The following is a 123,049-nucleotide window of genomic DNA, read 5'->3' as shown; positions in this document are numbered from 1 at the left end:
TTAGTAGTGGGGGCACTTCCCACATAGAGGATCTAGTTGTGCTGCACTCATCCTATTCATGAAGTTGCAGTGGCAGACTATGAAAGTGTTGGTCAGTTAATAGACTGCCAACAGCCTCCTTTCATCAATGCTACATCCTGTGCAAATAAACCTACCACCTAGGTCTCTGAAAGTTCAGCTGTCTTGAAAGAGCAGACGGCTCATGTTGGGGAAGACTAAGGGAGCTTGCATAAGGAAGCACTTTGAATAACTCACCATTCACCTTCTTCTTCCCACAGGGTTATATGCTCTGTCTTATCCATACAGTCTGCCTGGTCCAGTGAAGCAGTGGCCTGAGACTGTTCTCAATGTATCACTTTATCTACCAAATATCAAGAAACAAGTGATTTGCCAAAGTCACACGGTAAAGCAGCTACTTAAATTGTTAAACTCTTCCTCTTATTATTGCAAAGTGCTCCTGTGAGGTGCTCTGCCCTTTTGCAGAAAGGCTGACAGTTGTACTGTTTTTCTCATTTCCTTACTCAAACGGCCATTCCATGATGACTAGCAAGAGGTCCCACCCATCCTGTCAGTCAGGATGAGCTACACTGACCCAGCACTTTTGACTGCCAAGTCTAAATAGCATCAACTGTGCCTAAGTACAGAACAGATGCCCCCTGAAACAGTCACAGCTCGTTTACTACACAGCAGGCCATCTGCTCATGCAACACAGATGGCTAAGAACAGAACAGCTCTGGGCTTTGCTCTTTTCCCTGGCTCCAGGTCAAAAGAAGATGACAGTTTTGATCTTCCTATTGTCAGACAGTTGACCTCTTTCTGACTGAGGAAGGCTTCTGCAACACATAGGACAGTGTCACAGTCAGCATGGAGAACAGGCAGAGCAGCTGCAGAGCTCTCCAGGGGGCTGCTCCAGCTACCTGGAATGTTCTCCCAGAGGAGATCAAGATGTCCACACAGCACACCATTCCTCTAAGCACATGCAGATACAGAAACAGTGTCTGGGGACCCTCATATCCTCAGACACAAAGAGAAAGAAGTCTTTTCATGGCTACACTTTACAAAACTATGAAACACTCAGCAGGGTCTAAGAGGAGAAAGAGATATTTTTAAAGAAGCAAGCTGTGGAAATAATAAAATACTGCTTGAAGGAGACTACAAACTAGGCCTAAAGCTAGGACTTACGGCTTTAAAGTCTCATCCTCCTCCTCTAACTCGTCTGGAATGTATTTAGCTGACTGTGTTGCACTGTTTTATATTCTGAGGCTCCTATTCAGAGAACTAGAGAGTTTGAGCAAACTTGAAATCCAGTTTCAAGTATACATATAATCCAGCTGAAGTGAAAAAGTTACTTACATGCCTAAAGTGAAGCACATACATAATTGCCTTGCTGAATAGAGATTAAAGTAATCATGACAATTTCTACTGGTGAAAGATTTGCCACTGATACAAACGCTTAGTGTTCCTGAAGCACCCAGCAACATCTGAATTTTACCTCCAGCTTTCTAAAAGACAGAAACTGTGACACAGAAAATGGATATATGCAAGATAGCTGTTCAGCAGCTAGAAAGAAAATAGTGCCATATGTGCCAGAAAGATTCTTATTTGAAATAGCCTCACTGTTACTGTGAGATAATCAAAGACAAATCTGAATGTGCACATTTCACTGAAATTCCTCCTATTAATGTATGAAGCCTACCGAAATCCTATAAAGATCAGAAATTCAAGTAAAGGCAGGAAAAAACAAGTTGTGCTAAAAAAAAATGGTGTCTGACTTAGGCCTCAGTTGCAAATAGTACCCCAGTGCTCTAGATGAACTGGGATAAAACTGCATGGATGGGAATTCTAAAGGAACAGGAAGAGCAAAGAACCATGCTCCCAATTTCTGTTGTAAATGGCTAGCAACTCTGAGATTATTACTCATGTTCATTTGCAAACCGATTTCCTACAATAACAACTTTAGTGTGCTCAAATGTCATTTCACTCAAATGGGCAAAGCAACATAACTTACCAGAAATTAATGACCTCATCTTATGCTTATCCACAGAGTAAACTTGGAATTCATTCTCTGATACTGATTTCCTAAAACTCAGCCTGAGGCAGGGTCATGAGGCTGCAGACTGAGAGTTCGCCAGTACTCTTCAAGAGAATGTTTCTTGTTCTGTTCAAGTGAATCAAGGGTACAGATTGTTTATTCTCAGCACCCTCCATGTTCTGCATATCTTGTGTCCCTCAAGTGTCTCTCAAGTGTCCCTCAGTTTACTCTCAATTAACTAATTTTCCACAGACACCTGTCAACTTTTGACCTCAGCTGCAGCAAACCAGACTGGATTCAAAGCCAAAGTACATGACTGAAATGAGTAGGAATAGCTCTGCAGAGCATACACAAAGAGAACTCCATTCTGTCCATGAACTTTTTTGTAGAGCTAGAGGAACCAAATGAAAAAGCACAAAATGGCACTTCCCATCTCAGCCAAGCCAAGAAGGTCCTTGAGAAATGGCTGAAAAAAAAAAAATCTTCAATCCAGTAGTCTAGAAGGCACTTGCTTCTTTTTGTTACCACAGCAAGTGTTCATGCCACTGCTTAGGAGGTGAGCATGAGTTGTGGAAATGGAGATTCTTCCTGGTACATGGGCATTTTGAAGCTTTAAAATCGCTTGCAACACTTTCATGCTTTGGGTGATCCCTTCTCACACTTCCTTGGCTGTTTCTGAGAAACTGGCTTAAGTCCCTCCACTCTCAAGCCATACTCACAGGATCAGAGCAGAAGGTCACACAACTCAGAAACAGTGTAATGGACTAGTTGAGTAATCTCCCTCTCTAATGGTCAACAAAGATCTTAACTACTCATTCTGCACTTATCACACATAGTATTCTTATCAGTGTCAACTTATTCTGCATCTAAACTTTCTTAGAAAAATGGATGGAATGTGGAACAGGAAAAGGCAGCAAAATTAAGAGTCAAAACACAAACAGACTGAAGACCAAAGGTGCTTATTGTTTTGCCATGGATCCAGTCTGGATTTGCTCCATATAGTTAAGGGCAGTGTCTAGACAAATCCAACAGAGACTAGAAAAAGAAACAGCACAGTAAGAAAAAATAAAATAAAATAATAAAAAAAAATAATAAACTAAAATATCAATTTTAGCCTAACTTTAAAGTAACACTGTATAGTTAGTTGTTGCCTGTACACAACTACAGATCTAGATTCAAATTGACAGATGCACGTGTTCTGTGAAACACTCTCCTGTGAAAATCTCTTATCTAATGAAATTGTCATTATAATGGTGTCTTGGGAGCAAGGAGAAGGATAAATGAGATTAACAGTACCCCAGTGTGATAATAACAAAAAGTTGATTGGCTAGTTGTTAGTTTAGCTACAGCTCTCTGCTGCTGGATATTGATCATTCTCTGGGTGACCTGGATTCATGGCATTTCTACTCATTGTGGTGTGTTCCATAGCTTGCAGCTCCCCAAAACAAGCTGTTCTCCAGCTGCAAGTCCTTTTGCTTTGGGCCTTTAACTGCATCTGCTTATACTTGCTTGAAGGCAAGAACTAATAAAACTGAAGTTTTATTGGTGCCGCACCTGCCAGCCAGTGTTATGTGTATAAATTTCATCATGTAAATGTTGCTCAGTGCACAAAGGCCCCTGTACAGATAAAACTGCTGGTTTTCAATGGCATTCCTCACTGTAGTCTAAGAATTTATTTTATAGAGACTTCCACCCAGATTCACAAATTTGCTCTTCCTTAAGGATACAAATGCAAGTAGGTCTAAGACTACTTTTTTATATATACGTAGGGTCTCAAAAAGGTTTCCTCTGCTGTCTTCTCGAGTTACTGCATATTGAATAGAATTTTTTTGGGGAAATGAGTGGAGACTCTTAACATAGTACTATTAGGAAACATTACAGTCGTATGAGAAATGCAGGGACAAGACTATCAACTGAGTCTCAACTTGAGACAAAACTTCTATTATACCTCAGATCAGTGACCTAAACAAAAACAGTGAGATGTAACACCCTGGTGCCTTCAATTCTGTTCTTCACAGAGGAGACAGGCTCCATTCCTCCTTCTCTGCTGTATGTTTGCTATAGCAAGAGGTAACAGTTGCTCCTGCTGTTGTGCTCTGTTATAAATTGGTGCTCCGGTCCTGAACATAGATCTAATCGTACCCTGTTAGGATGTTTCTAAAGACTGGTGGTGTCCCTCAGGGATCGGTGTTGGGACCGATCCTGATGGACAGTGGGATTGAGTGGGCCCTCAGCAAATTTGCCGATGACACCAAGCTGTGTGGGTCGGTTGATACACTGGAGGGAAGGAATGCCATCCAGAGGGACCTTGACAAGCTTGTGAGGTGGGCTGATGCCAACCTTATGAAGTTTAACCATGACAAGTGCAAGGTCCTGTACCTGGACCGGAGCAATCCCAGCCCCAGCTACAGGTTGGGCAGAGAAGAGATTCAGAGCAGCCCTGTGGAGAAGGACTTGGGGGTGTTGGTGGATTCAAAACTTAGCACGAGCCAGCTTCAGTGTGCGCTCACAGCCCAGAAAGCCAACTGTATCCTGGTGGGCTGCATCAAAAGGAGCGTGACCAGCAGGTCAAAGGAGGTGATCCTGCCCTCTACTCTGCTCTTGTGAGACCTCACTTGGTGTATTGTGTACAGTTCTGGTGTCCTCAACGTAGGAAGGACATGGAACTGTTGGAAAAAGACCAGAGGATAGCCACGAGGATGACTGGGGGCTGGAGCACCTCTCATACAAAGACAGTCTGAGAAAGTTGGGGCTGTTCTGCCTGGAGAAGAAAAGGCTGAATGGAGACCTTCTAGCAGCCTTCCAGTATCTGAAGGAGGCCTATAAGGATGCTGGGGAGGGACTCTTCATTAGGGACTGTAGTGATAGGACAAGGGATGATGGGTTCAACCTTTAACAGGGGAAGTTTAAATTGGATATAAAGAGCAAGTGCTTTACTGTGAGGGTGGTGAGGCACTGGAATGGGTTGCCCAAGGAAGCTGTGAAAGCTCCATCCTGGCGGTGTTCAAGGCCAGGTTGGACAGAGCCTTGGGTGACATGGTTTAGTGTAAGGTGTCCCTGCCCATGGCAGGGGGGTTGGAACTAGAGGACCTTAAGGTCCTTTCCAACCCTAATTGTTGTATGATTCTATGACTCTTTCTTCCAAAAGTTGAGTACTTCATGTACTGAATTGCTTCATCCAAATATTTAATGAAATCTCAAAGTTTAGGACATAAAGAATGTAAGTTCACATTCATCTCTAATGTGGTGGAATGAGAAAAAAAAAACTAACAGATATTATGCATACAGTAACATTTGACTAACTGCTAACAAGTAGGGTTGGCATAATCCCATGGACATGTACATGGGAGGGCGGATGCGTAAGTCAAGTGAGCATTTACACTGCCTGAACTGGGACTGGCAAACAATACTGGACAAATTGTGAGACATTCAGTGGCAGACACATATTTGCATGATAAACTGGCAAGTGCTGCTAAAATAATATATGTCGTTAGGTTCATTTGAACAGGGCTACCTCCTGAGAATGACCACCTGCTGTGCCTGCTTTCCATTTGAGTCTACAGTTGGAAATCCAAAGCTTGCTTTCTGAACAATGCTACCATCAAGCAGCACAGAGAAACTGGGATTCAGAGCAGCCAACACTTCAATGGCTGGATTGCTCCTCTTCAGACTACAAAAGAGAAGCTGTGTGTTGCAAGAGCTTGTTGACTGAGCGGGCCAGTGGACATATTTAGTGCTCATCAAAGTTAATTCTGAAATAGAGTTTTATGTCTACAGCCAAGACTGGGCACAAATGAAAAGATGTAATAACTGGCATTTTCAGGATAGAGAAGAGATTACAGCGAGGTGCTCTTACATTCAAATCCTGACATTTGAGCTTCATAAGGTAGAACGACATTCATTATTTTTAAGGATATGCCTTGTAGATACAATTACTAAATTCATAATGACAATACTTGGTACAGCTAAAGCCTGTGGAAGAACCATGTAGAAATAAGTAGAAGCAGATAGAAAAAGTAAATGTGGAAACAGCCATCACGGCATGGACATGTCCCCTCTGGCCATGTGGAAAAAATGTTGCTTTCTCACTATCTATCTAGCCTCCATCAAACAATTGGTCAATGACAGGCACACGTGGCTTTGCAAAAGACTGGGAAAGCAACTGGAGGGGGATGCTTGCAAAAATGAAATGCCTAGATGGATGCTCTAATCCATCTCCCATACAGGTGTTAGTGCCTGCATTCTGTTCCCAGACACCCAATGTCTAATGGAAACTTTTGTACACCTTGTTTATTCACTTTCATGAAGGCACTGGGAAGGAGTCAGAAGACCTTTAGCTGTGTTATGCCACACTAATCTATGCAGAGAGTTATGACCAAAAAGAGCAAAGTAACCAAGCAAGACTCAAGGAGGGGCAGGGAAATATCTTTTTTTTTTTCCTTTTTGTGGTACTTCTCTTTCTGCTGTCTGAACTCGCAGAGCTGAAAACATCTCTGTAGCAATTCATATTCAGTCTGTTCATCTGATATCGGCCAGTCAAACCTAGCTGTTGCTCAAACTCATTCCTTGACTTCAGGGTGCATAAGTAATTAATTTGATACCTACCTGTTGCAGATAAAAAGCAAGGCTGATTATAGTTTTAGTATTGCAATTCCAAGACAAGGCAAATGCCTCTCTACTGTCTCTTTGGGAGCGGTTTGCAGTTCTTTCTTCACAGTGTTATGACTAGCTCTTTATATGTTCCTTTTTTTTCCTCCTTCAGGTCTGCATGTCAGACTTTTCAGTAAAAGACTTTACTGGCCTTCTTGCTCATTTTTTTTGAAAGTATGCAGTGAGCAGGTTATGCTTCCTTTTCAATAAAGTGAACATTTGATCTTGGTCTAAGTGCCAGCAAAGTGAACTAGGGAAACAAACAATAAGCCAAACATCCAAAGACAGTAAAGTTAAAAGTCGGCTGTCGCATTCAGATCCTTTGTTGCAGTCTTTTCTTCAAGAAGAACTTGAATCTTAAGAAGGGCAGGGGATGTTTCTAGCATTATTTTCATGGCAGTGATGCATTAAGTCATCCAAATGGGGGAAAGTAAATATTATGATGCTTGGCACTGGATCCTTACAGCTTTGATGTTCTTTGAAGTTTCATATTGCTTCAGAGCAAGAGGAGTAGTTACTTGTGCTGTTCAGATTACAAAGGCCTGCCAACAGGCGCGAAGCTCACATACTGGTCTGTCGAGGTCCTGAGTGGCACTGTCATCTGGCACTCAAGATTCTGCTTCATATGTTCTCATGCTCACACTAATAAGAAAGCGCTATTGACACTTCTGTGATCTAGTTCACCCAGGGACTGCAAAACACTTTGCAAAAGGTCAGGAGAAGTATTGACAACATGTTAATGAGTTGCAGAAGTCATCCACAATTTAAAAGGCTTTCTCATAATACTTCAAGATATTCAATGAGTCCACTGAATCCTCATCAGTCAACTGTTGTGGGTAATAGATAACTTTTCAATTGTTTTAATAATATGCTGCCAGCTAGTTAGGATAGCCTAGCTATAAAAATACCACCATCAAAAAAATAAAAGAGTGAATCACAGAACAGCCAGCATGACAATCTGAGACATTGCTATTTTGTTCTCATTGGAGCTCTCCACTGTCTATTGCAAAATTGCTTCTCCTTCTTACTGTTTTTGGCTTCTTAGTTCACCAGTGAGCAATGAAGACTGTATATCGAGCAATCTGTAAGGCAAGTCTTTGATTTGATCAGAGATATATTTTACATCTAAAGCCATTGTCTGGTACTTAGCAAATCTTTACAGAATAACAGATTTAATCTCAGGTGAATATTATGTAAGCAGCATTTCAGTGACAGGAAGGCAAGCTGATGAGATCTTTATCCTCACTGTACAAATGAGTTTGGGTGCATGTGGACAGAAGAATAAGAAGGGGCTACAAAAACAAGGGAAATAAACATGGATTTTTTAATAATAATGCTTATTCATCTTAAACAAGCAGCATAAAATATTAAGCAAAGCTCTCAAGGAAAGTTGTTCAGAGAAAGAGAAAATATCTATCATGAACTGAAATACCACATTACTAATAAGAAAACAACCAAGTGTGAAGCTCTCTCCTAACTCCACAAAACTCCACACAGTCACCTCTTTAGTGAGTCAAACTGAATTACAAGTTTTTGAAATCAGTGTAGTAATAACAAAGTAAAACCTGACCCACTGAGTTTAACCTTAGCTGTCAACAGTGGAAACAAGAGATTAAAGTATGCAAAAAAATCTCAAAGTCAGAGCTGTTGAAATATATATCTTTCTGCTGCAACTGCCTCTGGAGACCCTGTCTGAGCCCCTCCGTGCCAACCATTATGTAGAAACGTTTCCTTTACTGTAGAGTTAACATTCAAGTACATTTCTGAACTCCCAATCTTTTTCACAGCCACTAGGCAGTACTGTCTTCTTTGTGGATTGTTGTGTGATTACAATCAGATTTATCAAAAGACAGAAAATCTGGTAACAGGTTGTCTTTGGTCCAAAATAACACTACATGAAAAGCCACAGTGTTGCCTGAAAGAAGACTCACATCCCCAGTCCTCAGCTTTCTCTGATGAAATAATCTCTGACACAGCCTGCCAGAAATAATGGAATCTAATAAACTGAGTGAAAACACAATGGAAGCTGTTATAATTGGGTCAGCTTAGACAATTTCAGTTTGATCATTCTAAGCATATGATCCCTGCGTCCTGATCCACAAAACAAACTCCCCAAATCAGAATCTAAATGCAGTGTTTTGCTGGCTAATTTCCTTGATACTGAGAAAGACCAGTCACATACTGATGCACTGTAAGTTGCTCTCTGAGAAGCTGCAAGACTCAGGCTCACAGCCAGTGGCTAACCAAAAAGATGGGGAACCTTTTCCCTCTTTTGGAATCCTTCCAATAATACTTCAGAGCTGGGAGTTATCAGAAGCACTGTCACAGGCGCAGGGGCTGTATCAGCTGAACACACTAGAAAAGATCTGAACAACTGGTGGCTAAGTGAAAGGAGAGAGAAGAGGAATTCCCCCCAAGCTTCTGTCTCAGTGAAGTGTGGTCATAGCCTACAGGAGCACCACAAGACCATACTTCTGCTCTGCAGAGAAGCACTGACACTTTTAGAAGAGTACATGCTGCCCACATCATCCCCCACAGAAGGAAATAATGGAAAGCCAAGGTGTCTTCAGTGCTTCCCTTTTTCACAGTCTGCCCTCAATCCCTCTCACCATTTCTGGACAATGTAAATGCTACATCTACTGTGAAACAGGAGAATTGGGCCTAAAGAATGTCTGCAAGCTCTCCACACAATTAGCTACTGACATCAATTGGGTCAGGTCACTTCCAGAGTGACTCTCACCACTTCAAAAACAAAGACAATGAGAGTCTGTTGCGTACAGACAAACTGCTTTGTCACAGTGTGTTGTATATAGCCAATAATTTGGCCCATTTTTTATGGGTAGTATATAATCTGGTATCCTAAAATAATTCAAAAGTATGGCTGTAAAAATGGCAAAATTCAGCAAACCTACCATGAAAGATTGATTTGCCTTTGAAATATGACCTTTCTTTTAAATCTCCCCAGCTTTTACTTCTTGAATATTCTTCAGACATTTTGAACATATTCACATTTGCTTTCAAATATAACAATTTCCATGCCAAATTATACTTCAAGACAAAAACATAGAGCTTACTAATGGAAGTGGGTTGCAAGTTTAAAGGCAAGCAGGTTACTGTTTCTCCATTATGCTCTGCATAGGTATATTTATGGTATTTATAATAGAAGACTTCATAAATATTCAGTATTTCCAGTTCTAAATACACAAAAATGAACTTGATTCAAATATCATGACACTTCTAAAATGTTGGTTCTATTAGTCTCTTTTGTGGTTTTAAGTTTGTAGGTATTTTCTTTTTCTCACATTAAGGCCAGAAGTATTTTTACATTCTAAACAAAGGTATTCACTCCAGAAAGTAATTTTCTCAACACTTATGGGGACCACATCCCAATTCAGAGAGGTTTTTGAGTCACAACAGCAGCAGCCTCCTTGCCTTCCTGGAAACACAGGTTTCAGGAAAGCAAGAAGGTTCCTTTTTCTCCTCTCTGCTGAGTCCTCAGTAGGATTTGGGGGAGTATTTAAAAATATTACTGCATCCTTGCTCTGTTCTAAAAACTTCTCCCTAAACTCTGTGTTTTGGCTTATGTTGGAAACATAAACCTAGGTTCTGACAAAATATGTCTCTTCTTACGGTCTTATATAGTAGAATAGGAAGGAAAGAAATGCTGCAGTCCATCTTTGTGAAATGACAGACAAGTCACTGGTTTATAATACACACTTTTGGGCCCACTTGCACATAGCTGTGTATTTGTACAGGGGTATCTTCTTTCATAATGCCTTGGAGACGTGTTTGCTTCCTTTAGCATACCATGATCTATTTATGTGGTTTGGTCAGCAGCTCAGCAATGCCACCACTGCAGATAAAGAGACTGCTTTGGAGAGAAAAGTCTCTTCATTGCTAACAGCATGCCAGCTCCTTACCCTTCCAGCACTGCTCCACTTAACCAAACACATGCTAATGGTTTCTGTGTGCTGAGATGAAAAGTACTGAAAATGCAGGAAGGAGGGGAAAGACAATATTATTTTGCTGACTGGACAGAGAAGAAAAGCCATCAGTCCTGTCTATGACAGTTACACATGTGTAAAGCCAACAGTTGTGGTAACTGGATCCTTATAATGCAGTAAGACTGCTCTTACTGAACTGCCCATCTTCCACTCCTGTCATGTTAATCAATCAGCATTATCTTCAGATAAAATAATGGCCACCAGCAGGAAGCAGGATTCCTGACAAAGAGTTCAGTGGCCATCCGCCATAGGGTCCTTTCAAATACAAATAAACACAAATTCTCTCCTCAAGGAAGGCAGCCGTGAGTTGTCTTCTTCACTGTCATTACAAGGTTAATACCATTTTTCCAGAGTGGGATCAAGTCTACTCATGCATTCTGAGATTATCTGACCAGTTGCTTCAACTCAAAAAAACCCCCATTGGGCCCAGAAGCCCGAGCTGAGAGCTGAGATCATTGAAGCACCAGGTCAGCCTTCCTGACTCCGTATACCAAGCACACAGCATTACACATATGCTTGAAGTTCATCATCATTCAGCCGAGCATTTAAGCACATGATTAAAATCAACTACCTGTGTAAAGTGCTTTGGTAGACCAGATCCTTACATCCACCACAATATGACATTGAGTTCTCCTACTAAGATGCCAGGCAGGTCTGCAGGAAGGTATAGTGGGAAGCCTTTCTCCTGAAGTTATTTAATTCCATATTAAAGACTTTTCACCACCTGTGGAAAGAAAAAAACAAACAAACAAAAACCCAAAACAAGCCAAGCCAAACAAAACAAAAAACCATACACACACACACACACAAAAGAAAAGAAAAAACCCACCGCATGTAAGAACCCAAAACAATGAACAACCAAACCAAAAAACACAACAGAAGCCTGTGGGCATTGATTTTTGGCAGTGATCATCCCTGAAAAGTTGTCATCAGAAGTTCTGAAGCATCCTTCTTTTTCAGAAGCCCAGCAATCAAAAATCCCCCAAGCCTTGTATTACTAAATCCTAAACTGGAAAACTCCATGCCCTGCAAGAAGACAAAATTATTGAAATATGAAAACTTTGTCATTGTAAAACTATTTTTAATACAGTAGGTAAAAACATTTTTGCTGACATCAAAAAGATGGATGCTAAAAATACTTTCAGTCTTCATTCTAGTGCAGAACTTTGGTATGCATAAAGAAACAGCTGCTGTCTTCCTTGAGCACTCAACAGGACTGATTTCTAAGGGAAAACACTGAAAAGAAGCAGAAACCCAGGACTATGAGCTAACTCTTTTATTCTCAATTAGACATGCAGTTACTGCAGCTATGTGGCAAATCAGGTCTTTGAACATATAAAATGGCAAGATGGCCAGCTCACTGTGAATTTTGCATGAGGATACATAGTATTTTTAAAAACTGTACAAATAACTGATAGAATCATAGGATCATAGAACAATTAGGGTTGGAAAGGGCCTTAAGATCATCCAGTTCCAACCCTCCTGCCATGGGCAGGGACACCTTCCACTAAACCATATCACCCAAGACTCTGTCCAACCTGGCCTTGAACACCGCCAGGATGGAGCATTCACAATCTCCTTGGGCAACCCATTCCAGTGCCTCACCACCCTCACAGTAAAGCACTTGCTCTTTATATCCAATTTAAACTTCCCCTGTTCAAGATTGAAACCCTCGTCCTATCACTAGAGTCCCCAGTGAAGAGTCCCTCCCCAGCATCCTTATAGGCCTCCTTCAGATACTGGAAGGCTGCTAGGAGGTCTCCATTCAGCCTTTTCTTCTCCAGGCAGAACAACCCCAACTTTCTCAGACTGTCTTTGTATGAGAGGTGCTCCAGCCCCCAGTCATCCTCGTGGCTATCCTCTGGTCTTTTTCCAACAGTTCCATGTCCTTCCTACATTGAGGACACCAGAACTGTACACAATACACCAAGTGAGGTCTCACAAGAGCAGAGTAGAGGGCAGGATCACCTCCTTTGACCTGCTGGTCACGTTCCTTTTGATGCAGCCCAGGATACAGTTGGCTTTCTGGGCTGTGAGTGCACACTGAAGCTGGCTCGTGCTAAGTTTTGAATCCACCAACACCCCCAAGTCCTTCTCCGCAGGGCTGCTCTGAATCTCTTCTCTGCCCAACCTGTAGCTGGGGCTGGGATTGCTCCGGTCCAGGTACAGGACCTTGCACTTGTCATGGTTAAACTTCATAAGGTTGGCATCAGCCCACCTCACAAGCGTGTCAAGATCCCTCTGGATGGCATTCCTTCCCTCCAGCATATCAACTGAACCATGTAGCTTGATGTCATCGGCAAACTTGCTGAGGGCGCACTCAATCCCACTGTCCATGTCACCAACAAAGATGTTGAACAAGACCGGTCCCAACACTGATCCCCGAGGGACACCACTCGTTACTGGTCTCCAGCCAGACATTGAGCCATTGACCACAACTCTTTGTGTGCGGCCATCCAGACAGTTCTTTATCCACCGAGTGGTCTATCCATCAAATTGATGTCTCTCCAATTTAGAGACAAGGATGTCGCGCGGGACAGTGTTGAACGCTCTACACAAGTCCAGGTAGATGACATCAACTGCTCTACCCCTGTCCATCTGTTCTGTAGCCCCATCATAGAAGGCCACCAAATTGGTCAGGCAGGATTTCCCCTTAGTGAAGCCATGCTGGCTGTCACCAAGCACTTTGTTGGTTTTCATGTGCCTTAGCATGCCTTCCAGGAGAATCTGCTCCAAGATTTTGCCAGGCAGAGAGGTGAGACTGACTGGTCTGTAATTCCCCAGGTCATCCATTTTCCCTTTTTGAAAATAAAGGTTATGTTACCCTTCTTCCAGTCGTTGGGAACTTCACCTGACTGCCATGATTTTTCAAATGTCATACACAGTGTCTTAGCAACTTCATTTGCCAGCTCCTTCAGGACCTGCAGATGGATTTCATCAGGTTCCATGGACTTGTGTATGTTCAGGTTCTTAAGATGGTTTCGAACCAGATCCTCTCCTACAGTGGGCCTACAGTTTTCATTCTCACAGTCCCTGCATCTGCCTTCCAAACCTTGACAACAGTATTGAAGAGATCCTTCCATCTGCTTGCAAATAAAGTATTGTAACGTTTGAATAGTGAAATGAGACTTGGAATATTTTCTTGTGTAAAGCAACAATACTTACGAAATGCACTTATTTCCATAGACAACACAAATGGAACAACTGGATCCCCCAATTTCAGCCAAACATCTTGTCTTCAGCAGCTTCCATATATGTCAGAATCAAAAATAAACTTTGCTCCCATTTCAAATGTAATATATGTCAAAGATGCCACTTTTGTAGAATCATAGAATTGCTTAGGTTGGAAAAGACTCTTAAGGTCATAAAGTCCAACCGTAAAGGTAACGCTGCCAAGTAAACCACTAAACCATGTCTCTAAATGCCACACCTACACATCTTTTAAATATCTCCGGGGTGGTGACCCCACCACTGCTCTGGGCAGCCTGTTCCAATGCTTGACAATCCTTTCACTGAAGAAATTTTTCCTGATATCCAATATAAACCTTCCCCTGGTGCAACTTAAGGCCAGTTCTTCTTGTCTTATTACTTGACAACCAGGAGAAGAGACTGGCACCTGCCTCTCTACAACCTCCTTCCAGGCAGTTGTAGAGTTCAATAAGGTCCCCTAGAGCCTTCTTTTCTCCAGGATAAACAACCCCAGTTCCATCAGCGCTCCTCACAGGACATGTTCTCTAGAGCCCCACTGGCTTTGTTGCCCTTCTCTGGACCCTCTCCAGCACCTCAATGTCCTTTCTGTAGTAAAGAGACCAAAACTGAACACAGGATTCAAGGTACAGCCTCACCAGTGCCGTGTACAGGGCGATGATCACTGCCTTGGCCCTCCTGGCCACACTATTGCTGATACAGTCCAGGATGCCATTGGCCTTCTTGGCTGCCTGAGCACAAGCTGCTCATGTTCAGCTCCATCAGTCAGCACCCCCAGGTGCTTTTCCACCAAGCAGCTTTCCAGGCACTCTTCGCCAAGCCTGGATTGTTGCATGGGGTTGTTGTGGCCCAAGTGCAGGACCCAGCACTTTGCCTTGTTGAACCTCATACCACTGGCCACAGCCCATGGATCCAGCCTGTCCAGATCCCTCTTCAGAGCCTTCCTACGCTCCAGCAGATCAATGCTCCCACCCAGCTTGGTGTTGTGTGCAAACTGACTGAGGGTGCACTCCATCCTCTTGTCCAGATCATTGGTAAAGACACTGAACAGAACTGGCTCCAGTACTGAGTCCTGGGGAACAACACTTGTGACCATCTGCCAACTGGATTTAACCCCTTTCACTGCTGCTCTTTGGGACCAGCCATCCAGCTGGTTTTTATCCAGTGAATGGTACACCTATTCAAGCCATGAGAATGCTGTGGGAAATGGTGTCAGAGGCTTTACGAAAGACTAGGCAAATAATATCCACAGCCTTTCACTCATCCACTCTGTCATAGAAGCATATCAGGTTGGTCAAGCAAGACCTGCGTTTCATAAACCCATGCTGACTGGGCTGATTACCTGGTTGCCCTGTACATGCTGTGTGTTGTACTCAAGATGATGTGCTCCATAACCTTCCTTAGCACCAAGGTCAGACTGACAGGCCTGCAACTCCCCCGATCCTCCTTCTGGCCCTTCTTGTAGATGGATGTCACATTCGCTAACCTCCAGTTACTAGGACCTTTGTGGTAGCCAGGACTGCTGAAAAATGGTGGGAAGTGGCTTGGTAAGCAATTCCACCAGCTCCCTCAGTACCCTTGGGTGGATCCCACCCAGCCCATAGACTCTGAAGTGTCTAAGTAGAGTAGCAGGTCATTGACCATTTCCCCTTGGATTACACAGGCTTCATTCTGCTCCCCATTTCTGTCTTCCAGCTCAGAAAGCTGGGTACCCTAATGTCCTGGGTTCAGCAGTAGCAGTCATTTTTCTCCTTGGTAGCTGGTGCAGTGCTGTGTTTTGACTTTCGGCTTGGGAACAGAGCGGATAACAATGATGTTTTGGTTTGGCCAAGGACTTTGTGAGCCTCATGGTCTGCCAGGGAGGAGGGAAAGCCAGGAGGAAGCAGAGACAGGACACCTGACCCAAACTGACCAAAGAAGTATTCCATACCACAGCATGTCATGCCCAGGACGTAACTGAGAGTTACCCGGAAGGGCTGGGACTGCAGGGTTGGAGGACGTATGGGTCGGTCCTTGGTCGGGCTAGCGGGGTCAAGTTATCGGTTGGCTGGTGGTGAGGTGACGTATTCTCTTCCCTTGTTATTTCCTTTATCCTTGTTATTATTGGTAGTAGCAGTAGTGATCTGTGTTATACCTTAGTTACTAAACTGTTCTTATCTCAACCCGTGGGAGTTGCATTCTTTTCAATTCTCCTCTCCGTCCCTCCAGGAGTAGGGGGAGGGAAAGAAGGGAGGGGAGTGAGTGAACGAGTTACCTGACTGTGTTTAAACCACAACACCTAACAACAACTGGTGTTACTGTTAATGACTGAGGCAACAAAGGCATTAAGTACCTAAGTACTATACTTTCACGTATAATAAATCCCTTTTCTTAAGAAAAATGAGAAAAAAACCCTCACTAGAGTAGAATAGCAACAACACATTTGAGTATCAAGACCCAAAGGAAGCAAAAAGAAAACATAAAATTAGTTGAATCGCCACAGCAAAACAATTTCCTTCAGAGCCTTCAATACTTCTAGCCAGGGGGAATACGGCTAGTGAAGGTTAAGAGTATTGAATTGTGCATGCAGAATAATTCCCAGTGGGCTGAAGGCATAGAGTTGGAATTGGGTTTCATGCCTGAAGACACTGAGATCCGGTAACACAGTTCAGAAGATTTTGAAGCCTGTGAAATGCAAAACGGGAGCTAGGTAAGGCCATAACTTTTTATTGCAGCTGAATTTCTCCCAAGGTCCAAAGTATTTGGTTCAAAATCTTGAAATCTCACTCAACCTTCGTGAACACTTGAAAAGGGTTTTCATACTAGCAAGATCTCCTCAAATGCTGCTACTAGTTTGACAACTGCGTATTTGGAATGAAATGCAAGGAGAGACAGATGTTCCTTCATCAATTCATATACTGAAATACCATTCCTTGTGGACAGCCAGAAACTTAATTGAATGGGCAAGTCGTACTCCTTCCTCCTCCATTTTTCTGGGTGAGTTATTGAAGAGTCATTCTCTCCAAAGTATGGACAGCAAAATATGCTAATTACAGGATTAAGGAAGATGGCAAGAGTGTTTCTTTATGCTGCACGATAGCCCTGGTGCGGAGCAATTCAATATGCCATTCTTCAGCCACCTAGGTATTGCCAAACCTACCAGGATAGGAAACAACAGTCTTATTCCTGGAAGATCTTGTTCTCCCCATTTCCTGCTGCTTTTGAATAAAGACTTGTTATGGCCAAGCACAGAAGACACAGAAACTTCAAGATTAATTTATCAGACTAGAAACTGATTTGATATGGAGCTTTTTCATGTATTATTATGTTTACATTTTTCTGCAGCATATCTAGATTTTGTAAGTTTAAGATCGTTCTGTAAAATCACATTCCTGTTATACATGTTTCCTGGACATTCTCCAATTATGAGAAAGGTGCTTGGAATTAAAAATATTATTTAAATGTCCTTTCTATTTTGTGTGGCCCAAAGATTCAAACAAATCTAAAACACATTGGCAGAAAGAGGTTAAAATAAAAGAGCTTTCCAAACCTGAATTTTCCAAGTGCTTTAACTTAGCTCAAAAAATATATCCCCTATGATCCCTTGTGATGTAATGTGAGCTTAGATTTCTACTACTGTTAGCCAAAAGCACTACAGGATGTGTCTCAGAGACAGATTCCTCTTGATGAGAAGTGCAAATATTGTTAAACAAATAGAAAAGTCCTCCCAGAATCAGGGTTGAACCTCTGTTGACACCAGACCATCAAATCAAAGCCTGAAAGATTGCATTAACAGTAGAATTTGACATATTTGCCCATGTCTTGAATCCAGCACAGTGCAAGAGGCCCATCAGCTGCAGGACAGATCGTATCCTTGAGACAGTCCTGCTTATTCCTTTCACACAGCTCCCTCTACCAGAATTTAGCAATTCAATTACAGGGACAGAGCTGAAGTAGTTTGCAAGCATTGAAGAAAAAAATCGTGCACGGTTTAATAACGCCAATTCTGCCACCTAGTGACCAAGAAAAATTAACCTGCAGTTTATGAATGGGGCAAGGGCGGATCGGCACAGACAGCTGTGACTGTGATATAAGCTAGCGGATGGGCACTGCCGTAACATCATGGGTGCCTGCAGTTCACCCAGGCAGTCTGACTCCATGCTCACAGCGTAAAATGTAGTGAGTGTCTGCTGCTTAGCACTGCATGAAACGGATGACCAAGCTATTATGCAGGACCCCTGTCTCCAAGTTAACCAGCACACACTGGAACTGCTCACGACACTAGAACTTGTCTTTAGGGAGCTCAGTAAATAGGTTCAGCTATTGTCTGCACAGAAGCACAACACTGGGAGAGGTGAAGGCGGCAGACACTGAGGTTCTTTCCCAGTCCTTTGGCTTACTGGACAGTGAGCCTGATTTGGACCCCAAATCTCCAGCATTCAACGAGTGATTCAATGCAATTTCCTAAATGACAGATGGAGCCCTCTAACCTGAGCTATGCATGAAAAAGACATCACCTGCATTCAGTGGAAATGTATGTGCTCTTTTCTGCCCAGGAACCTATGACCTTATTTTTTCATTGTCTTGTGCCATTTGCACAGGTTCTAAGAGGAGATAAAGCATTTAGGTGGAAAGGTTGCTATGCCTGCTGTTTTGGGGGGAAACAAATAACATGATGTTCAGAAATGTGTTTTCAGAGCAAAATCATGTGTGTTAAAACAACTGCCTTCTACGCATCTGCCTTGGAAGCATTCCTGGGCTATACAGGTCTAAACTTGTTGCTACCTGATGCATTTCTCAGTGGTTACCTATAGCAAAACACTCAAACTTTTGCAAAGGGGATGGCAAAGAGATAGAAAATTACAGTTGAAAGACTAAAGATGCAAAAAGCTAAGCTGCTTACAGGCCTGCATTACTAATTAATAAAGTCTGCAATTAATGATTAAAAACCTGGCAAGGCCAGAGCTGCAAATAGAATCCAGGCTTGCTATCTCCAACTTCCTTGCTGTGATGATTTGAAAATCCTTTGTCCGTAGGTAGTTGTGCATCTCTTTTACATCCTTAGTAACGCTGCTATAAAAACTGGCTACTGGAAGTAAAGCTAGCTACAGGGCTTGGGTTTCAGGCAGCTGGTTTGTTCCTTCTTACACATTTGTAACTCAGAAAATTTAATTAGAATCCATGGAACTAAACAAGGTGAGAGGAGAGTCCAGTCCACTGTCTTCATAATCCCGTATCTCATACAGCTATCCAGCCTTGTCCAGGAAAATAAAGGTAGCTATTCAGGAAGGCATTTCTATTGCACTTCAGTATACATTTAGTGTTGGCTAGTTTCCTGGTTGAAGCTATAGCATTTAAGCAGAGCTTCTTCAACTGTGAGCTGGAAAAAGAAGTAAAGTAAAACAGTAAGTATTTACACTCTCTGAGGAGTGACAGACTTTATGTCATGCAGCTATTCCTAAAATCTTTGGAAGGCATTCCTTCCTTTTGTACAGCATGTATTCACTACATGGAGTCAAAGGCACCTGGGATTATCACAGCCATACTGTAAAATATATATGTAAATCAACAGCCACTTCACTATTTTTCTTCTCCATACTGTTAGACAAAATAAAACTGCTACATTCTTCGTGATTAAAACATGTATTAGAACAACTAAATACAGTGAGATTCTGGTAGGAGAGGGTAGGATGCCAGATTCTTGTTCCACTGTATACATATTTTACCCTCCAGCTCCATCTGGTTTCTCTGCCTGTTCTATTTTGTTCAGGGAATAGGAAATTCTAGCTACTATTTGAAAGCAGAATCACTAAGGCAGTGTTTGTTTCAATAACAAACTGGATTCAGAAAACAATGGGGGAAAAGTGGAAATTTTCTCCCTGAGTAAAAGGGAGATCCAGAAAATGCTTTACCTTCTAAAGAACTGAATGGTGCACACAGAGATCTCTTAAGTGGTCTATTTAAAAGGTTCAACTTGGGTAAGATGTCCTACTATATGTCTCTACTGTTTCCCGATATGAATGCATACGCAGCTTTGGTTTTTAGAACCGTACTGCCCTACATGTCCAATTGAAGGATCAAAAATTCTACAGTTAGACTGGATGAATATTCCTACATCTATACTGCAGTTGATCCCTAAATGACTCATGAGTTTGATTCTCCATCCTGAGGTGCCATTAAGAGATCTGATTTTCAGAGGTGAAACTAGATCTCCCATGTGTGTGCATGGTGGTGGTGGTCATTGATCATTTTAAATAGATGTGACCCAAAGCACAGGCACCTCTAGAAAGAATGCAGTGAAAAGTCTTGTACATAGATAGCTTGATGCTCACAGTGCCTCAATACCACAGTTAAAGCTTCTGTAGTTCTTCATGTCAGAAGAATCACTGGGCCACAGCTCAGGACTGGGTACAACTTTCTTACTCCATAGCAGTGAAGCATGCTAGCACAGACTGACACTGACATGGAGAAAAAAAAATTATTTCCTCCTAGAATTCACTTTTTTTTTTTTTTTTTAGGCAGACAGAAAGGGGCCAAAATACTCCTTTGCAGGGGTCATAGACAGCTTTGCATAACATATCACTGAAAAGGTGACAATACAAAAGTACTACCCTAACAAACAAGTGAGTGATACTTCATGCCCTTAGAAACTTAGAGAGAGGAACAACTGCTGCAAGGGGCTTTCAGACAGACCCAGGAAAAAAAAAACAACCCACAAGAACAGTAGAAGCCACAATCCTCACTACTTGGAGAGAAGGTAGCTCACTGCCTATCACACACACAGTTTGACAGCAGCTTAGCAACTTCCATGATGACTCACAGAACCAACCCTCCTCACAACAGAATGGATCAGCACTATAAAATAAACGTGGTCCCTCCTGCAAACTCAGTAGCTCAGGTGGACGTTATTTATTTCTCCAAGCCTGAGGAGTTGTAGAAATGTAACAGCAAAATACTCCATGGGCAATCCATTACCACAGAAGAGTTGTTCTGAAGAAGGGCCAAGTGCAGTCAGCTCTTCCAACTCCTTCACAGAGTAGCCTCCCCCATTGAAAAAGGTAGATCCACTCAGAGGGGTGGAAGAAGTCCCTTCTTCTCATACCCAGCCACCAGCGCTAAGCAGTAGAATACTTTGGAGATAATGTAGAATTGGTGGCTCTGATCAGAGAAAAGCTTCGCAGTAGGATGACATTTATTCTAGGGAAGTCTCTGAGGTTAAGCTGTTTGGCAAACATGATGAAATAAAAGTGGAAATCGAGGGCAGGTCTCTTGATCATAACTTTGAGTCTTTGAGACTTTTACTTACCATCACTTTTATTAAAATTCAGTTCCCTTGTTTTAAGAAATAGTTTGACTAAGCAGTTTACCAGTGAAAACTGCAAATTCTTTGAAACTGAAACATCTTGTAGCAATGCATAAATGTGTCAGAAATTAATTTTGATACCTGAAGTATGTCTGATCTACAGTAAGAGTCTGCCCTTGGTCATTAACCCAAACACAATCAGCTGTTCAAGGAGTGAGTCATTAATTTGAAAAATGAGAATAGCAGCACAATACTTAGAACAGCATCTCCAGTATCTGTGTAATTAGCTCATCAACTCAAAAAGCAGTTTTACTTTTAAAAAAGAAAAAATGTGGTGTTGAATCCTTTTTTTCATACTGCAGAACAAACACCTACTGAAATCTGGTTTTGTGGGATGGTCACCATTTACCACTGATAAGGAGGTTTTATTGTGTAAAGTCCAATGTCTAATGTAACTTGTCTGAGAGTCAAAGAAACTATGTTTTCTCTATCTACGCGCTGTCTTTCACTGCTTTCATTCATTACTTGCTCCTATTGTGCAAACACAGATTTGCCACACTCTCAATATCTCAAATGCACAGTGTATTAGGAAGCAGTGAGGTGGGCAGCTGCTCCACTGGGATGTGAGCTTGTAGCTGGGAGTCCTGTTACGGCTTCTGTGAGCCATGACCTCAGCAACAAGGTGCTGAAATGCAGAACGGCATGTGTGGGTCAGGATCAGGGACAGAGACAGTGATGTGTGTCAGACAGACCAGAGGCAAAGCAGTCTGATATCAAGCCAGGCAGCCCAACCAGTGGGTCTGGGTTGAGGTGAAGACACACCTGCTTACACAGCTGTGACATGGCACAGCAGTAAAACCTCAACATAAGGTCAGCTCTCAAGGGAGGGAAAGGGCAGGTCCTCTTCTCTACAACAGCTCTTAGTGGTGAAGGAGCACAGACTCCTAAACTTAGCCAGCTAAACTCCTAGAAGGTGGATGTGCTCTGGGCCCTACATAATGATCTGAAGCAAGAAGGGAAAAGTTTCCTCACCTACTTACAAAACTTGCAAGAGGCTTACTGGCAATGAGCTATCACAAGCATTGACCTTAGACAGGCTTGGTGGACAGACTTCACCTCTTAAAAGTATACAACATTCCCACAGCACTGTTAACTCCCCACCTCTTCTTCCTTATTTAAATTTTTTCCATCTTTCAGCTTGAAAACTGTCTCGCTAAGACTTTCAAATTCCAAAGAGATACACTTTTCACTCTTCCCCAATCCTTCCTACCAGAAATTGCTACAAGAGAATCCCTACCAGACGACACATCCTGCCCTGTTTTGTTTTTTTTTTTGTGCTATGGAAGACAATAAAGCTGCACTGTTTGTACCCAAGATCTGTTGGAGGATCTGTGGCCAATGCCTAGCTACCTGCCTTGGTCACGTTTCTGGAATCTAATCAGCAAGGTAACAGGGACAGTAGTGGAATAAAGAAAACCTCTTCAGTCAATTATTACTACTCATCCCACCTTCCCCCCTGGCCTTGGTCTGCTGCCAGAATGTCTTCACCCCAATATCTCAGTTTTGTGTCATTAATCACATGCTCATTATTCATGTATACTCATTAGTCCTGCAACAGAAGTTAAACACTTCTGCTTGTCTGCCACAACTGTGAGGATATCACAGCAAAAGGGCTTTTCCTCAGTGATACCTGCTCAACGGTGAGGTATCTTCCAGTGAAGCAACATGCTTGGCATGTCAGCCTATTATCTGCAGGCAAACTGTTTCTGCTTTTATTTTGAAAGTATTCTCCTACCTGGGAACTGTTGACAGAAGAATTAATAGGAGGAAAAACTGATGCAAGTGATTAGAGGCTGGAGTTAGAATGGTGACAGGAAGGAGCAAAGAGCAACCAGAACATTCTACAGTACTGTTAAATTAATGGCTACGGGAAAAGCAGAGAAACAAAATTCCCACAGACAAATCCTGGCTTTTTACACATTGTAAACCAACTCACTAGGTGAATATTATTCTAGTATTCAGGGGAGTACTTTGCCGAAAGAAACAGATGTAGCCAGAACAAAACAAACCTAAAAAAACCACTGACTGATCGTGTTAGTGTAAATACTTCTGAGTTTGGATGATCAATCAGAAGCAACTTTATCTCTGCAAATTCTGCAAGTGAGCCATAGCCTCTAGGTAGTCAAAGACCTGGTAATCAAAGACAGTGCTAACAAGAAAAAACGCTTGAAGAAATCAGTATGACTTGCTCTTCTCAAGAGTACTGTCAGCCAATGTTTTTCCTTTGATGCTCATACCACAGTGAATGTTGCAGATGTGCAAGGGTTACTTTTGTCTCCACCCAAGCTTTTTGTGGCCTTAGACCTCATAGTTGTTAGCCTGAGTCTGTGCTAGCCAGCACAAGGCTGGTCCAAGAGTCACAGGCATCCTGGTATCTGGTACTGCTGAGCAGATGCAATCTGCATCTTCTGAAGCACATGCATTGCCCACAGCACCATCCAGCAGGAACTGAGGAGTGCACAGAACTTCTGAAAGTCTCCATCTTTTCTGCAAGCCAGAAAAAGTAACATAGCACCAGATTTTCAAATGTTCTTGCTGTCACTGACAGGCTTTCACTAAACAAAGCACTTACTGTAAGTTTGAAGTTAAACATGACTATATGAGAAACATGCAAATTGAGATCAATTTCAAATAAATCTTGAGGCCTGTTTATATACATGTGTACGTGCACTTATTTTTGCAAGTGGAGTGGTGGGCATTGCATAGAATGAAATTGCTTTTCAAATTTTTAATACCTCCTTTTAAAGATGAACATGAGTGACTCAAAGAACAAGCGAACAGTGAGGCTGGGACATTTAAAGCCCACCACATCCAGTGAAACTCAATGTGAAGTCACTCATATCTTCTCCTGTTAGCCCTCACTGCTGGCTGCACTGGTTGTATGTGTACTGCCAGCTGCAGTATGAAGCTGAATTATGCTAGGCCCGGTGACAGTGCTATCTCTCTATCCATGTTGCTGGTTTAACTCACCCTCAAAGTTTCAAAAGAGTACTTTTAAGAACTCATGCACAGGATACCCATCAATATTTGGAGTTCCACTGGTGACTATTCAGCTACACAGAGCATATGAATTAGGGGTTGTGTTCACGATAAAGCACTATTTGCCTTAAGCCTGCACCTGAGTTGAATGCCAATTTTGAGCTCACTGTAGATGTTCTCCACAGCCAATGGCCCAGACCTATGTCAATCTAGCAATCTCTAGTTGGCCATTATTGTAACTAAGCTATAAAATACAAAACAGCCTAAGTCAGCCTCTGGAGAGTGATGTCTTTAATCTTCCTTTCTTGCATACAAAATCCTATACAGAAAGCCAGAGCAACCTGACATGTTGAATATTGCCATTGTCTCGTCTTACTCTGAGAAAAAGCTGAATCTTCCTTGATGAATGCTTCCTTGCATAACATTAAGGAGTGTAGAAAGGAACAGTACCTCCCTCCAAGGCCCCTCTCCCATCTTCCTTAAGAAAACAAATGCCAGGTTCCTTTAGCATAGTGATTTTTGGCAATGACTTCTCTCCAAGAGATTTACTGCAGCAGCCTTACAAGAGATTTGCAGCAGGCAGTCCTCCATCTGTAGTCTTACATCCTCAGTGCAAGAGCCATAATTCTCCTGAAGTAAAATGACAGGGGATCATAATGGCTAATCATATATTATGATTATACTGGAAGGATTGTACTTGGCTTTGCATGTTTCCTTGGGGCAATGCAGAAGTTTCTTACAAAGCTGAAACAAATTACATTTTTGTGGTTGCTGCTGTGACACTAGTTAGACACCTCTCCCCTCCCACAAGCAATGGTACTGACCCAAGTATTTTAAAGAACGTTTTCTGAAAAGTGGAGTTTTTTGGGATTTGGATACTGGATATGGAATGTTTCAGATGCAAACTGCTAGCATGATTCTCTCACTTAGGCTAAAAACAATGTAAATGTGTGACAGTCATCTATTTTTACACTTCATGAATAGGTGTCCAATATTTGAATGAAGCCCAACAGGTATTAAATAGTGCAAAGCAATGTATTTAAATAGAGAAAAGATATCTATTTTACTTTCAATATGGCATGAATGGACTACCATAGGTACAAAGTATACGCTTAGAAAGCCATTTTGCCAAAACAACAAAATATTATTATTTCAATAAATCTTGAACATTTATGATAGCTACCTATGGACAGGCCCTCCACTGTACAACTATGTCGTCTCATCAGAAAGTTACATCTTTAAGAGTACAATGGACCAAAATTTTGATTCAGAATTGTGGAAAGAAGATTTCACTCTCCTGATCAATTCAAAAAGCTCTCTGCTGCTCTCTCTTACCTTGAAGTCTGCAGTTCTTAAATTGAAACAGACCTAACGTGACCCATATATGGGACTGCAGTACAAGGTAGAATCACAGCAGGTTTTCTGACTTTCCTAGTAAGTTTATTGAATTGACCTGTTCCTGTGTGGTCAGACACGCAGCAAGAAGAAAATCTTAGCTTTAACTTCTAAGAGCTCAGATTTACTGAGCAATATGCAGCTTTTCTTAGTCAGAGATGAGAAAGTCTGCAAGAATCCTGCCATTCTAATTGCAAAGCAGGATCACTGGGATGCTTTCGTCATGCCTGACTAAAATTCATAACTGACAGGATCTTTGATGTACAAGCTGGAGTTTGTACGATACAGAGTCAGTTCTCTGCTTTGTGACTGGTGTCCTGTGTGACTTGATACAAGCATCCATGCTGTAGTTCCCCAGCAGTAAAAAAGTGCAATAGCATGGCTGAACATCTCAGAAAGACAATAAGTTTCAGGTGGGTTCTGAGATATATATGGCCCCCAAGATAATGGGTCCACAGTGCTCTCAGTGGGTCAGTGTGCTTTACCCCTACATTGCTAATAGAAATGGGCTGACATACTAGTTGACATGTTTTCTGGAATGTCTTCTCGTGTTGTATTTTCATGAGTATTCTGCTGGTGCCAGCAGAATCAGTCCCAATCCTGCATTGATACACATACATGAAAGCTAACAGTTTGTTCATTGGACACATTTTGGAGGCAATATGTGTGATTCTGTATTTAAATAGATTTAAAACAAACAAACCAACCAACCAAACAACAACAAAACAATAAAACCAAACAGAAATATTGAGTCTAAGTACACAGGATAGGATTTTAAAAATGCAGAGTGGCTGCCAAGCATTCATAGGTGTGGGTTTATTGGTAGGTGGAAAAAGTCAGCAGAATGATAATGAGCTGAGTTTGTCTATTAGAAGAGGGAGGCAAACACACGGACTGTGAAAACGCCTTGCTGGTGCAATATTCAGTTTTTAGTCTGCATGATGCAACTCTTCCCTTTCATTAACATCAAAGCCAGGTTTGGACTGCCTCTTGATCGAAGAGTTAGTCCAGTACTGAGCCTCTTTGAAAACTCCGTCCCAAACCTTATACATAAGAGCATATCCAAATGGCATGCACTATCTACTGCTATTTTAAAGGTATTTCTCTCATAGATATGGAACAAAAGCTACAAACTGTTTTGTATGTTGGAAAATCCTTCAGTATTTAAATATGGGTGCATAAATATGGGTCAGGATCCTACACCTGGTGGGAAAAGGTAAACATTATCACACAATTTATGCTTTCTGGAATGTTTCCTTATATTTGTATTTATTTATTTATGCCCTCCCACACTTCCCAAGTGGAAGCAGCCTGTGTACAACCTACAATTTAGTCAACTCAAGCACTGAAGGCGTTCTTGTCATTTTAGGGCCTTCTTTATGCTTGTATCTCCCTTTCTTATGCTCACATAATACTTCAAAAACTCTAATGCATCGTTGTGATCTTTGCAATGAAATGAAAATATATATAAAGCTCATCCTTCTTGGCTGATGAGAGAAGGGCACACTAAAATCTGTCACAGAAAAAAAGCTAGATTCTTACCCAACACTAAATCTGGGCAGTCAGATTTGCACTTGAGCAGCTTGTGATGTACCCATGCCTTAGAGAAGATTACGATCAGCTTCAGAAAGGAATCTGTAAAGCATAATTCAAATAATGTACTTAGGTATATGCTTAATGTTCAACTTCTCCATTACTGAATTAAGATTCAGCATTTACCATTTCAATCCCTTTCAGTTTCTTCATGAAACACTAATATGAATAAATACAAAAGGAAGTACAATAATGAATAAGCAAGAACCTTTCAACTTTTCCCCTCCTTTGTGTGACTGGCCAAACAAAGCACAGTTAAACCAATAAACCCAGATATCTACCCCTGCTTTTATTACAGCAGCCCTGTCAAAAACTCAACTCATTTCCTCAGGCCAGAAGCAGAGATAAGGGTAATTACTCTCGTAATTATTTCTAACACTCAGATTCATCAAAATACTTCTTACAGCTGTCACATACTTACACCCAGTTACCTATGCTACAGCTGGTATGTCTTTACAAACTTTTCTATAAAGGCTCCCCCAGTGAAGGACTTGCATTTATTCCATTACATTTATTCCATTACTTCTGATAATCATACTGAATGTGCTTAGTCTACATGTGAAAAATAGAAGGCAGTATTTAATTGCCATGACAACACTCTGAGGTCCTAAATGAAACTATTAAAGTCCTAAATTAAAAATAAAATAAAAAAAAAATCTGGTCTATTCAACAGACTGACTAAACTACATCTATGGCACAGACATCACGCTTTCGTTATGCAAGCACGTGAAAAAGACAAACACTGAGTCGAAAGTCAATTTTATAAATGGCAAAACTGAGGAACAGAAAAATTGAAAGAAGTGACATGTGGAAAGTTACACAAGAATTGACTATGGATTTCTTGTTATCTATTCTTGTGTCAATCACAAAAGAAACATGCCTCCTAGAAAGTGTTCCTGCAAAACAGTACTTTGATGGTCACACCTTTGAATACAACGGAAATATTTGGATAGAACAAGGTGGAACAATGAGAAATAATGGCAATGTACATGTAAGCAGTAAAAGGTTATTTTGATGAGGTGTTAGAAAATAAGAAAATTGTGAGAAGTGATGTTACTTGCCCTTAAACTGAGAAGAGCTAAAAAAAAGAAAATGATTCACAGTTCACCCACATGCCAGTTTTTGTTCTATTTTGGAAGACTAACAAGACCGCTTCTCTAGTCACACGGCCTCTTTGCCTCATTTTACCTCTCAAAAGATCATTTTAAACTTAAGTCATTGTAATGTTATTTCTAATCATAGATATTCTACTATATTGACAGAATTAAACCTACAGAGTTAAGATTCAGCAAAACCAGTATTTTAACTTGGAGTATTGCCTAGTAAGTTCAGGCCACGTTCAAACACAACTGCTGGGCCAGTAAACTTACCTTAAGAGGAACTGCCAGTTTCCAAAGAGAACTTTCTCATTCTGAGAAAAGCTGTTGCAAAATCATTTGTTACAATGAATGGCTACAAGATGCAGCCATGCAGTGACCTAAGTGGTTCAGAAAGCTCTGAGGCATCTGTTGCTACCTGCATGGCTTAGGAACATGGTCCAGCCCACAGTTCTGAGACTGACTTGTACCAGTTAACTATGCAGCAAGCCTCATCCTGTTGTAGTTCATGAAACCAGGTTTTAGCAGTTACTGAGGCATACACCTCAAAAGAATGACACCTGCATTTTTGTCTCTAAAAGCTTGCTGAAACCAGATGCAAAAATATGGCAATCAGGGACATTCAATTCAAGGGACAGATTTAATTTCATTGTCCATTTCACCAGAATACCACTTCAGATGACTGGATACTCTGCACATTGCATCAATGGTAAGAGTTAAGACTAGAAAATAGGATAAACCACAATAAAGGCAGTATAATAGAATCATGGAATCAACTAGGTTGGAAAAGACCTTTAACACTATCAAATCCAACTAGGATTTGACCTTTAAGAACATCAAATCACAGGACTGCCAAGACCACCACTGAACTATGTCCCTAAGGGCCTCACCTATATGAATTTTGAACGTCTGAGGGACCGAGATTCCACCACCTCCCTGGGAAGTCTGCTCCAATGCCTGAACACCCATAAGACACAGGCCTGCTGGACCATGGCTTTCTCAAGCATCTCCCACCAGTAAGCAGAGGCACCTTTTGTACCTGCAAGTACAGGTACGTCAAAAGGGCCACACAAGCGGCGCTCTTCTCCCTCGCAGAAAGCATCACCCGCTTGGAAGCCCCCTGACGGGAGGACGGCTTCCCCACACAGCTGTCCCGCACACTGGGCGGTGCTCCTCCTGCGGGGGGTCCATAGGAACAACTAGGACGAGCGCCTGGGAGCTTCTGGCTCTGGAACGGCGGGAGCCAGGACCCCTCAGCTGGGCTGGGATGCGACGCGACGCCCCTGACGACCAGGCAAAAAGTGCTTCCGGCCCCCGGAAGCGCCCCAAGGCGCGCGGGCCGGGGCGGGGCGATGTGGCGGGGGCGGCAGCCCGCCCGCCCGCCCAGGCAGGTACCCCCCGCGCTGCAGTACCCTGGCCCCGCCCCCGCTCCCCCAGGCTCCGCCCCTTCCCCTCAGTCGCCGCCGCCGCCGCCGCCGCCGCCGCCGCGGGGGGAGGATGAGAGGGCGCCGCGGCGGGGCTGGTGCCGCAGCCGCTTTCCTCGCCTGAGCGTTCCCGGCCGTTCCCCTCGGCCGGCTGCTTCCCTCGGCCGGCTGCTTCCCTCGGCCGGCTGCGCCGCCGCCCCCGCCCCGGGGCGGGCCGTCGCTTGGAGTGGATGCCCAGCGCCTGTCTGCCGCCGCCGCTGCCTGGCGCCTAGTGGCCACCGCCAGGGCAGAGACCCGCGGACGCCATGGGCTGCTGCAGCTCCGCCGCGCAGGTGAGCGGCCCGCGCCCGCCGCCGGACCTAGCTGCCCCTCTCCCTTCCCTTCCTCTTCTGTCTCCTGGCTCTGCTGTTCCCCGCTGCCGGGCCCTGTTACACCCGCAGGCCTGCTGTCCCCCGCGGCTATCCACTCGTCCCCCGTCCCCAGATCTGCCGCTCATGCTGTCCCATTGCTGTGCACCCGCTCCTGCCTCTGTAGCGGTGCTCTCTGGTGGTCGTGCAGACCCTTTACCCCTCGTAGCCCCTCTCTCCCATGGCTGTGCACCAGTTTGCTCTCTCCCACTACCGTAGCCCCTACCGTATCTCTCCTATAGCTGTGCATCCCCTTGCTACACCTGTAGCACCGCTCTCCTATGGCTGCGCGCTCGTATGCATCCCCTGTAACCATACTCTGAACCCTTTGCTTTCCCTTCCCCCCTCCCCCCCTTAACGCCCCGCCGACAGCTCTGCTCTCCCGTGGCTGTGGACCCGTTGCTCTCTCTTCTCCTGTAGTCTGGCTTCTCATGGTTGGCTGTGAGCCCCTTTACACCGCATCCCCAAGCCTTGGTGCATGCAACTCTGCAGCATTTTGCTCCCCTCTAAAGCTCTGCTCTTCCCTCTTATGGCTATGCACCCCCAGGTTCAGCTCATATAGCCTTGCTCCCACCATGCTACGCTCTTCCACCCTCTGCGTTGCTCTGCACACTGCTCTGTGCTCTGCTTCCCCTGTGGATCTGCATCATTTTGCCCCTTCTTCCCTCAGCCCTGCTATGGCTTTGCAATCTTTGACCTACCCTGCTCCAGTCCCCTGCCATAGCTGCAGCAGCTGCAAACCTCTGGTTCTCCCCTGCTATCCCCATACTGCCTTACTACCCTGTCACTACTGCAGGGAGTGGGGAGCAAAGGCCTCTATGCACCCCCTATATATCTCCCCCCCCCCCCCCCCCCGTTCCTTGCAGCTTTTCCTTTGGGGCCCCTAGAGAGAGGGGCCATCTCATGGGAGGAAACTTGGCACATCCAGGGCCTCCCCAGTACGTTGCCTCTAGAATCGGAGACAGTTCTTATCCCAACCGCCTTCCCCAAGGGCTCGGGTACCTCCCTGCAACCTTTTCCCTGTGTGTGACCTGCCCCGTGCACATCTCTCATTTCCGAGCTCGGGTTTTCTGTCTTCCCCCTCCCCCACTGCACTGTTTTGCCCTTACTGACTCCTCTTTTTTCCCCCAGAGCGGTGCTGCCAAGCAAGGCACAATTGGGAGCTCCACCCAGCGCTCCAGTTTGCGACTCTGCTTTCTATTTTAACTTTCCCTTTGAACGACATGACCACGGCTATTCTGTTTTGGCTCCTTTCTGAAGGGTGTAGGATGAACGATCGTGACTAACGCTGTGGCTATGCTTTGCTTGCTTGTAAATGTTAGTTTCTTCTGGCTGTGTCACTTGCGGTGGCTGTATCCAGTTTCCAGCAGACTGCTTATGTGGGAAAGTCTGTCTCTGCTGTCCCAGATGACTCATCACAGAGATGAGTTTTTGTGGCTCATCCGTTCAGGCAGACCATTTTTTATTTTTTATTTTTTTTATTCTTTATATAAGCGCTCTGTCCTTCCAATGCAAAACACTGCAGAGCTGTCCAGTTGCAATAGAGAACATCCTTTACAGCAAATCTGCTGCAAAGAGGAAAGCAATCAGCTTTATGGTGCATGAAGAAATGGTCTGAATTTTAGAGAAGGACATATATACCAGATGTTAGGGGAAGATTTAAAAATTGTTCGGTCACTGCAGTACACTGTTGGGGAGATTGTGGAGCCTGTATTGCTTGAGGCTTGCCAAATATATATATAATATATATATAAATGTTAGGTGTCTGTCAGGAGTGGCTTAAGGAAGGCTGAGACAGACTTGGAGCACTGAGAGTGAAGTTGATGTTTTGAAATCTTTTCCAACCTTAGTTTCTGTGATTCCTATCCACGTTGCTTTTCATAACTGTTTAGCAGGTCCTTTCTAGCTCTCCTTTATGAATTTAAATAGCTGTTCACTGTTACATTGTTTTTCTTAAATGAAAATTCAGGCACATCTGTGGGTAATATTAGATCAAAAGCAGAAGAAATAGGGGATTGGATGCTTTAAATATCTGGCTTGTTCATAGGTTTCTTCTTCATGATTTTGTTGTTTAGTGAAATTTTGTGTTCCCCTGTAAGGGTGTGGATGTTAATAGTATGATACTGAACCTTTTTCATTTGTTTTCCTTGTGTGTGGCAAGATATGGTACCGTGAGCTTTGTATCCCGTATATGTAATTGGAGTATAAAGAATGGCTGTTTGTTTAATCCCCTAGCCATAAGCAATTGCGTGTCTTCTCAGGAAATTCAAATCAAAGGCTAGTTGCTGAATATTTTATCAGGAACAGTTTTGTCAGGTATATTGATTGCAGAAACGTTGCTACCAAGCATACAGCATTATGTTAGAGCCTAATGTCTGTCTTACCCTTTCTTTTATCGTTAAGAATAAATGTTGTGTTCTTCATCTACCATTGTCTTTATACCTTCCCCTCTGTTGTTTCCTCTTAAGCTTTCCTTGAGCAGGGCTCCATCAGATGTGCCTTAATGCTGCCTCACTTCTTGCTTCTTCCTGCATACCTTCATTTTAGTCTTTGCCATACAGGCTGTCCTCTTATCATGGACTCCTCACCCTCATTCCTTATGACTCTTTTTTATGTTGATTTCTCATTAAGTTTATTCTTTGGCTCTCTAGCCTATTTGAGCTTCATCTGCTAATACCCATTTCTGTTTCTGAGAGAAATTATTACTTCTGTTTTGATTTTGCCAGGCATCTTATCTGATTGCTGCATCTCCAAATCCCTTTCTCATGACTGTCACCTCCTCATCTCATTTATAATAGTGCAGTAACTATGACTGGTTGTTGAACATAGCAGATTTCTTTGACGTCTTCTTCCTAACTTGTATTTCATACTCAATTATCGTTTTGATGATTTTTTTTTTTTCCTCCTTTCTCCCTGCATGCATTTCCCGGTTCCTTTGCTTTGTAGGCTGCCTAGAAATCTCCCTTAAGCTTTTTCCTATATTTCTTATTCCCCTGCAGAATCTAAAGGTTTCCAGAGAAAAACTGATTAGAATCGGCATGTTTACCTTTGCTCAGCACTCTTGCCTGCTACTTACAGTGATGGATCCTCATGTTTGCTCTCTGCTTTTGTTTCCTTTAGCAGTTTAGTCTGACCCCAAAGCCCCATTCATTCAATTTTTCTGTTTTAATTCCAAATTTCTGGGTTTTACCTCTTGGCTGCCATCTTGCTCCCTTCATAATTTTATTCTGAGTTACTATCCTCCATCCTTACAGCTGACAGTGAACTATAGTCTGCTTCCCTTCTTTTCCAAACTTCCAAACAGAAGAATTTTCATCTGTGGTCACACATTCTTTCCTCTTTTATTGTACTGTTCCAGTCCAGGTTCCATGTGCTGCTGAAATTGCCTTCATTAAGATCCGTACAGGCTCCTTCTGGCCAAGTTACAGAGATTCCGTACCTTTCTTACACTCCTTGATTTGTACTGCTTTCAATGCTATCTGTAATTCTCAGCCACTTGATGTCTTATTCTTCCTGGACTTCTGTAATACTGTCCTCTTGTTTTTCACTGCCTTCTACTCTCAGATTATTAGTTCTTTTCCTCTACTGCTGTCTGTGCTTATACTTTCACTCTTCCCCCCCCTTTTGTTAATTTAAATCCTTTTATTACCAGATTATTTGACTTGAACTGTTAAGAGCGGTGTTAACTTAATACAACCATAATGGACTTTCTCCCAGATGTGCACATTCTTTCCTGTTATTCTACTGCTTTTTTACTCATTGAGGTGTTTCAGTCTGGAATACTTCTTTCCAGTGTATTTCTTCTTTCCGTTTCAGGCTTATTCCGCATTGGTGTGAAGTACTTTCACTTTTCCTGGTGTAGTATCTTCTGGGATTTGCACTTGTTCTTTGTTGTCACAACTGGAATTCTTGTTTACCTGTTGTTACTTTTTGATGTTAGCAACTGTGTTTCTTTAGGGCCTTTTGCTGTTCTCTGCTTACTTAGGTGGACTTAGCTGTATCTTTTTGTGTCGCTTGACTCTCACCATCTTGAGCCTGGAGCTGGCTGGAAAAATGCAATGTTGGCTTCATATTGCAGTTGTTGTCTTAGAGCAGTGTATATGCTCTTCATTAATTACCATGGGCAGGTCCTCCTAAAACTTCTTTGAACTGTAGTTAGGCCAAAGCATGCTGACCTATATGAGATTAAAACCTTGTAAAGGACAGGAGGAAAAAAGAAAACCAAACCAACCAAAAAACAAACCCCAGACACCTCTCTGCATCTCCTGTCTTGCAGTGCTGTTTATTATCAATACCTTCATGTGGTTTCAGTCAGGTGTCCTCCCTTGCCATGTCTTTATCATGAGCTTCTCAAGATGGGTGCTTCTGTCTAGGTTCAAATTGTTCATCATGGATCTGCTATGCAACAAAGCTTAAAAAATTTCTACCTAGTTTTGATACAGGTGGGTTTTTATGTTGTGCTGTTTTGGAAAGGATCTTCCCTTCCTGAGTGTTGGTGTCTTTTGAATGAATAGTGCTGTAGCTCCAGAATGATAGAATAATCAAATTTCTTTCAAATCTTTAGCTTCATTAAAGAAGAAAAATGGAATCTGTAGTTGAGTGGCAGTACTGTCTTCCGTTTCTTTTCATTCTTCTCCTTTATCAGTGGTATTTTCCGCTATCATAGCGTTAGTCCATTATAAAACTGGTTTTGTGGGAGATAACTGTTGGAGTTAAACACTCCCATGTCACTGTAAGTATCAGGCTATGCTATAAATCTGTTGGATTGAAGTAATTTGTGTAGGGTTTGGGGAGTTTGTTGGTTTTGGTTGGTTTGTTTGTTTTTAAGCAAGCAAACTTACCTTTCAGTGTAACTCAGATTTCTCCACTGATTGAGTTTGTAGCACCACTCCATAAATTTCACATTACTTTGTGTAAGGGGACAGAATTTCATAATTCATGAAGGGGAACAAACTGGGGAGAAGTGGACCTTAAATTGCTTTCTCTTCAAGTAATTGTTATCTAGAATCCATCCTTCCTTTCTGCTCCTACAGTTGAATTAAAGTGGCTGATTCTAGTTAAAAGGCATTTATCAAGATGTTACAGGAAGCAAGACTTTGTGACATCTTTGTGTTGGGACAGGGAAATACTGTGCATGTTTGTTTTATCTTTACAGCTTTGTATGTTAGTGGCTTAATCTGAGATATTTATGAGAAGCTTAAAATCTTGATGAAAATTGGAGGCATGACTGGGATAAACAAAGCACATGTTCTTGGTGGTTTTACAGGTGGCCTTGGTTTTTACAAAACTAAAAGGACTTCCCATTATAAGAGGAGATGAAGACAGATCATCCATTAACTTTCCCTTGAGTGTCTGCTGTCAAAGCAACACAGAATAAATCTAGAATTCCTAACTTAACAATAAATTTGTGGTTGTGATTAAATGTCACTTCTGAACTGCTGTGGACAATGAAGACCATTAATTGTACTTCAGCCATATATCTTCATCTGTCAGAGGTTCCTGCAGCCAAATTAATGTAGGGGGTATCAAAGTATGCCAGTTTCATTGTGGGTGTGGGTATGATCATGTATGAAGACCAGCTGAGTAAGGGTGTTGATGGGCAGAAACAGAATGAGTTGTGAATTCTACTTCCAGGAGCTAGGAAGCTTCATTTCCCTTTCAACATGCTGACAGTAGATGAAGCTTCCATTCTAGCTTCTGGCAAGCAGACAGAGTATGAAGGATGAAGAGTATAAGCAGGATCCAAGAACAGTGATATTGATTCAGGCAACTCATGAAGTTGTTGAGTACTTTTTGTATTTCTGGTCTGTGAGCTCTATTCATTTCCTGTGAAGCATGAGGTGTCCTTTTACAAATGCTGTCACAAGCAACTGCACAACCTGTGCAAATAATTCCTTTTGATCTTAATGTAGAAAGAAATGTTTCAACTACGTAGGTGCTTGTAAGTACTCTTTCAAACACTTAGCTTTTCCCACTGAGGACTAGCCCCTTCTGAAGTTCAGGCTGTTTTTCAGTTGTGGCACATCTTAAAAGGTTCTAAGTAGCACATTATTTCCTTTACTTTGTCAGGTAACTCAAAGATTGACTTTTTTTTTTTTTTTTTAAGCACTTCCAGAAGTGCACAGTTTGGATTAAGAACCAACATGGGACATTGCATCCTCACAAGACTTGGTTTTGATAAAGTGTGGACAGTTTTGAAAAAGATTATCTTTCATCGTTAATAGTGAATACTATATCCAAAGCTTATGCTATTGTTACCATATTATTATATATTATATTACAGTAACTATTAGCAGCTAGAATGCTGTCAGTCGTCAGACTCTTAGGTTAGTAATTGTGAGGGTATATTCAGTATCATTCAACTGACTGCTTTTATTTTTCATTTTGAAGAAATTACAATGGTTGTTATGCAGTGAAGTTGTCAACTGTCTTTATGCTGTTTACTCTAGAGACAGGCTTTTCCTTTGAACTTCAGTGGTTTCTTTTGTGAAAATCAAAATTTGCAAACCAACTTGACAGAAACTGGGATTCTGCTTTAATATGATTTCAACACCCAGTGTGTGATGCACTGCAAGAATAGGGGATGATTGCAGTATACAGGCAAGCTGAGATTCCATACTGCATTTTTACATGCTAGTTTCTAGCTGTCGCTATTTGAACCAGTGATGCTAGAATATGGTGGAGGGTTATGGCAAGCAGAACATGAGGACTTGTGCCTGGATGTCGTGTAATAATAAATGCAATGTAGTTAAGCAGCTGTTTACAGCAGGAATAAACTCTGGCCAAATGTATCCCCAGATACATTATTTCTCTGAGGAAGAGACCTCTGAATATCATGTACAGATCTGTAGAAACAAAACAGGAAATCCATTAACGTATTATGTTTAAGGTCATGATGGACATCTCCTGGAATGCTTTCTCAGACTCCCTATAGCTTGCTATGAAAAACTGAAAAATCATAGAACAGTTAGGGTTGGAAAGAACCTTAAGATCATCTAGTTCCACCCCCCCTGCCATGGGTGGAGCTAGGTAATCTTAAGGTCCAATTGCCTACTTGTAAGAAAGTATGCTTATGTAATAAGCTAAGGGCTTGACTCATCATTTCCCTTTACATTCTCCTCCCACCCTTTCTTTCATAAATCGGACAAAGCCTTCTTAGCTTTAGTTCCTCTTAATCTAATACGCTTTCAGGGTCCTCAAGCACTACCCTCTTTTTGTAATCCTGAGTGGTTTTCTTTTCTTGTTATGCCAGAATTTTTGACCTGTAAATTGCGATTTTGTATGTAAGAAGTGATGTAACCTTCCCCCAGAATCTATGCTGAAATTTTTCATCATTGTTAGAGCAAGCTGCGGAGAAAGGGTTCTGAGAAATTTTTGTTGGGTTCTTGACATCCTTTTAAATATAACTGAATATGGCTATTGGCGATACAGAAGAATGTACACAGCCAATCTATGCAACAGTTAGTTCATAGCTTTCAGTGTAGTGCCATAAGGACCATGTTTATGGTGACATGTGCAAATGCAAGCCTCAGACCTTGCAGAACCCTCCGCCAAGTAAGCCTTCTTTTGCCTTTAAAAGGCAGAAATTTCTTCTGCAAGATTGTAAATGCAATAGAAAAAGACATGATTTTAAGATTTTCAATTGACAAATCCATTTGGGTATAGGATGCGTTGTGAAAGAATATTTAGCAAGGTGCTACGAATATCTCTAGTGTTATTTTTCACAGCAGTACTGTGCAGGCCACAAGCTCTTAGAGAGCTGTGATGGTTTTGTTCTTGCATTGTGGCTTTAGACACTGTAAAAGGGTGAAAAGTTCTTTTAGAGAAAATTGCTCATCTAACATCAAGAGAGTACAAAGAACAGGGGCAGCGTTTCCTATGGAATGTCCCTTATCTTTTGTGAGGACCATCAATGTCTTTTGTGGAGACCATCAATGGGTTATATTTTTTTTTCTTCTGATAATGTTATATTGTGATAAAAGTTAATGCATTTGGAAGCAAAGTGTGTATTGTACTTGGACAATATTTTACCAGTCCAGAGCTTTGAAATGTTTTGTAATGTGGAACTTGCAGTCTGTTAGCAAGAATAAAATCAGAGAATCTGTTAAACAGGTTGATACACAATTAGAAAATACAGCATGATAAAGTAACATTGTAGGTACAAAATATCTTTAGAAAGGAAATGGTTTGGGTTTTTGTTCGTTTGTTTGTTTTTGTCATCCCCCGGGTCCCCCCCCCCCCATTTTTTTTTTGCTTCGCCTTCCCCCCCATGACTGCTTTTTACTAATGATTAAGAACCATGGAAGTTCCAAACATAGATTGAAATGGGTATTTTAATGCCCTGAATAATATTATTGTGCTATTTGTAAAGTGCCCTTATTTATTGATGCTTTCAGATGCATACTTAACAAAGGGTAATGAGGAAAAGAAACAATAGCTAAATACTTTGAGGGTTAAAACCTGGCCTTTTGTGTGCAGATGGCTTTATTTCTAAATTTCAAAACATCAGCAGGTGTGCTGATCATGTCAGCTCTTTATTTAATCAGCTGTGTTATGTTTCAAGATAAATATTTAAGTTGTAGACTGAGGTGGAAGCATGTAATAAAGGAGTTTTAAAAGCAATATTTAAGTTGACTGAAAAGATGAGTGGAAGATGATATACAACACATGTCAGGTTCGTAAGTGCCCATGTATGGGTTTTCATGGTAAACATCTTTATATTACAACATCAGTAATGTTTTAAGTGCTGTCTTGTGTGCTTTCAAGTTTGTTTACATTATGTTGAAAACTCATAAATATTGTGTATGGAGTATGAGAACATTACTGAAGTAGCGGGTGTGGACATGTACTGGTAGTATGCTTAGTCTCTGAGAAGCAAAATATAGATCCATTACGCTTTGGTGGATAACTCTAAAGCAGCATTACACCATCAGAAAACTTTCTTCCTAGCCGGAACTCTGAATTTCATACTTACAAAGAATAGCTGCATGCTTTCAGTGGACAAGGGGTTGGAGTAATGGTGATGTGGAGCTATTAGGCAAATAGACATGCGGGTGCCTAGATGTAAAGTGCTGGCATGTGGCTTTCAGTAAAATCCAAAAGCGTGACTAATATCTGCTTTGCAGTAAATTGAAAAATAAAGTGGTTTTGAATGAGATTGAAGCAGAAATTCCACAAAAATGGGTGTTAGACACCACTGTGATCTGCATGTTCTGTAAGGCAGTACACTTGGAATTGCCCCATTGTTTGGGCTTGTTAACTAGAGGATAGTGTCATCATGGAGAGTACTTACAGGAAGCAGTGTAGTGTTTTCCTCTCTTTCTAGGGAGACTGCCACTTGTAGCTCTAATAATATTAAAGTGACAAGTTCATTTGCCCCTGGAGGTGGGAGACACAGCTTTGGTTCTGTAAATCTGAGGGCATTCAAACATCTGCCTCCCAGGAAAATGCTATAATTGGCAAGCTGCATGGGGTAGGAGCAATACTGCTCTTCCCTAGGGGTAGATCCAGGGTAAGTCTAAGAATTTTTTTAATGTGTTTGTGATATGGTGTAGTTCCTCCTTTCAGGGAACTGGTATAGGTGAATGAAGTAAAATCTGGGTTTGCTGGTGTGTGTTCCTCCTCTACTAATGAAGGCATACCAATAATTTGCTGTATAACAATCAGTTTTATTGTGAATCTGAGAGAATCATTTGAATTCATGATAAACTGTAGTAAGCTACTGCTTGGTGCTGTGTCTGAACACCTGTATGTCCTGCACAGGAAATCTGTAGGTAATGATGAGCGTTTTTACTAGGGCAGCTTCACACAGTGCTCTTAGGCTTCACAGTGCTGCAGACTAATAAGGGTTTTCTATAAAGAATTGCAAGATAGCAGACACAGTAATTAACTTAATGTAGTTTTAACACTTGAAGACTTTTCTTTGTGCCCTTTGTGCCAGAGTACACTCAACTCGCGAAGGTTTTATATGGAGAGCTAGTTTGTGTTGCAACTTTTGTTCTCAGAAGTGTACTTGTGTGGGGTTAAGGGAGTGTGGTTTTGAGGGATATTTGAGTTTTGGGGGCTTTTTTAGCAACAGTGTCATCCAATCTTCAGAGTAATAGAAAATCCTAGAATAATTACAGACTTCATTCTCCCTAGAGGTAATAACAGAGATGTTCAAGTTGTCAGAGACTCTGTTTATTTGTGAAGGTATTAGAAAATGTCCATATATTTTCCCTCCCTCTCAGTATGAATACTTTTCTGCAGTGCATTTAACATGTTAGAAGTTCCCTACTGCTTTTGTTTGAAAATGTGAAAGAACTTGCTAGATTTTAATTGTGGATTCTGATGTTTTACGCACTGTTCAGTTATTACCTACTAAGTTGGCAGCGTATGAATATAAATGCTCTGTTTCTCATGAAGTAAGTTACTGATTCACATTTATAGTGAGACACACATGAGCTATACCTATAATGGGTATCACGTATGTTTTAACCACTCTGTGGTCAAAATTTATTTTGGATGCAATATATTAGTCATTTTACAGATGTCTGACATCCATAGCAAAAGGAGAGGATTGTCTAGTAGCTTCATTTGGTGTCAGTATAGTTGCAGCTGCTTATGAATAGGGGACTTAGGTCTTGTTTTTATGTCTTGCTTTGGGTTGGAGTGATCCAAAAATATCCTAAAGTATTAGTGCTTGGGGTCAAGATTAATTTCCTTTTTCTGTTTAGGCTCTGGAATTAAGATCTGTTCACAGGTGGAAGAAGTTTCATTAGGACAGTATACAGTTGATACTAGTGCTTCTCTTAAACAGCTGAGTGGTATGGAAAGGTGTGCCATGTCTTGGACAGAAAAATGCCATGCTGTCTGATAAACTGTAGAATTATGTTCTTATGATGGAAGCATTTTGGTAAACTAGTAAATTACAGTTCCTCTTTTTTATAGGTGGTATGCTTCATGCTAAAGGCTGGCACGTGATTCAGAGTGTTCTTTAGCTTGTAAGGATACGTAAAATGAATAAAGGATGACTTCTAGACTGGATGACTTCTTGGTGACAGCCTCTTTCACCTGGCTTTCCTATTTCCCAGGGAGAACGCAAGAGTGGACCATGCCTTACATGTCATTTTGTGTTGTGCACAGCATGACAAATGGATCCACCAATTCTGAAGCATTGAACTTGCATTGTAGGTGTAAAATGACTGCATTATGTACTCACTATGCTATTAGGATAAACTGAATGCTGTTTATGCAGTCAGTCGAATCTCTGGCACTTTTTTAGAACCAGCCTTCCTTTTAGGAAAAGTAGTTTCTGCAAGAATCGGTGACAGTTTCCCACAAAAGATCCAGTCAGGATGAGTATCCTTTTTTGTCTCTAAGGACAGTTTATTAATGCTTTGTGCATACTGTAGCTCCTATGTAGATAGGTAGCTACACAGTCATCTCTGAATTCCTTGATTTACATATACAAACAGCAGTCATTTCTGTTTACTCTGCCGTATTGAGCTGCTGTCACATACACTGAATCTAGGTGTTACATGAAGGTGATAAAACAGAGGGAAAAAAATTGAAAGGGAATATAGTTAAATGAATATGATTCTTAGGATGGGTTTTTATAAAAAATTTATCTTAAAGTGACACATCAATAATAATATCCTTGAGGATTTATAAAAGTACAATAAAAACTATCTTTTAAAAAGAATAAAACCCTGAAATTCTTGCAACCCCAGATTTTCAGTATCTTTTTATAATTGTCGAAACTGGTTAAAAATTAGAAGAAGGAGTATTCCAAGTTTTTCTACCATGACTCTGCAGAGACAAAAACCCCACCTAAATTAATTAAAGCTATTTGAAAAGTTAACTTACATAATCCTTTGTAGTAATTTAAACTGCTGGTAATTTACTTTTTTTTTTTTTTTTTTTAATGTCTATTTTTTTGCTCCTTCAGGAAACTACATGTTTCCCTCTCCGAATAACTTTTAAAGATCATTGATCCAACTTAGGTAACTTGGCAGTGATAGCTAATTCGGCAGTGACAGCTGATTGAAAGATTCAATTGCTTTCCTGTGAGCTTAGTGAAAGATTGAGGTAGAAACACTGTTGCCGCAGAGAAAGGGGCTGTAACATAGCTGAGTTACTCTTAAATATCAGAAAAACGAAATGAGAAGTGGAAAAAAAAAAAATTAAAAATCGGGAATTGTTTCTGCTGCATGAAGGACTATGATCAGAACTTTCTCTTTGTTAGGTCAGAGGAATCTGATTGTACTGTGTAGAAAGACCAAAGGAAATCAATCTTAACTAGTTCCATGGCATTTAGAACTATTGATTTGTTTTCTAGCTGGGTTCTGTGATTAAAAAACAAACAAAAAAAACCCTATATCCCACTGAAAACATTAGTCACAGACACCATTTTGAGGAATAAATGGGAGCTCAGATATTCATGCATAAGTGTTTAACTGACAGCTTAACACAATAGTTCTGTGAAAGGAAGATACAACTTAAAATTTTCTTACATTTTGTAGATGATCTTAGGGGGGAGATTTTGTAGAGGGCAAATTGCTGTTGTGTTTGACATATTAAAAACTTGGAAGGTGGATGTAATATAGAAGGGAGGCTAAGGGCTAGAAGTGGTTAAAAATTTGGGGTGCCTTGGTGAGGGGAGAGTAATAACTAGACTTGTTTTGTGAATTTATCCAGTCTTTAAGGAAAGGTCAAATAATGAATAAATGTATATGGTGAAAGCAGTGGTGACGATTCTGTAGACTAGGTCTGTGTCTGGCAGTACTATAACCCACCAGCTGAGCCAACAGAAGCTTTGGAATTTGTAAATGTGTCTGAAAAGTGTCTGAAAAGTCACATCCTTAAAGCATGGTATGAGCTGCTAAGGGGAGAATGGGTCAAATGCTGAAGTGCCCGAGTACACCAAGATCTGAGAAAACTGTGTAAATCTAGGCCTGATTGTTTAGCTGGGTGAGTAACAAAGCCGTGTCTTGTATTCAGTAACAAAAAAAGTGGCTATTTCTAAGGGCAGAAAGTACAAAAGCATATTCTCGGTGCCTGCAAATGGAAAACTGGATGTTTTGCATCATCTTTGTCTTGCATTAGAACCAGGTTGAAAGAAAAAGAAAACTAAACCAAAAGAACTTACTGCTTTTCAAGCGGGAATGTCAAAATGTGTGCGTTTCAACTTTCCTGCCATACTCCCTGTTATTTTTTTACTTGAAGTGGCATGAATTTAAATGAAATGCTGAAGTAGAAGAATATTGGGTTACTATGTTTCTTTCATATGCAGGTAAGATTTTATCTAGTGTTACTTACAAGTAGAGGTAGTGAACAATTTGCCCTGTATGTGTACCTTTAAGGATTTTGGAGCACCTGCACTTGGAAGCCTTCTCCTGAGCCAGAACAGCGTAGCTCATGTAACTGGTATCTCATGAAGTTTAACTCTGTTTAGCTTTGCTGGCAATGAACATTTTAAAAAATGTCTTCTCTGGGCTTTCTTAACAGTGTGTCTGGTAGTCCTGGAGTTCTGTTAGCAGTTTTCAGGACTGCTCTTCCTCATGACTCCTTATAGGGTTTTGATGGGACATCCTTCATCCTGGGTCTCTTTTGAGACTTGCTTTGGGCTGAAAGAATGTGAGGGTTGTATTTGTCTGTTCTGGTTTGGTTTTATTTTTTTGTCCTTAACTACCTGAATGAAGCTATGACTGTTCTTATGACCTCTGTGTTCATACGCAAATTGTAATAGTCCCATACTCTCCAATTGCTAGCTTAAACTCGCTAGATGAAGTAAAGCCTAGCATCTAACCTCTCCCTGCCTCTCCTTTTCATACAGTGGATGTTACTGAGACCAGTTGTTCACTGGGCTGTCCTTAATTCAGCCCATCTGTCTCAGTAGCAGCTTCGTTTTCTTCTTCCTAAATCATATGATCACAAGATTTTAGGATTTCTTCCTGCTGCCTCTCTCATGGTGTTGCAACATCCTCTGCTGATGGCAAATTCCATCTTATCCTGATCTTATTCACATCTTTGCTACTTACCCACAGCTTGATTATTTATATATATAGTACTGCAGATGTTTTTTACTTGGCTCCTTCTTCAGTCACATCACTCTGAAATTTTACATTGCATGAGACATTTTGTGTTTAAAAAACAATTTGCTGCATCTCTTTGCACCTGTAGTCTCCTGCTCATATGCTGTATTTTTGCACTTTTTTGTGCTCTTACGTGTGTGTTGCACTCTGGCTGGGGCAGATGAGTGCTTATATGGTACTATCCAGTACAGATCTTGCCAGTAACAGTGAAAGTGGTAACCATTGGTTTTGTGCTATGTTGATACCTGTAAAGAAGCATACTACAGTATGCAGAAGAGATGGGAATTCAGACCTGCTGTTTGGTGCTGCAGAGGTGTATTTTTGGAAGTGGCAGGGACAATGAAATCTGGAGGGGGCTGGTTCTGTGTTTTGAAGTGGTTGGATGCAATGACTACCAAGAAAATAGCCCCTTTTTATTTTGTGTTTCCATACAAGCACTTCCTGTCTTAAGACTGTGTAGCTGTGAGTTCAACTAGAAAAGCTAATGTGCTGGCATTCTTCGCGCTTCTCTTCTGCAGGAGAAAGCCTAACTTTAGACACCAAACTTTTTAGGTGTGGTATTAAGACGTAATTGTAAAATCATGCCACACCCAACAGTTTTTATTTGGTTTTGAGAAGCATTGAGTTTGCTAAGTCTTCTGTAAAATGGAATATGTCAGCTTCTTAACACAGTAATTTGGGTTCTTGAGTAAATAACTCTTAAAATCAGCACAGAAGAGCTATTATGGGCAGAAAAAGTGTTTCCAACCCTGCAAGTTTGGAAACTTGCAGGTTTGGAAACATGGAGAGGCAGCCTCTTTTGCCTGCCTTCCACTCTTGAGTGATAGTGCTCCTGTTAATCTGTGCTGTCATTAACAGTGCACAGATAGGCCTGTCCTTTATTAATGACAAAAATATCCATTGAGAGCATAGCATAATTTACCAAATCTCTGTTTAAAGAGAAAACTTGAAATTAATAAAATAATTTTAAAAAATTTTCTTTTCCTCTAGGTTCTTTAGCTTTCTTGCATCAGCAAATACTGAATGCTTTTAGAGGAAAGGCTGAAATGGGTAGAAGTGCTGATTTAGGATTGCAGGCGAGGCATGCCTGCTAAAATTTTATGGTAGTTCAGTTACAATGGAGGCAAAACATAGTTTCTAGGCTGCAAAACAAACAACATCTGTTAGACCTTATGTTGACCATAGATTAGTGATTTGTCTTGCCTAAGCATGAATATCATGGCCTAAGTAAACATCTAAGGGTATAAAGAGGACAGGGAATAATAACTAGAGAGATACAGACACCAGCAGGAAAGAAAAGGATGAAAGGTGCGAAGCTGTGGAAGAAAATTCAGTGGGAATCCAGAATACAAGGAAGCAACTGAGAAGAAAACAGTAGATAGATAATGGCAGCCAGCTTGGGTTGTAGCAAGGTCTGGAGAGAAGAAAGATTGGACAGGCTATTGGAGGTGTTTTTCTAAGGAGGTAATAATTTCATACGGGGTTAGTATGCTGGGTACTCTCTGAGTTGCCTCCAAGAATGCTTTTTGTTAAAAATAATTTCCCCCACTTCTTTAAATTATGTTTTGGATCAGAATAAAGGCTATGGACATAAAATGAATTCTTCTGCATAATCTTCTAATAGTGTGCTACACTGTGGCATTTCAAGTTTCTTTTTGATGTACAAATTGCAGTCCACTTGGTAAATAAAATGGATTACTTATGGTAAGTGTTACTAGTCAGACAACCTAAATCTTTGCAAGAGCTATTTCAGAGGATGCCCAGTGGCTTTTAAAAATCCTATTAAAAGATTTTGTTTGCAGATGGTACAGAGGATGAAAACCTTACAAAACAAACAAACCACAGTATGCAGTGCATCTTTCTGCTCCCCTGTTTGTCAAGGGCAGTTTGCTCATAAGATGCAGCTATAGCTGAAATTAGCCTTTGCTGTTTGTACATGAAAGTAGATCTCTAAAGATTCCAGAGTTGGAGTTGATTTAGGAATAAGAAGTGTTAAGCTTTACATATTTTATGCAATTATGATTATGCTAATTATGACAATATAAATGTCACAATCTTCTTGTAAATGTTAAGTTTAAATAGTGTGTTAGTTTCAAGTGTGAACTACCAGGATCAGAAGACAGTTTTGTTGAATGAATGTAGTAGAATTGATAGTGTGATCTTTTAGCATCTCTCACTACTGATTATTGAATAAAAGAAGTTTGACTATTCAGAACTTGGAGTGAATTTGCACAGTTTGAGTTAAAAAATACAAACATATCTTCAGGTGGAAGTTATTTAATAAAATATTGCAGAAGTAACATTGAATTCCCTAGTGCAAAGCCAGACTACTTAGAAAACTGTGTGTTTTGAATTACGGTGTATGCAGAATTTCATTTATATTATACCCAGTTTGTAGTTTTTTAATGGTAGCATTTAAAGAGGTTGCTTTGTGCCTGTGATTTAGCAAAAACTAAAGTAATGAATACAGAAAAACCCACCCTGCTAATGTCACATGAGTTACATGCTATTGCTTTTTTGGAGAAAAATCTGAGAAAATACATACCGGAGATAAAAACTGTTGACATTTTACCCAACCATTCTGTTTTAATTCAGTTCTGACATTTGCTACCTTGTCAGCAGAGCTTTGGAGATGCTTCAGAGTCCTAAGAGAAAAAAGAATTAAAAAATTTGAATAGGTTACCTCTTCTGTCTCTGAAGAGAGCTATTCTGGACTCTCCCCATATCAATCTCCTTTTCTTCCTCCACAAGTGTGAAAACAATGTGTGTGGGGTTTGAGTCTTAGTAGAAGTATGTGAAGAGTTAGTATTTGGGAGCTAATAGAAAAAGCTTGTATGTGTAACTATCTTTAAAAGTAACTGTAGTCAATATTCTCCTATGGTGGTTAGTTGTGTACTAGAGTCAATGCTCCTTTTTTAAAAAAAAAACAAAAACCAAAAAACCCTCACATTGTTTTCTTAAATTCATTTCCCCTAGATGCCAAAAATGACTGTTTTTAACAGACTTTAATTATCTTAGCAATGTATACACAGGTGAGAAATTTTACCTCAGGAGCAGCAAACTGAATTGCTTACAGCGCCTTCATTATACTCTGCAATAGAACCTCCATCACTGTGTATTTCAACCTTTAAGTACACAACTTTCCTTTCTGGCACCTGGGCTATACTGAGTAGGGGTTTTTTTTTGCTGAAATGTTAAGCTCAGCTGCCTCTTGGCAGGCAGAGAACTGTTCCTTTAACATCAATTTATTACCTCGTTTCTACATTCACTGTGTGTAAAACTTGTTAAACCTGTAAATAGTGTTTTAAAACTGAAGAGCTTTTGAAAGGTTCAATCTTTTGCCCTTCTTGGAAAGCAGATTAATGGAAAGTAGTTGTGGAAGACTGCAGATATTGTTGATTCCACGCCATTAGCTTTTGTTAATAAAAAAATAGGGGAAAATAACCTTACTTGTGGATAAATACCTGTAAATTCCTGGGAAAATTACCTGTCTTCTGTATAAATAATTCTTTGTTGATCTAGCTTCCCATGGAGGTGCTTCTTTTGAAGTGTCTTTCGTGAGCCTGCCTTTTTAATTTTTTGACAAAGCTGCTTCATCTGTGTCAGAGTTTAAAGATAACTCCTGCTATATGTTAATGCTCTGGATAATTGTTTTCTGGATTTGTCTGTTATGAATAGAAGACAATTTATAAAGTGTTGTTAACCTCACTTCTCTCTTCTTCACTCAAGAGCTCTAAGCGAGAGTGGAAGCCTCTTGAGGACCACAGCTGCACAGATGTACCATGGCTACTCTTATTTATTCTCTTCTGTGTAGGAATGGTGAGTAAAACTCAAAGAATACTGTGAATGTTATATAATTAAAGATTGTGCATTTATTTGAAGTTTTAAAACCCTTCAGTAACTTAGTCACTGGGTAAGTTGAGGGCATACTGGCATGTGAACTATCAGATGTACAACAGAAGCAGGTAGTATGTATGTATCAAAGGCCTTTGGTAGGAATCCATAGCTTATTATTTGGGTCAGTTATTGTTCTGGCTTTCCTTCCCCTGAAACTCTAGTTTCACTTGTAAGTGATTTTCAACGTGGTGAGGTATCACTTGACTCATGTTCCTTATGGGACTGTATGTATCCAGCTTTGAGTCTAGTAAACAGTTCTGTGCATCTCAGTAAACTTTTTTCTGAGAAACAAATTGTGAATATCAAAAAGTCGACTTGTTTTTTCTTGGATGCTGTTATACTGTTAATAACCGTATTACTAATGGCAGGATCTTTCTTTCCAAGTTATCCCAGTTTCATCCTGTGTGATGAAACTGCTGTATTTCTCAACTTAGCCTCACAACACTGTGCACTTTATATTAAAAAAACCAACCTTCAAAAGCTGCAGAGGAGTGAAAATCAGAAATAGACAATTTGTTTTTTTTCTCATCTTTTGTTTTATGTACCTTCCTAAACGGGGAATGTTTGTCACTATCTTATACTGCTGTGTTGCAAGCAGTAGCCCTTAGGAGTATGGAACTTCTGTGCTGTCAGCTTTCTTTTCTGCTGTGCCTTGGTATCTGGTCTTTGGAGTTATTCCACTGTAAAATTTCTTTTCCCCCAGTGTTTGTCATTTTCTGTGCTTCAAATGTAAAAACGTAGTGTTTTATTTAAATCATATGAATTATATTCTAACTGTAGTGTGAACATCTTAAGATTGTAAAAAGCACAGTACTTCCTGAAGCAAGCAGCTCTTTCATGGTGGGTTTTTTTTCCTGCCTATGTTGATGTTCTGTGGTTACTCAGTCTATATGTACCTGTTCCCCCAATTATTTGTGAATCTCTTGTGTGTGAGTGTTCTAGATTTTCCTGTCTAAACAGTATGATATACAGAGCAATTTTCCTATTGGGTCAAATATCCTGCTAGTTACTGTTCTAGGAGACTTCATCTGAAAGGTCAGGTACTATAATGGGTGAGGCGGGCAATCCCTGCACTGTTGTAAATTAGCTTAGATGGAGGTAGGTGCATTATTTCCCTTCCCCTGTGTATAGGGAAGAAATTTTTGAACCAGTCAAGAACCTGAGTACTAATATATGTAAAATGCATGCTTGTATGTCCTTTACAGAGTAGTAAGGGATCTGAGAAATTGAAAGTGAGTGCTGGAAATAACTTTAATTACTTATGATAGTCTTTCACTCACTTTGTTGTTGTTTACACTTCAAATATTAAGTCTATGAGTGCATTAGTGCATTGGCAAGAGAAAGATAATGACCAGCTTGCTGCCTGGGATTTCTCTATAGTGATAGCATGCCTGTCAGAGAAGACCACTCTCCTGTATCTTCAGACCTTTAAAAATCACTCATACTTCAACCGTTTCATGCCAACTTCATTATCTGTTGTCACCATCTCATCTGATCCTGTTGATGTCATCTGTTGCTCCACACATTTGTCTCAGCTGTTTACTCTGCTTCCCCTTCTGAAATCTTAGCTTGCCTCATCTATAAAAACAGTTCATTTGATGGTAGTGGAGTGAATGGATGGTTCACTTCTCCCTGCCAGCAGTGTTCCTAGAGAGCTAATGATTCTTTTGGGACTGTCCTCTGCATAATCACTGCCTTCATCTTCATTTTGCTAGTGAAATACATCTGAAAGTTCTCAGCAAAGCCTCCCTGATGCGGAAGCATTACTCTGAGCTGTTTTGCATCCCCCTGCTCTGGGTCTGTTTCTTTCCTGCATTTGAGCTCAGCATAGTGGCTGGAAGCATAGTGGCCTTGATCTGGTCACTTACTTTGGAGGATTTCCTTAAACTTATGTCAGATAGACTTCTAGATTCTAGGTTATCTTTGAAAGTACATAATTTGAAGGAAAATAATAGGAAAAACTTAAAGTGGGAAAATCTGGGCTGTCTGGAATCCTCCAAGGTACATACTAATCCTTGACAACTCCAGCTCTGCTTCTAGTTCTCCAATGCCTGCTCTTGGCCTCCTCCCTTTTGTTTCATGCACCACTTGCTGATAATATGACTCTCAATCACCTACAGGGTTCTTAACTATGCTTGGATAATATGCAGTCTTTCGAACTGCATTCAATTTTATAATTGCACAAAAGTTCTCTGGATTGTCCTTGTCTTTCCTTTTTCAGTCTGAAAGAATTTTTAAAGAACCTCCACTTAGAAATAAATGGATTCAGCTGACTTCTCCCACATGTCACGAGTATCACCTAAACTATGTTTTTGTTTTTTTTTTTTCTTCTCCAGGGTTTTATCTGTGGCTTTTCAATAGCTACAGGAGCAGCTGCAAGACTGCTTTCAGGATATGACAGTTATGGAAATATTTGTGGGCAGAAAAATGTAAAGGTGGAGGGAATAGTCAACAGTGGTCTGGACCTCACACACAAGAAGTGAGTATGGGATTCCAATTGCTTCATTTCGTAAACCAGGAAAGGCAAAACCTGTCTTCCTTTGAGAGTGGTTTTCAATAAACTGGGAAAAGGGATATGCTAACTCATTACTGCTTGTCCTTCTCCACTCCTGTCAGCTAGAGAACAACTGTCTTTTGTAATAACCAGCAGTACTACTTTGAGAGCATATGTTAACAGATGTGTGATATAAGTACAGCTAAGATATTGATAGAATTTCCCTTTCTTGGCATCCACTTTATATAGGAGACTGTATCAGGCCACTGAAGAATCTTGTTTGAGTTTTAGGTACAAGAAGTATTCTGAGATTTGGGAACAGGCCTTTGGTACCTATGTAGATATGGTTGCTTTTGATGTTGTATACTCATTTTTTGTCATTAAGTTTAGGGGGAGATGGGATAACTCTGACACATTAAAATGAGAGTTTAAACTGTAAGCAGAATATATATAAGTGGCTTGTGGAGAAAATGCACAGAACTTAAAGCAACACAGAGCTCTTATTAAGCAGTGTCATGTTAAAACACATACTTACAGGTCAGAACCAGCACAGGTATAAGATGTCTTTTTCATTGTTGATTATGAACTAAAATAACTTTGATTTCCGACTCTGATAGCCTTTGCTTCACACTTCACTTTCAAATTAACAGAAAATCTATTATTTGCATGAATTATTTTGGAAGGATGCTTTCCTAAGATCTGCTTATTTTGAGTTGCTATAATAAGGGTTTCTGAATATCTGATTTAAGGTATAATGTGGGTAGGTAACTGATGTGTTACCAGAAGAATTTGATTTAAATAAAATAACCTGAAAATTTTTAGAGAGTTCTTCTGTCAAAAGAATAACTTTTTAATCTAATCGCAGCTTCCAAGAGGATAGTTTTTCTACCTTTCTATATAAAAAAAATATAGCACTTCCTAAAATTAGGTGGATTCAGTACAAAATTGTCATTCCTGTGTTGTGAGAGAAAATAAAAAAATTTAAAATTTTAAACTTAGAAAGGAACAGTGTCTGAGGTGTGAACATGGAGATGCCTTATTGAAACAGTTCATAGTGTGTCTCCTACATGTGACAGAAATCAGGCCATCGTGAGGAGAAATATTTCCCACTGCTAAGTGATTTTTTCTTTTAAAGAGAAGGTTGAAAGACAGCAAATAAAAATAGAGACCATTTTAAACACTGTTAATAGAGCCTGTTGCTTATCAAAGTCTTAATAAGCTTCTAAAGGATTATGTTTTTCTAATGACAGTATCATGGCTGGAGGCATGACCTAAGCAAATAAATAAATACACCCATATGGGATTTAATCATCTCTATTTGGTTGAGAGAGAAAACTTTCTACTAAGGCAGACTGTTATGTAATTGTTCACAGTGAAGTGCCTGGTACAGTCCAGAATACCTGCTTTGGAAGAGGCCAGTTCTTATGTAAGCAAGGGATCCTTCCCACTCTCACACCCTGTAGTTTTTTTTTGCTTTCTCAGCAATTTCTCAGTAAAAACTATTTGCTTTGCATCTGTCTCTAGCAGATGGAGTTCCTGCAGTGTCTGAGGTCCAGTTCGTGGGAGTATTTTTGAGGAAGACTGTAAAAATAAGCTCTTCTTCTTGCCTCTGCATCTCAGTTTGTGTAGAGAAAGGGCTTTAAGCTCTACATGTTCTGGAAATATGAAGTTATTCTCATTTTATTCTGCTTGCAAGGTAATTTTGTCTTCATTTCCAAGGCAGAAAAGCTAAATCATCTGTAAAAATAACATTTTCTTCCTTGTAAACAACAGCAACCCATAGGCACTGTAATGAGGAAGTGAAGTGGATGTGGTCTTTGTGGATATGGAAATCTGGGTGGTAAGGGTGAAGAGCAGAGTCCTTACACAGATTTCGTTTGATCTGTGTGCATCAGTTACACTGAAACCAGTGAGAAGAAATGTTGCAACGGAGGATTTTACAGCTGGTCTCAGGCATTTTTTTTATCTTTGTAAAGAGAACACAGTACAGCTTTAGTAGGCTGTGCTCTACAGTGAGACACAAGATTATAGTCTAACTCTGGCAGTGAATTCTCATTAAGCCTGTTTGCTTCAAATGAGCTTCTTGCTTTTCAAATTCTGGCAGTAATACAGGGGTTAAAAATGACCTTTTATTTGCAAATAGATGATGACCGTAGCAGCCAAGTACAAATCCCTGAAATGTAAGTTCAAACCGAGTTTTTGATTACCAATACATTTCTGCTTGAACAGAATTCAGTTTGTACTGTTCGCTCAAGTGTGAGAAGATGTGTATGTGCTGCTATAGGGAATCATTAATGTGGAATTCTGTCTTAATAAATGCGTTTGACTCAGGAGGATTTGTGGGGTTTAGGTAGTAGCAAAATCCAGGAAACATTTGCAGCATGCATACAAAGAATTCGAGTGAAACTGTATGCCCTACCCATAATTTCTTTAAAGTGGGTATGATCACTTAATTTACTTCTCTGTTGTGATAAGATGCTTGTAGATCACAGCAAAGCTTATTCTGTAAAGTACTCATTTGCCTATAAAGAGATGCCTCAAAGGCTGCCAGAAAATCGGTGACATTGGCAAATATAAGTGCACAAAGTACTTGAAGGTGAGATAGGCTTGTTCATGTGATTTGCCATCGTGCTTCAAGAATCAAGGGGTAGTGTACAAAATGGTAATGCTTTGTCTTCCTGTTTTTGCAAGGAAAAAGGAGACTGCTGTATTTCTCATGAGCCTGAACAGGGAATAGGATGTTTGTCTAGTAAGCTAGCAGGCAGAGCCAAATTTGTTAATTTTTTTTATTTATTTATTAAAAAAAAAACAAAACCAGACTTTGCTAATTTCAAAATTACTGTTCCTTTATTGCAGGGATTCTTTTAACAAACCTTGATTTTCAAAAGAGTGAATTTTTAATATCAAATAGTTACAGAACTGTAGAATGTTTCAGATTCAAAGGCACCTTTAAAGATTATCTAGCCCAGCCACCCTGCCATGGACAGGAACATCTTCAGCTAGAACATGTTGCTTAAGGCCCTGTCCTACCTGGCTTTGAACTTGCCAGGGATGGGGCATCCACAGATTCCCTGGGCAGCCTGGTCCAGTGTTTCACCACCCTCATAGAGCAGATAACAAGGAATAAATTCTTTACTAAAGTGATCATCCTCCTGTACTCAGTGCTGGTGAGGCTGCACCTCGAACTCTGTGTTCAGTTCTGAGCCCCTCACTACAAGAAAGACATTGAGGTGCAGGAGTGGGTCCAGAGAAGGGCAATGAAACCAGGAAATTCCTAGAGAACTGGTCCTATTAAGGGCAGCTAAGGGAACTTGAATTGTTTTGTTTGGAAGGGAGAAGGCTCAGGGGGGACCTTATTGCTCTCTCCAACTACCTGAAAGGAGGTAGTAGTGAGGTGGGTGTCAGATAATTCTCCCAGGTCACAAATGATAGGATGAGAGGAAATAGCCTCAAGATGTGCCATGAGAGGGTTTAGATTGAGTAGAGAGCTTAGATCGGAGTAGAGGGGAAGAATTCACTTCCCTCAACTTCCTAATCACACTTCTTGTGATGCAGCCCAGCATCTGGTTGGCTTTATGGGCTGTGAAAGCACACTGCTGGGTCATGTCTAGCTTTTCATCCACCAGTACCCAAAAGATCTCTGCAGAGGGATCTTCTCTGCAGAAGGATCTTCTCTGATACATCATAAACATGCATAAAGATGGTTCCTAGGTTGTAAATCTGATATACTGAGTTTCCTATAACAAACAATTTTTTGTTTGCAGTGTGGAAACATGTCTAACAATATGATTAATTTATTTACTTCAGTCTTTGTATTGCTCATCCAGGTTACTTTCTTGTCAACAAATTAGTCTATTGTTAATTCTAAATAACTGAAATTGCAGCACAAGGCATGGAAGTACATTCTTCTAGTGGGAAACAAAATCTGCTTGATGGTGACACAGTATAGAATTTTCTGCAATAAAATCACTTACTTTAAGCAAGTAAGCTTTATAAACTGAAACCAAAATAACATTTCCCATGTAATACTGGTGCCTAGGATTTTGATTCTTGTTTTAGCTGCTAGAAATTAAAAAAAAAAAATTACTTCTGTCTTCCTAGGCCATGGATTGAAGCTGTGGATTTGGTAGCTTGAGTTTGCTTTGTAGCTGCCTTACTCCTGCCAGACCTGTCTCTGAACCATGCAATTCAGTGTTTGAATTACATGTATTTGTTTAAGAGTATGCCAATACAGTATGCTTCTGGCAAAGCTCTGCATCACGCTGTAGTTGCATTGTATTCCTAAATTTCTAGCTTTGATTTAAAACTGCAGTGTTCATTTTACAAAATATTCTTAAGTTCTTCTAGCCAATAAAATTATACCTTGGCCCTTGAGTTTGAATCGCAGTAGAGATGGGGTGGATTCTAGCTTGTTAATGCTGATATTCCTGACTTGTTTTTTTAAGTTAATTATGTGTTACGGGACGTTTGGAGAAACGTTATGACCGGCCACTGGAGCCCAGCCTGATCCATTCTGGGAGCCAGGGTTTCTGCCTGGGCTTGAGGAATGTGGATGTACAGACACATAGGACACTGGTACAGCTGATTACTAACCACAGCAACTGAGAAAGCATTGCCTTCATCAGCACCCGCAATACTTTTAAGCACAGCCAGCCATGTCTCCTCCTTGTGGGCTGGCAGAGACAAGGTCAAACACGACACTTTCCTGGTTCACAAGCACACCTACATTTATGGATCCTCTAAGTACCAGTGCCACCCCTCTGCTCACTCTGCACCCCTGCCTGAATCTCAGGCTCCCTTACTCCCCGCAGTGGGTCCACCCTGCTTGCAGCTGGTCCAGTTTGGTGGTTACTAGCAAACACACACACTCATCCCACAGGCATCCTGATATACTAGTATAGCCCCTCTGCCCACCTGACCCCTGTGCCTGGACCCAGAGCTTCTGCTCACCAGCTAGTACATCTTGGAGTTGGCTGGTGAGTTACACATGAACATGCTGCTTTGGGGAAAGTGTGAATGCTCAGCCCTTGCCAATAGCTAGCACCACACAGGCTGTGACTCGTTGTCCTGCTCCAGCCACCTGCACTGCGCTGTTTTCCTCTGTAGCTGTTTTTTGGGGACACACATTGCTAGCTCCCCAGTGGGTGGTGGCCAAGACCACTCCCTTTCCCCAGTCATTGGCTGTGAGACCCTATTCACTTTGGTAGCAGACACCACAGGTCTGGGACACCTAAATAGCTGGTCTGACTTCAGTTGCTGGCACCAAATCTGTTATGCTGGTTCCCCCAGTAGTGGGCACTTAGTCCTTGCAGTACTTGCAGCACCTGTGCAAGTGGGCTAGTGACTGGAATTACATTACACAGAGTTAAGAAAGGATTTACTAAAATAGACAGGGCAGACCAATAGACTGAGCAACATCAGCTGACACACAACTGTCCCCTTTTACACCTCTTTCTGTCTGCCCCATCCCCTTTCTTTCTGCCTGAATCCTGTCCCATGCACATTCCCTCAGCAGCTGGTACAGTCCCACTGACCCCTCTTGTTTCCTTCATCCTTGGGTTTGCATCCTTATCAGTTGCAAAGTCCTTGCCTGGAGTTTCTTGATAGCCCAGTAATGATTGTGATGGACTGGGTTTGTTTCCCCTTATTTTTTATTAGCACTAAATGGTCAAGGTTTGTATTTTCAAGAGGTGTGTCTCTCCTCTTTATCAGCATGGTTTGGCAAGGTTCTTAACCAGATAATCTTACTCAAAGATAAAAATTCTCACACTCCACATATCCTTGCCAGTTAGTTTTACCGACCAACTTTATTCCCATCACAATCTCCCTTACTACATGTCAGTCAGGTTTGATTCTGTAGGTTCTTATTTGTAGCTCCTTTGACCAGATACCCTCAAAGGAGCGGATGCTCTCCTTCCATATACTGTTATGGTATGGAATAGCAACTGCAGGAACTTGCCCACATGAAGAGGAAGCTGCAACAGGAGCGTCTAGTTAGCGTAAGTATTATATTTCTTGGTATTAGCTCAGGAGTATTTTCCTTGATACAAAGGTGAACTGTGGAATTAGTGGCTTATTGTTCACATTCAGTTAGCTGTGTCTGTGGACAGAAATTTTCATGTTTGCATTTGCTTCCTTAGACTTTTATGATCTATGGAGTCCTGAGGTATATAGTGTGTATTAAATAAAAAAAAAAACAGAAATAGCACTGAATAGTTTTCATAGAGGTGTGGACAAGGAAAAAATGTTTTAGGAATGAAAGTAGTCTATTGCCACATTGTATTTGATACAGATGAAATGGGTTTGATGGACTTCCGAGAAGTAAGACTGTACTATGTACTAATAATTCTTGTATACTGGAACTGGGTAATAGAAGAGTCTTTCTGTGTGGGAAAGTTAAACAGCAATTAGTGTATAGACTGAAAGTGTTCAGGCATGACCTAAATGCATTCTGGGAACAGAAGGGATTTTTACTCATTACTGAATGAATTCACGTTATCTGAACTGCAAGAATAGCAATGGCATTTTATGCGGTAGTTTAGCGTTTTTTCCTATAATGATGCTAGATAATATGAAGAAAAGTATTTCAGTGCATAATACATCACCATATTTGTAGGAATTTGAAAAACTTGTTCAATAGAATAGAAGAACATTCTGCATCTGTTTTATACCATGAATGAACAGTACTGTAAGGTTAGCATTTGTGATAAAATGTGTAGAGCCAGAAGAAGATGTTAGCTAGGAAGCTATCATACCTATTTCATGCCCTGGGTTTTTAAATGGCAGTGCCTCATCATGAAAATTCAGCAAATAGAATCTCTTTAAAATACTGCACATGAGCATTATATAGTTCTACTTAAAATATCTGAACAATTTTTCTTTCAAAATAAGTGTCAAAGTAGTCTGCTCAGTCATATGGTCCAGTAGTGTGGAAAATCAATCCAAACAAAAAAGGTGTTCTTAATTACTAGTGAAATGTGTGTTCATTAAAATAGCCATGAACTTTGTTCTTTTTGCAGTGTGAGTATAACCTTACAGGGTTTGTTGAGTCTTTTTGGGTAAAGTTGGAAATCTTGAAGTTCAAGGTTGGAGCTTTGTGAGTGTTGGACTTGTATCTGTGAAGAGCCATGGGAAGTGCTGTTGGTTTTATGAGCAGCACCATGTGATTGGACTTGAATCTGATAGAATTAAACATCCCTTCTTTACGATCCAGAAGCATATAAATATTCATATATTTGAGATGCATATGCAGAGTATGTGAATTCCTTTGACCCACACCATTATGACATAAAATTTCCTGTGTTTCTGGATAGACTGAAGATTGGTCTTGGCTGAAGCCTTTAACTTTAAATGGAATTGATTTTGTTCAGTGTAATTGTTAATTAAAATGTAAGTAATTTACTTTTTTTCTTCTCTAGGTATGTGTTCTTCTTGGATCCATGCAACATTGATCTAGTACACCAGAAGATCAAGTCTCTTGCATTGTGTGTGTCCGCTTGTCCAAGGAAAGAACTGAAAACTCTGGCTGATATTCAGAAATTTGCAGAAACTAATGGTATGCAAAAAGCATAATTGTTTTTGTTTATGTACGAGATACTATCATAGCATTAAAAAAAGACCTGTGCATTAGCTGAACTAAAAATGAAATATATATTTAGAAATATCAGTAGAAATAATGTGATATTTTTATTAAGGTAAAACTTTAGGTCTTACAGTATAAATATGCTTCTGTTCTGTCAAGCCTTGGGAAGTTTTGAAAACTCATTGTTAAAACAGGAGTACAATGTGTAACAAGAATTTGATGGGATATCTGACTATACAGTATGTTTTCAACACCTACTGAAGTATTCTGACATTGCTGTTTAACAGTAATGCTGTTGAAATGCCCTCATGTATATGGGGTTAATGAGCAATGCTGCTATTGAACGGCACTTGCTGCACAGAGTGCAGCTGTGTATATGAAAATATTCCTGGTTTTATTCAGTGCTACAGTGCAGTTTCTGGAGTTTGTTTTGTTTTCTTACACTTTTTCAAAGAAGCATAAAGGAAACTGAAGTTACTAACAAATAAGATATGATATCTTATCTCACTAAAACCAGTAGTTTTTCTCTGTGGTAATAATACTGGTATTACTAGCTCAATTTAAAATTTAACACTGTATGGAATAAAATGCATGAGAGTTAACCAACTTTTGGACATTCCAAAAGAAAGTAAAGATAACTTAATTTGAGGAAATTTCAGGGAGCTTCAGCTATTTAAGTGAGTGTTTTGTCCTAAGCTTGCCTCCTTAATCTTTTAAAATGCTGCAGTAAGATTTCAGTGCAAGATACTTACCTAATGATGTCAGTCTGGGTGACCAAGTTCAAAGCAGTGAAACTGATGACTTTACACAGAAGGAAAAGAAATGTTGATTTCTCTTCTGGTACAGGTTACGTGAGTACTTCTTATTTGGAAGCAGAGCGAGTTAAGTGGCCATACAGTGCTGTTAGTGCCCTTGGTTCTCCCACTGCATTGTGCCCTCACACCTGCGTGCCTGACAGCCTGAATCATGGACCTGAACTATCATGTGGCATCACAGCATGAGTGGAGCTTCACTAACAGCTGTGCTGGCACAGTGCAGTGGGTGATCTGAGAACGGGAGCTTCCTCACGTGGTCTGTGTGCCGTTGTCAAATACAAGCATCCAGTGAAACTAGCCAACATCTACAGTTTGTCTCTTTACCCGTTACCTGAGCATGCTGTGTTTTTCTTAACTAATGAGGCCAATTGTTTGTTGGTGTGAAGTCAAGGTCATTAGTAGTGGAGTTTCTTAAGTACCCCTGCAAATAATGAAATGCAGTTATGCCTTGTTTAGACACAAACATTGTTTCTGTGTTTGTAAGTCAAGTTTCTTTCTAACTGTGCCTGAAATATGTTCATTATAGCCATCTTTTAAAATACAACATACCCACTCTTCTTAAAAATTGCCCCCTGATTTTATGTCCTATCTGTATCTTTGTTTTAAGATGAAGGATATATATTTTTTTTTATTAGTATCAGAGTTGTTTCAGTTCACAGAAGCTTGGTCAAAAGTATAAAGCCAAAACAGAACAGAATTGTTGATGAGTTCGATTCCTAATTTTTATTATATGATGTCTGGCTTATCAAAAACAAGTTCTAAACTATATTAAACTCTGCTTTTATAGATGAACTGTATGGAAGACTGAAATCACACAGAAATATTGTCATCATGGCTATATTTCTGCTATGCAGGTTCCAAAAGTGGTGGTCTGCAGCAAATGAACAGCTTAAGTATTGAACATTTTAAATATTGCATATGTATAGTAAAAGTTTAAACATTGTTAGCGTCGAGACAAACACAGAACCACCGGGATGGTTATATGAGGTGCTTTATTGAGGCGCCGGGAATCAGGGGTAGGCACCCAAATCTGGTTCTGACTCCCATCACATCGTGTTCGCAATTTATTCACTAAAAATTTTGTAACTAATACATATCCAACGCAGATTACATCATTGACTAATACATATGCATCAAGGATTGCTACATCAGTCTATTACGACGTCAGCCTCCTTTGCGCTTGCGCAGCCCCCCTCTGGTGGTCGCCCTGATGAAGTAAGGAGTCTTCCTCAGATGAAGTAAGAAGTCTTCCTCAGATTGTCCTCTTCACCTTTTCTCTACTTGGCTAGGTCCCAGTCGTCTTGTGGACATTAGCATGCTCTTATCTTCACCAGGATGCTTCTGGTATGCCCTTTTTGGCTATCTTAAACTTAGGTTCTGCTTGGGTAGAGTTTTACAATACATACACCCATACTCCCCTCACCATATACAGTTATGTTAGCTCTTGCTACCAAGACTACCATTGTAACATTTAGTTACAGAGTAGCTATGATACAAAACGGCAAAGTTACAACGTCTTCTAATATACAAAGCCTCACTATTGATTTATAAATTTTTTAAATATAATCATTTTACTATTTTATATGATTATTTTATTGTAAAAACTTCACCCTCTCTAACATTTCCCCCCTTTGAAAATACTTCATTAACTTAAGCAAGTATTTTCATTCTCTTAGGTAGCTGTCTCCTGATAGGTAGGTGGAGGTGTGGGGTACTTTGGATGTTCCCTAGTTACTGCTCCTATGATTCGATGAGTCCATGCACTGTTGCGAGTCATTTCCCTTTGGATACAAAAATACATCAGATATGTTATCAAAACCACAATTAATATTACAATTGCAGTTTGTATAAGGGAACGAACCCATCCAGTAAGGTGAAAACCCAGACTGTTAAATATTGTCCCTAGCCAATCTTGTTCAGCATTTTCTTTTTCTTTTTTCTATCTCTCGTTCAATGTTGGTTAGTTGGGAAATGTCGTGTTCTGTATCTGCAGTCACATTAGGAATGTGAATACAGCAATGATCCACTCTGTCCTTTAAATATCCACAGACACCATGTTCGTTAAGTAACAACATGTCTAATGCCATTCTGTTCTTCAAAGTCATTCTAGTTGTTGCCTGTAATTGCAAATTTAAATCTTTGAATCCTTTCTTTGTTATTCTGGCTAACCTTTTTGTTTGGCCAATCAGACTGTCAATCATCTCTCTATTTCGATATGCCGCTACTTGGGCAAATAGGGATTCAAAAGCCCATCCTGTTTTAACTCCTGTGGAGGGCTCCTGCCAAGTGTCTTCATCATCACTGTTGTTATCACCTGTATCTCTTTTTGTTCGAATCTGCAGGGTTTCTAATCTGCCTTTGAATGGTGGCCTCTTCCAAATTGGACAAAGAGTTGGTAATCCTAAGGTGATTTCTTTAGCTGGACCATCCACGGATAAGTAGGTAGTCCAAGTTCCATCACTTGCTGCCCAAACAAAATGTCCCATGCTACGCACCGTAGAATATTTGCAGTCTATATTGTCAGTTGGGACCTGTATCACTTTTCCTCCAATTCTCAGTCCTCGATATGCACATCCTGCCATTAAAGCAACTCTAACTGAAGGTATTGTGATTTCTTCGGGGTCAGAGTCGCAATCTAAAATTTTGGTACAATTCCACCAAGGAACATTTTTGATAACATCTCAACTAACTCTGTTTATGGACAGCAAATTATTGATGTTTATGTTTCCTGTTACATTTTGCTTTCCTGTCCATCTAAGGCACCAAAATGTGTTTCCAATATATTGAAATTTCTGCAAAATGCTCATTGACCAAGCCGTGTCCCAGTTTTGTTTTAAACCATTTGTTTTTTTCACATTCCCATACTTTTTCTTGTTTGTTTATCTTCTTCCCTTTATTATAGACACACTTTCCCCACTTGTCTCTTATAGAGGTAAGCTGAGCATTTTGGTACCTTTCACATACTGATTTTAATATCAAAATTGCAGGATCCCCAAAGACACCTTCTTCCTGATATTCTATCACTGTTATGTTTCTCATTACCTCTTTTTCCTGACAAGTGATTGTTCTGTTAATTTCTCAAAGTGAAAACGGTATTACTCCCCATTCAATCGGTTCTCCAGCTGCTTCAGCTATCGGCAAACATGCTGTTATTCTACTTGTGTTTTTCATTTTTGCGAAATCCTGAATCAGACCTATCATTAGGTTTTCCTCAGGATTTTGGTGATATGATTGGATTATCTGTGTGGAATTCACTGATCTTTTAGTTCTTTTTCCCGTAACTTCGATTTCGCTGTGGCTAATTGCAGATTCAGTCCTATAGAACTGTTTACCTTTATAAGTGTTGGTCCCATCGGAATGGTTTCCGTGAACTTGCAGGTCAGAATGGCATCTTGTTTTAAGTTTTGTCAAACCATTTTTCTGAGAAATTCCTAGGATAGGACTAAATGTCAATTGTGTTAATGACCAAATGACAATCAAAGTTTTGTAACAAAACCCAGACATCTTATTTACATTTCAGCTTCAGTTTCATAAGGCCTAGTATCTGTGTTTCCCAGACTTTTGGAACTCTTTTTACCCACGTATAATGTATCCAAGAATCCACCCCTTCTACCTTTACTGCAGTGAACGTTGTTAATAGTACTTGATGAGGTCCATCCCACTGTTCTTTTAATGGTTCCTCATTCCAATTTCGGATGTATACTTGATCTCCTGGCTGAATGTCATGCACTGGATTTTCCAAGGACAGTGGCCTGTTCCACACCAGGGTGCTTCTCAGTCTGGTTAGGGTTTTACCTAGAGATAGCACATAATTGTAAACATCCTGATTCCCTTTAATGTGGGTATTGGGTTCTGGTGCCTCATATGGTTTTCCATCGAGGATTTCATAGGGGCTTACTGACATTCCACTTCTAGGTTTTATTCTGATTCGCAACAAGGCTATGGGCAGTGCCTGTGGCCACTTTATTTTGGCCTCTTGGCATATTTTACTGATTTGCCTTTTTATTGTTTGATTCATCTTTTCCACCTGCCCACTAGATTGAGGTCTCCAGGGAGTATGTAGATTCCATGATATTCCTAGCAGTTTACTTATCTCCTATACTATTGTTGCGATAAAGTGTGGGCCTCTGTCTGATGATATTCCTAAAGGAACACCAAATCGTGGAATAATTTCTCTGAGCAACCACTTTACTGTCTCTTTTGCCTGATTGGTGTGACAGGGAAGGGCCTCCGGCCATCCAGAAAAGGTGTCAACCCCTGCTAGTAAGTATTTGTACCCTTGTGTCTTTGGTAATTCCACAAAATCAATTTACCAGTAATCTCTTGGTTCCATCCCTATTCTGATCCTTCCCATTTCAACTTGTTTCCTTACTATTGGGTTATTTTTCAAACAAATTTCACATTTTGACCCTACTGATTTTGCCATGGTTAACATCTGTGTGGAAATTACTCGCTTTAAATAAGTCACCAATGCTTCTGCACCCCAATGACATTTCTGATGTTCAATCTGTAGAATTTTTCGCATTATAGCTGGTGGCACTATTATTTGTCCAGTTACTGTTGTATACCATCCTTCAGAATTCTTTTGAGCCTTTAAAAGTCCTGCCAATCTCTCATCTTCCTTTGAATAGTTTGGATCTTGTGAGAGATAGGTATGGAGTGGGCTTACCTTGAGAGGTATCAGTGCCATCATATTCCATACCTTCCGGGCCACCTGTCAAGCTGCCCGGTCTGCCACTGTATTTCCTTCAGATATCTTTGAAGTTCCTCCTTGATGCGCCTTGTAATGCATGATGGCCACCTGTTTAGACTTTTGCACAGCAATTATTAATTCCAAAATTTCTTTTTGATATTTTGTATTAGTCCCTTGAGAAGATAGAAGCCCTCGTTCTTTCCGTAATGCTCCATGTATATGTACTACGCCGAACGTGTACTTTGTCCAGATATTTACCTTTTTATTGTTACTCAGTTCCAGTGCTCTCATAAGAGCTATGAGTTCAGCCCATTGTGCTGATGTTCCAGGAGGTAGCGCTTTTGCTTCAATTATCTTTTGCTGTGTTGTTACAGCATATCCTTCATATCGTGTTCCATTTTCCACAAAGCTGCTACCATCTGTGAAAAGTTCCCAGTCAGGTTGTTCAAGAGGTTCCTTTAAATCTGTTCTAGTTGCATATGTATGCTCGGTGACCTCTATACAGTTGTGTTCAAGCGTCCCTTCTTCTAGGTCCGTTCCTAGAAAGGCTGCTGGATTTAACAGGTTAGTAGTCTTTAAGCTTAAGTCATCTTGTTCTGTTAAAATAGCTTGATATTTCATCATCCTGCTAGGAGATAACCAGTACCCCCCTTTTTGTTCCAAGACGATTGTCACCATATGTGGCACAAACACTTCCATGTGTTTTCCCAAAGTCAGTTTTCTGGCCTCCTGTATTAGAACAATAGTCACTGCTACTGTTCTCAAACATGCAGGCCATCCCGCACTTACCGGGTCCAGCTGTTTTGAGAAATATCCTACTGGTCTCTTCCAGCTCCCAAGTTTCTGAGTTAACACTCCCAGCGCTAATCTCTGTCTCTCATGGACGAATAACTGAAAGTCCTTTGTCAGATCTGGGAGTCCCAAAGCTGGAGATTTCATTAACGCCTCTTTCAGTTTCTTAAAGGCCTCTTTCTGTGGTTTATTCCAAACAAAAACAGGTGATTTTTGGGCCTCATACAGGGGTTTAGCAATAAGTCCATAGTCCATTATCCATAATCTGCACCACCCTGCCATACCCAAAAATGTTCTTAACTCATGTAGGTTCCACGGTTCTGGAATGGCACAAATTGCCTCTATGCGATTTATTCCCAGCTTTCGCTGCCCTTGTGAAATTTCACATCCTAAGTAGAACACAGTCGTGCATGCAATTTGCGCCTTTTCTTTTGAGACCTTATACCCATTCAGGCCTAGTTGGTTTAAGATTTCAATAGTCACCTTTATGCATAACGATTTTTGTTCTGTTGCAATAAAGATGTCATCTACGTATTGCAATAAGAGATATTGTGATCTCTGTACCTGTACCTTTCCTTGAGTGGTCCACGCCTCCAGTTCCTTAGCCAATTGGTTTCCAAATAAGGTCGGACTGTTCTTGAATCCTTGTGGAAGTCTGGCCCATGTCAGCTGTGTTTTCTGTCCATTCTGTGGATTTTCCCATTCAAATGCAAACAGTTTCCTGCTACTTTTGTCAAGGGGAATGCAGAAGAAGGCATCCTTTAGATCAATTACTGTAAACCATTTATATTTTTCCTTCACAGATGTTAGCAATGTATAAGGGTTTGCCACCACCGGGTGGATGTCTTTTGTTATTTCATTTATTGCCCTCAGATCCTGTACTAACCTATATTCACCATTTGGCTTTCTTACTGGAAAAATTGGAGTGTTATATTCTGATTCACATTTTTCCAAAATTCGATATTTTAAAAATTTCTCAATTGTTTTTAAAATCCCATACCTTGCTTCTAGCTTCAGTGGATATTGTTTAATTCTTACTGGCCTAACCCCATCCTTTAGCTCCACTATTACTGGTTGAGTTGCTTTTGATTTTCCTGGGATTTGTTTCCCAAACTACCGGTATTGCAGCCTCTTCTACCTCCTTTGGGATTTGAGCAATAGGCTTTTCTTTAAGAACCAAAATCTGTCCTGCTTTTGATTCAGGGATTTGCATTATTAATTCGCCATTCTCAAAAATGATCATTGCATCCAATTTGGCCAATAAGTCCTGCCCTAAAAGGGGAATGGGGCATTCAGCTACATATAGAAATTCATGTGTTAATTCCTTCCCTCTAAATCGCAGATCTAGGGGCTGCAAGAATGGCCGTATTTCCTCCTTCCCTGTGGCTCCCACAATTGTCGTAGTTCTTTCCCCTAACCTCCCGTGTAAATCATTTAAAACTGAATAGGTAGCCCCTGTGTCTATTAAAAACTTCACTTCTTTTTCTCCCAATTGGATTTTGAGTTTTCATAATAATTTTCATTACATGGGCTACTTTATCAGGGTTTTCTCTATATGTTTCTGCTGATTGTTTCCAGATGATTAAATCTCCAGGTGAGAAAGATACCTTAACATACACCGGGCCCTCAGCTCCCACCCCCTGTCTTAAAGGCGCCAGCACTGCTTTAGGTACCTGGATTCACATTTTTCCTTCCCGGTTTCCCCTCCAGTGAGTTCTGTGTGAAACCAGAGTAGCAGGGAGGGTTGCCCTCTGATCTTCCCTATGCTGGCAACTTCCCATGCTTTCAAGATGACTATCACTCTCTTCCTCACTGTCATCTTCTTCCCCCCCCCCTTCCTCCATTCGAAGCCGGTGGGGCTGATGGGTCACTACTAAATCCAGACTTTCAATGTCCCTCTGGTATTGTAAACTATTGTCTACAGCAAGGCATTGCATATACCTTTTTGGTAACACATCCCTTATACTGTTGATTAGCATTTACCTTCACATCCATTATTCCACAGGATTTTTTTTTTTCCCACTCATCATTATTTCTTAAAGCAAAGAATAGATAAACATATGGTACCTCATCCCATTTTCCTTCCCTTTTACAATACAACATCAACTGCAATATAGTATTGTACTGTAAAGTCCCATTTTCAAGCCATTTCTCCTGATCCTCTAGTTCATACTGTGTCCACCATACATTACAGTAATCAATTAGTTTACTTTTCTTCATACTCTGCCCAAACCGACCCTCCTTCCAGTGGCTTTAAAGACAGCCTACTGGGGACAACTTAGGGATCGACGACATTTTACAAATACAAAGAGATCTCTAAAACAAGTTTTTTGGTTGGTTTTTTTTTTTTTTTTTTTAACTCACCACTGAGTTACAATGTCTAGCTAGACAGATGCTGATCCTGCAGCACAAGTACCAATACCAATACCAAATCATGTTTGCCGAACCTGCAGAGCTTTCACTACTAACGGACAGCGCCTAGGCTTTTACCCCGAGAGCTCTCTAGCCCCAACCAAGCGCAGCTTTTGCCGCGTCTAGCAGGCAGGCTTTACTACTAGCCAAGCCAAACGCAGCTTTTTCACTGTGTATAACAGGCAGGCTTTAGGCTTTTACCAGACCTTTACCAAAGGTCAATACCATACATTTACTACCAAAGCTCAATACCATACATTTACTAGAAATCGGTACCGTAACCCAGATCAAAAGCACCTTTCTTACCGTATCAGAGGTCTGTCGTGAGCAGCGGAGGTCGGTTGCGGTCGATGGCTCCCTGAGAATTTCTCGGTGCCGGCTGGAGCAGGATCGAGACACGATCCACCTCAGCAATGCCCGCGAGGTCCCATCTGGGTCGCCAAAATGTTAGCATTGAGACAAACGCATAACCACTGGGATGGTTATATGAGGTGCTTTATTGAGGCGCTGGGAACCAGGGGTCCGCACCAAATCTGGTTCTGACTCCCATCACATCGTGTTCGCAATTTATACACTAAAAATTTTGTAACTAATACATATCCAACGCAGATTACATCATTGACTAATACATATGCATCAAGGATTGCTACATCAGTCTATTACGACGTCAGCCTCCTTTGCGCTTGCGCAGCCCCCCTCTGGTGGTCGCCCTGATGAAGTAAGGAGTCTTCCTCAGATGAAGTAAGAAGTCTTCCTCAGATTGTCCTCTTCACCTTTTCTCTACTTGGCTAGGTCCCAGTCGTCTTGTGGACGTTAGCATGCTCTTATCTTCACCAGGATGCTTCTGGTATGCCCTTTTTGGCTATCTTAAACTTAGGTTCTGCTTGGGTAGAGTTTTACAATACATACACCCCTACTCCCCTCACCATATACAGTTATGTTAGCTCTTGCTACCAAGACTACCATTGTAACATTTAGTTACAGAGTAACTATGATACAAAACGGCAAAGTTACAACGTCTTCTAATATACAAAGCCTCACTATTGATTTATAAATTTCTCAAATATAATCATTTTACTATTTTATATGATTATTTTATTGTAAAAACTTCACCCTCTCTAACAACATGATTCAGTCTTGAAACAGAACAAGAACCGTGCTTTAGCACCAGATCTATAGTACTCAGTAAACAGCATCGTTTTTCTGAGATCCACTTTGTAACTATGATAATGGGTTTCAATTAATTAATACTAGGATTATGTTTGGCAGTCTGTTTCAAGTGACCATAGACTCCAGTGTGAAAAGGATAATAAGGAAATCTTAGGACTTTGAACATGACTGCGTGGAGTTTAATTGCAATTTCAATGTTTTTGATGATATCTGGCTGGAATTCAGAGATCAGCTGTCAAATTCTGAAGAAGGAGGAGGGCAAAACGTACATATTTGTTTTCTTGTGATAATGCTGAATTTCCCCAGGCTTGCAGCTTCTAACACTCAACAAAGGAACACCTTTGTATTTTAAATACATGGGTAGAGAATGCCGTCAACTCTTAATTTTGCTCTGCTGAGTCTTTTTGAAAACTTTAACCCTTCCTGCAGCCTGAAAATAGCAATTGTGCTGGAGCTTGGCTCTGTGCATGTGCATTTGAAGAGCCAGCCATTTTCACCTGGCTCACGTTATATCTATAGTCACCTTACTTGTCCATGCATCTTGGAATTCTTTCGTAAGTTACTGCTTAAGAACCCTTCCATCCCAAAGAAACTATCTGTTGTGCCTCATCCTGTCAAGAGGTAGTATGGTAAGTTCAAATGTTTTTTTGGTGGTTGTTTTGGTTTGGTTTTGTTGTTTGTTTTTCTTTTTTAATCTAAACATCTTTATGAAAAGATGTAACATAATGACATATACTACAATATCCTTATATTAATTAATGATTTTATCAATAGCTGGTATGATCTTCCAGCTAGCTTAGTATTTATGATATATTTTCCAAAGTGGGACAGGCACTTGATTGCCTCTACACAACATGTCAGAACTGCCAGCCCCTAAGGTTCAGAGCAGTTATGGCAGAGCTCTTACTTACTGTGCAGTACAGCTTGTATTTTTCTGTAAGCAAGATTATAAATAAGCATTTAGGGCAGAGAAAATGCTTGCTTGAGGCATGAAGATCATTTCATGACAAAGCATCATTTTGGCTTCCTGAATCAGTAATGATGTACTTGCTATTCTGCTGAAAACTGGGGAAAGGAGCTGATTTGGTGAATAACACAGCTGACATTTCAGGACAGTAACCTCACTCCCACTCCTACCCCTCTTGTGCTCCCACAGTCAGGTCCTGCATTTGTGGTACCTTTCTGTCTAAAGAGGAGGAAAAGTCCTTCCCTCACAAAGTCTGGCTGGTTTTCAGAACGCATTTTAGTGTGCCCCTTTAACCTATTCAGAATAATTGGCACCCAGAAAGCTGGAAACCAAGTTGTAACCTTCTACAAAAGGAAGAAAGGGAAGGAAAAAGTTATGCAGTTGACCACTCAGATCTTCAGCCTGTGCAAAAGTGCATGCTCTAAAATACAGGAATGTTCTGGCAACCTCTGGAGGAAGGAACAGAAAGGAGCAGTGTTGGCTGAGATCATGTTCTCATGCTGTTCTCACACAGCCATGCTGATACTTAAGTTTGTAGAACTATGGATTAGACACAACTGAGAATGTTGTACACTGTGAACTGGCTGTACCTGGTCTCCCCAGGATTTTCTCATGCAGCAGAACACCTAAAGCAGGAAGTACTTGGGATTCAATGTTTTTGTTGGTGTTGGCACTTAAAAAAATGTGTAATTTGAGTAATGTGAACTGAAAGCTGCTTTTTCCAGAAATCAGGCTGATGATTCAAAATTTAGTGTCCATGACATATTGTGCTGCTGCTTTCAAGGACTTGCAAAAGCGTTTTGAAATATCCTTGAAGATAAAATTTATATATGACTGTGCCTAATGAATAGTGAAATGTCATTATTGAAAAGAAACACTAAATATGTGGCCATAACTTCTGCTGTGTTTAATTTAGTGATAACTATAGTGAGTGGTTGTTGTGGGAACTAATATTCCTATCTGTGTAAATGACTGGATACAGATTTAGGAGCCTAAAATGAATTTTCTATTTTACAACATGTTGACAGGCATCTCAGTTGTTAGAATTCTGTAGCTGGGCCAGCCTATTTGAGGTCCAGGTGGATTTAGAGCCAGAGGTAAAGCTACATTAAGTCTGCTACAGAGTCTGACCTGAAAGAAATCAATAAAGGAAATCAGTCTGGCTAAGTCAGAGCTGGTCATCTCTGGGAGCTATGGGGAGGAACCATGGGAAAACAAAAAGGATTTTTCTTTTGCCTGAAGATAATGACTTCTTCATGTGTAGTAATCAGAGTACGTCTTTGCAGTTACTGTTGGTGCTCGCCTTAGAAACAGCAGTTACATCAGTTGCTCCCAGCTTCTGTTGTTTTTCTTATGCTCTCATTCCCCTGACGTACTTTGTGTTTAGTGAAGGTGTGCTGGTTAAAACTTATACCTTTGCTTGTGACTTTCCTTACAGTTAATGAGATTTTGTGCTTCTAGTTCTTTGGGCACCTGGGTATGTTAATTTTGGGTGTCATTTTTTTAATAGCTGGAGTAGAAGTACACTATAACTGGTTTTGAGATACAAGAGTCATCCACTGCTACTCTGCCTTGTTACCAGAATTGCCTGTCAGGGTCTTGTGCTGGAAATGGATCCTGTAGTCAAAATTAAGTTGTTTTTTCCAACTGAAATTGGCTGCATGTGGAATCCTCCAGTAATATTGTGTTGTATTATTGATTACATTAATAAGCCATTTGTAAACGGGAGGAACAGTGAAGTAATAAATCTTGCTCAAGCTTCTAAATTATTTAGAATTACATGAAAAAAATCTGTTATCAATTGCAGTGGAATAAAATGTCAAATGGCAGGGAATGCCCCCAGAATGAAAGTATGGGAAACAACTATTATTATGCATTTAGCATTTTACTTTAAAATGCTTACTGATGCTTGGGAAACATATTGTGACGCTACCAAGGATACAGCAAGAGGATTGAGTAGAAGCACAGCATTGTCTGAAAGCATGTTGTTTATGAATTGTGAAGATAAAAAAATAGGGACTTTATTTTTATGTAAACTTATACTCTGTTGGCATCACAGAGGCTGTGTTGTGGTCCTTCCTTGGCAAAGTGTTTTCTTAAACTTTTTAAAGTTATACACATGCACACACATACATTGGATATTCCCAGTATGTGTACACATACTGAGAAGGGAAACAAGAATGATCACAAGACAAGATTCTTTTTCTCAGGGAGAGTAAGGTCATTAAAAGCAGGAACAGCCTAGAGAAGTTTAAAAAATACTATTCCTAGATCTCATAATCTGAGTAATGTGAAATGAGAGGTAAAAAGTGAAACTACGAGGCATCAAAAGCTAGATTTTTCTTTTCCACACAAGTTACAGTTAATTTATGAAACTTACTTGCATGAGGATATATTTTAGATACTAAAAGATTAACTGATAGAATAGTAGTGTTTGGCTGTTTAGTAGGAGGTTAGTACTCAAGGATATCCTTGATGTGTAAGTGGTGGGGAGGTAAAGATACAACAGGGGAAAAACATCTGCTACTGGACAAGATGGAGTTTTAATTTAACTCCAGAACAGCTGATTTTATTTAGCACAGGGAGAGATATGAGTGGAGTTATGGGTAAATTAGTATTTGTTTTCAGCTTTCCGTACTGTTCGTAAGATTGGGGGATAGAGAGAGGATAGTCTGTTTTTTTTTTAATTACAACTCAAAATGCATATATCTGAATTCTGACTCTAGGACTTTTTTACATATGGTCAGTTGTAACAGCAGGCATGCTTAGCTGTCTCAGTGGTTCTCTTTGTGGTCTTGAATTCTGCAGTCAATTAAAGATCTAAGTAGTGAGGTTTTATGCTGGATCTTTCTTGGAACATTCTTTCAGACTCTGGAGAATACTTACTTTTACTTCAGTCTCACTTTTATTTATAAATGCAGGTTTTAATTTCTCCTGCCCTGTGATATTCACTCTTTAAAAGAAGTGATGGTCTGTCTCTCTGCAACAGTTACAAGTTTAGATATATTCAATCCTTCCTTTCCTTTAAAATACACACTGTGCTTCTTGAAGGCACCAGTGGATAGATCTAGAAAATGAAGCTTATTTTCTTCAGTGACAACAAATATCTCATATTAATCTGAGAAATCCTGGCTGCAAAGTCATTCTGTGGAAGTAGTGCTTGGCATCTTATCTGCTCAGTGTTTTTGGCTCTGGGATTTGCAGCATAATTCCCTACAGATACTTGAACCAGTGTGTTGAGCTTCCACTTTTCTGTGTCACGTTACTAGTACATAATGTGTTAATATAATATGCGATTATTAGTAGTGTACCAAGTTGTCTCATTGTATGAAACTTTTTGAGCTGATAAAGTTTGACAGGTAGATTTGAGGCAAGCTCTGGAGTGAGAAAGGTAGAAAAATGTGAAGAATTTCATCCTTGTGAGAGTCTGAGAGCCTTGTCCTTTCTGAATGCCAGTGAACTCCACCTCTGTCAATGCTCAGTAGTCAGTACCTCTGGCTTGTATTGTGAGTTGGTCAAGCATATAATCACCTGTGAGTCATGCATTCACAATATTAGCTATGTTTTAACTGGTGAAACTTACTTCTACAACACCTAGAACCCAAGAGGAATTACCACTGGGCTGTGAAAATACAGAGGCCAGTAGCTGTGATTTAAACAGGCTCACTCCTGCTAGCATTTCTGTGCATTTCTGTTATCAGTGATGACCCGGAGTTCGATTCCTGTGTCAGAGGATTTATGTTACAGATGGACTAGTATGGTGTTGATTGAGAAGGAAAGAGAATGCTTAAAACTGAGATGCTGATTTTTTTTTTTTTTTAACCATAACCTCTGCTTCATCATAATGGTCTTCTAGAAGTCAGTTATGTGACATACATGTACAGTACATACATTCTGTCAGTAAGACTCAGAATGGTGAAACCAAAAATGGAAAATCATATCAATTTCCATAGCAAACTGTGGTTTCTAGTCCCTCAGGCTGTCCTTTGCCACATGCCTCTGAAAAGGGGTATGTGGAGCTGCTTGGAGCCATGCCTAACTTAAGCAGAACATGCTGCTGGTTCTGAAGCTATCCCAGGTATCTCTTCACAGTTCTGTATTTTTCTGCTTAAATCCGTGACTCCGAATATGAGGCCATGTTTCTAGATCTGGAAGTCCTTGGTTTAGTTTCTGCCAAGAGTGCCAATAGATGGGTAGGCACTGCTGAGCAGCTCAGAATGGGATCCAAAGCTGCTGGTGTGCTTTCCAGACGCTATTATTCAGACAGTATGAATGTCAGTGGTTTCCTCTGTGGGCTGGTCCTTTAAGTGGATGACTTAGGAAGTCTTAACCATTTTTCAAGCTGTAAACTTTGATATTGATAGTGATGCTGATGTAGCAAGGGTTTTGTGTGTTTGTTTACAACACAGCAAATACAGGAAGGAAAGCTGTACTGGAGCTGTGGCCTCTAAAACTAGTTTTATCTAAACAACTTAGGTTAGTGTGTATCTTCCTATTTACTGTACTACTGTGGAAAGTCCTCTAAGCCCACATGAATTTTAATTGCTATGTCAGTTGGGAACAGTCTGAATTAAGAGTTTGGACCCCCTTTGTCCTGGCTTTCTACAGTATCTTACCTAATTTGTGCTATATGTAGCTGGTTTTAGGAATGCCAGAGACAGTGTATGTTCAGCTCCTTACTAATCCAAGCCTAGACAAAACAGAAAGAAGGCTTTTAAAGAAAATGGTTGCTGTATTTTACTACAACTAAGTTAAGGTTTAAAGGAAAATTTATCTCTTGAGATACTTTGCTCTAGTCATATGTTCTAATGGCTAAAGCAACACTATTAATAGAAAAGAGACCATGGAACAGAAGCTGTGTTGTGTCTCCAGGATATTGCTTTGGAGGTGAAAGCTCCAAATACAGCACTGAGGGACCTGTAAACTCTATGTGCTCACCACTAGCCTGCCAACTGTTGTTTTGTGTACTTTAGAAGTATTTTCTTTAAGATTACAATATGTTGGGGTCTTAAATCTAATCCCTGTAGTACAGTTTGATGCCATTTGCCTAATGATTTCTCCAGAAGAAATATGTGCATTGATGTAAGAAGCAAAGGATATATTACTTTAATGATTTTTTAGTTTATTCTCTGAATTCTACCCATAATGTTTTTGAAACATTTACGAGCTATAATAATTTGGAAATAATAGTAGTGTCTTTGGTAAAGTAATTATCTCAGGAAGGTAGATTATTTAAATTCTTTAAGCTTTTGGAGGCCTTGCAAACTTAAACAGCAAGAATAAGACTGGCTGTGCTAACACAGTCTGTACTAACCCAGAATAACTAGTATGGGGCGGAAGGTTTAGCAAAGCAGTCCATTCTTTCCACTCTCACCTTACAAAATTCAAACATTTATTGATGCACAGGGACTCTTAGCTAAGAAATCAGTTTAAGTGTGATATAAAGTGATACATTACTCAAGCACTCATTTGGCTTGTAAAACTCTACTACACAGTATTAGAGATGTTGGAAGGTTTTCAGACTATAAAGAAATATTTGTAAGAATAGTAAAAAAATTATCTTACCTAATTAGGTAGGACAAAAGGGCAATTGAATCTCATGGGCATTATTTCAGCTATTGGGCCGATAGTTTATTTAGATGCAGAGTAAATAATATTCCTTGTCTGACAAGCCTCATGAAAGTATTTTTCTGCTTGGCTGGGAGTCTGAAGAAGCTCACTGTGTGAAGTAGGCATCTGAAGGGAAAAGATCCAGAGGAGCTCCAAAAGTAGTTCTCAAGACAAGAGATGATAGCAACAGCCAGAGTCATCCAATGTTCCATTTCATGACAGGAGGGAACATGCCATTTTGTTCCAGAGGAACCTGGAAAGGTGTCTGTAGTTTCATCCACAGCCAGGGGCTTGTTGGGTTACCCCTGTTTGTAAGTGCTGCTTGAATAGCTTGTGTGCAGATCAAGATCTGGCATTTGGTTTTGTTTGGATTAGATTTAAGATCCAAACAGGTCTTAAGATACACATTCTTGCAAAGAGCCTGAAACTTCTTCCGTAGTGATAGCAAATTCTACGTTTTTTGTCTTAGAATCATAGAATAGTTAGGGTTGGAAAGGAACTTAAGATCATCTCGTTCTAGCCCCCTGCCGTGGGCAGGGATGCCTCACACTAGACCACATTGCCCAAAGTTCTGTCCAACCTGGCCTTGAACACTGCCAGGGATGGAGCATTTACCAGTTCTTTGGGCAACCTGTTCCAGTGCCTCACCACCTTCACAGTGAAGAACTTCTTCCTTCTATCTAACCTGAACTTCCTCTGTTTAAGTCTAAACCTATTACCCCTTGTCCTGTCACTACACTCCTGGGCACAAGCTGGCTCATGTTAGTTTACTGTTGATGTAACTTAGCTTTTGTCCTGTATTCAAAGCAAAATAAATTCAGATATCTGCAATATTATTTTACCTTCTGTTTTAGAGATAAACATGTGACTCTGCTGCTGCCCCTTCATCAGTGTTGGAGTTGTTTGCAAATGCACTTGATCCAGAACATTTCCGTATCAAAAAAATAGATTAAAAATTTTTACAGTAGCATGGAGCCCATAGTCCAAAAAGAATAATACTTTTAGATACTACATTTACAATTACATTGTAAGAAAGGTAGTTTTGTCTGATGTTTGTCTGATGCCCTGTTTTTCCATAAGCATAAGGGCTTCTATAAAAAGTATAATTGAAATTGGAGTTAACATGTTTTACCTGATACCTTCTTTGCAGGAAATCTAATTTTTCTTCAATGGAGTATTTGGTGGTTTTGACCTGCCCCCAAAAAAACAACTCATAGAAGTGGTATTTAAATAATGTTCCAGAAACTGCATGGGATAGCTTGCATGGGACAGCCCGCTCAGCTGCTCTTTGTCTTCTCTTTCAGTCTGTAAATAAAAGATAACTCTTCATAGAGATAGCAGTGTGGCAATGGTAAACAAGATTTCTGCAAATAATATTCTACAGTTTCTACACGTAGTACTTCGGTTGGTGACACACAGGCCACGATAAGGCTGTGTGTCAAAAGTCTTGGTTTAATTCCGGTAAAAGAGTGTATGCATTGTCCAGAGCCAGTCTGTAGAACTCTGCTACAAAGCATTTCTACAAAATAGACTTTCACAATGGAAATAATTAAATATTTATAGGGATTATCAAGATGTCCTTTGTTTAATGCATAGGAAAACAAAAAAAGACATTAAAGGCTGTGTATCCAGACCTCTTGCACTGGGGAGTAAGCTATCTGTTATCAAACAAGCTGGGAAGACACTCTTGGATAGGCAGCTTACACCATTGGAAGCTTTCTTCCCTCTTCAGTTTCTGAGAGCCCACTGCTCCAATCTGGTTTGATGGTTGCTATATTCCTAGAAGCATTGTCTCAGATACTTGGTATTTTGATCATAGGCAAATGGAAAGAGATCTGTCTAGATAATGTACTTCCATTAGGCAAGTGTAAGGTACTAAGGAAGCCTTAAATTATGTTTGAATTTTGTTGTAGGCAACTTGATCTTTATTGTGCTGTATCAATTTGTTTGATGGAACAAACTCGGCTTCATTAAAAGGTCTGGACATCTACTGCAGAGCTTATGTTATTTTTCAGTCAACTTTCTAACTTCAGCAGTTCGGTTCCTTTGTTCTTCTCCCTGAAATCTGTAGGGCACTTGTATTTTGAAAACAGACCAAAAACAAAGCCAGCCCCCCAAAAAAACCTCAAACCCCTTGAATGTTCCTTCTGTAATGAATATTGTCTTGTGCGATATTCATGCACTAAAAATTATCAAAAAAAAGTGTGATGGAGTAGCAGAGGAGAGTGACTTCTAAGTGCTTTATGTCCTTCTCTTTTACACTACTTTGTTAATTAGCCTTTTCTACTCGACCAAAGCTAGATGGAGAGTTTCATTCTGTTACAGTGAAGCCTGTGTTGGGTTTGATTCACTGTTCCATTACAGGAGGAACTGTAGCATAACTCTGTGGTAGTAACATGAGGAGCTGCAGAATCAGGACCTGTATCAGTTGTAATACAATTTGCAAAAAATAGGAATATTTGATTTTTTTCCCCATATATATATATATATATATTTATTTTTTTTTTTTTTTCCTCTCAACAGGATCCAATCTGTGTAGCTATGAACTACAGCCATCAGAATACACTACAGACCCAGCGGCTGCCAAGTTATGTCCTAAATACCCTGTTCCAGAGAGGTAATGTTAACATCTTGTCTGATTGGGGGTGGAGGGAACAGAGATCTGTTTTGTTTGTGATAGTTCTTCAGAAAATACGCAGCACGGATTTAATCAGTCTGGCAGGTGAATGTTTTAGTGTATTATTGCCATATGTTTTTAAAAGGTTATGAAGGCAACTCTTAAAGGAGAACCCAAAGTAGCCATTCATTTGTTACTGAGAGTATTCAGATGGTATCTTCAAGTTTTCTTTTATCTCATGAAACAGACTTACTGTGCTGAGTATTAGCTGGTTTACTGTCTTTCACCCTATAGCAAGCAATGTCAGCAATGCAGATCAGAGACAATTATGGTGCACTTTGGATCTTTGGGAGGAAAAGGGATATGTTGACATGCAGCCCTCTGTAGTGTTAATTTCTTATACCTCACCTCAGCCAATCAAATTTAGCAAATTTCTTCATTTTTAATTCTTTCAGTCCCCAAATGACTTAATACAAGGATGGCCAGGTACCAAGAAAGAAGATTGTATTTTATAAACAGATTGATTTGAATTTTATTGTTTAAAATATTATATTAAGTGTTTGTGAAGTAGGATAGAAAAGTTTGTAGGCCCAGAAACTCTGCTAGCTGTGCTGCCTGAACTGTGGAGATGACCGTTGATGAGAAAAGGAGTGATCTGTTTGTTGTTGAGCATATCCTTCTGGCAGTAATTCCACTCACTCAAGAGCAACCATATTGTATTTTCTCAAAGTTTAGCTTCTCAGACACATTCAGTAGTGGGTTGTAACTGCAGTCTTTTCCTGTGTAGTTTTCTGTTACATTTTTAATAAATGTTATAATTGTGTCAGTTCTAAAACCTGGGATTTTAAGTCTCTCTTGTATTCATTCTAGCCTCTGTAGTGAATAATGTTTTTATATTGTAGTGACAATAAGTAGCAGCTGGAATGTTGCTTTCTTTTTTTTTACTTTTCTCCTCAGCAGATTAATATTCCATGCAGCTAACCAGCTGTTAGAGCTGTAATACAAAACCAAATGAAAACTTCAGTGCCAGCTTGCATACTGAAAAGGCTTGTCAGTCTTAATTTTTGCCAGAATTATAGTGACTTTTCTCACTGTGTGTTCCCATGTTATTCAATCTGAATGAATATAGCTTAGTAAGAAAACAGGATAGAACAGTGTGCTGGAGCTCTAATGACACTATGGAAATTCCTTACAAAAGCTACCTTAGGAGTTATTTTTTAAAAGCCACTGTGTAGGTGGAATATTTCCCTTTTTTTTTTTCTGGTATGACTAAAATGTACAGTTTGTTTTAATATTTTGGGGATTGAAAAGTCTGAGCTTAATGCCTCCAGACAAAAAAGGCCAACATTGTATCTGTAAACCACTCTATTTTTCAGATTTTTATAGTTAAATCATTTGACTAAATTAGCGTGATTTGGAAGGGAAACTGAGTCTTTTGAAGTCAAACAAAACCCCAACTCTCTGTAGGCTGAGGCATTCAGGAAGAACTTGCCTAACACTCCTATTCTCAGATTTGATCTGTCAGAGGTATGAACCATCTGATTCCCATTCAGGCCATGGGGTGGAGGTAGGGTATTTCATGAGGACTGTTCCTTGATGATTTCTGTTTCATGACAAGGCTCCTTCACACCCTTCATTTGGGGCTCCACCTTTCAGTGGAGTCTGATCCTCCAGCTTCAAGTATTATGTCCAACTTCAACACAGCGGCACAGTCTAGCAAAGCATACATGTTACAGGAACTGTGCCTACTACATCTCAGCCTCAGTAGAGCATAACTCTTTAGAAGACTCTAAAGGAAAATGTGTCCAGCTTTTACCTGCAGCATTTTTCTATCAGCCAGCTATGCCGAGATATGCCAAGGGGCTGCCCTGTATAAAGAAATTACAAAGAGTAGCTAGCAGCGGCATTCTAACACAGTACCCACACACAGGTTGCTGTAGATGCCCAGGTGTAGTAGTGAGAGGAAAGAGCTCTCCTCTGAAATCTAGTACTTGGACAATCAGATGGGTCTCTTAACATCACTTGGATATTGCTTTAAAAATACAATTTTTAACACTGTCATAAAATACAATTTTTAACACCGTCATCTCCTGCCTTCAACTTTACTAACTCTTGTCCACGATCAAGCATCATGTTGTTATTCTCAGAAACTTGTCATTCCATTTCACTATGTAATATACCAAGTTATAATCAAAAGGCCATATAAAATAGTGCAGGTCTGTTATTATATTTTTTATTAAACAAAGCACCTTACCTCACCTACTCAGTCAGAACCACTGAAATAGCAGCAGATCTCAAAAGGTGGATTCTCAGTAGTCCCATTTATACAGGAAAGCTTGTGGGAATGACTAAGCTCATATTTTTTTCAACTAATTGTAGCAACGTTAGAAATTAATTACTGCACATAGAAATAGGTAATTTAAAATGTACAGTGAAATTGCTATAACTTAAGGGATGTTAAATGAGTAATATAAACCATGCAAAAAGCATGCTTTCCTCTTTTGGGATGTATTTTGAAACAGTATTTTAAATCCATTAGTTACCCTTTCTAAAATGGATATTTTCGTATTTGAATGTAGGAATGACAGTCATTTGCCTGCTCCCATCTTAAAATTTGTTATTGGCATTGAGAACTTCTAAGTAGTCTAGGCTTTGTGCAAAGTTGGAGCAGTTAACAATTAAATAAACCTCTCAAATTTCAGTCTTTTCCAGCATAACTGCATATAATGAACTGCAGTATGCTGCATATTCCAAAATAGGCTATAAGAGGCTGAGAGGATACACGGACCGCCTTTTAAATAGGGCAGCCATCATTATGGATTTAATTTCATTTTTAACAACTGTGACTAATTCGCAATTACTTTGCTGTGCTTAACTGCTGTTTTCATTACTACCCAAAAGTATACTGTCAATATGAGCATCTCCAAATGCATTGACCTACTCATCACAGTAAGTTTAAAACCATATCATGTACAACCATCAGTCACTTCAAACAAAATGTAGGATCTGCTAATTACCTAGCTGTGGCAGGTGATCATAAATTCTCCCAAATTCTAGACAGAATAATTACACACTAGTGCTTTTCAGCATGCTGTCTTTCTTTCTTTCTTTGTTTTTGTTTGTTTTTTTAACTTCCCCACAAAAAACAATGCATAAAAAGGATGCATCTAAGGCAGCTGGTTTACTTACTATGTGCTTAGAATGGCAGAATTTTGGAAAGACATGGGCTTAACGAATAGTTATTGAGTACATAGAATTGCTGGTTTATAGGTCATTGCTGAATGGGCAAACTGCAAAAGATTATGTGCATTGCTGCTACAGTCCACTGAAATCTTTGAAGTTAGGATGATTGGGTAAGGTGAAACAAATAGAGAGGTTAGAAGAAAAGTCTGACTTAATACAAAAGGTATTTCTTTCACTGGATCCGATTACAGGAAGGAACACGTAGTTCATGGACTGTGTTTGAAGTGTAATCAGGAAGATTGATCAAAAAATGTAATAGTCCACTTTGAGATCTGACATAGTTTGTGAGCAAGAAAGGCAGTTACTTAATGGGAAACATTTGGAAAACAAAATTACCCACTTTTCAAGGGAAGTTTTTGCTCTCTTATATCTTCCTCTATTGGAGTTGATAACAGGTTCTGCTGAGCATTCTGCAAAGTTTAACGCACAGCATCGGTATTTTTTGGGAGGATGCTTCCAAAACACTTCAGGAATAATGAAACAATATAGGCGTGTTTGCATGTGTAGCAAAGAATGTAGTGCATAATTTTTACAAAGCTAATGAAAGTAAACTCTGTGATTGTAATTTTCAATACAAGAGCAAGTTCAGAATGGGAAAAACTAAGAATAAATAGGTAAGTTTTGCTTGGCAGCAGCTGGAAGTGCTGATATATTTTAGCGTAGAATGTATGCTTGCAAGAAGAGTATTGTCATTCTGGGATTTCTTTTGCTGCAAATACGAGCTAGTATTCTGTTCTAACATGAGTGAAAGGCATTGTTTCAGCTGCTGGTTCACCACCTGACACTTGATTGAGAGATGTTTAAGTGGAAATAGGAGCATGTATTTTCTGAACCTTGCCATTTAAGGGTGGGAGGGTAATAATTTCCTATTGGACTGTGCACGCCAGTCTCTCAGGGTCACTTGTAAGAACTGCATCACTTCTCATTATGATCATCCTCATTCCAGCAGCACTTGTGCATTCAACACATGGTTTCTGGTTATGATGTTATGAGGGTGGAGTGGTTGCATCTATTCACCTTTCATTTGTGTGTTGATGTGGCATTTATATTAAGTAATTTTTTTTTCTGATTTTTTTTTCTTGTGTCACCAGTGCACCTATTCCATTCTTCCATCGCTGTGCTCCTGTGAACATTTCCTGCTATGCCAAGTTTGCAGAGGCCCTGATCACCTTTGTCAGTGACAGTAGTGTCTTACACAGGCTGATTAGTGGAGTTATGACCAGCAAAGAGATTATAATGGGACTTTGCTTGTTATCACTAGGTAATTGTTTTTCTCATTACTAGCTATTTCTTAGTACTGCATTAGGAGATTGTTAACACCCTCTACCCACAACAAAGAAAGCAACATGAATTATAGCAATAAGCCCTTTTAAAAAATTGTTCAGAATGCTTTTTAAAAAATTTATTTGGTAGCTGTGTAACTTACTCAGAAGCAATCTATGTATGCATTCCTGTTTTTTCTCCGCTTGCACTGATTATGAGATAGATGATGTGTGGCTATTGGTTAGCCAACATTAGTTTTGGTACAGTTAACACAGCATACCCGTTATCCTAATTTTTATTATAGTATTCCCCTTTCCCATTTCTAATACTCATTTTCTGCCAACCCACCTCCAAATAAACCGTTTCCAAATAAAAAGGGCAGGGTAAGAAATGCACAATAGCACAATAGATTGTAGGAGGTTTAGTTTGTTTCATTTAACATACTTATGCAGGGATGTGGGAACTTTTTTGGGGTAAATAAAAAACTTAAGTGCTCATTTGTTTATTGTATGTTACCTCCTTCTTCCCCTTCTTCCAAAATTAAAAGCTTCAGGCATTTGAAAAATCTCAGCAGTGTAGAGCTGCTAACTCATTTCTACAGTTGCGAGATGCCTCTGGCCTATAAAATGACATATTGTACTACACCAAAGTGCTGTTTTAAGTCTTGTGAATTAAGGTGGAATGCTACTCACTCACATAAGTTATTAATGACTCTATACTCCTAATAAGTATAAAATTTGAAATCCTAAAATGGGAAGCTTCAGATACTAGCCATGTATATGAGCAGTGTGTGGTTTAGAAAGAAGCACTGTGAAGCTGTACCAGATAAAGAAGTTCTTTGTTTTCAGTCTGCCTTTGTGGTAACTAAAAGACAAATAAAAAAAAAAAACCACCAAAAATCGATGCTAGATCCCATTTAAAAATAACAACCAACCAACCACAAACAAAACAAAAAAAAACACCACCACAGAAACACAAAAGACCATTGAGTATCTTGTCAACTACAATTGGAAAGTTGTTTATTCTTATATTCTGACAGCAGCAGTAGTTGATATTAACAGTAGAAGGCTGTTCCGCATCTGAAAGCTAGCGGCTGATTAGCAATGATACTTTTTTGGTAGAGTCAGAAGTTAGTACAGACTTTTAGATACAGTTAATTTAAAAATACTTTTCATACCTTCACGGTTACTGAATTTATTTATTTTTAAACAGTGGGTAAGATTGTGTGATTCACAAAGCCAGGTTCCAGTGTAGCTGCTGTACACAAATATGTATATGCAGGAATATGTGTGTGCATTTACATTCACTACTCACTAAATCTTACTTGGCTGAGATTGTAGAGGGCTTTTTAACATGCAGCTCCTGAATGGCAGTGGAACTATATGAACAAAGCTTGTGAATGTGGAAAATAAAGTTGTAATTTTTTTTACATTTTACTGGCATGACATTTTGAAATACACAGCATCATGTTATCTGCACTTGTTTAACAAGCGTACCTGAGTGCAAATGCTGCTCTGGTCCTCAGGGGCTGTGTTTACATTACTAGACTTAGAGTACTATCATATCTTTCTGTCTGTTTTGTCATTGTCTAAATACATCTCTGTTTGTATGTATGCATTCTGTCTTGTATTTAATGTACCCTGTAAATGTATTTATGCTTTCTTTGTTTTAATCAACAGTATAAAAGCAGAAGTTGTAGAGGTGCCTAAAATATTTAACTGTCTGTGCAGTGAGTTTGTAAGGCTCAGAAATCTGTCTAAAAATCCTGCTGGAAGGCAGTTATCTTAGTGCAGTAGGAGAATTAGGAATTTCTCCTTGACATAATTGCTCTTCTTATTTTATTTGTCTTCTTTTGCAGTGTTGTCCATGATTTTGATGGTTATAATCAGGTACATTTCAAGAGTACTTGTCTGGATTTTAACAATTCTTGTCATTCTGGGATCACTTGGTAAGTCTTGTTTGTCTCCCATTTTCTGAGTGCCCAGTTCTAATCTTTGTGCTCCGTGTCCTCAGGCCAGCTACAGTCCTGCAAAGATCTTCATTTACCTTCAGCTTTCCATTGAGTTGCTTGCCTATGTCTTGGAAAAAAGCCACCTTTGTAATTGCAGTTCTGTCCCCAGAGAGCACACTGCTCCTTAGAGGCTTGCTGCACACGCTGCTTGGCTGGCAAGCTTCCTGTCAGCCTAGCTCATTATAGCCTACATAAGCAATACGGGATATTCTTCACATCACTTGTAGCACAGACCTAAGCATTTCCTACATCTTAACCTGCCTTCTGAACATGTCAGCAATGCAGCTAGTCTGGGTGTATCTGATGGCATACCCACCCTCTGGATGTACTTAAGCATGCATGAATCAAAGGGCAACTTACTATTTATGAAACCTCAGGGGATCTTGGGATGTAGATGTGTCCACACAACCGTGTTGTATTGATCAGTCACTTCAGTCATCTGAATAGCTCTGTAGGCGTATCTAAGAGCTGTTCCTCAGGAGAGGAAGCAAAGATGCTTTTCTAGCATTTCTAATATAAATCTTGTATTTCCATATGACTTGGAAAGTTCTGCATGATCTATAGGTCATGTATGAAATGCAACCAGCTGTGCTGTCTTCGGAATGGCTACACATTGCCTCATCCAAAATTATATAGCTTGCATGAAAATAGCCTTACTTTGTCACATTAGCTTTTGCATTTGTAAACCTAGAGCTTTCTATTCTTGGTACTCAGTAGCTATGCAAAAATGTATGGGGAGATAATTGTAGGGAAGGAATGAAAATAGAATAATCATATTAGGAAGCACTAGCAATTTAATTCTTGCAATTATGACTGCAAAGAATGGAGAAAAAAAAATCAGACCGTCTATGTTTTTTCAGGATCACTTGTTTTTTTCTGCTTACTGGTCTTAGGATCTGTGACCACAGAAAAGCTAAAAAAAAAAAAAAAGAAAATTTTTTTTTTCACTCTCTTTAGAAACTTTGAGTGAAAGAGTTGAATAACTTATTGCCATCTGTTGTTCTGTTCTAAAAAAAAAAATCACACCCATTACACAAACCGAACAAGAACATGTCAATTGTGAGACATGCTGCTTGTTTTGTATTCGCTGTTTGCTTAGGAGATGCCAAAAGAGCATCTTCCATTTCAGACCTGAGCAGAGTACCTTCAGCAATGACTTGTGATGTCTAGATAAGTCTGATATATATATATATGTCTCAGAGTGGAGAGCTCATCTCTCTGAGGGGCTGGAGTCCTCTGTTTAAGAAGTATTCTACCTCAGACAGGTAGCTAGAATAGGAGAATGATATTCTGGCCACAAGATTTAGGATTTTGTAACAGGGTTAGGAGAAATTTATACTGGCTTCCTGTGCCTTTCACTGATGTTTGTTCCAGTGCCCAAAAGACACCGCCCAATGAAGAGGTAGCCATGTGTCAGTAGTCCAAGGTGCCATTTTCAGCATCAGGGCTGTTCCTTCTTTTCTTGATTAGTCTTCCCAGGAGTTGTAGACTCCTTTTGTTATTTTGCACCCTAATCCAAAGCCCCCTCTCTGCTTCCCTTCCTAGATTCTTACTCCCTATCTTATTATACACATATAAACATATATCCTACCATATAACTCTTTGTTTTTATTTTTGTTGCTCTATTGCCTGTGTGATGGAAGGTGTGATCTTCATTGTTAGGGTTCCCCATGAAGTAGTTCTTTCATGCACTTCACCCTGAAACACAAAGAGCTGCAAGTCTCTTAAGTGGTCATAGTGGAGTGAGACTGGGAAAGGAGTGTATCCACTTGAGAAGAGGGCAACAGAGGAGGACTAAGCAGTTCTCCTTCCTTCAGAGCTCCTGTTGGGTTAAGCATCAGTGCCCCTGCCTATTCTTTACCAGACTAGACTTAAAAAGAAGCAAATGTTTAGTTCCTTTGCTGCTAGGTAGTTTGACAGTGTCACACAGAAGGAGCATCTTTCATTTACCCTGTTATCTTTTTTCTCTAAAATATAGGTGGTACAGGAGTCCTGTGGTGGCTGTATGCTAAGGAACGAATATCTGCCAGTGCTGTTGAGACTCAAATAGCCAAAGACAATCTTCAGGCTCTCCTGATTTATGCCATTGCAGCTACAGTCTTCACGGTATGCTTTGCTAATGACTGTATTATTTTATTGTTCTGGTGGTCTCTTGTTTTTTTATTCAAGTGAAAGGTTTATGTTGCAGACATTCTTTTAAGAGCTTATTTCTACTCCAAGCTCTGTTGCAGTGGGTTTGTTTGTTTGCTTTTTACTTCCAGGCATTGTTCTTTAATACCTGGTTTTGAGTCAGGAGAGATTTCCTAACCTTGCAGCTACTTTCCTCTACCACAAAATGTCCACAGGGACTTCCAAGAATAGCAATAATATTGGACTCCCAATCCAATTTCACTTACAAGATTTTTCTTAGGTTCCCCACTCAGGGGTACTTAGTCATTTCAGTTTATTTTAAAGTCCTTTAACCGTTCCTACTTCTGAAATTGGTTGCTCCCAAACATTTTTCATTATCAGAAACATCATTGTGAGCTGAAATACTAACACTGGTTATAGAACCAATTTATCTTCTTTAGGCCTTGCTTTTTGTTTCAGAGTCACTGACTTTACTACTAGAAGTTGACAATATTTAACTAACTTATATGACAAGACCACCACACCATGCTCAAATATAAATATTAAATTGTATTCTTCATTACATCTTGTTGAGTTCACTGGTTTACAGAACAACTGAGGATAGAATCTGGTCTAATCTAATCAGGCTGACCCTGATGATGATTCCAAATACATAATTATGAGATTGGTATTCTGCAAAAGTGTAAGTTGGAAAATGATTTCTCACCAGAAGAAGCTGATGCAGATTTTACATTTTGATCTTGTGATTCTATAGATAGAGCATGTGTTAATTTGCTGCGTTTGAATATCCTAGCTGTGCAAAATGATACCTTACTTATTTTTCAGTTCTCTAAAATGTGATTTTGAAACTTCTCCCTCTAGGTTATCTTGTTCTTGATAATGTTATTTATGCGTAAACGAGTAGCTCTCACCATTGCCTTGTTCCATGTGGCTGGCAAGGTCTTCATTCACCTGCCGCTGCTAGTCTTCCAGCCGTTCTGGACATTCTTTGTGCTTATCCTCTTCTGGACATACTGGATCACAGTCCTGCTTTTCCTTGGTACTACAGGTAAGCAGCTACCAGACTTATTTTAAATAAATTCCGCTCCATTTTTGTATGGTTTCAGGCAGAGTTGGTTAAAAAGCGTGTGTGAACCTCTAGGAAACAAAAATCCAAAACACTGTGTGTACTGTGCTTCTGTTCTTGTCTGCTTTGATGACTTCAAAACACTTGTTTTGAGAAAGTTGTGTTTGAGTTTGCATTCCCAGTATGTCACTTTGTGCCTTAGGATGGCTTTTTGATTTGACTCAAGTTGGCATGTTGCAAACCAAAAAACTCCATTAATAAGAAGGGTATAACTTTTTTTTTTATATAATTCCCTTTAATTTTACATAGGCAGGTTAAAACTAGCCTAATCTTGCAGCTGATTTCATAAGCTATTGTATTGTAGTCACTACTCATACAGATAAGACATAGTAATGAAAGGGCTATTGCACAAAATTACAGTCTCCCAAAATGTGAATATGCCAGAAGTAGTTTTCAGTTGTTCATAACTTACATGTCCAGTATTACTCCTGCATTTTGCAGAATTATTAGGGAGATTTTCTGCTGTTTGTATTCTGAGAGCAGCCACTCTACTCTCAATTTCTGCCTGCTGTGTGGAGCATAGAACATGAGAGCTTTGTGTTCAGGGACTGACAAGAACTTCTAAAATTATTTGATTCTATAGGTCCTAATCTTAGTTACTTCAGCACAGAAACCTAGCAACTACTTTTTAAAATGGGAGATGACTATTTTATTTTACAGTAAGTTGTAGGCAGTAGATACCATCATTCATTACTAAAAACTTAAAATTTTTAAATTTATTGTTTGATTGATGGCTTGGCTTCTCGAGTGAAGATTTGGGAAGGGCTTTAACCATGCTTACTACATGCATGATGACCAAGGGCATGTGGGATATGCAAATCTGGTTGGAAAAAAAAAGGGCAATCAGGAAGTGTCCAACCAGGACTGTCCGTCTGTTCATTAAAACCAAAATTATTTCAATAGTTCAATTTATTCACAAGAAAATGCTAATTTTTTAATATAAGTGCAAAATCATCGCTAAGAAGGTGGAGAAGGTGCTATCAATGCTAAGTCAAAACAATGGTGTTCAGGGTGTTTTACACTTGATGTAACGTGATGTTACTTCCAGTATTTTTCTGAACCTCATCAGCTGTTCACATAACTGTTGTATAAGGTGAAACTTGTCAATGTGGGTTTGCATACTAAACTAGAGCTTATCCTAGGAGGGTTCTAATACGTGCTATCAGTCTAGTGCATCATACTGCTATTCAGGTTAGACAGAGTCCAGGCTGAACAACCCCAGCTCTCTCAGCCTGTCTCCATAGGAGAGGTGCTTGTCTAAGCATCTTCATGGCCTCCTCTGGACTCACTCCAACAGGTGCACATCCTTCTTACATCAGGGCCCCCAGAGCTAATGCAATACGGCAGAGTAGGGTCTCATGAGAGTGGAGTAGAGGGAGGGAATCACCTCCTTTGACCTGCTGGTCATGCTTCTTTTGGTGCAGCCTGGAATACAGTTGGTTGGGCTTGGAAGCGCACACTGCCAGGTCATATTGTACTTCTGACCAACCAACATCCTTTGTCTTTCTCCTCAGGGCTGCTCTCAGTGTATGAAGTCATATGTTTAGACTCTCTAAAGCTGCTCCTCATGTCTGTGAATGCCATTAAAGCTACAGATATTGTTGAAATACATGAACAAAGACCATAAGGGAAACAAAAAGTGATTGTTAATTTTGACGTCTAGATGTAAGGAGCTGTGAAGTTCAATTTTGATTCTTACTGTATGAATAATACCAACAGAGCAGCAGACTGAAATTAGGAATGACTGAAGCAGGCTTTTACTATGTTTATAGAGAATTTTTTTGCTACTTAATGGTGCTTAGTTTTGGAAATTTTTACCATGTGTCTAAAAATTTTAAAAAGTGTGAGATTTTGAGTATGCTCAGAATATTTCTTTGTAGTGTCTTTTTCAAATGCCATTATATTGATTGTCTCAAAAGCTGTATCTTTTTAATGAACAGTCCTCTTAAACGTGACATTTAGAGCTAATAGTAGAAGCTAAATGGGTTCTGCTGTAGCCAGTTATGAACTGCTAATGCCATATGCTTCCTTCTTTGTTGATGTAAGCATCATTTTGTTTTTTACCCTCATTTATTTCTAGGTAGTCCTGTCCCAAATGAAGAAGGATTTGTTGAATTTAGAATGATAGGTCCTTTGAAATACATGTGGTGGTACCATTTAGTGGGACTCATCTGGATCAGCGAGTTTATCCTAGCGTGTCAGCAGATGACGGTAGCAGGGGCTGTTGTAACATACTACTTTACAAGGTAAGGACAACTTCAGTCTACTGTGAGTAGCCTAGAAATTGATTTAGCAGGAAGAATGAGGGATAAAGCTTTTGGGGAGAACTCTTGTTTCCATCCTGAAAGGTGGGGAGCAGTTGAATTTTATTGACTCTTTAAAATCATATCAAGTTGTATAATAATTTGGTTTGTTGGTTATAGATTGTATTCTTGATATTTAGGACTTGAAGTCTTGTTTGCCTTCTAACGTGTGCACATTGTATGGACATGGATGGTTGTTTACAAAGCAGGATGCACCTGGAAGGTCATCTGTGGTGCTAATAATTATTGCTGATAAGCTCAGTAAAGATTAAAAAAACATTGAAAGCAATTGATTATTATTTGAATTGCAAACCAGTGCCCTTTTAAATTTACAGTACCTCATTAATCTTTCATACAGAAGGTTACTTAAGGTCTTATTATATTCATCATTTACATGTAGATTCTGACCAGATCATGTACAAATAAAAAGTGATACAAAATAATGTGCATTAAAGTTCTATATTTTATTGCTATATTTGAGTATTAAATTGTGTAGCAAGGCATACTTTATGCTGGCTGTTCTGCATGTATCTGCTAGTTGTTTCAGAAGGCAATACTAATTATTAAGCACTGGTTTTATCAAACCTCATGCACAAGAATTTTTCCACACAGAGGTAAAAAACTGAGTTTAGAATAACAAATTTAGCTTTGGGGTTTTAGTCCCTAGTAAAGAAATTAAAAGATCTTATTTGAGTCATTTAGGACTGAAATTTTTCAGGGGAAAAAAAAAAAAAAAGTGGTATCTGATGCTGTGTTAGTGTTTTGTGAGAATAAATGGTACGTCAGTGATAGTATTATGGAAATACTTTTGGCAAAAAAGAAGCAAATACATTAATAGCTGCTTTATAAAAGTATGGTTCAGTGAAGCTTCTCCACATGTCAGCCTAGATATTCAGCCTAATATTACATTTCTTTAAAAAAAAAAACAAACCCAAGCCCAAACCACCCCCACCCCCCCATATTATTGTTCAGGAACTAGATAAGTTATTTTATTTTGGATATTCTCAAAGTCTTTTCCAAACAGTATAAATACAAATCCTCTGGATAAAGAGCAGCATGAGTAGAGTATGTTGACAAAATATTTAGCAATGGTGGTTTACTTAAGGAAAACCAAGATATTATCCCCAAGAAGAATGCATTAGTAGCCCAAATACACATGTAGTTTAGCTAGTGGCTCTTCATATATGTTTTTAGCTTTTCATATGAAGAATATTGTATGCAAAAATTTCTAATAATATCCAGCAACCACCCTCTTATTCGTGGCATTTGCTTTTAAGTGTCTGGTATTTAAAATAATGGGGTTTTAAATAATGCATACAGATATTTTTCAAATGCATGACTCCTATCACAAATGTTTAATTGGTTTTTCTTTTTAATTGTGGCTGTTATATGAATTACATTTGACTCCTTATCTGCCCTAGTCTTCACAACAATATCAAAGGCAAGGAATTAATTTTTTTGTGCTGACAGAAATTCTGTTATTTTGTTAATGATGAAGTCCTCCAGTATACCAATGAAATACATCTATGAAGTTATTGCAAGATGTTACAGGGATGTAATTCGTGAATAATTAAACTAGATTGAGTAAAGAACTAGGAAAATACAGAAAAGAGAGGGTAATTTCATTCTGAAATAGATTGCTTAGCAGTGTATACACTTCTTTGGTAAGTTTATATATTTTCTGTCACCTGAGTGTGAATTCTTTTTAACTGTATCCTGTCATTCCATAACGGGAATTTTATTTTAAGTTAGTAAATACCCATTTCTCCCTACTGTTATCCTTTGGTGCTTTTTAAGACATAATTCTGATCTGAAAAGTAACTTAGTAAGAAAAGAAAGGGCATTAATTTGGACCTCCCCATTATTTTGCATATTAGCACCTTTCCACAGCAAATGAGATGAAGTTATCCATGGAGAAATGTTTTATATGTGTCATTCACATATAAATTGTGGTGTTAATTCACAAAATGTGATATAAAATTCACACATGTCATCTCTTCATTGACCTTAGCTAGATGATTTCTCTCAACTCAGACAATAACAAACATCAAGATGTTCTGCATTACAGACTCTTCCCTCAGTTATATTTGCCCCAAAAGGAGGAAGTAGTTGGGTTGTCTGGGTGTAAGACTCATACCATTTATGTGATTTTGCCCAAGGGGAAATAGAATTTGGCTTCTCCCACCTAAGCTTTAAAAGTTAATTGGAAGAAAACACAGAAATGTTAGCACTTGTTCCTTTAATATGCTTGTAATTATGTTTGTATTTCTAATAAAGAAGAGCCATTCTTTAAATGTTGAATAGAGCTGTTCTTTGAAAGAAATGGAAGTGGCTTCCTTGGTAGGAAACATAAATAAAAACTTTAAGAGGGAGTTGCTTCAAACCTGTGAATGTGAGTATTCATCTGACAGCTTAAAAATATTCTAGGCACATTGCAGTAAAATAGCTTGTTTTAAGGCTTAATACTTGGGTGCTTGAGGATATAATAGCTAAATCAGAAATGCAAAACATCAGAGAGAAGGATTTACCTAATAAATAAAAATAGTAATATCCTCTTCAAAGTCTCCACAGAGATCTCCAACGGAACAGAAGGGGAAGACAAGTTTATCGGTAGTCCCACTGCAAAACATATTAGCATTGTTTCTCACTGGTTTTGGAAGGTTTTGAATTGTGCACCATCAAATGTAGTTTTATAGGAACTGCTAGTTGGCGATAGCAGTAGTGCAGCCAGCCGCTAGGAAGCCTGCCCTGAAGACATACTGATTCCTTTTCCTATTCCTGTTACTACATTAGAGCCAAAACTGTGACTTAACACAGACTGATAGTGTGGAGTGAAAAATACATCCTGAAACTTAACATAAGGATAACATGTTCGTTTTACATGTTATTTATTGAGAATTTGTAGTACTTCTGGATGATGTTGCATACATACTGATCATTCTACTTTATTCGTTTTCTCAACAGGGAGAAAAGGAATCTGCCATTTACTCCTATTCTGGCATCTGTTAATCGTCTTGTTTGTTGCCACCTAGGAACAGTAGCAAAGGGGTCTTTCATTATCACGCTAGTGAAGATACCACGGATGATCCTTATGTATATTCATACACAACTCAAAGGAAAAGTAAGAGAAATAGATTACATTTTTTTATGGAAACTCAAGGCCTGATGTTTTTTGCACATTTATTTAATCTCTGTGGGAGGATGGAAGCCTTCTTTGGTATAGATTAAAAACAAGTAAGAAGTTTTTCACTATGAGTGTGGTGAGGCAGTGAAACAGGCTGCCCAGAGAAGTTGTGGCTGCCCCATCCCTTGTAGTGTTCAAGGACAGGTTGGACAGGGCTTGGAGCAACCTGGCCCATGGCAGATGGGTTAGAACTAGATGAGCTTTTAAGGTTCCTTCTAACCCAAACCATTCTATGATTCCATGAATATCTGGTCTTTAAAGGACTGTGGAACTGAGAGGGACTGCTTAAATTGCCAACCTATCAGTTACTGAAACACAAAGGATTATTGTTTGCTTAAGATCTGTTGGTTTTCTTCTTTATCTTTGTTTTCCCACATTCTGTGCTTCCTAGGAAAATGCTTGTGCTCGCTGTATGCTTAAAGCCTGCATCTGCTGCCTTTGGTGTCTAGAAAAGTGCCTGACCTACTTAAATCAGGTAAGCTTTTTAATATTAAAAGTTTATCTAAGGGCTGCTAATATACAGATATATTCCCAGAATGCTGTCTTGAGGCTAAAACATAATGTACCGTACCATGGAATTGAACTTGATTTATGGTAGCTCAGTCTTGTCTCCATTACTGAAATTACACTTCAAATCACTCCATTAGTCTTTGTTTACATTGCAAAGGTGAAAAATGGGCCGTATTCATCTTTGTGAATACGGTATCTCAACCTTGTTAACAATTTGTTTAGTGGTTGGAGATGCTCCCCCTCATATCAGCCCTGTCAAACTACATAAGAGTTTCAAAAAATACGTTTGCTGTGAAAGGGAGGGAAGCTTTTCTAGGTGTAATATTTAAGGCTCACAGAATTGAAAACCTGTATGTAACATCAAATTGTCATTACAATTTACAAAGTGGAAAGAGTCACAAGTTGCAACACACTGGCTGGTCAGACTCCTTTGTAAAAGAGGTTTTACTGGCCTGTGATTCCACCTGTGTGATATCTAATATCTTTTCCCACTGTTCGCTTTTTTGCTTGTGGAGATATAAAAAATAAAATCAGAAGGAAGTATTTAAAAAAATCCTTGAAAATTGTCCTCACTAACCTTGAATGCAGTCAAGTGAAGTATCTAGAAATTATCTTGGTGGACTTGTATGACTCCCAAACTCTTCTGTTTCCAGAATATTTTTCTAACTACTTAATTCCTGTAGTTAAGCCACTGCTCACCTCCTCCTGCAGAGAAATTGCAAATTCTATTTAATTATTTTTTTAGAATGAACTTGTTAATGCATAAATGATGAGCAAGGGAGGAGAAGAATAGTAATCCTCTACCTCCTATAGTCTTCTGTCAGCTGGTACATACTGTTTGGTTCAAGAACTCTTAAGGGAATCTTTGTTCATTAACCTCTTACAACTTATGTGACTTATTCAGAAGCCATATCTTCCCCCTCCACCCTCCCATCTGAAATATCTGATCATTTCATGCGTAAATCTTCAATCTCCTTTTCCCAGAATGCATATACAGCCACAGCTATCAACAGCACCAATTTCTGCACCTCAGCAAAGGATGCCTTTGTTATTCTAGTAGAAAATGCTTTGCGAGTGGCTGCCATAAACACAGTTGGGGATTTTATGCTGTTTCTAGGAAAGGTATGTATGTCTGCTGTATGCAGTTGTTACAAACCTAAATATTAGCAAGCTTTCCTTAGCAACAGCTTGCACCTCAAATACAACATGCATTAAATTTCCTGTTTCTTGGCATGCACTCTACTCAGAGAATTAAAAGGAGACTAGAATAATTGCTCTGGTCAGTCACATTTTTGGGTCTCCAGCTGTTGGAGATATACTTCATGGAACTTAATCCAGTGAATTATTCCTATCCTTTGAATGATGTTGTGTCATGATTTACTAAAAAAATTAATACCAATCCACTCAAATGCATAAGCATTTGGACACTGGTTGGGCTCAGCTGTCTTCCTTACTACGTTTCTCTACTTTTTTTAAGTCAGAGTACAGTAGTCTGATCTTTTAATCTAGTAATTAAGCCAATAAAATGTGAGAAGTAATAATGAAGGCAAAGGTGCTTGGGAGGTAATGAAATTACATAACATGGTTTTATGGAGGGGTCTGAAAGGTGTTAGAAAACACCTCCCTGACAAAATGTCTTTCAAAATACTAGAGAAATGCACAAGTGACAGAAATGTTAAAATGAACAGTGCAGCATATAAAAATTAGTGTCAGCTAAAACAGTGCTAGGCTGACAGCCTGCCTCCTCTATCATGTTCGTTCTCTACTAGTTCAACTTTATATTTTCATAATACAGTAATGCTCACCTGTTCTACAATTCATAATATTAGGTTCTGAAATGTTCAAAATGTTGTTACCACAACAATTGTATTACTCCTTTTATTATTCCCAAAGACCAAGCTGGTACCCAGTGAAATAGCTGTCTGTTGGCGTCTCCCACACAATATAGTTCTGTGGAGACTGTTACATGAAGTGCTTCAAGTGAGTTCTGATCTACTTTCCCCTATATGCAGATGAGACAGAAAATCAAGCAAAATCAATCCTTTGCAAAGCAATAAGCACACAGTTTAAAAAAAAACCAAACAGTATCAGACCAAACTAAAAATGTCAAAAGTCTTCTACCATTAGGTTTGTCTACTGTTTTCCTTTTCAGGTCCTGATTGTCTGCAGTACAGGTTTGGCTGGGATCATGTTGCTGAATTACCAACGAGATTACACCATCTGGGTGCTGCCACTCATCATTGTCTGCCTCTTTGCATTCCTGGTTGCCCACTGCTTCCTTTCCATTTATGAAATGGTTGTTGATGTCCTTTTCTTATGTTTTGCCATCGATACAAAATACAATGATGGGAGCCCTGGGAGGGAATTCTACATGGATAAAGTTCTTATGGTAAGTTTTGCCTTGTTCTCTAAATCTACAGATATGGTTCCATAAAATAGGTATTTTGACAGGGAAGTGAACTCACTAGGTGGCTTTAATATGTTTTGTTTGTTGGGGGTTTTTTAATCTGGATACATTGCTGTCTTGTTCATGGCTTGATCAGCAAGCAGTGTGATAATAAGTAATTAATAATAAGTAAGTAATAATGCTTCCTTCCCTTGGCATCACTGGTATTGGCTTCTATTTGCTGGCTGTGAGACGAGTAGTCATTTTACAGAATCTCACTCTTGGGTATCATTTCTTGTTAAATGATAACAGTGCAGAATGGAAAGCAGCAAAACAAGGGGTAAAGGCTTGGGTTTTATGCTTTCCTAAGAAGGACCTCTCTTGGGATATGAAAAGAAAAAATATCAGAGAATTCTACCCCACACATGGATAGTGACCACACTGGAGTTTCTCTTCTTCAGATAGACAGCAATCAGAATTTGACTCTGTCACGCACAGAAAAAACAGGTTTTATGATCTGTCCTGAAGCCTAGTTGCTACATCAAGGCCTTTTGAACAATTCAGTTCTGTTTGTTCATCTTATTCTCTGTTCACTCTAGCTAGAGACCAAGATGTAAAAATCCTGCCTCTCAAGCCTTTCAGTTTGTTGTTGAGTAGGTAATTTTCCTACCAGTATTTTGTGTCAACCGTAGAATATGTCACTGTAAAATATACACTCGTGTTGACCAGAGGAAGATTCTCTTGAATTCTAGGCATAATTTCTTTTTCTGTTTACTTGTTAGAAAACCATGCCAAGAATTTAATATTAATTTTTTGGTAAAACACCACAGAATCTAGTGTATATAGTAGCTAATGAGTTGCTTTTATCACAGAATAAGAGTAAAATGCAGCATGCTGTCCTGGAAGATAACACAGGTAATTTATAAAAGCATTGTGGGTTTCTTTAGTCAGCAGTTGATATCACAAAACACCAGCAGCTAGTGTTTGCTGAAATTGTGTACAGTTCTGGTGTTCTCAACATAAAAAGGACATGGAACTGTTGGAACAAGTCCAGAGGAGGGCCACGAGGATGATCAGGGGGCTGGAGCACCTCCTGTATGAAGACAGGCTGAGGAAGTTGGGGCTGTTCAGCCTGGAGAAGAGAAGGCTGCGTGGAGACCTCATAGCAGCCTTCCAGTATCTGAAGGGGGCCTATAGGGATGCTGGGGAGGGACTCTTCATTAGGGACTGTAGTGACAGGACAAGGGGAACAGGTTAAAACTTAACCAGGGAAAGTTTAGATTGGATATAAAGAGGAAATTCTTTAATGTAAGGGTGGTGAGGCACTGGAATAGGTTGCCCGGGGAGGTTGTGAATGCTCCATCCCTGGCAGTGTTCAAGACCAGGTTGGACGAGGCCTTGGGTGATATGGTTTAGTGGGAGGTGTCCCTGCCCATGGCAGGGGGGTTGGAACCAGATGATCTTAAGGTTCTTTCCAGCCCTAACTATTCTATGATTCTATGAAATTTGCAACAAAATGCTTGCCTTAAAGAGAAAAAAAAAAAGACTTAAAATTGAATTATAATCTTTGCTAATCTTCATGAATAGGTGATTTTGATCCAGTGAAAAATTTAGTGTTTGAATTGAGAGAAGTTGGGGAAATCAACAGAACTTTGCAAGTAATTGTCTCCAAGTGCCTCTGTTAATGGAGTTTTAACATTACGCAGAGTAAACAGGATGGGATGTAGTAACTGGGATATTTGGGTTTTTCTGTGGGATTCTTTTTTTAGGGGGTTGTTGTTTTTTTTTTTGTTATGGGTTTTAGATTTTTTTTTAGTTTTTTGGTTGTTTTTTTTTTTTTGTGACAACCGCCCTTTATCTTCCTGCCCCATAAAGAAGATCGTTGCATGGTAACTGTGAAAGTTCTATCAGCATACAAGGCATATACCTCTCTGGCTTCCAGAATTAAATGAGGGAGACCTTTGTGGTTATTTGGCAGGCTTTTTTGATATTTTGTGGACTATGTCTGAACAAGAGAAATGGTAGGAACAAGTTGTGTTGACATTTTGAGCAGTTACATCTTCAAGTTTTGTCTTGATATTTGATGTTTGGAGTCTGCTCTAAGAAAGCTCTTTTCACTTCATTACTGTTTTTCAGGAGTTTGTGGAGAATAGTAGAAAATCTATGAAAGAAGCTGGTCGGGGAGGTGGAGCTGAGGGCAGAGAGCTAAAACCAATGGTAGGTGCAGATGAGGAGGTGGCGGTCCTCCAAGAGTTTCACTTTTACTTCTTCTCCCTCTTTGTCTTTACTGACTGCACTTCTTCAGGAGAAGTTTTTGTCCTCTGTATCACTCAAGATGTTCTGCTTTTTCTGTTTGTGAGCTTGCCTATCACCTGGATGGCAGAGTTTTTGTCACAGCTGAGACCATCTCCTGTAAAAGTAAGATGAAAGGAACTGTGTCTTCTGAAATAAATGCATCATTTCATTAGGATTAGTAGCACATGCTCTGTGGCATGCACACACAGTCCCAATTGCTAAAGACTCTCAAAATAAGTTGGCTCTGGAATTCATTGGGCTATTCTGAATTTAATCATCTTTTCAGCCATGAGCTGAACAATTTTTGTTCATCTTATGTTCACCATAAAAGCCTGAAGAACACTACTGCGTGCATCCATTGTTGCAAAGTAGGACCAGGCATTTAAAGCTCTCACCAAATTATTTTATATATTATACAGTGCCATGGAATTGGATACAGTGATTCCTTTCAACCTGCTGAAATGACATTTCTCCCAGTTGTTTGTTTTTATTGCCAGCTACTTACGTTGCTTGTCTCTTGTGTGCTTTTTCCATCTCACACTGTCAGATACACAGACAGTGAACAATGCATCATTTATGCTTCTGCAGCCTGTTTTACTTATGGTGTGCCTGTTAGGAAGGCATTGCATGTCTGAGTAGCCTGGACTAAGGAACAGCTATACATGGTACAGATAACAGATAGGAGGATGATTTTGGAAGTTGGGAGAAGTGAGAACATATGATGGAGAGCCAGGTTGGGTAAGGTATGAGTTGTCATTGTGCAATATTACTTGTGAAATAAAATTTTGTTCCGTCATACTTTCTCAGAGTATTTGGGACCTGGCTCAGTTCCTTATCATGGGACAATTTTTTAACCTAAGGGAATCTAAATAAGTGTATGCTAACAGTAGATTTTTTTTTCAATGATGTACATGAAGCCATGTTGCATGAGCACTTTTCGACCAAGTTGGAATGGATGTAAAGTGGATAGATGTGTAGCTCTGCGTGTGTTGCTATTTCATTATACCAATTTCTAGATTTGCTTATGCCTAATTGCTGCTGTGTTTATACATCTAAAAAAACCTAATTCTATGCTCATTTACTGTTTTATTCTGGGAGTAATTCTAGCTGTTCAAACAGACACAAATGTTGGGGGTTTTCAGAGTGATTTAAATGCTGTAGATATAAAGACACCATTGAAATTATTGAGAATTGGGTGTGCAAACCCTCTAGTCACATGCAGAAAACATCTCAGTCCAAAATTTTGTTAAATTAAGCTCTAATTCAAACAACTGATATACCTTAAGTGGTTTTACACTTATGCTGTCATTAGTGCTAGCACAGATTGAAACTTAGCCTTTTTTACTTGACTGCCTAAACTTGGATGTTAAAGCCTGTTCACTGCACCCCTGCTTGTAAAAGAGCAAACCAAGTACTTGCAAGTCAAAGATAGTCTTGTTCTTTCATGAACATGACTCCAGGTGCTTGAGCCTGGCACTGTCCCAGAGTCATCCTAGGACTGCTGGCGAAGATGCTGAGCCCTTGGGGCTCACCCTGAGTGTCACCTGCTGAATTACTCCCAGTTTTGCTGCTCATGTGATTGTCTTGTTTGGAACTGATTGCGCCATGTTCTCTCAAATGGTCTTCCATTTTCGGGCATTCAGCTCCAGTTGATCAGTTTCTGAATACTAGGGATTCACTTTCTGACAAGGACAGGACACAGCAGTTACCTCCATAAAATTTCTTATACCTTTCCCCAAGTCATTGGGAAAGGCCTCAGTTACATCTGGGATAGGGTCACTCATAATTCTATTCTGTACTAGTAGTGCCTATAGTCCCCAAATTTGGTATCTGAAAATTAGATTAATTTTTCTTCTTTTTTTTTCCTTCTTTTTTTTAGAAATAGTCTTTTCTGTTTTGCTTCAGTCTCCTTGAAATGCAGATATTTCTTAGACATGACAATTAGTTCTAAAACTGAAATGCCCTAAATGCTGGGACCTTCTGTTCTTGTATCAAGGCACAAGAAAAAAAACAACTTTTCACTTTTCTTTCTTTGTGATTTCCAGTGACCCCTTTGACTCAGTTTCTCCTTGTCCTTTGGCATTTGTCTAAGACTGTACTGTATGACTTTGTTTTCTAGGCCTCTGGAGCAAGTTCATCTTGAAACTAGCCAGCCATATTGGAACCCATTGACATTCCAAAACAGTATATATATACATATATACATGCATATATATATATATATATATATATATATATATAAAATAAACAGCCAAAAGCAGAGAAAAGGAACAGGGATTTAATACTTTTTTTAACAATTATTTTTGTGAAACATGTACTCTTTTCATACGGGTGGCTTTTACAAGCAGCTTTATCATTGTTCCATTTTTTTTAATTATTCATTGTGGTCATGGAAATGTTGATTCTTATCTGCCTGATATTTTACAATCTGGAGGAGGTATCACTGTAAATATAATCTGAAATGATGACTGGTGTAGAGACAGATTTCCCATGACACTGCTAATGTGGTGAGAGTTTTACGTGCTTAGTTTGTTTAAATCTGCATTAAAGTCAGGACAGTTATATGCAAGGAAAACCTTCAAATCAAGAAAAGTCTCAAATTTAGGTTTTCAGAAGGTGGTTTCAGTGAGAGTTCATTAAATTTGAACAGGTTTGAAAGCAGTCATTTTACTTTTCAGCCCTGGCTGGGCATAGTTTTGTTTTATCAGTATCAGATATCACAATAACCAACTCCTCAGGTATTCAGGTGTGTGGGAGCCCTTGCATCTCCTATTAAACGGAAACTACAAAATGGGGACAGATAATTTTTATATGCAATTAACTTCCTGTTTTACCCTACTTACCCCTCATACCCATTGCCATCTATCCTCCCCTTGAGTTCAGTAGCCTTCTTCACACTTCAGCAGTGCTCCTTTGAAGGGTATGAATTCTCCATATCAAACAACTGAAATAACATTGTTAAAGCTCAGTCTTGGTCATACTCATCATTAATTCATGACTAGAGATAAAGATGCTGAGGATGGAAAGAGAAATGGACTGTACACCTGTACAAAAAAGTACTGTATGCTTCATTTCATTCCATGCTGGAGAGCTCTGGGAGGAGGAAGGGACTGTTCCTTACCTGTCATTTCATCCATATTTGTATGTACTGTAGCAGGTGGCTAAAACAGGAAAGGGCAGAGAAACATTTCTTTAGAAGTGTAACTGCCAGGATAGTTATCTAAAGTTATCAAATAATAACAAAAGAACATGCTTTTTTATTATTATTAGATACTTATATTTCTTTTCAGTCTGGAAGCTCACCAGATACAAATGCTAATATTAAATTGTTCGGCATACTGTAATGGTAAATGTTTAGAAGTGTATTTGCTAAGAATTCATGATTCTGTCTATGCTATAAACTCCTTTTGTTACAATTTTTTTAAGAAAACTATTTTTGTTAATGTAAAATTAATATTTCAGAGCAGAATTTTTAAACTTATTGCACTAAATACGAGCTCTGTACAAATGAATAATGCCTCGATGGTTCAATCACTCCATTCAAGAAAATCTTTTGGAAGAGAAAAGCCCATCTACAGAAGGTTTGCAATGGAGTGGAGTGGTATGTCTAGCTAGAGGCATGCACAACTCGTCTTACAAAGGTTTAACAAGTAAGCAGTTATCTGTGCTTCCTTTCAGAGGATCAGACTTTTAAATTGCTGCCGAAGGTTTAAAAAATATTTGGTATCATGTAGCTAACCAGTGCTCTTTACCTTTTGGCAACAGTGAAATATTTCACTCCTGCTTCTATAAATTATTTGATAAATTTGTTTAGCTTTCTTTCGGTAATGCAATTAAAAGGATTTACTCTTTTCATATCACAGAACCCAAACTACGCGAAAGTAAAAATATGTTTAGAAATTATAGCTGCTGGGGAGGCAGGGAGACAGAATTATCTAATCCTGCAAGCTCTTAGACGCTTAGTTAAGTAATCCAAATCGGTAGCTCCAGTGACATCAAGAGAATGTTATAAAGTTACTCATCTATGTAAGTGCTGACTGGCCTAGAGCTTCAACCTAGGGATTCAGACTGGACAACGGGAGAGGCCTCTCACTTCAACTTAGAGATCAGGCTATCTAGAGGAAGCACTTCAGCAGCCTTAAGTTCGTGGAGAGGAGACATTCTTGCTGTACCAATGTGTAAGACAGCAGTGGCACTGAACACCGGTATTTGTGTATATCAATGAGGGTTAGCAACAGAAATTTACAAGCTGGCTTTAGATGAACCTTAGAAACTGAATTCCAAGGCCAAGAGATTTATCATATACCCAGTTGCTTCCAGAGAAACTAATTTCCATCTTGTTTGGAAATTATTGAAGGTGCTTTGATTGAAGCCTTGAATTTTGCTCATTTTGACAACAAATTTCTGCTATGACCAGTTCCACAAGTTTGTGTTCTCTGCTCACTGGAAGTCCCGGGTGGGGGTTTTTCTCTGTAATTGCAACTAGAACTGCAGTTGGAAACAAATTTTGTATTTTTGTATTACTTGACTGTGCACCATTTTTATAGCAGTTTATCCTGTTTTAAAAATAAATTTGTTTTATTTACATGGTGTTTAAAAGATACAGGCAACACTTTACTATGGGTGGTTGTAATGTTTAAGTGGCAAATCTATATCATTACCAAGTTCTTAATAAAATTGTATGCACCATTCTTGAGTGTATATCCAGCATGCAGAGCTTTCCAGTTGTGCCAAAAAGGCATTCCATCCACATGCAGGCTTTCCAGTGGCCCTTTAAAGCTTTTTGAATATCCTTTGAGGTTCATTTGCAAACATACTACAAACTGCCCTCTTCCAGATCCATCTTGTGCAAGGTGGCAAGCAGAAGACTGACATCTGAAGAGACAACTTTTCAGGACAAGTTTAGACTCTGCTTCCCTTCCCTAGTAGGATAGTAGAGTGGGAGAACACTTGACATGTAAATCGCTAGTTGGCAGTAGAGGTGCTGGGGTCTGCCAGTTGTGATGGATTAAATACTGGTTTTTGCCAGCTGGTTATTAAAGCCAATATATGGACTCTTTTTTGGGAAGCAGTCTAGACTAACTAGACAGTGATGCTGCCCTGGGAATAAGACTGCAGGAGAAGCAGGTAAGACAGCTGAGACAGAGAAATCATCTCCTTGGGAAGTCCACTGAACTTGTGGACTTAGTACTTGAGGACTGGAGATTCAGTATGGCCAATTTGGGTTTAAAAATTAAGCCATTGGGATTGCTGGTTCCCAGCATTCGGTTCCTCCAAATGGTCTTCTTTGTAGCCTTTGATCAACTAGGTTTTAAAGGAAAAAAGCATACCATTCTTTAAACTGTTTACATTTTTTCTGCATTATTTTACTCTCTTATTTGGAAGTTGAGCAACAGTGTGTCATCTTTATTGCTCTTCCAGCCCTAGAGAACTATGTTCTTTTAGGTCTTATTTCTATACTGCTCTTGCAGCAGAGGAGTGCCAAGTGGCCGAGTGTCAGCTCCCCTTTGTTCCACTGATCTTAGCACATGCCTTCTCACCTTCCTGAGGCAATGATTCAGGGTATTTCCTGGACTGATTGGGAGGGGTAGTAGGTGCTGACCTGAAGTTCTGAGGTGGGTTTTTGTTCTGTACGTTATCACTCCATCGCTGTGCTTGCTGGCATTAGGAGTGCAGCTCATCACTTTTACAGTTTCAGTGCTGCTCTAGATTTAAACATATGGTATGGTCACCTTAGAATTGCTTATTCAGCTTTTCTGTAGCTTATGTTCACACTCTTAGCTGCCAAAAACAGGGTGGGTTTTTACATGTGGCCTTAGCTTGGCATAGTAACCCAAGGACTTTCTGCATTAGGAAAGCCTGTCCCAGACAGAAGGGAGAACTTAATATCCCAGTTACACACTGTAGTGGGTTGACCCTGGCTGACAGATAAGCCCCTACTGTGTTGCTTGCTCAGTGCCCTGCCAGGATGGGAGAGAGGATTGGAAGGACAAAAAAGTGTCTAGATAGTTCAAAGAAAAGAATCCCAAGTGATGCAAAGGCAGTCACTCACCACCTCCCACCAGCAGACCAATGCCCAAGCAACAGCTACTTTGGAACCGCACATACACACACACACCAGTTTTATTGCTGAGTATGACATTATACGGTATGGAGTGTTTCTTCAGTCTGTTCAGGTCAGCTGTCCTGGCTGTGTGCGCTCACATCCTCTTGTCCAACCTCAGCCTGCTCTGCTGCGGTGGCAGAGTGAGAAACAGAAGGCCTTTGACCCTGTGCAAGCACTGATCAGGAACAGGTAAAATGCTTTTGTGTTAGTCAACACCGTTTTGGTCAAAAATCTAGACCACAGCACCATGCATACTGCTGTGAAGAAAATTAACTCCATCCCAGCCCAACCCAGTACATAGGTCCACTTACCCAAGAGTTAATCTGAGACTTGCTCCCTGCATTTCTGTATAGCACCTTCTCAGGGTGGTTATTCTTTCTGAAAGGGCTTTTTTGCCGCAGGCAAGTAGCCTGCTCCACAGTGCTCCCTTTCACTGAGGGAGCAGGGGATGCTAGCTCTTACTCTTTCAGCACAAAATGGGGATATAAAGCAAAAATGAGCCCTTTCTGTATCAGTGTTCTGGCAGTTAAGCAGCCAGCGTTTGAGACAACATTATTTAATATGCCCTCGGGGCATGCACTTTAGTGGTTTGCTCTGAGTGGTTACGATGTATTCTATGAATGTATGTTATAGAGTCAGAATAAAATGCATGTAGCAGACATATACTTATCATCACCATCCAGTGATCATTTGGTTCTGAGTGCATATTTACATGCTGTATTGAACATGGCACAGTCATTCTAAGAAACAATCTTAAGATTTAAAAGTAGATACCTAACAACATTCCTGTTTTTAAATCATGGCTTTGCCTGTGCAGGTACTATTTACTATATCTAAACATCACTAGTCCATTGTTTCTTGAACAGCTTGTGTGACACATTATCACCACAGAAATCCTATTTCCTCTTTGTGGAAAAAAAAACCCTTGTGTTTCCCAAAACGAAACCCAATAGGCTTATTTGAAGCATTTCTTGCACTCAGCTTGCTTGTTGGGATGATAGAAATTTACTCTAAATATTTCATTTTCAAATGCTCTTTCAACTACTTCATCTCTGCCGTTACTTCCATCACATAACAAAATATAACGGAGACTAGTAAGACTGTATTTCTTGTGTTCTGTAGCAAATACTGTTCTCAAGGTATTTTTATTCTTTTATATTTGGAGAGATGAGGGATGAGATGAAACTTGTCTCTTGTGATGTGGGTCATGTGTAAAAGGCAGAATTTCTGATCTGGGATGGCGCTGTGATGTGTCTTGCAGTGTTTGCAAGCTAATGCAATCAAGCCAAAGCTCTTCAGAGATATTGGAATTATGAAAATATTTCTAGGGAAAATAGGTAGCATGAATCCATCTAAAAATACGCATTTGGAGGCTAAACTACCTGGCATTCATTTGACAGAGATCTGTTAGAACTAACAGAAAACCGGTAAACACCATCAGATTCTACTCCCCTGAGGTCAAGACATCATACACAAGTATGATGAGTTAAGTCTTTTAAACATTTGGTACTTTTCTATAGAACAAATATGGGACTCCCCTTAGAACCAAAGTTGCAAGAATTCAGAGCAAAAGAACTAGCCTAATTTCAGTAACGCAGAGAGCTGGCTTCTTCGTGTAGTATTTGATGAAAGACGCTGGCGGCTGCCATTCCTCAAGTGAACCACCGCTTCCCTCTTATTTGAGTGAAATAGGAGCAGCTAGGGAGTATTTCAGACAGGTTTTGTGAGATGAGGAAGCTGCCAGTCATGAAACCCAGCAGAAGCTGGGCGCTCACTGCACAGTTTCTAATTCTCAAATAAATACTGTATGTGCTCCAGTCTCGGTATTGGTTGGGTCCCGCCCTGCTCTGACTGAAAAGGGAGAATTGCTCTCATGAGAGAAAGAGTGCCGCCGACTATGTTGTAGTGTCTCACAGGGGAGTGAGGGAGAAGAAAAGAGAAATGTGGGTTTGTTTCCAATGTCAGCCAGAAAGCAGCTGTCGGAGGTTAGGTGGGGCCATGGAGAGCAGGATTTCACAGGTAGAAAATGTTCCACAGGATCTTCACAGTAGTTAAGAAAAATCACATTTCGATTCACAGACATCTCACAGCAACATCCCCTGTGCCCTGCTTTTATTTTGCTCTGGAGCTCTTCAGGGCAAGAAAGAAGGTGGAATCCTATACCCATAGAAAGGAGTTACTTCTATATGGTGGATGGTGTTGCTGATTATAGCAGATACCTAAGGAAAACGGAAAATCTTCTGAACAGATTTTAAAGGCTTGACAGTACTTGCATTGTCTATCAAAGCTTCATCTGCAAATAAATTTTTCATATGCTTTCACTCATACTTTGAACAGGGCAATCAAACCCCTGGACTGGCTTAGTGATTTACATTGAATCAAGATCAACTCACAGGTGCTCCTTTTTCCAGTGGAATGCCACCTCCTTTGGGAATGGGAAAAGTAAATGTGACACTGTTTATTGTTGTCTTGAGAATTTGAAATGTTTTATACTGCAAGCTGTGAATGCAGGAAGAGAAAGGAAATTATCAGTGCTGATCTAATCTTAGATTTTCTGTGTAAACTGACATTGTGCCAGGATACTGATGCAAAACTGTATTTTAGTCTAAGAAATGTATAGATTTTTTAATGTATCAAAATAAAGCTTTTCTTTTTAAGTAAGAGAGACATTTCTGTTGTCTTCCTTGCAGGGTGCTAAGCCATGCTTTTCTTAGGAAACTGCCTCATGACCCTGGAAGCAAGCAGAACCCATCCAAATCTTTGCTCAGTATTAGCTTTGCTCTGTGCCTGCCCTTTAGCTGAGTACCTGCAGTACTGCCAGGCATGCCCTCTTGGCTCTCTCGTCCCGATGCCAAGGAAAGTGTTGTGATGTTAATGCTTATGCTGAGCTGGGAGGGTTGAATCGGGTTTTGGAGAGCAAAGATGTGTTTTTTCTCTGTCATTCTCCCCTCTAACCTTCTGTTCCTCAGCTTCTCTCCTGGGGATAGGAAACTGCCCCTTTAACTGTATGCCAACAGTTTCAGCCATCACCAGGTTCCTTGGCCTCCCTGATACATAGGCTACAGGGTGTGCTGAAAGGTCAGTCCCACACTGAAGAGGTTGCTGAAGGCTTCATTGTGGAAATGGAGGTTGCCATCACACACTTGCACAGAGTTCCTGGCTCTCACCTGGGATGCAGCACTCTCTGGTCTACTAATGCTATCTGTCTGGAGCAGACTGTCTAATAACATACGCTTTGGCTTAGAGGCACAGCTAAGGGGGAAGGCAGAGTAGGGAGGGACGAAAGAAATCATGTTATGAGCTATGCAAACTGCACATCCCAGTGCTGCACCCCTTGTGAGGCCATCTCCTTGTTCTGCAAGCTCCATACACACTCCCTGCTCCCAAAGAGGATCGTGTTCTGCAGAGCTGCTCAAACAAGCTTAGATAGCTGCAGATGGATAGTGAATAGAAGCAGTAGCAGCACCTGTATAACGCTACTAACGGAGGCATGTGCAGTCACAAAGACTCCTTCTCTTCTGCTCTCCCAGGAGCAGCAAATTTCTGTTTCCTTTAACAGCCAGGTTTTTTAATAGTATAATCAGCCAAGATGAGCCGTCGTTTTTTGCTTGTGGTACTCTTTACTGCAAACCATTTCAGCACTGCATTTGCATAAGATGGTTTACTTTAATCTGGGAACCACTGCCACTTCTGAACCCAAGGCTGAAGCTGTTGTGGCAAATCACTAAATAGAGTTATTAGGATGAAAAAGACCAGCCAGTCCACCAGGAAGGACCTCTGCACACAGGCAGGGTCCCTTGCTGTGGACCCAAATGCTTTGCTGCACATCTTGGCGCTTTGCAGTTCCTCTGGAGTGCCCTTGGCTCTTCATACAACCCCCGTCTGGTTTCCACAGGGTTTTGCCTGTGTCAGAACTGCACTGCAGGATGTCTTTGGCTTTCCTCACTCTCTCCAGCAGTGAAGGGACTGAAGCACTGAGTGGGGAGAGCAGTGCTGACTTGCTGAACTCAGAAACAAAAGTTGTGTGGCTTTCAGTGAGAGGGGAGGAAGGGGCTAGAATTGGGCTGGTGAGGGTTAGTGACAGAAGCACATGCAGGGAAAACAAAATGGGACATGGGACTTAACAAAAGGAAAACCTGAGGGCACTGAGGTGGAGTGGGCAGGGAAACCCAGGAAGCTATTAGCAGGGACCCAGAGACAGAGGAGTGAAGCTGCAAAAGCAGGATTTGTCCTTCAGCTACACAGCAGTTCCCACTGCCAAGACAGTGCCTGCAGTGAACATGTACCTCTGAATCCCAGCCTCGAGACCCCCTCCCTGCATTACCAATTGCAGAATAGCATGGGCAGATGCCTCCTCAGCTCCCTGTGCCCTGCGTTGCCCTGCTCTCCTACCACACCTGGATCACAGACTTAGAGAATCACTGAATGGTTTGGGTTGGAAGGGACCTTAAAGCTCATCCAGTTCCAACCCCCGCCATGGGCAGGGACACCTTCCACTAGACCAGGTTGCTCCAAGCGCCATCCAACCTGGCATTGAACACTGCCAGAGATAGGGCAGCCACAGATTCTCTGGGCAACCTGTGCCAGCGCCACACCTTCACAGGGAAGCGTCTCTTCCTTGCTTGCAGGGCAGCATAGCTCTGTGGCTGCTGAAGGAGCATTTCTGTCTGTGTGGAGGATGGGGCCCTCTGTGTGCAGCCCTCAGCATGCAGCAAACCAGCTCCTTCCCAGAGCCAGTGAAGCCAGATCCTGCACTGCTGCAGTCAGGCATGTCTTCCTCCCACTGAGGGCCACTGAGGAGCTGACCTAGTTTTAGTTGCTGGTGTTTAGGTGTTAGCTAATGAAGATTAGCTACTGCCCAGGGACAGGGTTATTTAGAATTTCTAATTACTATTTAAATTATGAATGTGTGAAATGGATGGAGCCTGCACGCCCGCACACATAGCACCTTAAAAAGCTGATTTTCTAACACCTACTGCCATAATCTTTATCTAATGCTCAGTCTTTAGATACACTAAAAATAAAGTGGAAGAGAACTCAGTGCCAGAGTATATTTTTGGAGACCCTGGCTAGAGCAGTCAAAGCTAGAAATAAAGCCTGTGACAGAAGCTACTGTATTGTTTTATCTAGCTGCCTCAGCTGATTAACCAAGTGGGAGACAAGTACATGGGTGAGCAGGTATTTCACACTGCAGTGCTCTGAAGAAAGAATCACAGGCCTCAACCCCCTGCCCTGCCACAGGAAAATTAAAACAGAGTAAGTCTGTCACAGACCCAGCAGTAGCGATAAGCTTATTTTAATTACTTTCTGACAGCTCTTAGCTGCATTAGTTTTAACTTATTAAGTCCTGGAGGAATACAAACCTTGAGACTGAAAAGCATTCATTGGCAATGTCTGGCCACCTCTCCTGACTGTGGGTGCTGTGAAGGTGAGTACATTACAGTTCAGGAGGCACTCAGGTACTGCAGGAGGAGGGACAGATGAACAAAATAGGGACTAGTAAGGCTCCTTGGGAAGTTAGGATATAAAAATGCCTCTCTGCAGCTGCAAGAGGCAATGAACTGGGCAGAAGTTGAAGGGAAATAACATAGCCTCATCTGTCTTCTGATGCTTCAATATCTAAAAACTCAATCCTCCACTATCAAACCTGCTCCAGTCCTTTAGTGGGCCTTAGTAGCACAGTGGATACATGAAGTCATCCTGACTTCCTTTCACCATATCATCTACTGATTTGTTTCTGATGCTTGTGGTTTCAGTGAAAGCTTTCCTGGCTTATCCCATAGTTTTTTTGTGCTGGGATTCATTGTCCCGACTTCCCATCAATAGAAAGATGGAGTGGCAAGAACAATAATGATGTGAATCCGAGGGAAGCAGGGAGGGAGTGCTCAGCAGAATATCTGGAGAGAACTCAGGGGTTTATTTTGTTGTTTAAGCCTCCAAAACTGGAAGAAAACTATGCCCTGGCTTGATTCAGTCCAGTCCATATAGCAAATCGGTCTTAATATCCTTTATGATGTGATAAAGTGAAATCTTGTCTATTTTTTAGCTTTACTTAAAGCTATTGAATTAGATGAAACATTAATGCTTTGATCCAGTTCTTAATGTGAAAATGGAGGTATTAAGTGGAATGTGTCTTGTGACTTCTTTCTAACAGAGTAAATTGACTGGTCAGTTTTGACTTTTTCCAAATACATGGTGAGGCACTGGAATGGGTTGCCCAGGGAGGTTGTGAATGCTCCACCCCTGGCAGTGTTCAAGACCAGGTTGGACGAGGCCTTGGGTGAGATGGTTTAGTGTGAGGTGTCCCTGCCCATGGCAGGGGGGTTGGAACTTGATGATCTGAAGGTCCTTTCCAACCCTGATTATTCTGTTTCTATGTTTCTGTGGAGCAAGATCTCTCAAATCCCAGGCCAGGAACAACACCAACAGAAGCATGCTTTCTGCAAGCAGAAATACTCACTTGGAAGGCACTGCTGGGTTCCTTCAAAACCTCTCTGAATTGCTCTCGCCCTAATGACAACAGCAAACCTTGACTTTCATACCTAACATTGGAACATTGCTAGAGAAAGTAAAGGGACTTCAGAGCATGAGTTTGCTGCCTGTTTCATGAGGCCTGGTAGGAGGACTGCCTCTTTCTTATGACACAGAAGTCCTACTGCCTCCGGGCAAGGAGCACTGCAGCTTGCTTTTGAAAGCTCTAGTGTTGCATTCATTCATCGTGAGACAGCACAGGAGCAAGAAACCTCAGAAAGGCCTGTACTGCATCGCAGCAGGAGAGCAGCCTTCCAGGAGGAGAGAAACTCAGGTTCATGCTGTTTATGATGAAGAGGAAGCTTAAAGGCTTTATCAAAATAGAGCTTCCTTCCTAAAAACCCCAGTTCAAGAGTGTGCAGGTCTGGATTTCCCAGAATATGCACAGCTTGAAAAGCTATTAAGCTTCAGGAAGAAATAATAAGGAAGCAAATCTTGAGTGAAGGATGTAGGAGAACTGTATACAAACCTGACATTTATATTCACAGAAATGTGTTCATGGGCAAGGGACCCCACAGTCTGGTCTCAGCTTAAGAATAGCACATTTTCATAATCACATTCGGGTCTTACTTTAAAAATAACAAGCAAAAAGTGCCCATCACAGTTTTAAGCTATGAGGGCAAAGTGACTGATGTTTGAAGCAAGCTGAGTATTTGATATGTGGCCACAAACTGTGGTTGGGCTCCAGCAGGCCCCCAGACATGATGCAGTGACTAAAATGGGAGGAAGGAGGAAATGACCTGTAAAACCAGAGACAGGACATCAACTGGGGCAAGTCCCAGCAATGCCAAAGCTGTGCTCAGTGTCCAGACTGCCCGCTCTCAGAGCTTATTCAGGTGTTTTCCAGCTAACCCCTCTGGAGGGATCAGGCTGGAAAAGCAGTAAGTAGGGAAAAGGCAATAGAAAAGCCATTAAATATGGGAAAGGTAATAAGCAGGAAATGAGATGCCAGAATGCAGACACCATCCGCAGAAGTGGGCTGCAGGGTAGCTCGGAGGGGATGCAAGAGCACAGGCTGTTCCTCACATACTGGGGGTAGGGCAGCAGCGTGATTCTTTGAAGGGGGGGTGTTTATGCTTGCCTCTACCAATTACAGCTACACAACTGCTGCTTCTAGCAATTAAACAGAATTACGCCGTCTTTGGCTAGAATTAAGCATTTGCATTGTTACTGCAGAGGATGGTCGAAGAAACTCTCCAAGATTCGATTTGGAGTTTAGAAAGCAGGCATTCTTTATTGCAGCGTTGTGCACACAGGTGAATCATTTCGCAAGGGCGAGCACTCCTGGTTGAGCAGCATCCATACATCCCACAAACTTACACATATTTATAGCCTTTCCGGGAAATGCTTTACATATTCACTAGATTTCCTGGAACTAACTGTAGTATCTGCATTTTAATCACACATGAGCTTCCTGGCTGCGTGTGGTCTCGAGGGGGCTCTGGTGGTCACCAGTAGTCCTCACTGTGTCTGCTGACTGACCTCTATGCTTGCGTGTGTGCAAAAGACTCTTGTGAATTACTTAACAACTCTGTCCGTGTGTTAGGTCAGTTTGCTCTGATTTGTTCCTTATCTTGAAGAACTCCATCTGTCTTGGTCACTCCTTCCTTATCTTCAAAGGCTACCCTTTTTTTATACATAACCCAAGGCCACACAGGCCCATCTTGCTCTCAACAAAGCGGTCCCAATTTACAACCTTAGCTTACAATTAATAGAGCGGTTTTAATTTACAACTTAGCATTTTAGCTTACAGCATGGAGGTGTCTGGGAAATCTGTGCGAAGACAGATGAGCCCCTGCAGCCTGAGGATCATTTGTGGCAGAAAGAGCTTCAGGAGGGACTTTCCCTTGAGAGTCTTACATTTACAAGGGGGCAAAGCTGTCCTTGCTGCCTGTTAAGAATATCTGGTAAGAAATGATTCACCACTGCAGACCAGGACACACAGCATCTTGCTGTGACAGCAGTAACAAAGCAGGCATCGTTACATACTGAGCATGTCATACATACAGAGACCTACCTATGGTGGGCTTGTGCAGGTTACCTAGTGGAAACAATGATAAGCACTTCACACTGAAGTTGTCTACCCTTCCTAAAAAAAAAAAAAAACAACAACAAAAGCAGCTGCACCTGAGCCAAAGGGTGAATTTTTGTATAAAACCCCTAGACAAATATAAAATTTGCATTTTCAGTCTTGCAGATGAGTCCTGCCAACTTGCTCAGCCTAAGGGCAGATCTCAGCACAAGGCACATGCAGCATCATGAGCCTGAACAGCAACAGCTTCATCTGCTATTCTGTTTCTCCCTTTGCAGTCACAGTAATGAAATCCGGGGGGAATTAAAAAGTATTCTGTCTGCAGAGCCCATCAGCCAACCATTGTAGTTTGGTCATGAAATACACAACCTCAGACTAGCAAGCACAATTATTTAATAAGACTGCTGCTTCATCATAACCCCATTTTAAATGTGCTGCTGATAGAGTAATTTGGGCACCAAAATAGCACAACAGGAAATGCATATTCCCTGAGCCTCACTGTGTGTTCAATTAAGGTACATCACAAAGGAGCCAGCAAGCGATCGCTGTGGCAGGAAGTCTCTGCAGAGCGCTGTGCTCAGACCTGGGATGAGGAGCAGACCTGCTTCCCCCAGGCACAGTCAGGAGCATGTGGTTACACATTCCAGCTGTGAAGGTTTGGGCTGCCCACATCTGCCCCTCAGGGATCTCAGCTGGGAGAGGCACTGGAGCCACCCAGCTGCACGCAGCATCTCCATAACTCCGTTCAGCTCAGCTCGACGTGCCTGGAGCTGTATGTATCCCTCTGGGGCACAACAGGCCTGCCCTTTCCCCTGTGCATGGAGATGAGGAAGCCACGCCAGCCATGCCCAATGCACCACAGACTGTTCTATCAAGCTCCGAGAAAATGGAGATCGCTGGCATTGCCAGAGCTCTCTAGCAACTCAGAGCTCATCAGGGAATCTGATTTAATACCCTGGCAATGTAGGAATGCTTCCCACAGTATGCATGGATGCATGCCCTTTCCAGCATTTGGAAGCTCCCCAGCAATGATGCTTCCACTGTCCCAGCTGGAGACTGAGCACAGCTCTCTGACAGGAAATCACAAAGTTTTCTTCCGTAGTTTTTCCCGTAACACCAAACTGCTTCAATATCCATTCTAGGCCTCTAGCAAACCAGCAAAGGGCAGTTCATCTCCTGAGAGCCTGTGGCACCATCTTTCACCACAAAGATAATCCTGGTGCAGTGAAGCCCCCAGTCTTCAACAGCACCTCCTGGGCCAGCTCCAGTTCCCAACAGCCCTGCTCTGAGATGAGCTGCGGTGCTGCAGCTGGGCTGCATGGTTCCGAACAACCCTTCCTGTTGTAACCATCTGTTACCTTCCAAGCCTGCCTCCAGTGTGGGCTCCTTGCTGTGCCAGGATTGCTTTGCTGCCCTATCAGCTAAAGGGGTACTGCCATCTCAATGACTGACAGATGCTAACGGGTGTCCCCTGTACCTCCCTCCTCCTCCCGCCAGCGTCTGGCCCCCACAGGCTGTGGTCCAAGGACCTGGTGTGATTTCCATGCTGGATGCACCAGCCTATGAGTGCCATGAGGAGAGTGACCAGATAAGGAGCTCGCCTCTGGACTGGCCCAGCCCAGGGTGAGGAGATGTGCACAAAGCCCTGGCACTGGTGGCACCTGACCTCCCCGGCTCCTGTCCTTGCCTCCTCCAGCTGCTTTATCAGCGTGTGACCCCAGGCGATGGATGCACCAGAGGTAATTGCTCTCCAAGGGGCAGCACAAAGCTGGCCTTGGGGCTGAAGTTCATCTGCTCCCTTAGTGTTTCAGTTACAGTAAATGCAGGACAAGGTTAGAACACCTATTTAATGCTCCCCAGCTTCTTGTGCTTAAGGAGAGTTATGGCTTATCATGGCCGACCATACTGGATTTTTCTCCTGCTGCCAATCTTCTTTTGCTGTGCAGCCAGACTTCCCTGCAAGCTACGGGAAGTTAAGGGGTTAGATCCATCATCCACTGCTGCTCTCCTAGGGGGGCACACAAACATATGCAACACTGCCTTCACAGAGGTGATGAAATGTGACTTTCAACCCTTTTAGTTCTTGTCATTGAGGCTCACATCACCTGAATAGTCTTTTTTACCTCATCTCAATCACTGCGGTCCTGTTTTTTCATTTCTTTGAACAGACAGGAGATCTTAATGACACAGGTTGAACACAGTCTGTGCTCCTACTGTCCACATGCTCAGCTGCTTTCCCTCTCCCTGTCTGCCTTATACTCCTCTTTCCCCACACACTTATCCAAGCATCGCCCTCTTGTTTCCCTGCTGTCCTCTCTTGATTTCCCAGATCAAGCCCACGGCCCCAGCCTTGAACGCCATGTATGATCTCTCCCCACCACTCCCCATCCAGACCTTCGCTCCACGACACCTCTCTGGTCTTCAGCTCAGACCCATGGCTGCTCACCCTGATTCTTGCTCCTGCAATTTGGACAATGATGCTCATTTCTCTCTTGCTCTCTCTGCCCTTCATCAAGCTAGAAATCAAATTTGCCTCTCTGACAGTTTAAATACCCCTTGGGGAAAGAAAATGGAAGCTGTTTCCATTCTGCAACTCTGGCTTGCCCCCATAACTTCAGTGGAGGTAGGCAGATAGACAACAGCTTCAAATCTCTGCCCTGCCTTTTACTGGATCAGCTGATGACGATGCAGTTCTGATACTATTTTAAGCTTTAATGTGCTCGCTTCATTGCTAAATTCTGGCAACACAGAACACAGATGTGTTGCTGCCTCATTGAATGTCTAAGCTATGGTTCCTATCTCCATGTAGGGTGGTTATATTGTGTAGTGCTTGGTAAGTAGGGGTCCCACAATACAAAATGTTACTGGTGCAATTTTAATTGCACTTAGCTCTGTCCCCCCCTTAACTTCACTACAAGCAGAGTGAATACAAATGAACTTTCAAATGCTTTTAAACATCTCACCCTAAAATTATTTGAACAAGGACACAAAACCTTTATGTATGGTGATCTGCAACTTCATTCTTCAAATAGCATTGTCCTGGGTTCAGCAGTAGCCATCATTTTTCTCCTTGGTAGCTGGTGCAGTGCAGTGTTTTGACTTTCAGCCTGGGAACAGAGCTGATAACAATGATGCTTCGGTTTGGCCAAGGACTTTGTGAGCCTCATGCTCTGCCAGGGAGGAGCGGAAGCCGGGAGGAAGCAGAGACAGGACACCTGACCCAAACTGACCAAAGAGGTATTCCATACCACAGCACGTCATGCCCAGGATGTAACTGGGAGTTACCCGGAAGGGCTGGGACTGCAGGGTTGGAGGAGGTATGGGTCAGTGCTTGGTCGGGCTGGGGGGGACAAGTTATCAGTCAGCTGGTGCTGAGGTGTTGTATTCTCTTCCCTTGTTGTTTCCTTTATCCTTGTTATCATTGGTGGTAGCAGTAGTGATTTGTGTTATACCTTAGTTACTAAACTGGTCTTATCTCAACCTGTGGGAGTTGCATTCTTTTTGATTCTCCTCTCCTTCCCTCCGGGAGTAGGGGGAGGGAAAGAAGGGGGGAGTGAGTGAACGAGTTACCTGTCTGGGTTTAAACCACGACAAGCATTTAAGTGAAAATGCTAGATGCAGGGTCCCTCATTGGCACAGCACTGTACATGGCAACACAACCGTAAATACAAGCAGCAACCTGGTTAGATTACACTCAGAGGAAGAGCCTAGACTCAGTTCTAGACAATCCTAAAGCTTTGTTTTAGGGAGCATTTTGTCTTAGGTCTAGTTATAATTTAAACACTATGATTTATCTGAAGTGCTCCCTTTGAGAAGACAAAGGAAGTTAGGCACTGCACTGCAGCTCCAGTTCAGGTGACACGGGGAAACACACTGATCTTCACAGCGTTTCACTGCACTTTTCAACCTAATAGCAGCCTGAAGTGACTAGTGGTTTTGGTACCTGGCACTTTTTATTCAACCTTCCGTCAGTCAGTGACATTAGCAGAGCACAGTGCCATGTGCTGCTGCTCACCTCTCCTCCGAGAGACCACAGCGGTGGCTGGCAGACCCCTCTGGCTGGGCACACAGACCAACACAAGCTCTCCTAATGACAGGAGACCTGCAGCGGTCTCATGGTGTCCTCTTCTGCCTTCTGTCACCCTCGGGTGTGTGCTGGTAGGCGCCTGCAGGAGCAGGGACTGAGAGGGCCTGAATGGAACAGGGAGCACAGCAATGGATGCTGCTGTACACAGGTCTGGGGGTGCTTGTGGGGATGTGGCACAAGCCCTGGGTAATGCAGGTCACTGCAAAGTCAGCAGAAGTGCTTGAAAATTCCTATCCCACATCCCTCTGCCTTGTCTTTGCTCTTCGAATCTTCTATGAAGTTCTTCAGATGTCCTCAACCCCTGCAGTAAACTATTTTCCTGAGCAGAACTGCAGCCACTTCAGAAGAGGACATGCCTCCAGAATCCAGTAAAAATCACTATTAACTATAAATGCCTGTCAGTGATCACCAAGCTCCCCATTTCGGTGTGCCCACTTTTCAAGCCGTGCATACCAAAATGTCATTGGCGTCAGGCAGCTGTTTCTGTGAAGAAAGGTGTGTACAATGGCTGTTTTCTCCAGCACAGCAGCAGCCTGCTTTCCACTGCAGGTCTCTGGCAACCCTTCTAAAGGAGCACATTGCGCAGCTTCACCCTGGAGCTGCACTGGTCTGGGCGGCCATCCCACAGTGCACACAGGGAGCCAGCAAGCTAAGGTGGGCATAGGGTGTTTCCAGTTGGGTTGCAGCACGGTTCATCCTGCCCCAGAGAGCAGGCAGGCACCATGGGGAAGAGAAACAGATCTGCTGGGCCACAGGTTGGAACTGGGTGCATTGCTTCCTCTGCAGGGATTGCCGGTGGCGTTGGGGTGGAGACGGGTGTCCCTAGGAGGAAGGTATGGGGCTGTTCCCAGCGGCTGCTCTAGCTTTCAGACCACCCGCAGCCCCCAAGAGCAGGGCTGTCCATGCCACAGCTTCCAGCTCCACTCCGACCAAGCTTCGTGCTCTGTGTGCGCAGGAGCTTCCTCCTCTGCAGATCCTTCAGAGCCCACCACCCTGCTCAGCAAACCAGCAGGCACCGGCGGATAGAAGCGACGGGCCAGGCACCACGGCTGGCGCTACCCCGTTCCAGCCAGACGCGGATCAGACACGGATCCCACCGCTCTCCCTCGTCCCGGCAGACGGGCGAACACACAGTGCCATCAGCTGGGCGATCGCAGCCAGGGGCCGGCCATCGCTGCCGGGCCCCTCTGGTGCCGCGGGAATGGGGCTGCAGAAAACCCCATCACCTGCCTCCCGCAGCGGGCAGCACTGCACCAGAGCCTGTGCCTGCGCTGGTAAGGACGGCAAACCGGTGTGCAGCACAGGGACGGCATTACGAGTCTTGAGCCCATTAAGAGGACAGCGGCTAATCCTCGCTGTAAAGCAGCTCTTGGAAGCCTTGTGTCCTCCATAGAGCTACCTCCCCTCCGCCAGCACTGACTGGCTGCCTGAGGGCAGGCTCGGCAGCAGCGCGGCGCCTGGCACTAGCAACAGTCTGACACGGGGACAGAAACCTTTGCCTGCGATTTGCTTTGGGAACCTCTTACGAGGAAAGCGGAGGATCAGGTGGCAAGTTGGAGAAGTGGTATCCTCTAACTGTTAACAGCCAGGAGAGTGCAGCCGACTGTGCAGCCCAGCCAAGTGAAGCCAGCCTTGAAAACCTTGTGAATTATGCTCCCCCTCTCCCGGACTGCAAACGGTCCTTCCACTGGCTATGCCAGCACATCTCTCCCTGGATATCAGGGCTCATATTTCCTCCTCTCCTCTTACCTCCAGCTCTCTCACACTCTACGGAAGAATAAGCAGCATCAGACCCTTTTTCCCAGGGGTGCGTGCTTTAATCCCATGTGAAAAACCTCCCTTTTTCTCTGTGTGTTCTCCTGCTGCCCTGGATTCTCTCCTCACTCTGGTTATCTCCTTTCTGCTTCTGGCCGGCTGCAGGGCTTCTCAAAATCTGGTTTTAAAACATAAAGTGACTGCTGGTCTGTGTGGCTCTGGGCGAAGCCTTCATAGGCAGTGGCTAAGAAAATGTACTAACTCACTGCTTTTCAACATGGGTCAAAGCTTATTCCAGTAGCATTTCAGCATGAGAGGAGCAACTTCAGAAACTGACAAAATGATGTGATTTCAAGAACTCAGTCTTCATCTTCATGCATGGGTGACCCCTGAGCAATGTACTTTACTTTGCTTTCACATAATGGGCCTTTCATTTCTTTCCGGCTGCTCTTCCTTGGCTCTGCTTTATTTAAGTGGTATATATGGGTCTATATTACACACACACATATATATACATATATATATATACATATATGTCCTGTTCACAGCGAGCCAGGTCCCAGAGATGGCACAAGCTTTGTGCCATGATGAGGCACTGAAGTGGTACCAGGCAGCTGGTACAAGAACAAGACAATGGCCTGACATTAACAGAACTGATTTTACTAGGCTTGGATGCTCCCTTTTGTTACTCCCACAGGTCATGTTTTTAATGGAAGGCTGGTTTCCTGTGATGGAGGATGGCTATTTTCTTTCAGTCCTAGTTATCATGAGGTCTGTGACAATCTGTGGCACTGAAGGGGTATTTTCTGTAGGCTTTAGTGTACTACATGTGCACAACCCACCTCTGTTCAGTTTCTTCTGCAGCCACATGCAGTGTTTATTATCACCCTACAGGTTTGAACAAGACTGTGACCCAGGGTACAGCTGCAGGTGTCATTATGGTACTTCTGGCACCACAGCATGGGCTGGGAGCCAGGGGGTTTAGGAGCCTGTCCCAAGGGAAATACACTCTTAGTGATGGGCAGAGGAGCTGACTTAAAATATGGGTATGCAGTGGTTTGTGGCATACATGGAAAGGTCACACATGGTGGCGGCAATATCAAGAGTATGGAACTTACAGGTATGGGAGTAAGAAGTGGGAGAGAAAATAAATGTGGAATTTAACAGTAAAAGGCACTCTGGAGAAGAACACAAGGTGTCTGATTAGCTTAGGTATCATTTTCTCTTGTGGCTTCAGATATTTTTTCAAGCAAGTTTTGGGACATGTGGAGTTAATAAATTTTGTAAGAACATGCAGAGCACCAGGAGCTTGCATGAGCCCTAAGTTAAACTATGTCATTGTTTAACCCCAGCTGGCAACTGAGTACCATGTAGCTACTTGTGAATCATCTCCCCCCAGTGGGATGGGGAGGAGAATCAGAAAAAGGTAAAATCCATGGGTTCAGATAAGGACATTTTAATAATTAAAATAAGGTATAATATAATACTACTAATTATAATGGAAAGGGAAATAGAGAGAGAGAAAGAGATAAACAAACAAACAAACAAAAAAAAAAACCCCAATAAACACCCCAATAAGCACAATGCCATTGCTCAGCACCCACGACCAATACCCAGCCCAACCTGAGCAGCGATCTGCGCCTTCCAGGTAACTCCCCCCCAGTTTAGATACTGGGCATGATGTGCTGTGGTATGGAATACCTCTTTGGCTAGTTTGGGTCAGGTGTCCTGCCTCTGCTTCCTCCCATCTTCCCGTGCCCCTCCTCATTAGCAGAGAATAAGAGACTGAAAAGTCCTTGATCAGGGCAACACTGTTCAGCAGCAACTAATAACGTTGGTGTGTTACCAGCACTGTTCTCACACTAAATTCAAACCACAGCACTGCACCCACTACTGGGAAGAAAATTAACCCTACCCGAGCTGAAACCAGGATAAGCCAAAAAACAAGAGAGAATGTGAATAGGGCAGGATGTATAGGTGCTCTGGAAGAGGTTTGTGGTTCAGGGGCAGGCTAGCCATTCTCCTACTGCGAGCTACTGGGCTCGGGACCCTGCTGTCCATCCATCACCTTCCCAGCTAACTGTGCTCACAGAAGTCAGGTTTCTACATGGGAAAACAGCAAATTCTATGAATCTATGTCCTGTGGCTGAACAAGGAGATGCTCTGTGCTGCATTTCTTCTTCTTTTTGTTATTTCCCCCCCTCACAGAAATATCCAAGACTGCATGGAGAACAGGAGAGGGAGCCAGCACAGGCACCAGGCACTCTGCTACCTGGTGCAGGATGTGTCATTGTGCCCAAGCTTTTCTGTAACACTGATGATGTCAAGTTGGATATGGGATGAGAAGGACTTCATCCTGCCTATCCTGATTTATGGCATACAAGTGGTGATGGTGTTTTTTTTTTACCAATCACACCAAACTCCCTCCTTGCAATTCAGTGCCATGAAAGATTCACCACTGACTTATAGTGCTTTAAATTAAGAAAATAATATTTTAAAACTTAAAAACCTCATTTGGCACCTTATTTACACTGGCATGAAATTATTATTAAGTTAGGAGCAATTAATTTTGTTTGTTTTTATTCTAGTATCTGGGGGAATTTTGTGGTGTTTGGTGGTTTTGTTTGATTTTTTTGTTTGTTTGTTTTGGTTTTGTTGGGTTTTTATTTAATGCCTTAGTGAGCATAAAACCAGCAATGCAGTAGATTTCAATGTTCATTCCAGGTGAGGAAAAATCAGTTATTCAGGTCTCAGAACACATTTTACTCTCCTCCTTTTCTAATTGGAAAACTGCTAATAAAATTCATCAAAAAAATCAAAGCTCTACTGTCTTTACAGTACTGTGTCTGAAACACACAGGTCTTACCGCTAAGCAGTGCTTGTGTGTACGTTTTAACCCTATGGATGCACTGTCTGTTGAAACAATAAAGCAGATTTGATAGTCACAGCTTTCTCTGCGTGCAAATAAATAGAACTTCACTGTGTTTTCTTCAGTGAAGTGATTTGAAGGACAGTGGGAAAGCCTGTTTTCCTCTGCTGACTGTCCTCTGTTCTTGATGTGAAGAAGAACACTCTGAGAGAGGCACACCCCTACCAATTTGGAATACCAGGGGGCATTTTGATCCAAATTTCTCAGTTCAGTGCGTTAACTGAAAGTTCAGAAGTTGTTAGTGGGGAGAAGGAAATTGCACAGATCTTATTTCCTTGAGTCATGATGGAAACCCTGCAGTAACTACATTTAATATAAGGAGCCATCACTGAACTGACTTCTGAGGCTTTGGTGTTCATAAAGGTAATGAAGAGATAATCAAGCACTGAATGAGCAGAACTGTCGCGATCTCTCAGCCCATCCACAGTGACTCCCAGGAAGCTCTGAGCATGGCCCATGAAAACCCTGGCATCCAGCCCTGGTATTTTCAGGTAACTTGCTGAAAAGAAACCCAGGAAGTCTTTATTGTCCTTAGATTGTTTAGGCAGACCGTCTCATACACGGATGTGTCCAGGCTTCTCTGCTGCTGCACCAATCTTCCTCTTACTGATTGTGCTCATGGTTTCTGACTCTGATGTTTGTAGCAGTCATCACAGGCTCCACAAAGCCAGCACAAAACAAATGTCCTGTGTTATAAAGGCCATTGATGGCCAACTTCCTACTTTGTTATTTTGCTAGCTTGGTTTCTCAGGCAGAGTTTTAGTATCAGTTTTAACTCTTTCCAAGCCTTCTTCCATACAGAAATGCAACAACCTGCTGCCTCCTCCTCACACAATACATAGATGTATCTGGCACTGCAAATAAACATAAGTACTGCCACCCAATTAGTGTTTGAAGAAAATACAAAAAAAGGCATAATCTTTTACTTTGAGCTGGAAGAAAACTATTCGTATTGTAATTCTCATGAGGTTCAAGATGGCAAGTCCTCCTAGGAGGTGGCCAGGTAAGGCTAAATCTTGCTTTATTGCTCCAGACGTTAAACTGTAAGGAAGCAGTGTGCTTGGTGCCGAAAGAAAGTTGCTCTGGGGCAAACTTGTTCCTTAAATTTCTAACCTCTGTTTTAAAGACAAATTTGGTAAATTCATGTGCCCAATGTGCAAAGACAGATTAAATCCAACCTCCACTTGTATTATTCTGTGATTACTCAGGCTGGCCCATTCTTGTTTTAGGGAGCTCAAGTATTTCTTCCACCTGCAACTTCTTACCATTTTTTTTTCTTTTAAATCTTGTTACTGTGATATCTCTTTTTATCCTAACATAGGCTAACAGCCTTAACTTGGAAGATATTCTCTGTCCCCTCTAGCAACCTGCCAGCAGCTCTTCTGCTCGTATGTTAGCTTACAGACCATCTGCTTGCCAGGCTCCCCTCCTAATAAGGTTTTTGTTCAGGACCCAGGTTCCCAGGGGCTGCCAAGCATCCGCACATGTTCCGGCCATGTTTCTTGATTTCCCGGTGTATAAATCAGTAATATGTCGTTACAGCCTTTGTTAGGACCAGTTCTAGTAATCTGAAGTATTTCTCCTCACCAGGCATTCCTCTTTTAAAACTCTCTCATCATGCAAAATAAAGAACATTTTCTCTAGAACAACTCTAGAGAAAATCTTTTTAGTAGATACTTTGCTGCTCAATGTATGTTCACAAGAGCGCTGAAAGAGCCCATAAAACCATGGAATAATTTTCTGATGATAACCCTTCCCCTGCATTTGCAGTTTGTAAATGAGAAAGCATACAGGAAGATATATAGTTGAATCCTTCCACATAATCCATACCCAGAATTAAGAAGTGGGCCCACAACTTCAGAAATCAACATAGGCACTCAACCAAACACACTGTAAAGGGTTTC

General features: G+C 40.7%; 1 protein-coding gene and 1 long non-coding RNA gene across 4 annotated transcripts; one reads left to right on the top strand and one right to left on the bottom strand.

The window, feature by feature from the left end:
* Nucleotides 1–21,174: 21,174 nt before the first annotated feature.
* Nucleotides 21,175–29,551, bottom strand: LOC133270178 (uncharacterized). Its single transcript, XR_009743685.1, has 3 exons — nucleotides 28,573–29,551; nucleotides 27,152–27,244; nucleotides 21,175–21,860 (listed from the first exon to the last, which is right to left on the bottom strand). It is a non-coding gene; the product is annotated as an uncharacterized LOC133270178 (long non-coding RNA).
* Nucleotides 29,552–29,917: 366 nt separating this feature from the next.
* On the top strand, nucleotides 29,918–102,406 carry SLC44A1 (solute carrier family 44 member 1). 3 transcript variants are annotated; one of them, XM_061454996.1, is made up of 16 exons: nucleotides 29,918–30,055; nucleotides 47,935–48,024; nucleotides 50,439–50,581; nucleotides 58,015–58,151; nucleotides 77,161–77,254; nucleotides 81,589–81,758; nucleotides 83,619–83,708; nucleotides 85,750–85,877; nucleotides 86,763–86,949; nucleotides 89,108–89,273; nucleotides 92,295–92,451; nucleotides 92,906–92,989; nucleotides 94,009–94,146; nucleotides 95,177–95,413; nucleotides 97,547–97,627; nucleotides 99,825–102,406. In XM_061454996.1, exons 1-16 carry the CDS (start codon nucleotides 30,029–30,031, stop codon nucleotides 99,846–99,848), a joined length of 1,953 nt encoding a protein of 650 aa, XP_061310980.1. In that variant the 5' UTR covers nucleotides 29,918–30,028; the 3' UTR covers nucleotides 99,849–102,406. The 3 variants fall into 3 exon arrangements, with proteins under 3 accessions (XP_061310980.1, XP_061310979.1, XP_061310978.1); XM_061454995.1 differs by lacking the exon at nucleotides 99,825–102,406 and adding an exon at nucleotides 98,294–99,818; XM_061454994.1 differs by lacking the exon at nucleotides 99,825–102,406 and having other exon boundaries at nucleotides 97,547–99,818.
* Nucleotides 102,407–123,049: the final 20,643 nt, after the last annotated feature.

Source organism: Pezoporus flaviventris, unplaced genomic scaffold (genome assembly GCF_033815535.1).
Source record: "Pezoporus flaviventris isolate CSIRO_AGI_PZ_B2104156 unplaced genomic scaffold, CSIRO_AGI_Pfla_v1 ptg000018l, whole genome shotgun sequence".
Classification (NCBI taxonomy): Eukaryota; Metazoa; Chordata; class Aves; order Psittaciformes; family Psittacidae; genus Pezoporus; species Pezoporus flaviventris.
The sequence above is the reverse complement of the archived record's forward strand: the minus strand, read 5'-3'. Positions and strand labels throughout refer to the sequence as shown.

Bases quoted from the DNA above. Each gene is read 5' to 3' on its own strand.
- SLC44A1 (XM_061454994.1), top strand. From the start codon at position 30,029: ATGGGCTGCTGCAGCTCCGCCGCGCAG. The intron at 77,255-81,588 runs GTAATGTTAACA...TTGTGTCACCAG, and splicing joins AAATACCCTGTTCCAGAGAG to TGCACCTATTCCATTCTTCC. The intron at 81,759-83,618 runs GTAATTGTTTTT...CTTCTTTTGCAG, and splicing joins ACTTTGCTTGTTATCACTAG to TGTTGTCCATGATTTTGATG.